The 144,179-nt window shown below is 40.2% G+C and overlaps 4 protein-coding genes across 4 annotated transcripts; 3 read left to right on the top strand and 1 right to left on the bottom strand.

The window, feature by feature from the left end:
• The first annotated feature begins 36,068 nt into the window (after positions 1–36,068).
• klf7b (Kruppel like factor 7b) lies at positions 36,069–94,403 on the top strand. Its single transcript, XM_063888370.1, has 4 exons — positions 36,069–36,529; positions 71,900–72,545; positions 82,115–82,238; positions 87,045–94,403. The coding sequence occupies exons 1-4, from the start codon at positions 36,428–36,430 to the stop codon at positions 87,094–87,096; spliced, it is 924 nt and encodes a 307-aa protein (XP_063744440.1). The 5' UTR covers positions 36,069–36,427; the 3' UTR covers positions 87,097–94,403.
• A 25,543-nt stretch (positions 94,404–119,946) lies between these two features.
• creb1b (cAMP responsive element binding protein 1b) lies at positions 119,947–128,553 on the top strand. The gene is made up of 8 exons (XM_063888369.1): positions 119,947–120,094; positions 122,291–122,400; positions 122,561–122,707; positions 122,810–122,910; positions 123,421–123,575; positions 124,359–124,541; positions 124,816–124,969; positions 125,172–128,553. Exons 2-8 carry the CDS (start codon positions 122,299–122,301, stop codon positions 125,314–125,316), a joined length of 987 nt encoding a protein of 328 aa, XP_063744439.1. The 5' UTR covers positions 119,947–120,094; positions 122,291–122,298; the 3' UTR covers positions 125,317–128,553.
• Positions 128,554–129,315: 762 nt separating this feature from the next.
• On the top strand, positions 129,316–139,060 carry ccnyl1 (cyclin Y-like 1). Its single transcript, XM_063888367.1, has 10 exons — positions 129,316–130,313; positions 131,982–132,056; positions 132,418–132,461; positions 132,641–132,741; positions 133,154–133,189; positions 133,301–133,352; positions 134,066–134,185; positions 134,604–134,770; positions 136,736–136,898; positions 137,440–139,060. Exons 1-10 carry the CDS (start codon positions 130,151–130,153, stop codon positions 137,554–137,556), a joined length of 1,038 nt encoding a protein of 345 aa, XP_063744437.1. The 5' UTR covers positions 129,316–130,150; the 3' UTR covers positions 137,557–139,060.
• Positions 139,061–139,279: 219 nt separating this feature from the next.
• fzd5 (frizzled class receptor 5) lies at positions 139,280–143,943 on the bottom strand. The gene is given in 2 exon segments (XM_063888366.1): positions 139,280–141,683; positions 141,686–143,943. Coding segments are annotated over 2 exon segments (1,650 nt in total). The 5' UTR covers positions 143,268–143,943; the 3' UTR covers positions 139,280–141,615.
• Positions 143,944–144,179: the final 236 nt, after the last annotated feature.

The following is a 144,179-nucleotide window of genomic DNA, read 5'->3' as shown; positions in this document are numbered from 1 at the left end:
ACGTCAAAAAGTACAGAAGTTAACAAGTGCACATTTGCATTATGCTGATGGAAAGCACAAGGAACCAACAACAATTATGATAAAATGGTTTACGTGTCGGGAGAAAGATACGTGTTCAGAGCCATAGACTTTTTACCATGTAGAAAATGAACGTGCAAATGAATCCTGCTGCCACACAGAAGTTTCTACCATGTCTGTTTGTGTTGATAAGACACAAGAGTTGGACAAATCTCAGTTTTTCCTATTTCTTAAAGCAACAGGAGAGTGGGTAGTTTATTTTTACATGTCCTTCCACTCTGAAGAGCATTTTTAGTCCCCATTAGTGAGGATAAAAGGCCACAATGGGGAGAGAAAACTATGCAATTTAAAATTCATCCACATAAGTGCAGACAAGGCTTTAGAGACAGAATGACAAAAAGGAGGAAATCAGACAGTGAAGTACTTAAACCCTGGAGACTGATAGAGAGAAAAGGAGACCATTTCCACTTGTTCCCTTTAATCTGACCCTTTCTTCGCCCTCTCGTCTCCCTCTCTATCCCTCCCCCTCTCTCTCTGTGTCTGTGTTTCAGTGCCACACACACACAGAGTGCCACACACAGCTCTGGCTTGCAGTTCACACATAGCCTAGAGCATGCTGGGTAAATACATGATAGACACACAATAGAAACTGAGCATGAAGATGCACACATCCACTGCCCACACACAGTTTGTGAGAGGAACTGTTTGTGGATGTTTAGATGCAGTTGTTGTGTTGCCAGCTGGTGTTGCTGGTTGCCAGGTTTTTTGCAGCTGCCCAAGCTTGTTTACAGCTGCGACCCACACCATTGCTGCCTCCGTGCCACATTCAGCATCTCCACTGGCTCATGGAGCTCAGTCATGAGGACCTGGAGTGCACTTGATTTGAAAATGACAGTGGTTTGATCAAAAACCACTTGATTTGTATTTACTTCTTTATTTATTTATATTTGTGGATTGGTTTCAGCTCAGTCCTAAAGCTGAAAATATTGGAAAGTTGTATACTCAAACATACCTGCAGATCTATGCAGAGTAGAGTGTAGGCATGCATAGGTTTCTGCACAAGAGCAAAGTACAAGTATAAACAAATGTCTACATGCAGCGTGTCAAACCTTGTTTCAGAGTTAATACTAAGCACATTTAGCCGTGGTAAAATTGCATATAAATTAAATGTTTCTAATTTGGACACAAACTAATGCATTCTCACTTTAGGTAGCACTAATTAATGCAAAGACAAGTCTGCGCATATTTCATAATCTGAAAGGACAGATTATTGCTCATCCTGAAACTGACACTGTCTCTGCCATTGGCTCCACAAATTGTCAAATAAGGGCGCAATGTTTTTAAAAAATATTTTATTTTATTCGTGTTTCCCAGAAGATGATTCTGACTGTTTATGGTGACCTTCTGACCTGTCCTCGGGAGGACGTTTCCTTTTGACCAACCCTTTGGTTTGCAGCAAGGCATCCGGAAAATGTATGGCTAGATTTCTATAAAAATCTGCACAGAAGCTAATTCATTAACAAATTAACAGAAAGCATTTCTACCAATTTTGATAACATACCTTCACTGATTCATCAAAACATGTATTGGTACCAGCGTTGTGTTGTGTTGTGTCATCATTCATTTTTGATTAACATAAGTTTACGGACTGTTGATCGGATAAACTAGCTATGTAAACACACTGTATGTTTTATATAAAAACTGAGAGTCAGAATCAGAAAGCTACGTAACACTGTCAAATGAAAGGAAGTGAACATATTTAAGCATAAAGCACTATAGCAGGACATTACGTATTGTTTAATTTAAATAAAAATATAACCTGATCTCTGTGCTGTTTTCCAGCATCACCATGCTTCACACCAATACACTTGTGCACATTCTCTACAGAAGCCCTGTTCACTCTTAGTCAGCATTGCTTCTCTGCTCAACCGCAGTCCTGTAATGTGGTCTGTATGAGCCGCTGAGAAGCCGGAGCAGTTTGGGTCAGGTGCTCAAGCTGATCTACTCATTCACTTTGCACTCCCACACTCACCACAATGTTTGGGGGATTTAGAGCAGTGTATTTCTTCTTTCTTCTTCTTCATCCCTTCTCTTTCTTTCTTCATGCTCCGCCCCCCTCTACCCTCCTTGGTTTGATATCAAATAAAGATGAAGGTGTCGCCCTAATCGACATTGTTGCCACTGAATCATTTAGCAGTGTTAGTCTAACATCCCAGATTCCAGGTCAGTGAGTCTAACTACTCATCCCGCTGCCAGCAGGGTTTAGCCTGGTTCGGCCTGCCTGCTGCAGACTGGCAGCGCTGTCTCTTTGCTGCTGTTGCCAACCAGCAAGCCCTTTTTCTGCCCTGGCTGTCCCTCGGGCATAGAGCCCCAATGTGTGCCGGCACTTCCCTGCTGGAGAAGAGGAATACTGAGGGGGTGGAATATTTAAAGCAAAGCATACATTTACCCGTAGCTTGGCTTGATGCCCATATCTGCAAGGACTCTGTTAAAAAATGTCATGTATGTGACATTTTCCTGGCATTTCTCTTGGGATGATCTTGGTCAATTTAATGGACAAATTTAAAACTGTCAGTAGCATGGTAGGGATCGTGGGAAATATTGCCTGATGCTACTTTTGAAATCAAGATGGTAGTGTTTTGTCTTTTTTATTCATCTATCTTCTCCTGTATGTTGCAATACCTTTCTACTGTACTGTTTTGTCAGTTTTATTTGTAAATTATTTTTCTGAACAAAGTACTTTTCAATTTTGTCTGCTAGAAAGCTTTGAATGAAGAAAGACACCTAATTTTGAAAGCTTTGAAAGTTTTATTCCTTGCTGTTTATCATACCTGTGTTATGTTTAAGACATTGTGTTCCTTATAAAAACTGACCACAATAACAAAAAAGACAGGAGTATAAGATAGATATATACTGTATACCATGCCTTATACCACACCTCAGTAGCGTTACATTGTCTGTTCTGCAACAGTGGGGGGTAAAAGGTACTGTGCATATATAAACTAAATTATTCATGCCTATGCATTTCGTAACTTAGTTTTTGCTTCATTATCTTGATTTACATTTCTAATTATTATAAAGTATTCAACACATGCAGGGCTGTTAATAGGCATGCATTCTCAAGATTGCAATTTAAAAATTTGCTCACAACAATTTAAAGCATCCTGATAATGAAATTATGTTTTTATTAGATCTCCCCAGCTGTCCCCTATTGCCTCAGTGAAAGTTTTGTGCTGAGAGGGTAAAGACAAAAGTTTGTGTGTGTGAATGCACTTTAAGTGTGATATCATTTTTACTGTAATGGTTATAATTCATTTGTATATTTTAGTCCTGTGCATGGGTCTTTCTGATTGTGTGTGTGTGTGTGTGTGTGTGTGTGTTTTGTAAGTGCGCTGCAGTGTAGCAGTAAAAGTAGGTCAGGAGAGAAGGGCTCCCTAGAAGACGTTGTGAACTCGTCACCTTGAATTGCTTTACAGGCTGCTGAGGCAAGAGACGGATAGAGAGGAAGAGGAGGATGGGGAGGGTTGGGGGGGATAGGGGAGGTCCATAAAGGACATGTAAAGAGAAAAAGGGACAGGGTGAGACTGAGGAGGAGGAGGAGGAGGAGGAGGAAGATAAACAACAAGAACATTGCATGGGAGGTGAAAAATAAGTTTAAAAAAACAACATCTAGTCACATAGTTTGAACAGCCTAAATGTTTTTCTTTGACATCTGCAGAATGCCCACATTGAACGCTAGTTTCATATTTTGTTGTTAATGCTTGATGTTTAAATATACACAACTAATAAGACTGGGGAAACATCATTTAGAGGTATACTATAAGAGCAAAACCCATCATGTTTCTGGCCTTTTAAATACATTTGATGCATTTTATATATCATAAAATATTTGTCAACCTGCTTTTTTTATTTAGTCCTGTATTTACTACATCCTTAATTGATAGCAAGCAGTCTTCTTCTTCCAAATCTAAAACATATTTTAAATTATTTTAATGATATCCACATTTTATTGCATTATTTCAAGAAATTGTTAGAGTATCTATGTGTCCTTTTCATTGCTCTTCTTATCACAAAACTGCTAACCTTCACTCACCCTTTCCTGGAATGTTTACTCACTCCAGAAACATCCCTGGTGAAGAAGTACAACACGTGATGAAAGAGGGAAAAATGATAGCTTGTGAGATCATAACTGACATCTCTAAAACCCTTGATAGACCCTGACAGCACCGGCGACACATGTCTGAGGAGAAAGAGGATACAGATGGAGGGATGAAGAAGGACGGGTGTGATGACGAAACATCAGCGCACTGAGAGATGTTTGAACTTTTCAGTGAGGGAATGTCTCATGTAAGCGGCATGTAACAGAAGTCACTCAGTCTCTTGACACAGTCGACTTGTTTTGCTCATTTGGCGTTGAACATGGTAAATCAATTAACATTAAGGTCACTGGGTAAAGGACATGCTATGTACAGGAGAGCTCAAACACCGCAGCCATCCTCAGTGGGCAGAGTTTAGGGAAGAAACGTCAACATTTCCAAGACCCTGCCAACAGAGCCGTGCTACCATACAGTACTGAAGTAAATGATTTATTTCCAATGCTGGATATTGTATAAGGGATAGTGCAGTGAGGTGGGCGTTAGTGTTTACTTCCTGTCGGTCTTCTTCTGTTGATTTCTCTGTCTTTTGACCTACCTCCTTCTCTTGTGCTGTTTTTCTTTTCTGGGGACAGTTTAGCCATCATGAATCCAAATCTTCGTGCTCTCCACAAATAGAAAAGTGAATATTCAAACCGGACTTCTTTCTGCTAATTTGATATGGCTGCACATATTCCCTTAATCCTCCTTAGCAAAGGTGTATTAGTGAGTCTAAACAACTCCTGAAATTAAAAAAATTACCAATCAGATTTCAGTATTCAACTAGTCCACTTAATATTATGTCCCTTTAGTAACAAAATAATGAAGTCTTTAATTACTCTATAGTTGTTCAAATCACTCCCATAAATGGTTCACTGATAGAAATTTGAGGCAGTGATTGGATGTATGTGTTTGGTTGTGTATGGAAGGCACGTTGTAAAGCACTTTTGTAAGTAAATTTAAAGTTCACACAAATCCATGACACACACAAAAAGGAATCCTTTTTAGTCCAATTAGAGGAAAACAAATGTACTGGGACAACACACAACTACTGTCTACTGTTTCCATGGTGATAAGTTGGTGTGTAGAATTTGCCGCTCAGATTCCCGTAGAGGTCATCACATTTTTTTAAGGCTTCACCGAATTAAACATTTCTACACAGGCAGACTGAGGAGGAGGGGGCTTAGAAATCCTGGATTAGTGAGTCTAATGAAGAGAGAGTTGAACCCATTCCACCTGCTCAGTCGAGAAAAAATGAAGGTAGAGAAAAAGAGGAATACAGAGAAGAACGAGGAGGAGGAGGAGTAGTTATGAAAGAGAGGTGAAGAGTTCATTCTTCCTGTGTAGAGAGACAGTTTTGTTCAGTGTTTGACTCTGTCCAAACACATCACACACTCCTGTCACAACATATCATAACAACCAGAGTAACAAACCTGACCTGCGTGTCTTTGGATGGTGGGAAAAGATTAGAGTTATGAAAAATGGAGAGATTTTGTTCTGAGTATTTCACTTGTTTGCATTTGTGCACATTGTTGACAACTTGTGTCCCAATAAAGATATTAAATAACATAATTATGAGACGGGAAGTAAAGGAGTAAAGACGTTCATTCGTTCATAGAAATTGCAGGGAAAGAAAAGAAGAATGGGATTTGTGACTGTCACAAATACATCCACAGAGTTGATGGAAAAAAAATGTAATTTCCATTTGTGACATTTAAAATTTGGCTTGACATTTACATAAGCTGTGCTAATTAAAATCAATTTACTAAATATACTGAAAACAAAAGAGTTTTTAGACACCTCCGGGCAACAGAGTCCATAAAACCTACAACCAATAAAATACCCTAACATGCATTGGATTAAAAGGTCATTTAACTTAAACATTAAACTAATTGAAAAAGATGTAAACATTACAGTATTTATGCCAAGTTATTGAGCACATAGAAGCTAGAAATTAAAGGGGCCATGTTATGCTTTTTGGGTTTTTTCCTTTCCTGTAGTGTGTTTGTATAGGTATATAAAGTCTGCAAAGGCTAAAATCCCAAAGTCCACACCAGAGGGAGTTTGTCTCCCCCTTCCCTGGGCGGTGGTGGCGAAGTCCATAGGGGCTTGGCCTGGGAACTGGAAGGTCACCAGTTCAAGTTGAGCTCCAGTTCTGAGCCATGAGGACATTCTGTGATGAAACAGAATGTCCTCCTCTGATCCTTCAAGATGAGATTTCTACTTCAGTGCAAACTGCATCTACTGACATATTTTAACATGTTTCTGTGGAATTTCAAGATTAAGGAACAAAAATATATGGGTACATAAAAACTATAATAGATTGAGTATTATAAATCACATCCATGCTGGTAGCTTTTAAATCAACATGGATTACAAACGAAAACAAAGCACAGACACAACAGTAAAGAAGACTTGCATGCAGCCATCACTGGAAACAAAGAGATAAGCTCTTCGGCTGCTTTGACTCTCAGCCTTTTATACAATTGTTGTGTTGGGGCGAGCTGGAACAGAAAATAACAGTAATTAAGGATATGAGAGTGAAATGGCAAGATGGGAGACAGAGGCTTAGCTGTTCCTAAAGGTTGCAAAATCATGGGGAAAAATTGGAGAGACACGGGAAAGAGAAAAGCAAAGGAAGAAATAATAGATATGTCCAATTCTGCGGATAAGTTGTCAAACAAGATCTGAAATGATTTCTATTTTCCTGACCAGGACGTTTTAGGTCTGGCTGCTCTGAGCAGACATGAAAGATGGTGAAACTGCTGTCAGAGCGCTTTTATCAAATCAGATGACAAGATATTCTCACTGGAAGACAGAGAGACCCAGAAGCAACACGATCAACAAGGAAGTAGAAATTCCACCTTACATCTTGAATAGTTTTTATGAATCCATTTTCTATTAGTTAATATACCAAGTCAGGGATCCCACTCCCCCCTCCCATGTGAAATCAAAACATCAGATTTGTCATTTTTAAGGAAAAGACTACTGAACATAAAAAAAGAGGACAAAACTTCTTGTTGATATTCCGCTGGAAAGCATTTTGTTTGTGTACTACCACATTTAACTTTGGTAGATTTTGTATATGAAGCCTATCCTGCTCTGATGTTTAGGGGCTTGTTTTCGTCACCTAAAGGTAACAGACATTTATCCAACAAGTCCTCCAATTTAATCAGTAAAGGACCTTGTTTATGACCGCCTTTAAGAACGACTCATGGAAGCTTTTTGCCTCCCAACAGATCTTGGTTTGGGTTATATTAGAATAGGGACATACTGTATATTAGAAATGTCACTTGACTTCCTTTTTTTTTGCTCCCGTCATAATTATTGCATATAAGGGGCTTTGTTACTTGAACGTAAACAGGTTTTTGGGCATCTCCATCAACCATAAAGGCGGCAGATCAAGAATGTTTATTCCTGTTAAGAAGCATCAACAAGTGTAATACTGAAAGGTTACAACAAACAACGTTGTTTGATGTTTAGGCATGAAGACGTGCAAAAAGACCTGAAATAGCACGTTAATATGCTGTTAACTTTCAGAAAACATCAAGGTTTCAATGTGTCTGAGCACAGAATTTCCTTGGTGGACACAGTTCAGGTGTTCAGCAGTTATTTTTATCCTCCAGTCCAGGAAGCATTAAGAGTCCTCTGAATCAAGAGGACGGACCTGTTACTCCCCACTAACTGTGTGGTGTATGTGTGAGCACTAATTAGCCTCCATTACCTCGGATAAGAGCTGCAGAGAGAGGAGAGCATCAAAATTTAATGAGCCTCTTGTAGCCGCTCTGAATATTTGCTGTGTTTTAAGTGCTGTATCGAACTCTTACGCGCTCAAACCAACACTATGGTGCATTCAGATAAATAGGCAAGTTAGTTGATACAAGTTATAATAGGTAAAGGGAAAACATCATGCTCATTAAGGCAAGAATGGTTGCCTGTTTCCTGCTTACAGATACCTGCAACACTTATTTACTAACACTTGTGAGCGTTTATGTGGGAGAGAAACTCTTTAGGATTATACAATTAAAAAATGTTTAGCATTTGCAGACCATTCATATGCACAAAAACCTATTTCCCACACTACAGGGAGGGTAACACCTCAAAAAGCATAATAGAGCCTATTTTAAATGTACAGGTATGTTCTTTCTATCTTCTGAAAAATCTTGATGATAACCAAACCCTATACAAATGGTGGCATCAATTGTCAGGGTTTGAGAAATTCATTTAAACCCAGTTATGACACTTAATAATATTGACCAAGACTCTGGTTACTTCAAACTGCGTCTTCAGAAAGTTGTGACATTTTCCATATGAGGCTGCTGCTGAGGATGATTCTGCAGTGTTTGATGAGTATCTGATAAACCTTCATATAGACCCGCACACACACTTCAGACAGACAGAGCGTCTGCCTCCTGGGCCACTAATGGACACAGAGAGCAGTAAAGATCAATACAAGCAGACACACACACAGCTGCCCTACACACACACAGCTGCCTCAGAGAAAGAGAGAGAGAGAGAGAGAGAGAGAGAGAGAGAGAGAGAGAGAGAGAGAGATCGTTTTTATTGTAAGTTGTGTCGCTAATTGAAGAGGGAATTTGGTTCTGAATTTGTGTGTCTCTTCATGCTATTTAACATAGGTTAATTACAACAACCACCATATTTTCAATGTTGTTAACTCAATGGGCTCCCTTTCAACAAATGCAGCTCAACACAGTGTGATGGAGACAAAGCAGACCATGTGAGTAAACTGTTCATCACTGCTGAACTTTTAGAGATCTAAACACTTAATCTATCAGTGAAAAAAAGAGAGAAACTTCTATATTAGCTTTAAAATAGCTTGCTTACTCGCAAATGTAATTTGTGTAGCGAGGAGACAGGATTTTTAAAGGAGGCGATGACACGTACAGTTCAGCTGAAGATTTTGACCATTATACCATTTTCTAAGGGGCACATTAATTATCTTCATTTGCCAGTGTCCCCTCTTGCTTGTTTAATCTATTACTATCAGTGAAATGGATTAAAGTCATTATACATTAGTCTGTGTTCGCCTCGTTTACACAGGAGTTCAATTACACGTATAGATCTACTTTCAGCTAATGTTTTCTGAAGACAAACAAACCTCCAACTTAATGAGCAGCTCGCTAGAACAAATTTGGACAAAATTGAATTAGACCTCGTGCTGATGCTGCCGATGCTGAGTATTCTGCAGACTCGGTCGTTTGTCAGTGCCACAGAAGTGATGATGTTAACGTGACTTAAAAACAAATCTCGCTGTGTAACAAGCTCTGGACCTGGTTATAAAATGCAAAATGTAATTACAAGTCATTTTAAGTCTCATAGAAATTATTGTTTGCTATCATCAGCCACATAAAGCAGCAGTCACTTCACTGATGGACTGTAAACTGTTTCCATTTGTCACTGTCACACACACACACAAAGGAAAATACATAGGAACGAACACACACACACACACACACACACACACACACACACACACACACAATCAAATTCAGCTGTGTAAGCTTAGTGTTAGTTGGGGTAAGCACAGCAACTACAACAATTTACAAGAACAACGACTCAGTTTGACATTTCTTGCAGACTCATGTAACCTAGTTTTACCTCTCCAACTTTGTTCCTCTTTTCAAATAGGTCTAGTGTTGTGGTCAATGGAAATCAACCAATCAGAGCTATTGAGGTGGGACTCAGTATGGCACTATCCTCTTCCTTAAACAAGCTAGCTAACCAATTAGCTCTGTACATCGGAATTTGCCATGTGTAAGATATGGAAACAGTTTTAGTATAAAACATTACAAAAATACATCATCAACAGGAAGTGAAGGCATCACAATTTGGATTTTATGACAAAGCTTAGAGATGTCTGAGTATTGTGTTGCAAAGATATCTAAAGAAGTTAGCATGCTAACTGACTAGCACTGGCTAATCCTGTCTTGTTACTGAAGCGTCCAGTCAGACTTTGTGTTTACTTGCCCTTACTGTAGGTTGGTTAATAGTTGTTTATTGTATTGCAACTATGATTGTACATTTAGATTGTACGGAACCAGTATTAGATGAGAAATGCTGCCTCTTATTTATTTGGACATTATTCACAAAAAACGGTGTCTCTTGTGATTTTAACCGACACCTGAGTTGATTTAAAAAAACAGGAACTTCCAATGTGCGTACAATAACTTCAATGAGGTCCACACTGAAACTAAATCTAATGGGGAGGTGACTCATTATTTTTCAGATTATGATTTTCATCCACACCGAAACAGATGAACAAAACAAAATCTGATAGTTCACTAATTCTTTAAGGTATTCTGAACACTGAGTTAAGCAGTGGGACAGACAACGGGATTCACCTCAGGTGGCCTGTTGTGTCTTTAAGTGCAGTCATACTTTTAATTTTTCTGTGCTTGAATGCAGCTCATCAATTGTTCTTCCGCTGCTGCACAACATTAACACATCAATCAAATCACAGAAATCTTGAGATTGATTCCTTTGACAACTTAGACATGTATCAACAGAGTTTGATCTGGTCTGATCAGGCCTCTGACTGCAGGGTCCATCACTTCACATCTCTGCCTCTCCTCCTGTGTGTCCTCTCAGCTCTGATCTCACTCTCCATAAACAAAATGGTACATTTAGTACGGAACAGGGAAATGTAATTTGTTTCCTGGTGATCTCAACATGAGCGTGTCTCTTCTTTTTATATCATAGAGCAGACAGACAAAGAGAAAGCCTCACAGACATTTTTAACTGCATCCATGGATACTGTCGGCTAGGTAACAGGGAAATGCTTTTTTCCCTTACTGTATTGTACATCGCAGATTTACAGCAACACACTGAAATCATCCAGTGAAGATTAATTCTTTTATTTCGTATTCAAGACTACTTTGTCACATATTTCATTGTAATAATAATTCATAATGGTTGAGGGTTCCCTTTCTTTTATTTATTATTCTACTGCACTGGCACTCGTATAATAAATGTCGTTTTTTTTTTTTTTAAACAAAAGGAAAGGGTGATGTGGGTGATCTTTCCATTGCTCTGTGGGCTTTCTCGTGTGTGTGTGTGTGTGTGTGTGTGTGTGTGTCCGTCCTTTGGCGGGGGGTACATTCACCTTCACCCATTTCCTTGACCCAATTTCGATGTTGTGTCTCCGCTGTACCTTTTTAAAGCTGAAGGAAAAGAAATCCCATTTAAATCCCCCCAACATGTCTGACCTTCTCTGCTGCCCCTTCACACACACACACACACACACACACACACACACACACACACACACACACACACACACACACACACACACACACACACACACACACACACACACACACACACACACACACACACACACACACACACACTACATGTTGTCCTCTTTCTGCTTCGCTTCACCACAGAATTTGGGCAGAACAGTTGAATTATTCAGTATCACCCCTTTTGCCAAAAACACACACACACACACACACACACACACACACACACACACACACACACACACACACACACACACACACACACACACACACACACACACACACACACAAAACCATCACTCCGTCTTCAGGTTTTGCGTTGATTAAAGAAGAGGTAGAGGAAATTAGCAATCAAATCACCAATTAAAGCATTTAAGTTTGCTGGCCTCTTTTAATTGTCCTTCTTCTTTTATTAATGTGTTATTTTTGGTGCATAACAATAACAAAACCACATTTGTTTAAAGCAGCTGGACTTTGTTTCAGTTCCATCCTTGTCTGTTTGTACAAAAATCCACTCAAATGCACCACAACCTAAAGCTGTCTATTTTGTGCAACAATCTGGTTTGCCGATGTTTAATATGCCAAGAAAAAAAACCACAAAAATGTTGGCATAATAATTTTTATCAAAATGGAAATGTGGCAAATGAAGAATAAACTTGAAGATGCTGCATTTCTAGGAGTGATTTTGTGAAGGCTTTAACCGTAATGGAAACGAGATGGAGCCTTGATACAACCAAAGCATGACACAGCCCATCCAGTGACAGTTACCCAGCCAGATGGCTTTTAGGTGTGAACGCCCAATACAACGGTTTAGAAATAAAACAGTTGGCCTGTTAAACGTTATTTTCCAATTTCAATTTCTAGTCAGTCAATGTTGTATCTTTTGCTGCATCACAAAACTGAATAATCTGAGCACTTCTGGACTGAACACTATTCTTGCACTCTGGTGCTGTCTTGTCATCTTTGTCCCTCGACATACTTTTTCTTTCTTGACAATAAAGCTCTCTCCGTCTCTAGGTTGTTATTTTGGTTTGGTTTCTCCCCCAAGGCCAGGCTTATCAGACAGGCCCTGAAGTATTGACGCCAAAATCCGAATCTAGTTTCTATGCTCTTCCCAGCAGGTGGCTACACACACACACACACACACACACACACACACACACACACACACACACACACATACATTTCAATGGTGATGTCCTAAGGGATAGCTGTGAAGGAAAAACACAAAAAAATAATACCACTCCTGCCTTGGCTCGTATGGAATTAAAGAGCTTTCTGTCTTCTGTTTCAGATTCCTCTATAACCTCCAGCCATCCTACCAACAAGACAGATTTTTAGCCTGTGGTCCATCACAGCAGGCACACAACACACACACACACATACACACACACACACACACACAAACACACTGCAGATGTCACCACTGGGCTGATGAGCATTTCAGGCTTCTGGGTTTATAGCTCAGATATAATTACATTCACTGTAAACATGCAACTACATATATTCTTAACACACAGCAGATTCAACATAGCAAGACAAGAGTTAAGTGTATCAGGGTTTTGGTGAACACAGTTATATAACATACATTTAATATACCAAGTACCTAACAACATTAGACAATAAGTGTGAATCAAGTTCTCGTTCATCAAAGTGGGACAATCTGAAAGTCAAAGGCAGCACTGAAGATATTTCACAATTAATTCAAAGGGATTCATAATTTCTGACTGGTATAAATCCTGGTTGTCATAAAGTGTGAAAGAAACTCAATAATAAATATACTATTGCTTTCCCCACTGTACGTGTGGTTTACATGTGTTGTAAAATGCATCTGAGGAACAGCAGCAGATGGTCGTTTCATGTCCTGATAGCATCCTCCTCAGTGTTCAGACCTGAAGACAAAATCCAGAAGACCTATGGGAGATAGTCAGGCAGAGATATAAAAAATACAAGCTAACTACCTGTGGCATTTATTCAAATGAATGACAGATGGTACAGGGCAGATAGAGGGGCAGCTGAGAGGAACGATAAGGAAAGTCCATGTGGAGTCGGTTTGGTGTCCTGATCTAAACACCTCTGTGTGTTGGAGGACATTCAGAGGACCACTGTCAGGTTTTGGTTCTCATGTAGGTTGAAGTATGACAGATAATATAATATGCACATATTATGCCTGCTTTACATCAGATTGTTAGCATTTTCATTGTTATCATGTTAGCAGGACAACATATTTAGCTCAAAGTCTTGTTGAGTGCATGCATGTAAAGCATAATAACCAATGTATTAATCAGCCATTTGTCTTTACCATCGTCTAACTCTGAAAAACATTTACTTTATCACTTCCAATAATCCTTTTTAACATTTACTAAATGTTGACACGCTCAAAAGCCAACAGAGAGAAAATCAAATGCCAGCCCTCAAACAAAGATAGGAAACTATGAAGAAAAAGAACGGATGAGAGATGGGCGGATTGACAGACGGATGGGAAGATGGAGGATAGATGGTGATGGTGATGGAGATGGAGTACAGACAGGAGGTGAGGAGGCGGAAAGCAGTTTGAGAACTTCCTTAACTGCGGAGAGTTTTAGAGGGGCAACTGGGCATGTGTGTTCGTGTTGTGTATCTCCTTGTGGAAAGCTCATAAATAGTGTAAATGTGTGTATGAGTGTGTGTGCATGTGTGGGTGGTTGGAAACAGTATGAGCGATAAGGTTTCTGGTTCACCGAAATTTGGAGAAAATCACCAGAAGCACAAACTAAAAAAACTGCAGTCTCTAGGATTTTAAACTAAAATGTTGTTGTTTTTCACAACACTCACACACACACACACACACACACACACACACACACACACACACACACACACACACACACACACACACACACACACACACACACACACACACACACACACACACACACACACACACACACACACTGCTCTGCCTGCTTTCTGCTTCATATGACCTTCATTGTAGAGGGAAGCAAAGTCTTCCAGTAACATGATGTCATCTCTGAATAAAACATGTTGGAGTAGAGCAAGAGTTCTCTGTTGGAGGAATGATCTCATCGTTTTACAGGAAAAATCTTCTTGTGAGCTGAAAAAGATTTAAACGCCATGGTGTCATCGTGCCATATCACATCAGATCTTTAAATATACTCTGGTTTCATTTAGATGGGTATGTGCACTTGTATGTGACTCATAACACATCATCATATCTTATGGATACACCCCCTGATTGTGTCAGATTATTTAGAGTGCTTAATAGCTCCACTAAATACTTAAATGTCCTTTTTCCCCATTTTGCAATCACTGATGGACTCCTGACTCCAGTTTCAAATTGATCAGAAAAGATAAAAATTCATCGCACTTGAATTCCTTAGGTTGTTGCCCCTCTCCTACCCTTCATGATCTTTCTTTGAGGCTTTAAAATATCAACAGCAGGGATGATATAAGGGGATATTTTTTTGTTGAGTAATTTCATTAAATAAATGTTGTTACATGTAGTGTGAACTGAAATAGAAAGACTCTTCAAAGCATGTTTTTACGTGGTTTTGGCTGTAGGATCTTTGTACCCTGTTTGTTTGCTTGCTTGTCAGTGACACACACACACACACACACACACACACACACACACACACACACACACACACACACACACACACACACACACACACACACACACACACACACACACACACAATGTCGCAGAAATGCAATAATGACCATGGAAGCACAATGTGCAGCCAGCTCACTCAATTCAGTTTGGCACAAGAATAGCAGCATATAATTACCCACGAGTTACGTGAAATCAAACACAAGGCCAGGCTTTTCAGGTGCAAAAGAATTGGGATGCTGACCAACAAAAAAGGTAAAGAAATATAGAAAAACCCGCCAATCAAAGCAAGCAATCTAACACTTGAACCTGTTCAATCAATTTCACTGTTGATCATTTTAGTCAAGCAATCAAACTAATGAGAGCAAAGAGGAGAAATTAAACATGCAGTAATTACAGGAGAACATCACAACCTCCTGCTTATGCACCCGGGGCACAGGAAGTGACACGTGAGAGAGCAGGCACTCGTTAATTACTATTGACCCTCCACCGCCGTCCCAACAGGCGTCAGCCTCAGTCGCTCACGATGTTAAAATAATTAATGCTGTCGCCATCATCCCCGGTCCCTGTAGCCATGGCGATGAGAAGATTTTCCCCCCCGGGTATCCCCCCCTGGTTGTCAAGCAGCAGTTAACCAATAAGGAGAGTGTGTGTGTGTGTGTGTGTGTGTGTGTGTGTGTGTGTGTGTACATTTCAGTAGTGTAGTCGTTAAGCTGCAGGTGGAACGGTTCAGTATATAAGGTTATATGTCTTTCAAATGATACATCTGTGACTTGTATCAAGTAACATTCAACCTTAATCAACAAAATAAAAATAAAGTTGAATGAAGTCAAATCCTTGGACATTGAAGACATCAAAGGCTTTGATTTCCAAGACTTGTTGGCCATTCTTTCTAAGGCCAGCTGATCCACAAAACTCAAAGCAGAGAAACATTATTGGTTAAATGTGTCATAGTTGGATTTATACGGATGAATACGGCAGCCAAAATCAAACCAGAGTAAAAAGCTAGAAGAGAAAAACACAATTTATTGAATGAAGCGTTAAATATAGGCAAGTTGACATCCGTCAGATTTTCTATAAACACCAAAAAACATGAAGTGAGGTGTCTCAACCTTCAGTTATTGAATTCATATAACATCAACAAATGTGTTTGCGCACAGTAAACACCCTTAATGCCCCTCAGCACGATTAAGTTTTGAGCTCCTGTGTGTGTTTCTTTTTTAAGTGGCTGCAGTTACTGTGAAGGTCCTGAAGCAGATATCACTGTTAAATAACAGGCTGCTGATCAAATCTGGGCTTGAGTCGAGATGAAAAATATGTATTGCAGATCCCTTTACTTTACACTTATTTTAAAATCATGTAAAACTTTTAGTGTTTAGTATTTAACTACTCCAGCATTTCGGATAATTCGGTTTCCTGGAGTCTCAACCCTTAAAAGAGTCAAAATGTAAGATCTGTTTAATTATTGTGCATTCATTGCAACCTAGCTAAGCACAAAGATAATACTTCACCAGTTGTCAGGATGTGGTTCAGAGGCTTCTGTGTCAATAATGCACCCCTGTGTTCTTGTAATGTCCTTCAGAAACCATGCTTGTAAATTAGCCAATGTAGCATCACAACATCTTTTGTTTTCAGGCTCTACAAGATTTTAAAACTTGCTGCAAAGATTTTTTTCCACTTAGTTATGAGAGCATCAGTGAGGGCCAATGCTGAGTGATGACATGTTGGCCACAGTTAGTGCTCCAGTTCAACCAAACACGTTGGATAGGGTTGAGGTCACGACTGTGTGCAGACCAGGGAAGTTCTTCCCAACAAACCAGGAAAAAGATTTCTTTATGGACTTGGCTTTACGCATGAGGGCATTGACAATCTGAAAAATGAGAGGGAGAAAACCTGTGAAGTTGAAAGCAACTGTTATCAAAAGTCGTTGGTATTGTGTTTGGATCCAGTAACTCATCTGGAAGTGCAAACAACAGAAACTGTGTCGTACAAAATGTACACAGTTATGTCCTACATATTGATTTGGACAGAAAGGTATTGTGACATTTAGAGTTTCTTTACTTTCATGTGCAGCACTTGTTCTGCCTGTGATCATCTTGCTCTGTTTCAGGTCACATTGATTTTTGTCTCTGTTCTCCACAGTAATCTCCTGCACTCCCCACATGTCTGTGCTGTCCTCTTCCTCTTCTGTCATATCTGTCTACTGTGTTGGCCTTTAAGGAATCGCAATGAATATAAAAGCAAACAATATGTGACTTGAAATGCACTTGAAAAGGATTACTGAACACTTGACATTTGTGTGTGTGTGTGTGTGTGTGTGTGTGTGTGTGTGTGTGTGTGTGTGTGTGTGTGTGTGTGTGTGTGTGTGTGTGTGTGTGTGTGTGTGTGTGTGTGTGTGTGTGTGTGTGTGTGTGTGTGTGTGTGTGTGTGGATCAGAGGGTGTCCTGGTGGTCCTCTGTTTCCTGTTGGACCCTCTAATCCTTTTAAATCAGCTTGGTTAATCCCACTTTCTTCTCACAGCCGCTGTGGCTTCATGCAGGCATACAAGAATTCCTACTACTGTGCACAGGGCTGCTTTTTCTACCCGCTTCAAAGGAACACAGCATTCTTTGTAATTTACTTGTTTGCTAGCTTACAGGAGTAAGAGTAGGAGATCAATATCGGTTTCCTTTGCATCCCGTTCAGAGACATTTTCAGAAATATTAATCCCATTAACATGGGGCGAGAGTCAAAAATGGATCATGATCATGTTATTCCAATTTTGGTGAAAATGTAATACGGAGAACACGCTTGTAGCATAAATGTACCTTGATTGTCTTAAAAAATGCAAAAGATCAAAGTGTAGAGTAACATTCCTAAATATAAAAACAATGATTAGCTTAACCGGCTAAGATGTAACAGAGCTAGAGATAAAAGGAAGGATAAGAGGATGCGCGATACAAAAGCAGCAGCACTTTCCCCCGGCATTACCACTGGGATTTGTTTTTGTTTTGCAACTTTGCCCTCTTTCTCCTTCACCTAATCTCTCTCAAATATTCTCTCTAACTCTCCCACAACTCCCCTTCCCAAAGATCTGTTTATAGAGACAGTCTTTGAACCTCGACAGTCTTTATAGTTCAGAGGCTGTGAGGTGGCAGCTGCTAATGTCAATGCTAATGACTCTTCCCAAACCTGGTGAGTGCTCAAAACTCCTCTGCACTGCCAGCTCTCAGAGGCCGAGGTGCCAACAGACCTGGATTTTAGTTTTAGAGGAGTAACATAGGGTGAATGTTTGGGGGTCTCTATGAATGTATTCATAAAAACAAAGATGAATTACACAATCAGCCCTTTAGTCGCTAAGTTTTCGAGTTTCTGCAGAATGACTAGAAAGGCTGCATTCTTCAGCTAGCATGTCGAAACCAAATTAGCATCTGGGAGCCCCAGGGACACAAACACTGGGAAGCCCCTGTTTCCTCGCTAAAGAAAACCTTAGTAGTGACACAAAGCTGCAGGGAGAAAGAGAGACAGTCAGAGCATAATGAGGACTGCTCTTATACAGAGTGTCTGCAGCTGTGTCTTCCTGCAGGCCCCTCTTCTTCCTTCAAAGGATGCACTCTGTCCTGAAGAGGGCTGAAGGTCAGCTGAACCTGCACGTCCTCCCAAATTCAACAGTACATAAAGAATTCAACAGCATTGTCGTTAAGCTTTCTGAAAATAATCACTTGAGGGTGCAGTGATCACCACAGGGTGGAGCGCAGAGCACGAAGAAGAGGTAGGTTTGGAATAGATGTAAGTCCCCATGTGGTCCGAGCAGCAAAAAAAAGACTTGTTCACCATTCCCCAAATTACGTAGCTGGTAGTCGTTTCGCACTGCAGACATTCGAGTTGTAGTCCTACGTCAAGATCATGGTGTGATTTATTTTGGTGTTTCTTCCAATTCTAGGGAATATAAGCTTTAGGGATATCACAAGTCTCATGGTTGATAGTGTATTTTGCTCAAAGAAAGGTCAACTACATTCAAGGTCAAATTTAAAGATGATTGAACTTTGAGTAAAGTGGCAGTAGTATAAAGTATGAGTGGCAAAATGCCCATGGTATCACTGCCTTAATGTTCAGTGTTGCTGCTACCTGTTTTGGAAAGCCAAGACAATTGCCAGCACATCTGCAGAGACAAAACCCAATACGCTGAGTGCCTTAGTTGCCAACATGATACCAAGGATACAGGCCTTACTTGAACTACTGATCTACTGAAGCATCATATCTGGGGTCATTTTGGGTGGTTGTGCTGGCCCGGCATCCTCCGTATAATGAGCTCTGCAATGGTTTCTGTTCATAGCTTACAAACTTAAAGACTAATCTAAAATGATTCAAGCATAAAGGCTCTCATTCATGTCCATCACAGACTTAATTTACTCACATACCAGCTCATACCAGATTAGACCCACCTTCTGGATGTTTGACAAACATCAATGGGAAAAATGAGAACCTTTGAACGATTTCTGATTGCTACATAAATATGAAAGTATATGAAAAGGCAAATTACTGATGTCAGCCTGAGTCCATCCTCCAGCTCTCAAATCTACTGCTGTGAACTGAAGGTAATTATTCATGCTATACAGCTCCAATTTAGCACAAAGTACTGCTAACATGCTTTTTTGATGGTTAGTGAGGCGTTAGATTGTCTTCTAGTTGAACAAAGACACTGTATTTGTGTAATTGCTTGAGATAATCTTTTGGATATTGCAGCTAAACTGTAACCTAATTGCACACTTATGACATTGCAGTATTGTGACTGGATAAAGGAGACTTCTATTAAATATAGCCATTTTTTTTATCAGACTCTCAACAGTTTCATAATCCATGTGTCTTTACATTAAGCAAACCGATACGTGACACATTATCATTTATATTTACTCATTGTCATTTACTTCTCTGAAAGTAAATTACTTCTCTGTCCACGGAGTTTCCATTCAAACTTGTATCATCAGTTTCAGATGCAGTGTTTCTGTTGTCTATCAGTTCTTGTTTTGAATTCAACTAAACAACCCTGCCCGCATTTCAGACTCAAATTTATCTTCAGTCAATTTATGCCAAGATTTAACCTAGTTTTCTATTCCCCTGTTAACTCTACTGTTCTTCACAATTAGTGTCCAACACTAACTGGCTCTTAGTAAGCAATTAGCGTTCTCTCCCACAATAAAACACTTTTGTAATATCTCCCTCCCATCTGAAAAATACATACCACATCAAAGCGATTCAATTACATGCCCACAAAACACAAAACAGAGATTATAATATTAAACGAATGAGGATGCAATAAGCAGCTGAGCTCAGATGAGTTCATTACAAACAATCTGGAGTTGCAAAGGATATCTGCAAAGTTGAGGGCACTTACTGGAATTGCATGTACTGTACATCGGTAAGCTTGGGTGACATGGCGCAACAGTTAAACAGTGCTTAAAAAAGGAAATACAAAGATTGAGTACAGCATGTAAAACCTATTTTTCACACAGTAGACACAAACTGTAAACTTATTTCCAAATAAAACAGCATCACCTGTTTTTCAACACATTTGATGTATTCTTTAGGTCTAAGAATGGGTTTGAATTCATATCTTTCCTCAGAAATGATTTGAGGAGGTTTTCTTTTTTTCAATATTTCAAACAATTGTGTGCTAGCTAAAAGACATTTTCTTTTCTGCTATTTGTTGTGCATTGCATCACTTTTTTTTGCACTTGACCACCACTACAAATCATCAGAATAATATTAAACAATCAGAAATGTTTTGTACTGTAGCATGCAGGATACAGACAAAACAGAGGCCAACTCATTTATGCATTGGTCTTAATCACCAGGGGCCAAAAACAAGTCTTTGTTTTCACTAAATAAAGCGCAACAGTTGGACCTGAACTCGTCATAATGGTTTCTGAATAAGGTTCTGATCATAATTTGGCATATTTTCCAAATGGTAAGCATTTTCACTCCTTTTATGGATGCAGGGTTTTTTTTGCAGGGTTTATTAAAGGAAAAATAGTGAAACTGAGACAGCAACTTTGCACAATGTTTTTAAATTCAGATGAGAGACGTAGAAGAGACACTTATACACTGTTAATATAGCCCGCAGGCCATGTATTTTTCAGACAGCGCAAGCTCATGCCCCGCTCATTAACAGCTCTCACCCAGACAGAGACATGATATTAACATGGAAAAGAAAAGTTATGTGCTATAACAGTGTTTGAAGACTGGTTAACTAAGAGTAAAATGTCAACAGATTCATAGCCTAGGGGCGGACAACCCAGTTCAAAAGCCACCATCTTTTTATCCTCCAGGGCAAAACTCAAACATGGAAACACTTGGCAGTTGCATAGCAATTAGAGCAAGGATGAATCAATACCTCCTAGGATGTGACACAGTGAAAAGGTCTCCTCTCACAAAAGCAATACAGAACTAAGCTTGGTAAGAGGAAACGATATGAGAACTCGGCTTGGCAATCTAGATGATCACTGTCAGTTCACTTTTTGGAGTAATATTGTGTGTGTTTCGTGCAACTGACTGGGGTTTAGGTCCTTCATTAAAGCACTGATTCTTGTATATAAGAAGCACAAACTGTAACAATGTCATTTTTGTCTCACCGTATTCAGCCCTTAACTAGCTATGATTGCTGCAATGTGTATCAATGAGAATTACTTACATTCAAATCAATATTTGACAGTTTTTAGGGCACCCCATATTTTTTCAGTATCATTCAGTGTTTTTTGACTGGAAACTTTGTTGACAATTATTGAGAGATGTTCAAAACATAATAGAGTTTTAAATTTGTTTAATTGAGGAAATGAACTGTTTGTTTTGGGCTAAAAGGTACAATTTTCCAAACAGGCTTTAACTTGAAAATACTCAGGAGTGTCACCACAGTTTTTTCAGTCCTATTTGTAATTGCCCTTTCTTCCTTTTCTTCGTCTCTCCTCCGAACCATTTCCCCAAAGTCCCTTAATCTCTATTGGTCTCTACTGCCGTTCTCAAATCTATACATCTTGGACTTTCCCTTCTCCTGGTCACCTGATGTCACCCCCTCCTGCCCACCTGAGTCTTATTTCTCTCAGAACTCCAGCTGTTTCTCCCCAGTAAGTTGCTGGATTGTCTCTGTTGCTTGTGCCTTGTTTTGGAGCCATCTGTACCTGAACTTGTATCTTTTCCTGAACTCTTATCTATGCATGCCTGCCTCTCTGCTTTTTCAATAAATCCCCAAAATGTTCATGCTCACCTGGGTTGTATGCATTTTGGTTTATACCTGCAATGATCTACCTGAGAAATCCAACCTAGTCATCCAACTGTAGATCAAATGTAACAACAGCTTTGAGTGATTTATTTTTGTTAAACTTTGGTTGACAAGTCTGACTTTGAAATTCAAACAATCAATGACTAACTAAAAGATTTGTATAAAGTTTTCAGCGCACAGATTCTTTGTCTTTCTCTGTATTGTCTACTTTCATTTTTCCAGCAGTTACTAAGGTGATGGTGAAAGCTCAAACACACCTGAGGTACACTCTGAGTTTCCATGCTGCTTTTATATCAGAGTTTTGCATAAATGTGTCAATCCTGGTAAAATAGCTTCTTTTATCTTTTTCTCTGTGCCACAGCCTCATTATGTGTTTTCTGCAAAATGTGCGACAGTTTGTCAGTTAATGTGACGGAAAGCTTTCACAATAAATTGCGTTTTGCAATGGAAGTGCATTTTTGTTTTGTTGATATTTTTTCACTGACTTTTTGAATCACATTTAAACTCTATGCTGATATAAAAAACATGTTTCTTATGTTGATCATGTGAGTCCTCAGCCCTAACAGTACCCCATGTGAGAGACAACTGTTGTTACATTTTTGTTTTCTTTCAATCCACACAGCACTATCCAGAAATAGAGACTCTTCAAACAGAGGCCATTTCTATATGCATCTGTCTGTTTCGATCAGATTCGTTGTAATGTTGTATAAAGTTTTAGTTCCTGTTGGTAGATTCTATTCTCTACCAACAGGAACTAAAACTCTGTTTGAAGAGTCTCTATTTCTAGATAGTGCTGTGTGGATTGAAAGAGTTTGCATAATGTAAAAGAGTCAACACAATAGCTTATTAGGGTTAGGGTTTTACTTATGATTGAGTATGTTTTGCATTGTGATGTAACTAATCTTAGTTGGATGAAGGATGTGAACACGCAGCCTGCAAACTGTTTTCAAACACAGCTGAGGAAAACAGCAACGGTCAAATTAGGCGTGTGTGAGCCAGGGTTAGAGGTGAAAAGGGTCAAGCTCTTTTTCTTCTTCCTCTCTCTATCTGTGTAAATTCATTAAGTAGATGACCTATCCTCCTTCGGTATCACTCTGTCTTAGACAGATCCGGATCCAGTAGTAGCAGTAAAAAAACATTTATAGGCAAGGCAAGGCAAGACAAGGCAAGGCAAGGCAAGACAAGGCAAGGCACGGCAAGGCAAGGCAAGGCAAGGTACGGCAAGGCAAGGCACGGCAAGGCAAGGCAAGGCACGGCAAGGCAAGGCACGGCACGGCAAGGCAAGGCACGGCAAGGCAAGGCAAATGTATTCATATAGCACCTTTCAACAGAATAGAGCACTCCCTTCCCTTTTTTTCCTTTCGTCCCCTCTTTCTGACATTTGTGTATGGTTTAATTGTTTGTGGCATTATTGTTTATAATTTGCAACAATCAAAACATCAGAACTGCCCTTTATGTCCCCTTCCAGTAACCAGAGCCATAGAAAAAGCCGGCTGCCAGTAACTATCTGGAGTGGGCTGAACCACTGGTGTGGGGTTTTAAAGTGTATTACATACAAGCAGACAAAATGGCTAAACAAATATTTACATTTAATCCAGTTTTCTGTTCACAAATAACACAGAAAATACAGAGCAACATTTAAATGTAATCACTGAATTCAGGAAAATATATTTAATCAAAAACAGACATTAAGTATGTCCCCCTCATCCCTCAAAACATGGTGAAACCAGGAAGTATAACTAAACATGAGAGCCCCTGCACAAACATTTGCCTAGTGACCAAAAAATATGCAAAAAGCAAGGTGAGACCATATACTGTACAACCCTGTTAGCAGCTGTTAGAAATATTCAATATATTGAAACGGAACATTAAAAGATAATTCACTGTTTCAGGAAGGAGCATATATGTCCAATTCCTGTAGTATTACCGGATGTTGTTTTTAGCCTCAGTTAGCATATAGCTAATATTGTATTGTATATATGAGTAGAGGGACAAGGTTTATAAAAAAAAGAGGATAAAGAAGAGGTTTATTTTATGGCCGGAAAGGGGTGGTTCTATAAAACATGTTTGTATTGTGAAATCGATCTCTCTTTTGTTCCGGACCGCCAGACAGTAACTATGAGCTCCACTCAGTCAGCGGCCTGTGGACGCGTGTACCGGGCTATTGAGCCACAGCTGTGAAACTTTTGTAAAACCTACCGCTGCATCCATTTATTTAACACTCATTTTAAAAGTTACAAGAGGAGCTTCACTTTGTTTTCTTTTGAATCGACTCCTGTGCTTCGAATAAAAGAAAATGTTCTACAATTTGGTGACCCCGACGTGATTTGAAGTACCAGGACGAGACGGGGATTTCGCGGAGTTTCGGCATAACCCCCAGACACTCAGATTGGACCCCATTGAAAAAGGTAAGCAGAGCCGGTTAATTTCAAAATCTGCATAGCTAATATAGCATTTTTATATGTGAGTGTCTGGAGGTGAGTCGTTAATCGTGATAAAACTGTCTATTTAAGGTTAAGAAGTGAATATATTAAAATTGAATGGGGTGCGGTCCTGGGTTTTGCAAAAGTTTGTTTGTGTGTTCGTTTGTTTGTTTTGTTTGTTTAGTGTTTTTACCAGCGAAAGCTGGTGAATTGTTTGTCCTTTTTACGCCGGAATTAGAAAGTGCTTTAGGTAAATTAATACGTAAATGCCGATTAGAGGTGGGCAGCGTAGCGACATTGATATTTTAATTTTGATGAGAAAGTAAGTTAAAAAAGTCCTATTGTTTGTTAAGGCCTGGTCGATAGAGTAACTAATGATGAGCTCCACTCAGTTAGCGGCCTGTACCGTGGAAGCTGTGAAACTTTTGTAAAACCTACAGCTGCATCCATTTGTTAAATACTCCTTTTAAAACTTACAAGAGGAGCTTCACTTCGTTTTCTTTTGAATCGACTCCTGTGCTTCGAATAAAAGAACATTTTCTACACAGCCTTGTATTAGCTTAAATGTAGCTTTGTTTGTAAGCTTAGCATGTGGCCAGACAGAATACACTAGTTGAAATGTTTGAGGTGCTGGCCTAACTTCCTTTTTATGTGTTGTACTGTGTGGAACTGAACATCTTCCTGTCTTGCTTTAGGGTAAACATTTAAACAAACATAGCATGAAAAACAAAAGCTATGATAAATAATTGAGTCTTAGTTTATTTGTGTAATGTTTTCTTTCCTCTGATTCTGCTTCCCTGCATTCCTTGTTGTATTATGTTGTTCTTTTTTTTAAAGATATTTTTTCGGGGGCTTTTTGCCTTTAATCGGATAGGACAGTGGAGAGTGACAGGAAGGTGGGAGAGATAGTCGGGATGGGATCCGGAAAGGACCACGGGTCAGGAATCGAACCCGGGTCACCGGCGTACGGTGCAGGTGCCCCAGCCAGTTGCGCCACGGCCGGGGCCGTTGTATTGTGTTCTTTACTATTTTTAAAAACCCTTAAATGACAATGGGTTACATTTTTTATACATTTTAGCATCTAAAATGTTGTTCAAATGTCTTTTGTTGCTCAGATATTTTTGCAGTCTCACTCTAGCAGTTATTTTGACATTTCAAAATATTCTCTTCCTACAGTATAGTTTCTGATGTCCTCACACCACCCTGTTGATGATTCAAGTCAAGCACCATGACAACTTTAATATGCGTGGGATCATTAAAAGTCAGGTAAAGAGACACTCCACTACTTTTATTTAATGTCACTGGTTGATTCCCATCAAATCCAAATGAATGATATTTGCTCTAAGTGCGTTTTCTCGATGTGCAAGTCAGGATATTGGTTTGAAAAGGAGTTGCAATTGTATAAAAAATAACAGCAAAGCACCCATAAAAAGAACTCCTATTATTTTAGAAATGATGTTAATGCTTCTTCCCCATCAAATCTGGGTGTTATTTGGTTTATTAAAAGGGTCTGAATATGTCTCTGTTGCTGAACCTTCGCCCTGTTGGAAAAGAGAGTGATGACACCATCCCTCTCTATTGAATACAGTCTGATACATTCATAGACACAGACACACACACACATAGTCAGCAGGGGATGTCAGTGTCTTTCGAATAGTGTGATGAACTGTCCTTGTGTGTCTGACAGCTTCCTTGCTGTCAGTAAATACAGGATTTATGGAGTACAGTAGCTGGCCTGAGGCACTGCAGTATACAGTATATATATTTTTTCGTGTTTCTTTCCTCACACTCTGACTCTTTATATTATGGACAGCTATGGACTGAGTGGATTACATTCAGCTATGGAGGATTGGAAAGGAGAGGCAGAGTCTGACAGTCGAGGAAGCATTAAAAGAAAGATGCCCACACATTTGGGAAACATGCTGGTTTTTTCTCATACTCAGTCAGACGCTAAAACGGATATCAGTTTCATCTGTTTGTTCTGTACTTAGAGCACCAGGATGTGTTAAGCCGCATATCACAAAAAGAAACTTCAGCATATCAGTCCACCATTTATTTGTTTGGCTGCTACTGGAGCTTGTAATTTAATCTAATATTATTGAATTGTCATTTGGCTTTGACTATCTCAACTACTGTTTCTATAAAAACATTTGGAGCATCCAATAATTTAGTTATCTCATAATTGATTTGGTCAATCTTGCCAAAATGTTGCATTAATCCTCCTTGAACAGTCAACAATTATACTTTTTCAAGACTTACATTTTCAATGTCTAGAGATGATTAATCCCATTTGTGAACATGTAACGTTACCCTCCCTGTATGTGCATTGTGTTGCTTTTCTGATATTTTCTGTAATGTCAATGCCATATTTCCAACGTTGCAGATCCACCTACTGTACAGTATAACCTTTTAGTGGTGCATGATGCATACACCGGTAGGCCTACATACAGGAGTAGTAGCATTTTAAAGGGCTTTTCGTGAAGACTATGGAGGGAGGATAAAGAAAATACCTTTTATTGTAACTGTGCTGTTACAGTGAAATGTTGTTTGGAGCAAGCCTCTATATGTCTAATTGAGAATAAAAATCACAAGTATGGTGCCGAGTATAAGATATAAAAATATAACAAAATAAAGAGTTTATATACACAGCGTCAAAGTGACCAGAGCAGGAAGAAAGTGGAACCAGTAGTGCAGCATGGTTTGAGAGTTATTGCATAAAAAAGATGAATGCATTTGAGGAGGGAGGGGGTGAGGTAATAAATAAATAGACAAAGGAAATATGAGAAAAGAAAGGATGCATTGTAGGGGCCGTAAATTCTTGTTCTGTATAAGCTTATGTATTCTACAATGGTAGGTGTATAAGTATTTGATATATAGCTCATTCCAATATCAAAGGATGTCTACATTTGAACAAAAAAAACATCAGCATTCTTTAACACCTAAATATGACTTTAAAATACATACAAATACTCTGTATATTTGGTACACAGTCATCTCAAAATCTTCTACACATCTGAAACTTAAATATAATGACGCTTTCTCTTCATAAATGAAATGGTTAATGTCTGTGGTCCATGGTGCATGACGGATGGGACATTTGATCAGTCCATCGCCTGCAAACTCGCATGAAAGCTAAATGCAGTTTTCTCCGATTCACCCAATGTCATTTTTAAGCTCTATCCAAGTAGAATTTAGAGTGTGTGTGTGTGTGTGTGTGTCCATCTATCTTCCCTCCTCTCTCCTCCCTCCAGTTTTAAGCCCAGTGCTGAGCCACTAATGGAGGACAAGCCTGTTAGAGCAACACGCCACGCTTTACTAGCAGCACACTAGGGACACACACACAAACACACATACATACACACAAGTACACACACACACAGAAAAACTCACACACAAACTGACAGACTGAAAGCTCACACATGTATTCTTGCAAAAAGATAACACACATATATGCACCAAAATCTGAACACATAAACACAGTTGAAAACAACAAGCATTGAGCTCCATTATAGGCAAATAAAACACACACACACACACACACACACACACACACACACACACACACCAGAAGATAAACACAGCCGCATGCATCCCAGTAGAGTATACCACCATAGCAACAGCCTGCAAACAGCTAATCTATTCAGTGATGCAGCAGTCGTCTCTCAGCGTGAGCACAGCCTCCAATTATACCTTCATTTGTTTGTCAGTGGTTTTGAAGTCAACATGAAAACCGGCAGCTCCTGTTTTAGAAGTGCATCAGACTTAAGGGCAATTCCTCGGACATCATACAACGTGCCTTCATTTTTTAACAAAAAAGAGAGATTGCATTGTTGAGTCTCAGATGTTCTACGAGGAATACTGAAGGCGCCTGCACTCTGTGTGACAACAGTAATCTTGCAGCAGGTTTATTGCATGTGAGAGGATCTGATGAAATCCTGGTCACAGTATGTGTCAGACTGCACAGTTTTTAGGCTGCACGTGCCACATTGTGCTTTGGATGTATGCTATGACAACTGAATTAAAATATATCCCTTCTTAGAGCTGCATTGCTTTCGTGTTTTGAAATAGTAAAAGAGAAATGACTGCATCAGTTTCTCATCATTATGTAGTTAAAGCTTGTATGATACCTGCCTTCTGTGATCTATAATATGGGCTGTTTTTCAGGGGAGAAACAAAATAAATATTTGGTTATAACAGGAATGGGACAGAGAACAGAGGAAAGGAGGTAGGAAAAGGATGTGAGGAAGGAAGTAGGGTTTTAGAGACACATCAGTGTGTTAACGGGAGTCAAGCATGGCAAATTGGACAGAATTTTCCGCCTGTGCGATTTCAATACACAAACGCAGGCGTATATAACCATGCTTAATAAGCGTCGGGCTAATGCATTGTATAATCTCCTCTAAATTAATATGTTAGACACAATTGCTTGGTAATTAATTCTTGTCACAGCATATCCAAATGAGAAAATGTATTCAGTTCTGTCAATCACAAAAACCCTGGAGCCTGAGGCAGATTATTGCCCAGCACGTCGGCCGGTGTAGGGTTGATGATGTGTGGTGGTAGATGTCTGTTTGTATTGAAATCTATTTCCAGGGCCAGTGATTAGGTCTGGTCATCAAACGAAGGTCATTTTGATGAGAGGATGAAGAGAGAGGCAGCAGCCCTTTTGTTTTACGATTTCATAAAGAACATAATGTCTCTACGGACTCTTTAACCGTCCACCATCTACCCACCACTCAGTTAGATAGCTTCTCCTTTACTACAGTTTCCTTTCTCTGTAAACAATTACTAGGATTACCTTTTAGGGGAAGTTGCAGCTACATTCCAACAATCCACACAAGGACTATAGCATGAGGACCCACATTCATTTGTTTTATTTCTGAAGTTTAAGTGAATTGTGCTCTCTATCAGCTCAATTAATGACCAGGGGATGAATGGATAGTAATATAAAATGTGCAGTTTTTGAATATATTTTCCAAAATACCACGGTTAACTTTGCATTTATGGTTCATATATCACCCCACTACTACATTCTGCTTACATAGTGGGTGCACTATATGATACCTATTTGTGAAACATTCTCATGTACTTAAGGACAATCGTAATCGCCCTAGGTGTTGACCTTTGACTACATTTGCTAATGTTTGTTTCATATCATACATGTCTGTATCATCTGATACATCTGTGACACATGAGTGAATATATGTAAACACTTTTCAGATAAAAGGAGGAAGTGATTGATTGATTGATTGATTCTTAACACCAGATATGGTTTCGTTTGACAATAGTTCGAAAGACCAAGAGGACATATGGGATTATTAACAGGACTGAAAGGACGACACAAACATACATACAGAGAGCCATAAGGCATTACACTTTCCCATATTTTCTATTTGCTCAAGATTCTGGTTTGAAAATATGCACACTAACACACACAGGACCTGCAGGCTTGTGGTTTTTCTTTATTAAAAACTAGAAAGCGCAATTAGCTGCAGAATATGCTTAACCCTATATCGCTCCCTCAGCTCAAGGGTATATTGGTTCTTCCTTTCATTATTAAAAACATCACAGACATGAGAGGAGGAGGGGAACAGACAGGAAATATCACAGCGACATGTTTAGCAAGTGGTTGGGAATGTGTGTAAGTCAACGGTAAGAATTCAGGTGTTACATTGTGTGTTTTTTTAAACGTGTGAATGGGAGGTGAGATGTTAATTTGTCTATAGACTGTGTGTGAGTATTTTGTGACGATACGGACACACATTGTCATTGGTGTTCAGAAGATCACTTGTCAACCTTATAGGGAATCCATGACAGTAGAAGAAGTATTAAAAACAACACTTTAAAATAATTTACTACAAGTAAAAGTCCTGCATTTAATACGTTACCTCAATAAAAAGTACCGAAGCATTGGCAACAAAATGTTCTTGATGTTTAAAAAGTACTCAAAATGCAGTGTGGGTCCTTTAAGTATTTTATTGTGTTATTAAATTATAATGAGCTAAAATTATGAAAGTGGTGCTTCAATGTCGTAACTTATTTGGTCAGTGGGTAATTACTTTTTTATACTGTTATATTCTAAGTTAATGTTTCCCCTTTTTCGCCATTAATTGTGGTGTTTCCTTGCATGCTGTGAGGGTCTAAGGACAGAAGGTGTTGAATGCTGTGCACGCTCTTAAACCCCCTGAGACAAAGGTGTAGTTTGTGATATTGGTCCATATACATAATATTTGATTTGTTAATCAATCATTTCTTCTTCAGAGTCAGTGGGTTTATAAATCAGACAAGACTCCATGACCTACATACTGAGGCCTGGCCCTAATTGAACCAAAATGTGAAGGTGAAAACAATCTTTTGACCTTAAGAGAGCACATGGAGAAGGCACAGGATGTAATGTACTAATAAATGCCCTAAATGAACACACTGTTTCTGTTGTTTTCCATTGCTGCAGTCACGGTGCTGTATGCTGAGTCTCCGGTGTTATTTTGAGCTCTTTGGTCCACCATGTTGCTCATGGTTCACAGCCTGTGGTTTCACCTCCGGTTCTCTTGAAGCAGAGAGAACTGTTCTGGTACATCCTGACGTCCAGCTCAGTGTTCCCCGCTGTGACTCTCGCAGCAGAACATGGTTTCTGTGTCGTCGCCTCCTGTCAGGCCAGAGAGAAGGAGGAGGTTTGTGTATTGTTTGGTGTGTTGTCCGCCTTGACTCAGGGTTGTGTGCACTCCACTTTATGTGTGTGATGTAGTTGTCTGGAGGCAGGAAACAGCTCCAGCTTCGGGGCCCGCTTCAGGGTCCCTCTCAGCTCAGTAGCTCTAGTTTTCTGTCTTGAAAACTTTTTTAGACTTGCTCTGACTTGAACTATGACCTGCATTTTTATTTGTATGCTATGCCAAGCCCGAACGAACAACAGTGGGTTGTACACACTTTGACAATAGGATATGATAGGTTTAAAAAATGTAAGGAAAGAAAGTAGCTAAACTAAATGAAATCATTAAATGTAGTGTCCCATTCTTGCCCAGTTGTTGTTGATAGGCCGCATATACAATGATACAATATGCTTGGTTAATGGAGGATAATAGATTGCCTTCTTTTTCAGATGCTGTCTGTCTTTCTCATAGATATAATTAATAGCATGCATGGAATTGATATAACTAGAATCGGGACAGTCAACATCACAAAGAAGTCTCTTGTCCTTGTCCTTGTCTTTGATTGTCAGGAGTAAAAAATGTTGGGGATAGTTGTTGCCTGTTGGGTGATTGAGTTACGGATAAACGTAAGGTCTGATACATCGGAAGCAGTATTCTCATAATAAAGCATGAGGAAGTCTTGCTTTCATGAATATCTTCCACCACTCTGACGACAAAACCCTCTGAACGCCTCAGAAGTATTCAGTCAGTTTCCCGTATACTGTATCTAAACACCCTTTCCTCCCACTGTTGGTTTACTCAAGATAGAAATAATTAAAGAATGTGAATAACTGAAACATTCACAAAGCCTGGGGCTCTGCACCAGCCAGTGGAGCTGAAGAAGGCTCCAGGGTGTGCAGTTGTACGTGTGGAAGATTAAAAAACTGATTCTAGTTGCATCTGCACAGAAACTGCAGCAGACAGTGATCAGAAACCTGGATAAGAGGTGTACAGGCCTTGGTTTGTTACTGAGGAACAGGGCCCGCATTTTTCTAAAGAACCGGATGAGGGCTTGAGTTTCTGGAGATAGGACATGAAAAGTATTATGTATGGTATTCGTTTTATTAGTAAAACACTAGAAATGTCATCCTTATTTCAAGTTTTACCATCCTAGAGTTTCTGCCCTGATTAGATGATGAAATAATTTGCCTCTCATATACCCTTCCTTTCCTTTCTCTCCATGCATTTCTTTCTCTGCCAAAACGACACAACAGAATAATAAGATTACAACACTCAGTGTGTGTGGAGCTGGGTAGAGATGCCCAGATTTTAAAAGGTTGTGTGCTATAGACAGACACACACACACACACACACACACACAGTGGTTTGAGCCAAAAACTGAAAACATGACATAACACTGGAGATCCATTAAGTTTAAATGTATTTTTCTGTCCTTCCATCCTCACTTTTCTCTTAATCCTCTTTGAGTAGTTTTAATTTTTTTTCACAACCTTTAACTGCTACAACAGAGGAGACAAAGAAAGGAGGAGAAAAGTGAGTGTTCAGGGTAAAGGAAAAGGAGTTGATGTAGAAGTGGTAACGGTGGATGTTGTAGTAGTATAGGTTTAATGGAAGTGGCTGTTGTTGTAGTGCTGGTAGGGATTTACCCAAAATTATAGGAATAAAGCATAATAGTGATTGTGTTGTACTCAATGTGAATCTCACAAAGATGTTGCATGTGAGTGTGTTAAGAGCCTCTTACAGCCACTCAGTAGTTGTATTGATCCATACTTCTCCAACCATCCACCCCCACAACACACACAGACACATTTTCCCTATCTCCTCCCTAACTCCCTCCTCCTTCCTCTCTTCCTTCCTCTGTTCCTCCAGTGGCAGACAGAGCTGTAAAAATCAATGCGGAAAATGTCCTGAAACAGCCGATCTAGAAGCCATCTGGCACTTGTTGTCCTCAGAGACCAGCAGTACGTCCCCGGGGGCACGAGACACACGAAGAAGAAGCTGAGAGAGGGAGAGGGAAGAAGCCCAGGCATACAACAACACAAAGAAAGTGTTAACTCAATAACAGGGAAAACTGTCAGTGTGGGCTTCCCATTATGTGGCAGTTACATAAGAGTTAAGTTACATGGCAGCTTATAGTAAGACTCATTTAACATATTTTGCATGCAGCTAGCTTTGCCTCCTAAGACATAGAAGAATTACTCTTCAGAATTAAAATAGGTAAGATAGGCTTGAGCATGAAAGAAAACTATCAAACTAAATAATTAACTATCCAAAAACAAGTAAAACTGTGTTCTTCCCCAGACATATGAGGTGAAGCAGCTTTACTTTTTAATAACATTCCCCCCTTCAGTAGAAGCTTTTTGTTCCTTGACAAAATAAAGTACCAGCATGCATCACTCTCTTGTCAAAATTAGACCAGTATTGTTTTTTTCAGTTTCAAGTTTTTGACCTTTAATCATTGCGTCCTCATTAATCCAATTAATGTAATTTGTAAGACTAGCTAGATGTGTGCTATGGTTCACGTCAGGCTTATTAAAAGTGTCAGAGGTGGAGGTAGGTTTCAAGAAAGAACAGTGTGACTAAGCAGTGGACTGTATGAACAAAAGAAGCAAGCAAGCATGAAGCGAAATGGAAAGAAAAGATAATACATGAAAGAATGAATGCAACTGAAAAGAAAGTGAAATAAGTGAAAGTAGAGTACAGGATGACATAATCAATGGGTAAAAAGAAAAGGGGAGAAAAGAAGGGATGCAAGACAAGGAAAGACAGATGCCAACATATGAAGATGACAAAGAAGCAGAACAAAAGGAATTGTGTATCATGGTGTGCAACAAAGCTGCTTCCGGTCCAATCAACTTCAATGAATTTAGGAATACTGCTTTAATACAACTCAGCAGCACTTCAAAAGTTTAGAGAGCCTGTTGGAAATAATGTCTGCCATCTGATCCTATAAAAGGTTTTATGATCCTCTATAACAAACCAAACAGAGGAAGCATCCTGTCTAACCATCCTGTTGGTTCAGGTTCAGGCAGACATGTTGGTCTTGGACAAAAACTCAGTGAACCTAAAAATCCCTGACACCAAACCAAATGTTCCAAAAACTGAGTGAGGTTATTTCAAACTGTTTCAACATTTTACTTAAATTAAGACATTGCTGACATGTTTGAAGCTAGGTTTTGTGTGTACCTTCAAAAAAATGGTATAACTACAAAACATAGACATAAATGTGTCTCTTGCAGCGCTGGTTATACAGTCAGTGAGTTCTTCACGTACTTAGGAAACAAACATAAGCTGCAGTCTCCCTCAACCCTGATGGATGAATCTCAGGGCAACAGAGCTCGACAGAGTAAATATGTAAACGTTATACTAACTGTTTGAGAAAAACTTGGAATATCATTTTATTATCTTAGTAGGTTAGAGGCTATTTTAAATAATGTTGAAGCATAACAGACATATGTTATTTTTTCTTATTTAGCAGATGCTGTATTTGCCATTGTTAAATGACCTATTTCAAACTGGCAGAAGCATTCACAAGTCACAGTTTCCACAGTTTCACATCTTGAGTAATTTCCTCCAATACAGTCATCACTAGCAGAGGTGGAAAATAGCCTATAGTGCAGTTTTGTTTTGTTACTCAAATACTTCAGTACAAACTTAAGTAGTTATTATTGTATGTACTTCATACTCGTACTATTCTGAGTCAAAAATAGTATTTTTTACTTTGATATCATCAGGAAGGTACATTTTATTAATACAAAATATGGAGCGCCAAATAAAGTATCATGTATTACGCAGTAGTTTATAATTATGTATATAAAAACTCAAATGAGTCCATCTCTACTATTAGAAACATTAAAATGATAATTATATTCATGTCATATATATATTAAATACACAATTCTGTAAAATGTTTACTTTTGGTACTTTAAAGTATATTTGAATGTTTGATACCTTTGTACTTTTACTTCAGTAATATTTTAAATCATGACTTTTACTTGTGACAATATGTTCACACTGTAGTATTACTAGTTTTACTTAAGTATAATATCTTAGTACCTCTTCCACCCCTGTTTACTATGGAACTTAAAAAATGCTAATGAAAGTGGATTCACATGAACTCCCTAAAAGAAAAAAAGGAGAATAAACTCTTGTAAACTGAACAGGTGGGAGGATCGTGTTGAGCTCTTCCCTCCACTGCATCCCTGCTCTCCGCACAGACACACCACATGGCAACCACATGGAGGAGTAGCTGTTGTGAAGCCAGCACACCTCAGAAAAACAACCCAGCCTCTTTTCTTCAACATCACAGCTGCTGCTTCTAACGCTTAGCTGCTAATTTCTGCACATTATTAATCATTTTAACATCTTTTTGTCGCGGTTTCCTCGAAGCAGCCGCGCTCGTGATTTCCTCTTTGCCCATGCAGCCTGTAGTGACTGACAGAGGAATGCTGCTGGTTTTATATAGGCCTCTAAAAATAACTCACCCCTCTTTGCCATCTTCGGACGGACTGACAGCCTCCTGCAGCCAATAGCGTCCCTGCATCCCTGGAAGCCCCACCCATTCCCTCAGTCTCAGCGCCTCCTTAATTGGACGCTAGTGACATCATCAACCCTATTTACCTTATTAGGTCACGCATGAAATTGACTGACAGGTGGCTCCTCCCCTGCCTCCCTCCCCTCTAGCGCCGGTCCTGGTGCCTGGATTGCAGCGCTGTCCAGTCTGCTGCTGGAGGAGCAAACCTGGCAACCTGGCAGTTTGTACGGAGACCGATTGGCAATCTGGCAATGCGGAAATAGATCTGGCACCCCCGAGCCCGGACTGAGGAGAGAGGCGTGACAGAGCGAGTAAAGAGGAGCGGGGTTTGCATTTATAAAGATAAAATATCAAACTATTTCTTTCCTGTTAGCTTTTTTTTATTCTCAATTAAAGTGCTCAGGTGCGCTCTTCTGCACCAGCTGGGATTTTCCAGCGTTTGTTTTTCAACCTGACAAGTCTGAGAAGAAGGAAAGAAGAAGTGCGTTTTAATCGCTTGGATTCCGGACTTCTTTACTGACTTTTCCTTTTCTGCGTCAAGCATGGATGTTTTGGCGAATTACAGTATTTTCCAGGAACTCCAACTCGTTCATGACACTGGTTATTTCTCTGCGATGCCTTCCCTGGAGGAGAACTGGCAGCAGGTTAGAGATGATGCGTTTTCTCTTTCTTTTCCGGGAAATTGAAGGGGGTTTACCTGGGATGAAATACTATGTGTACGCTTGTTGGTGTTTTCGGTGTGTGTTTTCAGTGTTTCGCATCGCTAGAGCGCTCCGGAGCGGCAGCAGCAGCCCGGTGTAGTTGCATTAATTTTTTTTTCGCTCACATGGCGCACGGCAAGGTCCGCTGACAGGAGAAAACACACGCGCGCGCGCGCACACACACACACACACAGACACACACACACACACACACACAGACACACAGACACAGGGAGTGGGTGAGGAGGAGGAAGAGGGGAGAGAGAGAGGACACAGACAGAGCTTTATACAATAATGGTACTAATGAACAAACAGTGTTTGAAAACGCTTTAAAACGCCCCTTACGAGCAAATGATCCTTTACATGTACCTTAAACATACTTAGGGTTTAATTAAACCTCTTAATCATTAATGTAAAAGCAGGAGCATGAAGCTGTGATAATATTCAGGTTGGATAAAAAAAAAAAAAAGGTTTTAAATGCTGCAGGAAAAACCAAAAACAGCTGAAGATGTTGCTTTTCTTAAAGGGTGACATTTTGGAGATAAGAGGTTTTTGGCTTCAGTTTGGTATGTTAAGGATCACCTTTTTACCTGTTTCTCCAATTATCCCATAAACACTTATCGTATTGGTAATATGACTGGATTTTTGATTAAACTCCAGAATCCAGTTGCTCAATCTGAAAATGATTCTTCTTTTACCAAGGGGAGAGAGAGCAACATTTAGAGCCGAACGTTGATCTGATAAGGAGCACATTTCAGCTGGTTTACCCCTTTAAGTTGCTTAATTTCTTGGATATGTTACCTTAACATTAATACAAAAAGTGGAAGGAGGTTGTGGGTGAAATCATTGGCTTTCTTTTAACTTTCCATCAACGTTTTTGTCCTGTTATATAAAATGGAGATAGACTTGACGCTGCATTTAATTGACAGTTGAGACTCTGAGCTGATTGAAGGTGAAAGTGGTGGAGTGATTTTGTATTTCAGTCTGAGCTGATGATGGAGGATGCCGTTATTAGTGTGACTGATCTGATCGATAGACCAGTCTGTCAGCCTGATATGTTTGGATTAACACACACACACACACACACACACACACACACACACACACACACACACACACACACACACACACACACACACACACACACACCATGGAAGATGGACACATGCTTAATAGCTAGTGACGTGTTCTTAAATAATATATCCACATCTGCCACTGTTTGTTTGCAGATAATCCCACTGAATTATGCATTATCAACCACTATAGAGCATATATACTATAGACTGAGCATGACCACCCACAGTCTTATAACCTTTGTCTGACATATCAAATATATCGTACTTGTAAAATAGATTAAAGGCAAAATATGTTGATTTCCTTTGTACCACAGATGACCACGTGGTCTTTTGGTGGTTTGTGTAAATAAAACATACCCTTTCTCTCAGTAGAGGTAAGGTTGCACAACCTGAATGAGGATTTAATACAGGATTTATGCTCAAAAGACATGGGAATTTAATAACAGAGAATCAGCTGATACAAATATTTGCAATCAAGTTCCTCCCCTTGAACTTGAGAAATCAAAGCTGTTAATTGGAAACCATATTCAGCCTCACGTGTTTCTGTGTGTGTGTGTGTGTGTGTGTGTGTGTGTGTGTGTGTGTGTGTGTGTGTGTGTGTGTGTGTGTGTGTGTGTGTGTGTGTGTGTGTGTTGCCACCTTTACATGTTTATAGACCTGATGAATCCCAGACTTCATATCTCCTCTCTAACTGTCTTACTGACACACATTCCTACTTCCTTTTCCTATTTTTAGTCGAAACAGCACATAGTTTCATCCCTTGTAACCCATTTTTTCCATCTGTAATCACATTGTTAAATGATTGAGAGGTTGCATAGAGTTTTAGCTTTTGATGTCATGTCTCATTTTCCACAGAATTGCTGGATAAGCTGTTTGAATGGATGCCTATAAGACAGGAATGTAGAGGTGGAGGTGGGGGGAGGGCTAGTAATTCCACTCAGTTGATCCGCAGTTTTATTTACAGAAAGGAGTTGTACATATTTCAGCCTAATACACAGACTGTTGAATAAAAAGAGAGTTCACTGTAAGGTATCGTTTGAAGGTTGACAGCAATGGTACTCCAGATTTTTGCCACGAATACCAAAAGTGAATGACAGCTAGTGTTTTGTGTGGGTGAATTTGTTGTTTATTTGGATCCCCATAAGTTGTTTTCTTGACAAATACTAGTGGCAGTAAAAGGTATTGGGGATACATTGAAAGCTGTGTTCTTGATGGGGCATCCTGGCACTTTTCTTTTAATGCTTGTTGTGTTGTTATAAAGAACAAGATGAGATACCTAAAGTACATTCATCACGTAAAAAGAAGCACGCAGACTGTTGTTGTTGTTCCTTATTTTTTGGGATGCCAGCATTTCCCCTTTGCTTACAATGCTAAGCTAGGCTCGCAACATTATCGACCTGTCTCCAAACATAAATATCATAAATATTCCACCTTTCAAATATACAAACTACTATGTGAGAGATTGGTTTTGTTTTTGTTTTAAAGATGAGCTCAGTTTACCAGAGTGGAAGAGGCTGTTATTGTGGATGGAAGGCCAAAGCTGATAGGAAACAATGTTTGGTCAATTGTATCCGCACTAGTGGGGACAATCTCAGAGAGAGGAGACACACACACACACACACACACACACACACACACACACACACACACACACACACACACACACACACACACACACACACACACACAGAGACCAGGCACACACACACACACACACACACACACACACACACACACACACACACACACACACACACTCACACAAACACGCTAGGCTGGCATGCACTAATGGAAAGCAATGGTCTGGCAGGACTCATCCCGCCACTTTCGACAGTAATTGGCCGTTTGCTGTCAGACGGACAAAGAAACACACACACACACACACACACACACACACACACACACACTCACACACAGAAGCACACAAAAACACACACTCACACACAGACAAAAAAAAACAGATATGTGTGTCATTTGTCATTCCTGTCTGTCCCTGCATCATGCTCCTGGTCTGTTTCCTTGTGCCGGCTGCTTTTATCAGCTGCTTTGCATCATGACTAAACATGTGGAAAACACACACACACACACACACGACACACACACACACACACACACACACACACACACGGACACACACCGCTCTCTCTTTTTCGCCTGTCTATCAGCCTTGTTGCCTCTGACAGTATGAGCCCATATTCTGCATATAATTGCTGTGTCTTTGCAGGTCTGGAATGATGTTATGGGCTTTAGGGATTTGTGTGTGTGTGTGTGTGTTTGTGTGTGTGTCCAAGGATAAAATGGCAAACCCAGACTTCCCAATTAGATATAATCAATTTATTTCAAAGCAGAGCCATGCCAAAATCGGATGAGCAAGAGGGACAACTAAGGGTTTTTGGTAAATGAAATCTGAAGCAGAGGTTTAGGTTTCCTCTGGTTGTTGTGAATACCGATGAGCATTAACAGACTCCTACAAAACAGTAAATGAGACAGCATGCAGGTAACCATCCTCATTGAGATGCTTACGGTACTTGGATACTAACTGATTCTCTCACAGTGTCTGTCTCATCCTGCCTCGTGCTTTATGTACTCTGTGTGTCTGTAGTTCTTTTCAAGCTGATTGATTTATAACTGTGGTGTCGTTACAGCACTATGCTAGAGCTCCTGTGTTACTGATATACAGTGTCTCCATTAGTCCTGACAAGCCTGCTGCCTATAGCCCTGCATCTTTCTCTCTAGAGCATGCTCTTAGTATTCTGCACATTCAACCATTGCATGTGCTTCAACCCTCACATATAGAAATACTTACATATTTCACCAATAAATTATATTTTCCATGCTAAATCATTCAATTTAGTACCACAGCTAAAAGCCCAGGACACAATTAAAATATGAAGGCAGAGCTTATTCTCATATCTATTTCTTACACTGTACTTTACCTATACTGCACGATTACTCAGGCTGAGTGTTTGACCTATGGACCTGCTTGAGCATGCTACACAGCCTGGGAGGAAATACTGCCATATGGGTTATACTTGGGTAAAAAAATCCTATCAGGCATTTTTTAATGCAGCAAAAATATTTCAACATATTGTACTGGTACGTCATGTTTTTAAGGATTTGATCATCCACATTTTCCAATTATAAGTACAGGATACACATTACCACATTGCAAAGTTATGTATAAAGTTAGCACTGACTCCTCAATGACTCCCGCAGAGATGGTTTATTTTATGGATTTAAAGAGACATTTAGTTTATTTAGTTTGTAATAAACATTAAACGTTGGTAACCCGTTAACCTAGTGCAAATCCTGCTGCATAAACTGGATATTTTTTTATGTCTGCTATCTCTTTTCTCTCCCTGTGGCTTAAAGCTGGCCCTGGAAAGTTTGACAAGATAATGAATTGCCATGTATGTGGCAGTTTTTCACATTTCACAGCCCAGTAACTCTGTGTGTAGGGAGGGGGGGATAAGTGGAGGAAAGAATGAGGGAGAAATAAAACACCAGTAGACACAATACATGAGGTAAGATACATAAATGCAGGTCAAAGTTCGTCAGCAAAGAGAATACTTTTTTTTAACTCCATCTTCCCCTTGTCTCTGTCCATCCGTCCTGTGTTACCACACACACACACACACACACACACACACACACACACACACACACACACACACACACACACACACACAGTTATGTAATTGTCTTGCACAGCTGCTTCCTCATAGTCATAGCAGATGAAAAAAAAGAGGAAGAGATGGTGAAAAAAAGGAATGCAGAGGAAATGAGGACAGAGATGACATAAAAGGGAGAGAGTTTCACAATGAAAGTAAAGGATTAAAAATGTATGGCAGTAATGCAACCTATGTCAAGTTTTGAAACATTGAACCAATCCATAAGACAGTTATTTAAGGAAAATTAATGGATGCAACTTATTTAAGTAACGTTTTCCTGTAAAATTGTAAAACACTGTTGTAATGGATTAGCTGCTTTTCTTATTTCATCTAATCTTTTTCTTTATAGACTCTTTTGCTCAACCTGAATATTGAAGCCTAGGATATCCAAGACTTTGTACTGCAGTGAAATACCTCAACAATACGGGTTGCAATTAAATTAGAAATAGACCCAATGATTAAATCTAATGACTTTGGGGAACTTCTGACTATGTATGTCAAAGCTTCAAAAACGAATGACTTATTGCTGCACTTTCTGCAGACTACCAAGAATCAACACACCAGATTAGTGGAAATCCAGCCTAAAGAAGATGTTTTGTTGAAGGTGCCATAGAATGGAAAACTGTATTTACCTTGGCATAGTTGACCCTCCTTCACATAAAAATCATGAATATTCATATCACAGCGGTAAAACGGGCGGATTACAACAATCCCTGTGTGTGACACGGTAGTCCAGCCCCAACATTTGCATACACCAGCTGCTGGAAACACTAACGCTAACACTTACCGCTCCGTAACGTTGCTCTCCACTCTCCAACCAACTGGCTGTTCTTCAAATTCATCGGTTTCCTCCTCCGATAAAGCCTCAAACATGTAAGGTTGGATGCCTATAGCCTCCATGGTTCATCTCAAAGTTTTGCGAACTTCACCTACTTCTTTGGGCTCTGAGGCAGCCATGGATTGCTCCTTGTAAACCAGCCAATCAGAGCAGAGCTCGTCATAATTATTTAAACGAGCCCCCAAATAAGGCAATTCAGCTCGTTTCATTCTAGGACAAATCATAGTGTTATATACAGGCCTGTAAAACCGCATCTGGACTTTTTTGTGGATCAACCAAAGTTATATACCTTCTTTGTAGACATCAGATAACAATTTCAAAAACCAGATAGATGCATGCTATGGCCCCCTTAATAAGTTAAAACTGGCACATTGCTCCTTAGCTGAATGTTACATCAATGGTATTTAGATGTACAGTAATTGCGAGCAATAGTTGTTTTGTTTTACAAGTGGGATACATTTTAGCTGTCATAAATGAACCATAACAACCACTTGGAATTACAGCTGCAGCAGGAGGCTGACATGGTTTTAACCTCTCAGCTTGCAGTCTCATTTTGAACTGAACTCGCCAGGCTCGTGTTGATCAGCAGAACTTCTGGTCTACCTTTATGTGTCAGTCCTGTGATTGACTGGCACATCGTCCACTGTGACCTGCCTCTGGCCCGCTGCATGCTGGGACTGACTACAGCCCACTGTGATCTGAACAATACGAGCTAAATAGTAAATTGATGGACGGTGATGGAAGTCTAAAAGTTGATTCCAAAGCACATAATTGAGAGCTATTTTAGTATTTAGTGCTTTTAAGTTTGGAATTATTTCATTTGCTGTTTGAATCTAAATGTAGAGTTAAAATAACCAAAATAATCTCTTGTGCGACACACTGGTGATCGCTTGTTGAGATTCACCTTGTTGTTGGGAGTGGCAGATGGTTGACAGGTGGGGGTTCTCAAGTGGGCACCTTTCTTCCTCTGTGTTTCGTTGATTAGCTCGCTACATCTCTGGGGGACTCAAAGGTGGATTGAGGCCACAAAGCCTGTCTGTGGTTTCCTATTTTCTTTCAAGTAGAAGAAGCCACAAAACCTCTTCTTTCACCTTAAAGACTTTGAATTCCAGCTACACTGTTGCCAGCTCTTCGTAGCACATTTATAAAATTCCTTAATATGTAGATTAGTCATGTGACAACCACAATTGAAGCAAGACAGAATAAAACATCTGAAGCTAGTCAGATTTGTAAAAAAAAAAAAAAGAAGCCTTTAGGCACAAACATGTGGCCTCACTTTTTACAGCGTGGAAGCTGGTGCCAATATTCTCTTCAATATGAGCTGCTGTAATCACTGCATTCATTCATTTTCTTTCTTATCGTTCCCTCTAACACACAGTTTATTGTCTTCTCCTCATAATTTGAAATCACTCGAGTAAAACACACACACACTCGCCGGAGAACCCATAATTCAGTAAGTGAATAAGGCACTCAGTCTACGGTGGCAGAGATTAGATAAGAAAGTGAGCAGTCAGACTGCCGCAGCAGAAAAGCAGAACAAATGAACTGCACTCGTGATGGAGAGAGCTTATACTGTGAAAGCCATAGCCCTGATCTTTCAAGATGAGTGGGTTTTTTTTATGGAGGGCAGCTCTCGAGAACTATTCACCATGGAGCTCGATTACTACAGTGTATGAGGAGATTTACCCATTAATTTCTCCATGCTTCAAGCACACTGTGGACATCAGCCATTGTGTAGACTTGCTGTATCAATAAGCAATGTATTAGGGGAAAGTTTAGGAAATATGCTTGTCGGCTGAATTACTTGCTGTCAAATAGGAAAACTGATATCAGTTTTATCTCTGTCGCTTGAGTAGAGTTAGGTGTTTAGCCGAGCTCAGCAAAGACTGTAAGCAGGGGAAGACTGCTGTCACAGCTGCCGCTGAAGTGAGGTTGCATGAGGGCTCAGTCACCGCAGCATTTCAGACGAGCATCTGTTAATTGCAATGGAACTGCTGCAAACGGTGGATTTACTTACTCTTGTAAAGTAAATCCTTTTACATTGAGTTCAATTTGGAGAACTAAAGTGCTGAAATGATTCATTGATTAATGAAAATAACCTTTTTTAAACAACATTAAATAATTCAATTGAATATCTTTTTGGCTATTGGTTGGAAGAAACAAGACATTTAGAAAAGTCAATTCAGGCTCTAAGTTTCTATTTCACAATCTTTTGTGCTTGAAAATGGAAGCAGTGCTTGCGGTTTATATATAGAAAGGAACTGATGGTCCAAATAAGTTCCCTTAAATTAATTGTGCTAACTTTGTAGTGACTGAGAGGGTGAATAGTCACCTCATCCCCTTCGTCCATTATCATCCAATATGTGCAAAATAAGTGTGCTGTCTCTACTGCAGCTGATTGCACCAGTTCTGCACTTATTACAGACACCAATTGGAGATGAAAAGCTAGTTGATGTCGTCCTTTAGGCGCATTAGACTCTATATATGGGGAGCTCTGGACTGACCAATTTGTTGAAACAGACCATAATCATACTCTAGAGATTACAGGAAAGCAAAGTATTTTTGACTGAATGGATACAGGCTCTACCTAGGTCTATCTTTTATTTATAACTCTTGTATTTACTATTATAAGACCAGATTTGCTGGTCAAACACACTTGTGTGCGGGAAGTTATTTCAAAACAGAACAGCTGACAGTGTTTGATTGTATTCTTTTTTTATCAAGAGAAATCCTCCTGGTGATCACATGCTGAGCTGTGGTGATACACACACACACACACACACACACACACACACACACACACACACACACACACACACACACACACACACACAGACACACACACAGACACACACACACACACACACACACACACACACACACACACACACACACACACACACACACACACACAGGTGTGTTGTATTGTCTGCGTATCTGTTTGTGTCTCTACATCCTGCTGAGCCAGTGTTTGCAGACCGATTGGCTCTGGGATTAAGCCTTGTGACCTGGCATCCATCCAGCTCTCCCATTCCCTGCTCACCCTGCTCCCTCTCTTCCCATCTTCCTTCTCTCTCTGTCTATTTCTCTTCTTCTCCCTCTCTTCCCCCTCCCTCTCTGCCCCCTGTGCTCCCCCTCACATCCTTCTGTTTATGCGCATTTTGAATTTACAAAAAACCAACTGACTGGAAGGAAAGGAATTGAACAAAAGCCCAAATATAGCAAAGAGTTTCTACTGTGGTCTGAGGTGGAAAAACTGATGCATCAGCAAAGACAAGACCAAGAAGAAAAAACATATTTTGCAAATAAACAATGAAATTGTACGACCAGCGCCCTTTGAACATTCTTCTTCTGCTCTTTTATTACCGCCAGGGAAAGAAGAATAACAATAAGGCTGGAAAAATCATGATCTTTTTGTCCAGAGGAGACAAAATAATTCATGAAATAAAGAATACCAGCAGCGTCAAAATGTCATGAAGAACCAGAAAAGTTACTGTGACTCTTTTCAAATGGTTATAATCTCCTGAGACCCCCACAGCTGATGTTCAGGAGCACACTGATTCAGATTTGAATTTGCAGACTTCTTTTTATGAAATTGAATACAAAATATTGCCCCATTTAGTCGAATATACACCCTCTTCCTGTCTCTTTAGTTCCTAGCTCATGTGCTGAACCAACAGCCACCAGGGCTGTGTGTGTGTGTGTGTGTGTGTGTGTGTGTGTGTGTGTGTGTGTGTGTGTGTGTGTGTGTGTGTGTGTGTGTGTGTGTGTGTGTGTGTGTGTGTGTGTGTGTGTGTGTGTGTGTGTGTGTGTGTGTGTGTGTGTGTGTGTGTGTGTGTGATGAGATCATTCATAGCATGCAGAGGATGTTGACAGTGGCAGAGGAAGTGAGCGTGTGTGTAGTAACTTGGAAAGGCCTACAGTTGGCAGTACACAATCTAGGTTACACACACAAACATTTGTCGCTGTTTTCAAAAAAGATCTGGTAGTCTGCTGTGAAAAGAATAATTACACCTTCCATAGTTTTGCTCTAAGTCTTGTCTAAAGTAAGTCAGTCATATTTAAATCTTAAAAAGTTCACTACTGTGTCCCTAGGCCATCTCATTAAATGATTAATGTAACCTTCTGAAACCTCTCAACATGAGAGCATGGCTTCGTGTTTGGTTTAACTGTAGCGGGCATTCACAAGGGTAACAAACAATGCAACTGTTTCCCTAATCCCTAAATGTCCTTGTAACTGACATTGTAATTGTGCCACATTTTTTGCCTTTTGAATCGGTTACAAAAGGCAGTAAACAAGGCGAGCAGCTTGAACCTGCCTTTAGATGGAGCTTATTTTTTTTCAACATGGGAAGTCAAGACCACAGGAAGCTTGCCATTAACCTTTTTAAACAATGGTGAATTACTTTCTGCCTTTTCAGTGTTGCCACTCTAGGTCTGACATCAGATACAACTTTCAAATGTGGATACAACAACTCATTTCATTGTCATGTTGGTTTATGTTTGAGTACAACTTTCAAGAAACGATTAATTTAGAGTGTAAGCTGTTGACCCAACCTTATCATTTCATCACAGTAGAGCCCTCTAAATGTCAACCTGCAATAATGTTGAACTATCTTTAAGCCCTTCTCAGTTAGTGTGTCTGCATGATACCAGCTTTAAGATCTTGATCAGGGATTTCACTGTGTGTGTGTGTGTGTGTGTGTGTGTGTGTGTGTGTGTGTGTGTGTGTGTGTGTGTGTGTGTGTGTGTGTGTGTGTGTGTGTGTGTGTGTGTGTGTGTGTGTGTGTGTGTGTGTGTGTGTGTGTGTGTGTGTGTGTGTGTGTGTGTGTGTGTGTGTGTGGAGACAGCACATGTGACAGAGTTGAAGTGAGGATGGAGCCTGCTAGCGTTCCAGTGCGCCTTTATGCATGCATGGGTGTGTGTGTGTGTGTGTGTGTGTGTGTGTGTGTGTGTGTGTGTGTGTGTGTGTGTGTGTGTGTGTGTGTGTGTGTGTGTGTGTGTGTGTGTGTGTGTGTGTGTGTGTGTGTGTGCAGAAAGGGACACAGTAAATGGGTCACATGCTGTGGAGAAGGATGACCTTGGGAATTTGTCCTGTTTTTCTTTGAGTCTGCCGACGCTGTTCTTTGTCTCAGAGACAGAAGGAGGTAGAAAAACAATGTCAGAGAACTAAGAGTCCACATTTAAAGCTGGATTTCTTGAGCATCATTATTCTGTAATTAAGAGTTTATTTTCTTCAACCACACCAGAAAACCAGAAAGGTTAAAGTATCTGTATTTTTGGACCGTCTGAGTCACAGATGATGATGCCCTGATGAGTGTTGAAGTTACATGACGTTATATGCAGGATACATAAAGACTTTTTGGAATTTTGAAATGTTGTAAACAAGTTCTCCGTTCACAAGTTTTGCCCTCAAAGTATTGCTCCTCCCATACTTAGTTTATAAACCAAATGTTGAGCATGCAAATTCAAAAGTACTTTGCATACTATAGCTACTGCTTTGCAACCTCGGCATCATTGGCTGCTGCTTCTGTCACGTTATGCTTCTAGTTTCATCCAGCTCTCATTGGCTTGATCCACCTGATCTGATGACTGGACTTCAAACGAAAAAGGAAAGCAGCTGCAGGGCCAGAAATGTTAAATGTTTGAGTCACTAATTGAATCCACGTTATCTCATTTCCTCTGCCATTTCCTGCTTTAGCGTTAAGTGATCTGACTCTCATTGTTTTGGAATAGACTTACTGTGAGTTTGGAACTAAAATATCCCTAATGTGGGTATTTAAAATGAACTACTCCTATTCAAAGTATCACTCTGAAATATGTACTGATAGATTCACTTTTCTAATCACTAATGTCAATACACCACCCAATATTTATTCAGAAAAGTATAGTATTAAATCTAGACTACTATTTTATTCAATCTTTGAGTTAGGGTAAGCCCTTTCCGGGTCACCATTTTGTCATAGTTGCAAGTTCTAAAAGTGTTTTTAAATAAGGCCAGCTGTGAGCTGCTGTATGGTTGTGGTGTCTGGCCCAGCAGTGCCATGCCTGCCATACTGGGAGAAGTGGGTCGTCAGCTATTTTAATCCACAATGTTGCCAGCAATACCTGAGGGAATAGACCAGTGCTATGTGTTTGTAGATACATTTGCTCCTAGTCTATTTGCCCATGTACACAGACGTGAGGCAAAGACGAGAAAGGCAGTGTGTGTGTCTGAGTAAAATAGCAGACCAGAAAGTGAGTCCACAATGATACATGTTAAATGTTAAGTGATGTCCAACAGGGCTGGTTAAATCTTCTTTTTCTGTTTTATAGTCAATCAACATCCTTGTGCATTGCAGCCTTTATGTTATTTGACCAAAAAAAGGCAGAATTTTTGCAGCTTTCAACCATTCTGCTGCTTATGTCTCTCTTATTTGGTGTGGCCGAGTAGCTGACCAAATAGTAAATGTGTTGTTATTAACGTACTGTATCTTTTCGACGTTTTTATTGCCAGATGATTACACGAATAAAACGTAGTGATTCGATTGGGGCTCATAAATGCTACCTGTTAACCAAGGCTAGTTTCTGGGCTGCTGCGTTGAGGCCCTGAAGAAACTCGTTTTAGTTTTTACGTTGTAGGTGGAGAAGCATTAAAAAAGAAATGGTATCATTGATTGTATATTAAAGATGGCACCTTGATGTGTGACCAGCAATTGCAGGGAGAGTTGGAGAAGGTAGACTTTGATTAGACATCTGAAAATCAAATCTAAGGCCTATACTATTACATTTATTTTAGGTATAAAATACTCCCCACCCCCTCCTTCTACTACTGCTGCTTCTGTTACTACTAGTCCTTATACCTTGCTACTTTGAAAGGTGTGAGAGTTTGTATCATGCTGCTTTGTGGATGACAGCTCTGTATTTACGTTAGATATACTGTACTTAGGTGCTGTTGACCCATTCGCTCAGCATGGGTCCAACATGCATATAGTATATGTTCCAACTTCAACTGAAATGACTACTTAGTTAATCAATTGGTCTATTGACAGAAATCTACAACTGTTAGGTAATCAATGAATCATTCCAGTAATCCTTAATGCAAAAATACATGTGTTTTCAGCTTCCTTTGATGGGAAAATGAGTTGATTTTATCTCTGAATGATGACCTTTCATTGTGAAAAAGGAACAGACAAAATGTTTGGCAGATATTTGATTACTAAAATGATAAATATTATTTGTATCTCTATTATGATTCAGTTTGCATGGATAGTTGTCCCCGTCCATGTTACAACATGAAACCAGCACAGTCTGGAGGGGAGCCCGGAGGAAAGAGAAAATGATGTTTTTTTTCTGATTTGTGCGCATTAGTGTGGACATGGCCTCAGTTTCCAGCTGGATGAAAAGCAAACTTTACTTTGGTGCCAATTGTAGACTCGTGTGTGTGTGTGTGTGTGTGTGTATGTCTGAATTTGTGTGTATGTGTGCGTGTGGGTATCTGTGTTCGTGTGTGGAGGGGGGATGAGGCGAGGCATTTGAATTATTTAAGGATGAACTGCAGGACACAGCAAAGTGGAGAAAGAGAGGGTGTTTCTCTCTTACCCCCAAGACAACTTATAATGCACACACACACACACACACACACACACACACACACACACACACACACACACACACACACACACACACACACACACACACACACACACACACACACAGAGAGGCATGTATGAGTCATGTGTCCACCCGCCATGCTTTCCAGCAAGGCCAATGAGATCAGTGGCTTCCTCAAAACACAAAGACCTCTGGAGATAAAGGAGAGAGAGAAAGAGAGATAGAGACCTTGGTGTAAAAAAAAGAAGGTGTTATGACAGTAGAAGCCTCCCTTAAGTCATACACACACACACACACACACCTTGTGCATCTACCCTTTTAAAGGCTCGACATTGACTCCATGTTATGCTCTTTTTCTTCTGATCCTTATAAAATGGTTATTTTCAGGATATCTAAAATCTTTTGAGTCACAACAGTTGATATTGTTCAGTGTGATTAAGATGATTTAAAGCTCAGTATTAATTTGTCTCATACAGTATGTCAGTGATTTCTGTTTCTTCAGAAAAGTTTTAGCACATGTGGATCTTGCATTGTATTGATTATTGCATGTTAGCATACAGAGTATAATAACTCATTGGATTACCATGCTTTACGTTAGTCTATTCCAATGTGGAATATAAAGGAAGAGGGATCAGCTGCTGGCGTGCCTTAATGGATTGACCCTGTGTGTGTGTGTGTGTGTGTGTGTGTGTGTGTGTGTGTGTGTGTGTGTGTGTGTGTGTGTGTGTGTGTGTGTGTGTGTGTGTGTGTGTGTGTGTGTGTGTGTGTGTGTGTGTGTGTGTGTGTGTGTGTGTGTGTGTGTGTGTGTGTGTGTGTGTGTGTGTGTGTCTGTGTGTGTGTGTGTGATGGTGTGGAGGAGGGATGATGTGAGGGATGAGGTCATTGAGTAGTGTGAGCATGCGTGACTGTGTGTGTGTGTGTGTGTGTGTGTGTGAAACAAAGGCCTGGGACTGTGTGTGTGTATAAGTGATGACTTCACTCTTTATGCATTTATTTATGATCAGTGTTGCATATTAAACTGTGTGTGTGTGTGTGTGTGTGTGTGTGTGTGTGTGTGTGTGTGTGTGTGTGTGTGTGTGTGTGTGTGTGTGTGTGTGTGTGTGTGTGTGTGTGTGTGTGTGTGTGTGTGTGTGTGTGTGTGTGTGTGTCTGCATGGTTCTCACATTTTAAGTGAAACACTAAGGGAGAATTTCATTTTCTGATTTATTGCAGAGATTTTCGACAGTATAGTCAGTTTTTAAAAACACTTACAAGTGCCTTTGCCATCAGATCATCACAACTTTAATTTGGTGTATTTAAGGGAGAGTCCAACACATTAGGAAGTCCCCTAAGCCCTTTAGTAAGTAAGATACTGTATGTTTGATCTGTGTGTTTCCAATACAGTCAACCTTCAAACATTTGTGAGTTGAAATAGTATTTTAGTTTTTTTAGTTGTTAAGCATCTTGCGTAAAAAAGGGGACAACTTTGGATGAAATGGAAAAGTCTCCATAAAATGAAATAGGAATAGAGGAGTGTTTTGTGTTTGGCGTTTTGGCTTCAAGCCTCCAGATCCGTTGTTGTGACACTCGGCTGTTCGTGGTGAGATGTAGTACTTTGTCAAATTTTCTCATTCAGATTTCCAGCTGAGCTCGTCTCAAGTGTTGATTTTAAATCTTCTATCTCTGCTTTTCTTTGGTCGGGAAACACTTCACCAGGCAGCATCATCGGCCGATCAGCGGTCTTGTTGACTCTCTGATACACATCAGCAGCTCCTCTGCAATCTCTCCTTGTTAGAACTGCTTTTGTTAAAGTACAGAAAAAAGGTTCAGGAAGCAATCACATAGAAAAAATCCCTTTTTTTGGATAGGGTAGAAGTTCTGCACAAAATTATAATGACTCAAAGAAGTTTTGCAAAACAGATCTGTGTAGGATCGACTGAGCACAGTACAGGAAACATTTGAATTGTATTTTCTCGTATAAAATGTACTGCTCTTTCTTACAGATATGTTTTATTTTACTTTATTGGGACCAAATGCCTGAAGTGTTTCTCTTAGACATCATTTTGATTTGTAGAGAAACCATCAGGGCTGCGTACTGAGGAGAGTCAGTTTGAAAACTGCTACTGTTGACAATATCAGAGGTTTATTCTATAACTTCAAGACGTGATGTTACAGTATATCGTTATGTTCTGACAGAGAGAGTACACATAACAATCTGAGCATTCTGAGACACACACACACACACACACACACACACACACACACACACACACACACACACACACACACACACACACACACACACACACACACACACTGTCACACTGTCACATAGTTGATGATGTGACCTCGCACAGAAGAAAGGTGACGATGCTCTACTTCTGCACTGTTATTGCTGCCTGAGTGCACCAGACTCTATCATTTTGTGTGTGTGTGTGTGTGTGTGTGTGTGTGTGTGTGTGTGTGTGTGTGTGTGTGTGTGTGTGTGTGCGCACCTCTTCTCTTTTGTTCTGCCCTTTCTCCTCCCATCTATCGTCACGTCTTTGTTTCAGTGTTGTTCACCATGCCGACTGCTATTCTTTGGCCCCCTCATCGCTTTGAGCGATGAAGATTAGCCTGGCACATGGAGGACACACACACACACACACACACACACACACACACACACACACACACACACACACACACACACACACACACACAGAATCCAGCATCTTGTAACAAGCTGTTAACCCCCGTTTGTAAGTGTGGCCTTTGAATCAGCTTGGTGAAAAGGAGTGTAATCCCTGCCGGACGATTTAATGGTAATCTCCATATCCTGATTAGATTACACACAGACACACACACAGACACACACAGACACACACAGACACACACAGACACACACACACACACACAGACACACACACACACACACACGCACACACGCACACACACGTTGTCTGTAAAAGACTATAATGGACTCAATTGATTGAAATTCTACAGAAATTAGCATGATATGTCCTTTTTTCTTTTCATCCCAGCCCTCTGCATTTGGTTTATTTTGCCTCTCTTCTGAATTCTGTATCTTTTTTTCCTTCTTGATCACACTGTCAGGATTTTTATGAAGACTACCATTGATGTCTTTGTTGGACCTTTGCCTTTATGCTTTGGTTACTGACTGCACAGTAAGAACTACATCAATACCTTTATATATCTGACACAACCTTCTTTATTTTTAGAATTGTATTTGAACAGACCTCATATTCACCCATCATTTTATGTTCAGGGAAAACAGTTTACACTTAAACAGGCTCTCAGAACTTGCAAGTTCAAGCCATATTTTAATCATTAACTAAGCACTGAGTGCCTGCAAAGAGGGTCTGTATGCAGCCCATAGTTTATGATTATGGGGCTTAACACACAGACTGTACGTGCCAGTAAATTTGAACTCACATCAGTATATACAGACACCCAGCAAGTATAAACAGAACCGTATCTGTGTCTATTTTTGGACAATATTTGCAGCTTGACCTAGAAGACCTATAACAACTCTGCTTTAGGCTGCAGTCAGACTGACAATAACTTTGTGTCAAAACATAGAAAATAAAATGCTGTTTCTCACTGTTTACGCATGTGGTGGTCTCAACGCAGAAACTGTACCGGTACTTTAATGCATAGATATTTGTTGAAGATTTTTCGGAATATGGTCTCATTTCCACTCATTTTTCAACATTAATTGTTCAAATCAGTTGGGTCAACACTGTGGTTAAAGGTCAACAGCTGTTTTATTCTAACTCTAATGTTTTTATTTGCTGTGTTTGTTAAATTTAGTCTAATCCATCTGTTCTCGATATAAAATATAATCACCAGAGTCTGTCAGATTTTTGTGCTGTGACCTCCACGCATATACTGACTCCAGTGAGCAGAGGGGAGGCTGTTGTTTGCACACTAGCCAACTGCTGACACACACACACACACACACACACACACACACACACACACACACACACACACACACACACACACACAGACCCAGCAATCATTAAATGAATGTATTCTTCAGACTGCAGGCTGTCAGCAATATACCAGGAATACATCAGGGGGTAAAAGTCAGCATGTGTGCTGTAGTACGAGGTCTGTTCTTACACACACACAAACACACACACACACACACACACACACACACACACACACACACACACACACACACACACACACAGAGCACCATGGTGCTGACATCATATATAAACACCATCATCATGCAGAACATCATTTAACAGCTTGTGGTGTCTGTTTGTGTTTGGGGTGATGTGTGGGTGATAAAATCAAGCTTGTTGTTCAGAGTAGCAGCCATTTAAACTCAACGATCGTCACCAACAATAACCTCATTTAAGTGAATGAGAAATGGGCAGTGAGTGACAGTTCACCTAATAACTGCTGTGTGATCTAACGAGCTCTCAGCCAGTGAGGAAGTGAAAACAGGAAGTTGGAGCTGAAATGGAAAACAAGGATTAATAACATGTTTTATATACTTAACAATTCCTTAGTCATTTCCAAGTAACAACTCACTTAGTTTATTTCAGCATGTCCTCCTGTTTGTGGACAGAGCATAAGTGGAGCACCAGTAGCATAAATAGCTTATCTAACTGAACCTGGTATTGACAAAGTCTGCCTCTCTGAGAGCAGCAGTGTGGTACTGTCATAGAATTAGGGTAACAATTTCAAGCTTTGCTATGTTACAGTGGTTCTGCCCTCTGACAGTATCTGCAGGCATCAGATGGCAGAGAGCGATGCTTTTACCTCTTTTCCGTGACACCAACACAACATAAAAAAATGACCGTGAACTCGGTCACGCAATGCAGGCCGCCCTGCAGGACCCTCCACAGGGGGGCGGGATGGTAAAGGCCATGCTCAACACAGCTTGACTGACCTTAAACAGGCTTCTACTTCATCTTTCTCTCTCTCTCTCTCTCTCTCTCTCTCTCTCTCTGGCGCACGCACACACACACACACACACACACACACATAGACAAACACACAGAGTTATGGATGGGTTGTCATATTGTCACACGCTGTAGAAAATGCAGCAGTAATATCAGCATTTTCCGGATTGAAAGGATCCAAAGCAGTGCTACCTGCTGACAGCAGCTGATACTGAAGTAAAACTCACCTCTCTCCACAAAGCGCAAGTATAAAAGTAATCAAATGTAAATTTGCATACTTATCATGATTGGACCAGCTGCCATGCACACGCTGCGGTATGTCTTTCATACACCTAAATAAAGCCAGAAGCCCCCTGTGGATTTGCAGGAAAGATATAACGTGTGAGTGTGAAGAGTGTGCGTTTGTGTGCACGCATATTCACATGCATGCTATCTCCTCTCTGGCTAGTTGGCAGAAATGCAGTCTCATATCTCAGCATTAACATAATGTTCTACTCCAGTGGGTTCATTGGGTTTAGTGCAGTGTCGTGCAGCATGGCTGGTGGAGACAGAAATCACACTATCATTTCTTCATCTTAATGTTTTAAAGGTGTTTATTTGATGTACACACAGTATGTGCTGTGATAATGATTATTTCCTTTGAACATATTACATATTACCATATATATGCATTTGCATTAAAGAAAACACTAAGGCAACAGCTTTGTTCTCTGAGCTTTGGCTTTCTCTAAAGAGAATCAATTTAGCATATTTGTGAGACATTCTCTAATGCAGCTCTTATGAAGCTAAAATGCTAACCTTGCGATTTTCCTCCATAAGCAATTCCCCACTATTAACATACTGTTTATCTTCTGTAGTCTTAACCGCTCAGACTGTGGTTTTTCCCCTAGATCGCCACTGTAGTTCTGCCCTTTATTTTTATATATACAGTATTGCGTGTATTTATCAATATGCTGGGTATACAGTACAATCAAATTGAACTCTTTCAATAGTTTTCTCCAAAGATCATCCAGGATTTCTTAAAAAACAGGGTGAGATTTAAAAATGATTGTGGTTGGTACAATAATTAATACAGATTATTTGTCAATTGTGACCACATGTCATTTTAATGATTCAGATTCATGATGGCAGCAACAGCATACATTTGTTTTGACTGTTACGTTTTTCTTCTCAGATAATAACTGGAATTCTGTGATATTTTTAATTATTTTTAGAAATAACCAAGATTCACTTTTATGATCGTAATTGATCATATTATGCCGGCGCTGTCTGTCCAGTGTGATGCACAAAACACCTTTGCGGGTGCTTTGATTGTCACACAGTGTCTTTTGGTCTTATTTGCAAAGGATTAGCGTCCGTGAAAGCGGCACACTTCTGAAAATGTCCCTAAGGGAAGCGCATGTATCCATCCATTCTGTCTGTGGATGAAAGGAAGGATTGAATCTATGACATTTTGTCAACATTAGATATTTAAAACCAGCAGATGATTCTGAAAATAATGTAATTGAGTTTTTAAATGAAACTGTGAAGCTATATGAAAACTGTGCAAAGTAGCCATTCTACTGGGAATAGCAGATGAAACTGATAAATGAATATTCGACTCTAACACATTCCCCAAAGAGATATTGCTGAACTTGTAAATGGCTGGGCAGCGCGGATTGATTGGTAACAAATTCAGAGCCAGGGGGCAGATTTCAGACCTGGTCCCAGAGTGTCTCGGCCCTGACAGACAGGGGAGGGGACAAATGAGACCGTGTCAATATTGAAACAGGCTAATGGGCTAATGAATGTGGAGAGTTCTGCCTAATGTTCCCAACAGAGCTCCTAGCAAAACCATTAAAGCACTTTTATATGACTAGACAGGCACAATGCAGTAACTCGATTTATGGGGTACTTTCATGGTCAATTAGGAAGGGAGAGAGAGGAGAGAGGCCTGATAGGGGAGGTTAGAGTGTGTGTGTGGGTGTGTGTGTCAGAGCTTTAGACAGAATTATGCCTGTTGTTGTCGATATTGTCCTGATATCTTGCAATTGTTTCATTCTCATCAGCATGTGGAGTGAATCACTGCACAATAAACATGCAGACATTTAAACGTCCTGTTTAGACAATCTGTCATTTGGAAGGTGGACATATGTGACTGATTGGGAGTAAAAGAATAATATCAGTTTAAACAGTCATCTGGGAATCCTCCAGACCTCCGTATGTCAGACTGAATAATAAAGTTGGACATTATTTTTATGGAAGCAGAAACTCCCTATGGAACCGTTTCATCCCCTTCTTGATTAACTTTTACACAGCTCACTGCGCCTGTGGCCGAATGTCCTTTTATCAAAAAAGAAATTCCAAATAACTCTACCCTTGAGGGTCTTAATTCAAATGACAAAGATCAGACCTGCAGAGGAGAAGTTGGACACCTCTATATCAACGCAAGCGAAACAAAGGAGTGTTTCTGTTGAACTGTTCTGAAGATGTTTATTCTGCATTTGCAAAGGGTTGAAATTATTCATAACTGATTTGCTTTTAATGAGAATAGGATTAAACTTAATTTGACTAACTATAAGTTATACAAGTTTAAGCTGTATACCAGAGCCAGGTGTGTGTGTATACATTATCAAATCCAGCAGCTAGCCGTAAAATAAACGTCTGGCAGATGAGTGTTTACGTTGTCACCCCCCAGGCTTTTCCACTTATTCACACCATAACAAACAAACTATATAAACCCTAAAGCTTGTCGGCCTAGTCCCTGTGCTTGCTTGCTATGTTCAGTTATTGCAGTTAACTATCTGTTTTATGATGCTCAGCTGCAGTCCATGTCGCGTCTCAACAGTTGAGCATGGTTATCTACTACTGGAAGTTGAGCTTCTGCTAATATACCATATTTCATCATTTCTGACTCTATTTTTTCCACCCCCTCAAAGGTCAGTGCAGGTTGAACTCTCGAAATAGGGTCAAATTGACTTTATCTACACCAGCAAATCCACCAACCAGCCTTTATGTGGTAATGCTGGAAGTAATGCCTTGTTCTCTTGGTGTGAAGGCATTGCAGACAGATTGGTTCAATAATTAGCGTGACTCCTGATCCAATACAAAAATGTTTGGGATTCAGCATCAATTGGAAAGTAAACATGTTCATTGACTCACTAGATGACCAGATGCTCCACCGAGTGCTTCAGCGAGTCCTTTGTACCCTCAGTTGGGACATTTGTGAATTAAGTGTGATGTTGAATGTGTTTTGACATTTGATCCGAGGTGTTTTGTGATTTTGCATCTATCCAAGAACTTATAGACAACGAGAGAAAACCCATCACACGGATACTTCTATGTATGAATTGTAATTGTAGGGAGCCAGGTGCACTTTCTACACACAGCTTCAGTCCAAAGATTGTCCATATCAGACCCGTCAAATCATCAACCTGAAATTCATTCTTCTGTAGAGTTGCACACAGACTCCAGCCCGAACATACTGCTCTCTGTTTCACACACGCAGAAACACTACACCTCTCCCACTCTCTCTCTCTCTGTGCGTTACTGTAGTTCCCCTCAGAGAGTACCTGCGGCAGGCAGAGTCAGTGGAGGATATTTTTAGTTTGCAAGAAAAAGCAAGTCAGGTAGTACAGTTCCCTCCTCTGTTTCTTGTGGTACATTCAGAGGAAAACCAGGTTTGAATGAAATGGTTCAGTGGTTGGAGCATCAGTTCTTTGTGCAGCCCTAAAGACTCAATGAACCCTAGGGTGGTAATTATTTTATAGATCTGCTATAGGCACGTACTGAAGTGAAAATCTGCACAGGAATTCTTGATGTGTTGATTCTCTGTGGTGAAAGTACTACTGCCAATGCTTCAACATGTGTTTTTATTTAATGTTGATAAAAGGAAATGTTTCATGCATCTTTAACTTTCCTAAACAATAACAGAGTAGCTTTTGTTTCAAAAGTCAAGAAGCGAGTCTCATCTCAAAGCACATTTATCAGTTTTGCTGTTACATAAATTATGAAAACATTAAGTATTTACAATATCAAACTCCAAAGATGTTATGGCTGAAGATTTGAACAGACTTCCCCAAGAGGAAAGCACTAACAAGCATATTTCAGTGTGTTAATGATGTGTGCACCATCTGAAGGAAACATTTCATTTATTTATAACATCACATTTTTAGTCTTGTGTTCAATTTTGATGTTAAAAGGCTGAGATTTCATTGGGGGCATGACATTTGGAAACACAATGCTGTGGTTTGAGCATTAAGAACCGTTTACTCATTCTCATATATTTATGTTTTGAACACCCTGGCGTGACAGTGAGCTGCATGTGCAATGAAAAACCTAAAGGAAAGGGATTGTTATGTCTGAGCCAAACATGCTAAATTATTATTCAGGAAATCCAAAAACAGAACCCACTTAATCAAATGTTCTTTAGGTGTACAAAACTATATTGTTTGGCTTCTATATATATGAATTGTTTTTTTCTGAACAATAAGGGCCCTTTAAAAAGAACTGCAACTGTTACACTCATTGCCTTCAGATGGCGACAACATGAACGTCTGCATCTTTGTTGTTGTTTTTACTATTAGCTTACTCTCTGGTAGCCGTTGCAGGTTAGCATATATAGTATGTTGAAATGTGAATGAGTGACTTTGTGAATTACAGGCCGGTTCCCTGAGGTGTGTTTCCACCCAAACTTGTCATGATGTTATTTTAAGTTCTTGGCATTCCTTGTCCTCTATCAGCGACTGCATGGGGTTTTATCAAACCACTTTGCACAAGTGTCTCTTTACCGCGCCTGTTTACTTTAATTTGAGTTTCAGAGTCAATGGTTTTCCTAAAGTCAAGTGTTTAACATTCACTTTCAGACTGTGGCTCTCAGACTGTTGTGTGAATGAAAGTGAACAAAAGCACTTGAAACCACTCGGTGTTTCAAGTATCTCAAATACACTCCGACTGATAGAGACTGTATTTATACGAGTAGAAAAAACAATGACAAGATTTATTCAAAGGCTTTATTTTCATATTAGATAAGAGCTTTAATGATCCCTGTGGGGCAATAGAGTCACTGCAGCAGAATACTGACAACAATAGATAATGAATAAGGATGTAGTTAATGTCGGGAGTAATTATATCACAATAAACTACACCAACAAGCACCGAGTCTCAGATGGTTATGATGAAGTGTTTTGGAACAGATCATTTTAATTATTAGAAAAATTGCTCTAGTTTTATAAAACAATAAAGTGGCAATAAAGAGGCACTACACATTTATAGAAAAGACCTATTCATGTACAGGCTGATTTAAAGGTTAGATGTGTGTGTGTGCATATGTTTGTGTGTTTGCCCTTATGTGTATGCACTGTCTACGAGATGTGATGTGTGAACAGCAGGCCCATAATTTTTCCAGGCTAGACAAATGCCTGATGGTGGAGGACAGGCCGTCCGAAATGACAAATGACCCGCAGACAAAGACAGAGAGAGGAGCTTCATTAACAGACAGCACAACACACAGAGGAACAGATGATTCTGCCACAGATTTCAATCCCTCCATCTTGGCCAATTAATGAAAAAAAAAGCTAGGACCCACACACACACACACACACACACACACACACACACACACACACACACACACACAAAGGAGGACAAAGAGAGCGAGAATGGCCATAAGCCTGGTTAAGCATTATTAAATTATTCCTCAAATTAAAAGGTTGTACCTGCCTTGTCCTTTTAGAGGTGTGTGTGTGTGTGTGTGTGTGTGTGTGTGTGTGTGTGTGTGTGTGTGTGTGTGTGTGTGTGTGTGTGTGTGTGTGTGTGTGTGTGTGTGTGTGTGTGTGTGTGTGTGTGTGTTTGGGTGCATGTGAGTGATTAAGCTGTTAATTAATTTTATGTCCTCGTATTTAATAAGCGTGGACAGTGAAGATGGAGTGTCTGGTGATGTGTGTGTTCTGGTTAATGCCTGTTTTTCTGAGGGGGAGAAAGAGAAGTAAAGCAAATGCGTAACAAATCACTGAATGATTCATTTGTATAACAGAAAAAGATTCATTCACAAATGTATCGTAGTCTTATATGGTGTTTTTATTTTTTACAAAACTCTGTCCTCCAGTTTATTGTTCTGATCATTCAGTCATTGAGAAATAATTATCTGGATTTGCCTTAGAATAAATGTCCAAAATAATATTTTTGGGTTACGTAGTATAAGGGTGTGTTAATTAACCATACTAAAGTCATTAGATGATTAAGCTGTTTCGCTGAGATAAGATAAAAGATAACATGAGATAAAAATAGAAATAGAGGAAAGGAGGGAAAGAGAAATGTGAAAAAAGTGAATGAGGAGAAGAAAGAGGAGCAGCTGACCTTTGATTTGTAAATGAGGAAGGAGGAAGTGAAATGTGTGCAACTAAGAGAAAAGAGAGGAGGAGTGTTTATAGAGGTGAGAGGGAGGAGGGTGCTCACAGGCATGAAGAGAAAGAAGATGGAGAGAGAGCAGCTTCACAGCAGGAGAGTCTGAGTGCTCTCTTCCATCAGAGACTGTTGATTAAAATTTCATTGGCTGAGGCTGGAGGTCGGAGGTGATGGTGTGTGTGTGTGTGTGTGTGTGTGTGTGTGTGTGTGTGTGTGTGTGTGTGTGTGTGTGTGTGTGCACGTGAGCAATAAAAGCTCAGAACCTCTCCTCTTTATGCACTCACTCACTCCTGTACGCTCGCTCTCATTGGCTAATTATCTTCCTTTGTCTCCTGAGCGCACTGCTTTCTAATGAGCTACTTGCTTTTAGTTACTATTACTATAGTCAGTTTAATTAGCTGTACATAATGGCTACCCCATTTATTCTGCTTTACTTCTAAACTCTGCAAATGCTCTCAAATGTACACTTTTAGGTTAAACCGTATAGTTTTTCTACCATTGTAAGACAATTCATTATTATAGTTTACAGAAATCTGTCTATTTCAAATTCAGGAAATATCTCATATAATAATACAAACATACGATTACATTTTTTGGGGGAAAAACAGATTACAAATCTTACTACATGTTAAATGCCAACTTCTTCAAAGCCTAGACTTTTGACCATCGACTCAGAAATCCATTAGCAGACTTTTCTATGGGCTCTGATCACTCCTGGTTAGTATTATCAAATATGATGCCTGACATTTGAGAAACTAAATGATTTATAATTAATTGAAAAAAACAGATAGCTAAATTACTGATTGAAAGATAATTTTTGCGACCCAGACAGAGGCATGTTCATTTTTTCCAGACTAATAGAGATGTCTCCTCGTTCCTCCATCAGGTCGCGTCTCCATTAACCTCTTTTATTGAAGCCTCCACCTGCTTTTCAAATCAAACCCCACAGGACTCTCCTCTGTTTGTGGCACTGCTTTTTCAATTAACTCTGAGTGAGAGGATACCTGAACACACTGTCGGCACACACAGGTGTCGGCTCTGTCACTGTAACAATGATGTGTTGGGTGTCTGTGTCACTGCAGAGGGTGTCATACAAAACTGATTGATTGTTTGTTAGTGTGTGTGTGTGTGTGTGTGTGTGTGTGTGTGTGTGTGTGTGTGTGTGTGTGTGTGTGTGTGTGTGTGTGTGTGTGTGTGTGTGTGTGTGTGTGTGTGTGTGTGTGTGTGTGTGTGTGTGTGTGTGTGTTCACTGTAAGGAAACACAGACCGTAATTTTAAACGACAATATTAAGTGGTCTCTGTTTATTGATGGTTGGAGAGATTTATGTGTTTGCATATTTCCCTCTTCACTGATTTTTAAAAACAAGTAAAAGACATAGTATTGGATGTATACTGTATTTCTCACTTCCCATGACAGAAATACAACCTCAAGTTCGATTTGAAAAGATAAAACAAGATTTTGATTAAGTGTAAGCTTATCCAGATTTTGATTATTTACATATTTCTTAACAAACCCAGTACAGCTAAAGGGATTTTCTTCATGCAGTCAGACTTTGCTGTTCAAGTAAGTCTACAGTATTCAGGATAAAAACACTGATGCGTTAAAGCTGAACGGTTAACAGACTGAGCTGTTAGCCTGCAGTTTGGTTGAGTTAAGCTCAGCGTTTTCTTGACTCTGCATCAGTCTGTTTCCCTTTCGTTGTTTTTTTGATGTTCTTATTGATTCACAAACATTCAAACACAAAAGGGAGTTGATCAATGACGAGATGTGTTTGTCTGCGAAGTGGGTTTTTCTCTCCATTCAAGCATCGAACATCATCTTTTTGTAAAGATTTGTCCCAGTTATTTCAGATTCAGTCATTGTTGCCTGCTATTGAACTGTAGACCCAATGAATATAGTTTAGCAAAGAAAATCAATGAAAATATACTTGTGAAACAAACCACAACACAAACCTGTTTAAAATGTGTCTTTGTTTGTCGGCTGCAACACTATTCGGATTGACTGAAGTATGACATTTCAGATTCATTCAGTTAAACAGCTTTCTTAACCACATAAGAGCATTGCAATGTTGAGTGAGGTTTTGTTTTATTGAAAGCAGAGACAGGTCCAGATGCTTGCCATCCAGCAGAGAGAAGTTGGCGTGTTACTGCAGCTGGCTCCGTGCAGTGCAGGCATGAGGAAGTGTGCGTCTCCAAAATGGCAGCTGTCCATAAGCAAGCTGGGGTTCAGACTCCATGAAAGGATATTGATGCTGCTGTGCTACACATCCCTGTCCATAGATGTTTGTATACAATGATATTCTAGACCGTGCTGTGCTTCCAAGATTACATAAATAAATGTTTGCTGTGGAAAAATGTGTAATGTCTACACAGAACAACAATCTCAACCCCATCCAACGGCACTGGGATGAACTGGAACACCGACTGTGAGTCAGACCTTATCGCCCAACATCAGTGTTTGGCCACAGTAATGCTCTTGTGGCTGAATGGGAGCAAATCCCTGCTGAAACCAGAAAGGTGGAGGCTGATAAGGCAGCACATAGGAGTCCACTGTTTTGAAACAACATAACAGTAACAGAGGTGGCTGTTCGGGTTACACCAGCAGCTGTCTCTCAAGCTGAAGAACTACTGTAACTGCACTATGAACATAATAAAAGCAAACAGATGCTTCAGCACTCGCCTCAAGTACAGAAACATGTTGGGCCGTTATGCTGTTTTCCCGAAGGGTGTTGGATTTATCACCTCACAAGCTTCAAAGATTTAAGCATTCACTTCTTTCCGTAATAAAACTAAAAGCCAAGAGTAAAAGAAATTTCCTCTTGATTCTTATTCATCCTGAAATTATCTGGTGGTGAAACCATTGGAGGCAGCAACGATCCTTGGATACTTCAGAGATTCACACTTTAAATATTAGCTAAAAAAATGATTCTACACCGTGTGGGTAAGGAGGATATTAGGTTAATGTGCTTTGGTTTAAGGCTTGTGCATTCTGTTTCGTGTTATTTTGATCAAATTGCAGGATGTGGAGTGGAAGATCATTGTGACTTCGCTCAGATGCTGCCTCAGTAACTCAAACAGCATCTTCACAGGAAGCTTCACACAAACTGCACTTCAGTTTCTAACAAAGCACCAAACACACATCCGCTCTGCAGCGCTGATGTTTGCTCAGACATAAAGAGGCAGCTCTCTGCCAATGCCACCAGTTATATCGTACGCATGAGGCATTGCATATTCACACGCATCAGTTAAAAGTCATTATGCTCTTCTCACTCTTACAAACACACACAACCGCCGCGTACACAGCCGCATCAGCAAATTAGCTGAATAAAGAGCCTCTTTTTGCCTTTTCCTTTGAGTGGCTAATTAGCCATCAGAGCCCGCTGTGGAGAGAGCGAGATCCATCAAGAGGTAGAGCTTCAAAGAGCAGTTTATGGAAGCCAAAGCACTTTAATTAGGACCTGTTTGTACGAGAAAGCGAGGAAAAAAACATAATTTAAAGCCAAAGCTGTATCATGTAGGGGGAAAATAAACACTCTCTAATGCACACAGATAAAAAGAGACAGGAACAAACTAAAAGGATAAGAGTCGAGGAGATGAGATCCTCAAACGGAGGATTTCTACTGCAGCGTGAGGGGAAACTGACTCTCAATTTACTCTGTGTTGTAGCCATTGAGGATGGTTATAATCAGCTATATTGAGGATGAATGAGATTAACGAGAGGAACATATAGTGAAGTGTTGTGTCCTTTATTTGTGGGATTTAATTGCAGTAACATGCTCTTACATGAATGGGATTAATGAAGATCTGCCACAACACATCCACACAAGAAAAACACTTTTTGTCAGATCGATTAAACAACTGAGGACCATTTAATTGTTACTATACAGTTACAAGAAAAAGGCTAAACATAACTCTAATTAAGTACAAATTTCTACAAAAAAAATCATCAGGCTTGGACAAAGGGCCGGAGCCGGTCTGTCCTTTGTCTTAGTAGTTTCAATTTTGCATTTTTTCTATTTATCCTTTCTGTTGAAGCCGATGATGGTGTAAGTAACTTTTGACTGAGCTTCCTCTGCTTGCTTCGGGTTGGAGTAGAATGAGTTTTATTGATATATGTGCTGAACACTTCTATGTAATGTAAGTGTGTAGATGAGCATTTTAGGTCAACATACTGTGTTCAGAGTTGTGGTTTTGCTACTCATTTCTGTGGCTGGCCTCTACTCAACACCATAAACAGAATCATGTGTCTCCCTGTTGTCTTTGACTGGTAAAGCTGGTGTTTGTGTCCTGGCCATGGATTCTGTTTGTCTTTGGAAAAACAAAGCAACAGTTCTGGAAATATCTGACTTGTTCTATGCTGTAAACCTGAGTTGAAGCAGATCATTAAAGGAAGTGTCACTGTACAGAATCACGCTAATGGCTTAATTTCACCATTGCCCTAATGGGAATGTTGGTAATAGTCAAATAACTGTGTGCTGCATGCAAACACAGACGGAGCATCTCCTGCTGAACCCACTTCAGTTTGTTTGCTGAGCGCCGTCCTCGATGATCTTTTGTCTGTCAAAAGCTCTTAGCGCTTCCATCAAGAGCCCTCTGCTCTCTGCATTCATTATTAATGGACCTCAGCAGGCTGAGAACATACACACACACACACACACACACACACACACACAGAGGCACACACACACACACATACACAGAGGCAGGACCTGCACATCACCAGAAGCTATTTTAGTCGCAATACTAAAACAAACGTTAAAAATATAAAGTGAAAGACACGTTCATTCAGGGAACAGAGAAGAACAACAGAACAAAATGAATCCATTGTTTTTATCTGCAGTTATGTGCTGGAAGTGTAGATAATCACATCAAATACAGCAACAAAAATATCCAAAAAGTAGTTGTTTTTCTATATAACCATAAGGACATTTAGAGCCTCTAAATGTCTTTCTAAGCGTGACATGCAAGGGTCAACCACAGCTGACTTTAACCTCAGTAGACATGCAGCATTTGCTTTTGACCTTGTTTGACATTGACCTACAACAATGTTACATAATTGAATCAAGTAAGATTGAAAACCATGAAATGAACACTGTCGCAATAATTGTGTGAAATGAGTTCAATAACTGCAACTACAGAAACCAATTGTCTCTGTACATGTGAGCTGTCATACATGAACACAGAGTAATAGCCTTTATTGATGATGGATTTCTCACCCAGATTAAACAATAGAAACTACTGCCCTGTAAATTAGTACATTTAGGAAGGGAAGCTGGTTTTACACTGCAAATGCGTACTTTTAAAAATATATTTTGCACATTTTTACAGCATTAGATTTAAAGTATTGCCTTTCAAAGAAAATGTTCCCCTATTTTTGCCCCCAATTAGTGTTGTATTTTAAATACTACAAATACTAAACAGTACCCATCATCCTCAGTGGCTGTGGAGAATCTGTCAGCCATTTAAATTATAGCTTTGGCATATTCTGAACACTTCTTTGTGGCAATCAGGAACACAACACTGCACCTCATGAAACATTCACATCAAATCATACAGAGTGTAATTAAGAAAAAGCCAAATGGGAGAGAATGTTCACTTCAGTCTCTCAGAGATAATTGTGAGTAGGTGAAATTGGGAATTTGTAGCAGCTACAGAAATGTCCACAAACCGCGACAGTAACACCCTGATGAAATCCGGTGTTCACATGAATACAGAGAATTCAGCTAATTAAAAGTTAGTGCAGTGTATTTTGTGGGTGTGCTTGTTAGTGAACAAATCTCTTGATAAAAGTAGCTAATTAAGTCTTAATGTTGACTTACAGTCTCATAAAAGCCTGGCAACAAATAATAATCTTGAAATAAAGTCTTAATGCTATTTAAAAGTTGGATTACAAGGAAGTTTTCCTGTTCCATTTTGCCAAAGATGATTAGAACATAGTATTCATTTATTTGTTTTATAGAGCTCTGACCCCTGACCTAGGCCCTACTTAATTTTTCAGCAGGCCTCTAGTGGACTCATTTCATAAAAGTGTTGTATTTACTGACTTGAATCATACATTTTTTGTTGTTGGTCAAGATTCTTTTTTAGCTCAGTTTCCTTTTGTTTGTACTGATGATTTAAGGACATTCGTGAATAATCAAGTTGAATAGCTGCAAAAGTCAGTAAAGAAACAGATTAGATTACTATTAAGGTTAGTGTGTGTGTGTGTGTGTGTGTGTGTGTGTGTGTGTGTGTGTGTGTGTGTGTGTGTGTGTGTGTGTGTGTGTGTGTGTGTGTGTGTGTGTGTGTGTGTGTGTGTGTGTGTGTGTGTGTGTGTGTGTTTTGTGTTTTTGTGTTTTTCGCTCTGACCTTTCTCCATATGGTGTGGGACTGAACAGGGGACAGGAGGTGAGCCCTACACATGCTATCCATCTGAGCTGTTAGCCAGCTGACACAAACACACACACGCACACACACACACACACACACACACACACACGCTGCAGGCCATACATGTCATTGTTACCTGATATTCATGGTGTGTAGGAGAAGCAGACGCAGGAGAAGGTCATACATGTGATGTCAGAGGCGATGCGTTCACTGCCAGTCGTGGGTTTGATTGCCGCTCGTTCCTCTTCCACAGCCTCAAGCTTTCTCTACCCTCTGTCCCCCCCCCGCCCACCTCCAACAATCCTCAGTATCAGTCCAGCCCCCGCCAGGAGACACAAACCTTTCTATTTTTGATTTCTAGTCCAAGTGAAAACAATGGTTCATTGTGTCGTCAGAAACCACCAACGGAGGCTGAGTTTACTGTATCAAAGAGAGCCGATATCCATGATGATGAATAATCTATACAACACATACAGTACAGAGGCAATGTGTTACTCTGTTGAGAGGCAATGTATTACTCTGTTGAGCCGGGGAAAGTATAAAGAGTGGAATAGTTAAGATAGGAGGAAAACGATTTAAAATTTCACATTCATCTCCATAAATATGTTTCTTGTGTCGTGCGAGCAGCAACAGAACAAATCATTCAGGATAAAACTGTAATCTTTCGAAACCCTAAATCCAGGGCAAGAACTGCTTAAACTATATATCAAAGTACTCCTCTGGATGACCTTTACATCCTCAGAGTATCTTGTAGCTGTGTCAGCTGGATGACCAAGTTACCCTGATGTACATATATGTTCCACTTTTAAAGGAAAAACAACAAGGCTTGTATTAATGTACTCTTGGTCATTATTGAACCACTGAAGGAAAACTAGTTTTAATAACGATAAGGTGGAGATTTACGAGAAAAACTTAAATTATTTTCTTTACTTTTTTTTAACTGAATGAGAACTTTAATTGTATTTCCTTAATGATTTTTGCTGATTAAACCATGTTTGTTTGTTATGTTTTGTTTGCAATAGCCCTGAGATGATTCTGCAGATAAATGTCCTTTAAAATATCGCAATGAGTGATCAAAAACTTGCAGCTATGCTAAAATAAAGCTGTTTAAGTTAGTCTCCAGATATCCTGATGTCTGTTTGATTGTCTCCATTATTAGTTTATAGATGCATTAGCAGTGACTGATCTAATTTAAACAGAGATATAATAACCTCCTTTAGCGCGCTTGACTAGATATTGTATTACATACAGCAATTACTCAAAGGAATATGAATGCTAACACATCAAAGAAGCAATCTGGACAAAAGGCACACCCGAAGGTTTTCCTCACAGCACTATGCGCTCTGCAAAAGATGTTGTTACTTGGCGTCATCTTTGCTTCTGTACATGTTTGCTTCTCATTTTCAAGTTTCCGTATGAAGCAGTGTAACCCCCCGAAGAGACATCTTTGATTTTTATTCATATGCAAACTAGCATCCTTAGGAAAAAGACATTCTTTTAAAGGAAAGGAGAAAGGGAGAAAAGGAGGGAGAGGGAAGTTCATCTTATCACCACTCAACAGATGTTCAGCCCAAATGTGTTAGTGTGTCTGTCTCATCACTGAGGCTAAGCAGAAGCAAAGCTACAGCGCTGGCTGCTCTGAATGAACCAAGTCATCCAGCTGCTGCACAGGAAAAATACAACATTTCTATACTGGCTCTAATTTGCTCTGATGGCAGAGGTGGAAAGAGCCAAAGGATCAGGATGAGAACCCTTAGCTGCCAAAAGCCTTTGGCCACACAGAAGAAAATTAATTCAATTTCAAGCAGATACAGTAAAGGCAGTATGCTGCAGGATAGTACTCGAGCCAGGTAGCTTGAAAATAAATTGCTGAGTGGACATTTTCAGAGCTGTGGACTGGGCCTGCTGTCTTTTCCCCTCTCTGTCCTGACAAAGTGAAAACAAATCACACAAAAAAATAGACAGGATTGCTATGAACTCTACATTGTTTTTACTCTGGTTTAGGGTTTTCCCCTGACTCTCTTCCTGGTATTCATTTTAAACTGAAATGTAATTTAAAACAGAGAAAATCAAGTCCATTTAAGTTTTGGGTGATCTTTAATTTTTTAGATTATTCGGTGGTATAATGACAGTAATTTTGAAGAGTATAGTGCTGTGTCTCAGAGCTGGAAGAAACACACTTTTAATGTGACTGATTCTCTATGCTTCAGAGTGCTACCTTGTGTAGCCGCAGAGCAGTACCATTCATAGTTTTAGGTCATTTAGTTTTTCCTATGCAGCACTGCTGTTGGAAATGTAGTTATAAAATCACGTCAAGTATCTTCCCTGAGTGTTCAATGGTGCTCTGTACTCTCAATTGTCCTGTTGGCCACTTGTTGAACCAGCTGCATATTGTAGTTGACAGCTTTTGTCAGACAACTGGACCCTACGCTTTGATCGGGAAAAGCCACAGGAAGAATCCTGCAGCTGCACGTTGTATCCGGTTTAATTACTGCTGTTATGGCATTTCAAGGTCAGACTTTATGTACAACAGTTGGTCATGTTAATGAGGGTTGGAGAAGATGTCTTTTCAGTTCATAAACTAGTTCATTATGGGAACACTCAAGTGCATCAACACATAAAATCCAACAGGTATTTTTTCAGGGAATAGGAAGCAGATGATGGGGATAAAGGTTTTATGTAATTTAATTCAACCCTTTTTCTGGGATCAGTGGTCAGAATTTTCATTGAAGGATGCAGTTATTTCTAGAAAAATATGTTGAAAATTGGAGTTAACCATGTATGTATCTACATCTAATTGGTATATAGTTGTGCATGTGTTCAATGATTAACTCTGCAAATAACAACTATCACTGCTGCTCTGATATCTGATTTTCAACCATCTGGTTTGCATCTGTTTGCTTTGTAAAACCTTCTAAACTATCACATAGTAGCTCAGATCATAGCATTCAATGAGGCTGACTTGCAGTTAACATTTTATATCAAACAGCTGTTAAAACTTTATCGTGTCTCTTTTTACTATGAGCATTTATAACAGATACATGTCTTACTTTCCCTGTGTGAGAGGGCGGACTGAAAATTGAAAAAAGGCAAGTGTTGCAGATGTGAGAGATCAAAGCTGGAGCTGGATCAAACAAACAGTCCTGTGTACATAGGTCTGTTGGTAGTTCAAGAGGAGGGCAGGAATTAGAGAACACATAAAAAGTTTGGAGAGGAGAGGTGTAGCCTTGAGGTCAGCAAAGTAGGTTAGTGACTTTAAGGTTTCTGGCTCAAATCCTTGAGGTAATGTGGCGGGTGCCCTTGACCAAGGCACTGAAGCCCCTCACTGTGGCGATGGCTCTCTGCTGCCAAAATCTTGGATTGTGCTTGCACAGATGTTTCTCGATTTTTAGTTAAAGGTTGAATAAACAATTTTAGAAATATCTGCTTATTTTCCCTTGTTTCTCTTCTCCCATCCTACCTTGTTTGACGTCTCCTTTGTCACCGTGCTCTCCTTCCTTCCGCTAACTTGTGATATAACTTCTATGGCTGGTTGATTTGGGTGAGCAGAGGGAAACAGGCGAGGCCTCCACAGTTCAGGGCTCCGGAGAGCTTGTTCCGGCAGCAGCAATCAATCATGGAGTAAATCCTTCCTCTCATAGGACTGCCATGTGCCAGGTGACATGGTCAACAGCTGCAGAGAAATATAAAGCCTGCAGCGGGTATTTGAATTCAAATAGACTAGTAAACAGCTCTGAACAGGCTGCAGTCTGGAGAAGACGCCTGAATGCACTAATATCAGAACTCGCTTTATTTTCCTTTGTTTAAACGTACAACCAATTTGGATTTTCATATTTCGCTCATATAGAAGGTTGAACACACGTGAGACTTGGGCACTGGATATTGCTCTTGTTGTGCCAGTTCCCTCTGACTTTTTTAAATCATGACTGTGGTCTTCCTCTGGTCTATGGGTGACTATGAGTTGTTTAAGAGGCAAACGGGTACAATTGGTGATCAGAAACCCTTGAAAGTCATTCAGAGTCATTTAAAGAGGAATTATAGAAGAACAGTGTCCCCAGCGTTACAGTGCAATGCATTGTAAAACGTACAGTATGCAGTTGAGTCTTATGTTTTGTATGAGTGCATGTTGGATAGTTGTTTCCGTATGAGAACATTTAATGAAGTGATCATTTTTCGAAGAATCTGTGCACACAAATCATCCCTCATATTTTTATGGAGGAGTAAAGTAAAGTCTGGTTTAACGAAATCATTGTACAGTATGTCAGTAATCAACCAGTAGTCATATACAGTAGCTGACATGGCTATTTACTTGTATCAATAAGCCATGAGCGAACCTGGTGATCCAAGACCAGTTATAAAGTGGTGTAATACAGCCTCCTGTGTATAGAGTGTGACAAGAGTTGTAAAATGTAAAAGCTGACCAAGTGTAAAGTATATTTATGTCTGACTCTTGGTCTATGTGCTCTCTTATCTTGCAGACATGTCTAGAGTTGGAGCGATATCTACAGACGGAGCCCAAGCGGCTCTCGGAGCTCTTTGATGAGGAGCTGGACTGTCTGTTAATGCCGAACTTCATGCAGGGTGGTGACAGCGATGAGGAGCTGATGGACCCACTCCTCCCCAGCCTCCCAGACCAGCCCAGCCCACCTCCTCTTCTGGTAACCCTTCCCAAGGTCCAGGCCAAAATCCTCCATGTGGCCAGCAAGACCCAAGGCGAGGCAGGAACTGAAACCCTCACACCAAAGGACCAAGTCCTGGCAGGAGTCAGTGCCGCACAGCTCAGCGCCGCTGTTACCTCCCTAACACCGCCTTCGTCACCAGAGCTCGGACGCCACCTCGTCAAACCCACACAAACACTGACTGCGACGGCAGACGGCACACTAACGCTCAAATTTGTGGCTAAGAAGGTAGGGTTAGGAGCAGCTAAACTGGTGGCAGCACGAGCGTTACCCTCGCCGCCCAGCCGAGGAGGAGCCCTCAGTGACGGCGAGCAGGGAGGAGGAGGAAGTCTGGGAGGAGACATACCAGAGAACAAGAAGAGAGTCCACCGGTGCCAGTTTAATGGCTGCAGGAAGGTTTACACCAAGAGCTCCCATCTGAAGGCACATCAGAGGACTCACACAGGTAAGACCTCCATTACAGTTACCTTTAGTGTACTCTATAATCATCATTTCCGCTACTGAGTCCATCACGTTGGATTTGAAATGAAAGGTGATTCTGAAGTTCCAGTGCTGACATTTATCTCCAATGTGAAACTATTCACATAAATATCGAGTGAGGATTGCAGGATTTTTAGCCCTTTTGACCAAATATGCTGGTTGTGGTCTTGTCTTAATGCCTATTTTGATGCATTTTGTTAATCAAAAAGAATACTACTTCAGTAACCAATTCAAGAAACCAGGAGGGCTTTCAAATGTAGTTTTCCGATTTTAAACATTAATCATTTTTGAAACATTACACTGCCATCATTTGTGATCTGTGTTAAGGATGGTGTGAAATTGGCCCGATGTCCCCCAGATTTGAGGACAACTCAGCAGGGCAAAATATAACATACTTGGTTGTCCAAGCCACACGACCTCAATCAAACTGATTATGTGTTTCACTGCTGAAGACCAGACTGCGGGCAGCAGAGCCCTGGAACAAGAGGCAAATCTGTCTGTAGTGCAGGCCTGACAGAGTGTCAGCTGGGAAGATACCAAGTGTCTGAGGATGTCTGTGAGGCATGGAAACAAATATTGAAAATAATGACCTTGTTTAAGTTTATACAACTGTTTCTATGACTATCTACTTTCCCTGAAATGAGGGAACTATATATGGCAGTGAGTACAGTTTCTCTGCATTTTAACCTCAAACCCAACGTGCTGAACCAGAACCAACACAAAATGAATTACCATTATAGCATTGTTAAATGATTATGATGTGCTCAAGCTTTGATTAAGGATGTATACTAACACATGTACATCAAAAAAAGGGACATTGTGTTGGTGGAATTTCTCAAGAAAACCTCTGATATTTGATTCTTTCAGGAGAGATTATGACTTCTCTTCCATTTCTTTTGCTTCTGATATGATCCTCTAGATTTAATCATTTCCTCATGAGTCTTGGTAGTTCAGCGCCAAAAGGCATTCTCTCAGTAATTGCCTGATGATTGATGGACTGGTAGTAAATGACATTGGCAATTCAGCTGTGTCCAACTGGTTCAGACATGCAGCTTTAGCTTCTAACTACTGCTGCCCTGTCGGTGACCCTCAGACAGAACACACACCAGGCTAATGTGTCCAGGGGCTGTTTGCTATGGGCGCTCAAAACTGCGGGCATGTGGAGATGGGCTTTGGGTGGATGTGGAAACATGAGTGAAGAGTGATTTGACTGCTGCAAATGTTGATGAAGTGCTGATTTGCTTGAGTTTAAACAGGATCAAGTGACCTGAACTTGACAGCAATCAGCCATTTGTGTTCTACTAATTTTATTGCTCACAACGCATGGAAATGAAACATTTCAATCGATTCAACAGTTACATACTGTAGGTACACCAAGCAGAAGAACATCTTGTTTTACAAACAGTCAATAAGCTGAAAACCTTTTCAGCTGATTTCACCAGTTAACATACCACAGTGGAGTTGAGTTCAGGAAAGCAAACAGCCCTGCATTTTGAAAAAAAAAATATCGTTGATGAACAGATCCATAAGTTTGAAACTAATCAGATAAAAAATATAAGTGTTTTACAATACTATGAAGAAGGTTCTCTGGAGAAATGTTACAATATAATCACTATCATTATTGATGACAGTAGAAATATTGCATTCATTTAAAAAATAATCCAATGCAGCGCCAGAGCCTGCTGTGTCAGCTGTGTTAAAACAGTGGTCTGATTAAAATCAATGAAGAGGCTGTTCACAGTCTGCACTCGACTTTAAGAGTACGTTTGTGTTTTTAGGAGAACTGAACATGACTATTTAATGGTGTGCAAAATCAATCAAGACACCATAGAATTGAAACTCTCTGGGTTATGTGTCCGAGAGAGTTTTTACCAGTTATAACATTGGAGTTTGTTTTCTATTTACGATTGTCACTAAGATCTTCAAGTGACAGCTGGTATTGTACCACATATTTTTTACTTTCCAATAAACTATTTTATCTGTTTTCCAATCAAAATGCTCTCTGGATGAACGTCTTTTAGCCGATTTAACTGAGGCTCAATCATCAGTTATCTACAGCAGGAGGCCTGCGCAGACCTGTACCACCTGGAGCTAGCATTATTCAACTTTAGCTTCAACAGCAGGGTCATTTTCTGTATCTAGAGTGGTTCATGGCCTCCAGTTGTCATCCTCCAGTTTCCTTGGTGTTCGTCAGGATTACAGTACATAGCCTGCAGACCTTCTACTGTATTAATACTGGCAACCTTGGCATCATTAATCCAGCGTGTTACAGGCTTTTATGATCCCAGCGACCGTTGCATGGCTTTAAGTATAGCATTACATTTCAGGGCAGCACCTAGCATGGTCGAGAGAACCCACAGCTGTAGCTTTATTATAGCTAATCCAGAATTGAGCAGCTGGATTTCTGGTAGCGTTGCCGCTAGCTGCAATATCTTTAATCTTTTGGTGATTTTACAGTCGAGTCATGCTAACGAACGATGAGCTTTTAAAGGCAGGATCCTTCACTGACAAAAAAAAAAAGACACCCTCGAGACACTACAGCTTGTGTGTGTATGTGGTAGTTGCGTGTGCTCGTGTGTGTGTGATGGTGGTATAAATGTGGAGGCGGTGTATTCCCTCCCGATGTATTCAGTACAAGCGCAGCACTGTGGTTTAATTAGCTTAATCCTCTTTTTGGGTTATTATGACCATAAATCATTGAACATACATGTAGGGAGGGATTAACTTAGCATAGACTACAGGGAGGAACAACAGCAGAAAGCCTGCACAGCATCAATGCACTTACTGCCACATAGTTCACACCAGAGGCCATTAGAAACATCATTATACTGAGCACTGTCAGGAGTTTACTGTACATGTGCAAAAATTCCACATAATGCGGGTAATAATAATCCTCTGTTCATATCCAAAACAATTTCTCTGAGCTGCAGCTGATTGGAAGTTTATTTTCTCACGCTTGTTTATTTTCCTGGTTATGAAAATGGGATTTTAATAACATTTGAAGATGTACATATTAATTCAGTAAATCTCAGAGAACCAAGTCTGTTCAGAGCCAGACTTTTCTTTTCCTCCATTTGTTTGAAAGTCTGTATCAGTTCGTAAATGAGACATCTCATTATTACCTTGAGGGCATTTCTTAAGGTGGCACAAACGTCCTCTTGTACTCAATAATTAATTAATTCAAATGTTCTGTTAAAAGGTCACAGGTGAAGGTCAACGTGACCTCTTGTCCGTCCCATTCTTACTAACAATATATCTCAGGAAAGTCTTGAAGGAATTAATTCAAATGTGGCACAAACATCCCCTCAATGAACAACTGTTTAGATTTAGTTAGTCAAAGGTCAAGGTTACTGTCAAAACATTATAATGCTTTTAGCCATAACTTTAGAATTCATCTGTTGCTCATGACAACCGTCACACATGTCTAAAAAAAAAGAATGGTGATATTTTAGACTGACATTGATTTAAATTCAAACAACCATGAGGCTGTACGTTATTTTCACCTTCAAACACTGGATGGCTAGTAATTGAATCCTCCTGATAGTCAATCAGCAGGATTAAACAACATTTTATTGCAACTTCAAAAATACATAGCAGCTGAGATAGCAGAACAATGAACCATTTTGAAGGGAGTGTAACAGTATTGTCGTAACTGTACTTAAAGAAATGTTATTTTTCCTGATACCTAGAACAATATTTTGACAACTGATTGCAGATCACAGCTCAAATGCACGGAGCTGCTGTCAGATGATGATGATGATGTGCAAATAATCAGAGACAAAAGAGATGAATAAAACAGAGACATGCTTAGAAGAGGGAAGTTTAAGACTGGAGACAGGTTGAAATCTGCTACCCTAGCTCCATTTGTGAATAATACACCTTCCAACAACTCCATAACCAAGCTGTCTGCTAGTTATAGTTGAGTGGCATTTCAGACAAAACAGAGGAAAACTCAAAACAACAGAACTGACATTCATCCTCCATCAAGTGTGTTACAGTGTTGAGGTAAATACCCAGTATAGGGTTAATGCTGCAATACAATCCTAATGTTTTAACTGTAAGACTTCTCATTAAAAGCCATTGTTGTTATGTTTAAGTACAAAATGACAGAAAGCTCCATCTCTTCTATTTGACAATAAGGCAGCTATTTTTTTCATTAAAATGTATCGAGCACTAACAACTAGTCTAGAAAGTATTTCCTAATAAGGAAAAAGAGCAGATGTCTCAGCTTGAGCTTAATCAAAGTAACATTCTCCTAACTACTAAATTGGCCACACGTCCAAATTTAAACCAGCAACTGGTTTTAGTAGGTGGATAGTTGTGGGACATTTTTTAAGACCATAACCATTTTGAAGCAGCTGTTAAAACCTCTGATAGGACAGAGTTTTGGATGACATTTAAAAGCATCTCTGACATTTAGGGTTTGCAAAGAAAAATGAAAAAACTTCTTGAGAAACCTGACTGATTTATATAGCAATACGTTTTATTTTATTCCCCCTTTAAATGTTGCCTTTTTTTGGTTCATTAACAGTTTTTGATCCACAAATCATGGATGACTGTATATGTCTTAAACCAGGCAGCCATCAGTTTCCATTTATTTCTATATGATATGAAAATCAATTAACGCACCGATAACACTGCAGCTGAACTTGCTTGATTTGTACATTTCATCATTACAGAACAATGAGTTTGATTTTTGGAATGTTACTTATGGTTTAATTAAATGATAATGTAGATAAGGTGCTTATTTAAGTGACCGCACTGCATTACCTCACAATGATAAGGACATTATGACATTACTTTGTATTGACACTTTGTTGGGATATTTAGCTGACGAAAGTTTGAGGATTTGTCTTGTAGAACAAAACATAAACATTGAAATTAGACACATTGTTTGGCTTAAAGTCAAATGATGTGGTAGATAGTTAATAGGTTAAAATATGAAAAGTAAAATCTCCAGCTAGAGGTAGACTTCCTAAGACCTGAACACCCAGCCCTACCCCCACCCTCAGCAGGTGCCACAGCCTCATGAGGATTTAGGAAAAACCCTGCTAACCCAAGACCTGAACTCACATATAAACCCCCACACACCCCTGTACTCGAAACCAACCTCCGACCTGCTCTCTCTCTCTCTCTCACTTGCTCATTCACTTTGGGTTGCCAAGCAACTGCATCACACTCCTCCATAATTGGTTGGGGCCTGGTTGATTGTCCATGCCTGTTAATCTCGCTCTCTCTCTCTCTCTCTCTCTCTCTCGCTCTCTCTCTGTCTCTCTCTCTCTCTCCCTCCCTCTCTCGTACACCCCCCACCTCCACCACCCTTCTCTCTTTCTCTCAGTTGCTAGGTGACTTTATCACGCATCCTTGCCTTGCCGTGCTATAATTGGCTGGCGTCATGGTTGCTGTGGCGTCAGGTCTGAGCTGGCCTTGCTTCATTCCTCCAACTGTGCGTGTGCGTGCGTTGCGTGTGTGTGTGTATTATAGCATGTATGTGTGAATGTTTGAGGGGGGTCCTATTGAAGGAAGATGGGGTTCTCTGGCCAATTACTGAAGACGAGTGTGAAACGGCTGCCTGTCTGGCACCTGCGGCCCCCACTCATACCCCATATCACACACACTGACACACACAGGCAGGTTGAGAGTGTAGCTTTTCTCAAACAGGATAAGCTGCCAAGTGGTTTGCTATTGTATGTTGAAAATATTGGTCCTGTATTCAGTCCTGAGCCAGGGGGACTCTGAGGAGTGAGTAGGAGGATTCACACATTCAGATACTGCTGCTGAAGACTCAACATGGAGGATTTTCAGTTTGTTACAGAACTAGAAGAAAATCTGTTCAGAATCCCAAAGAAAAAGTACAGTTCTACTAAGGAATTGTGGGCCTTTCCTGTTGTACCTTCTCAGTTGGGTGGGTGGCAAATTTTAAACCTTAAATGTACCGGAAAAAAATGTGTGACAGTCTCGGTTGCTCTCGTCTCAATTTCTTTCTTTTAAGGGCCTTTGAGGTGAATTAAAAATAACAAAAGTAAAGAAATAACAACAAATTCACTGGACCATTAGAGCCCAGCCTACACATCAGCAGGCCAATCACTCTGGTAGAAATGCATGTTTAAGTAACAGCAATATATGAATGTGTGACTCTTAATACTTCTGAAATTATATTTACTAGACTTAAGTTTCAACAGTAAGGTTCATTTTTTTGTGTAAGTGTACATTTCTTGCTCAGACATATTGTTTCTGTTTCAGTAAGTATTGATGTTGGACTTAAAGATCCAGTGTTAGTTGGACTCTATTGATAGTCCATCCTATCAGGTTCAATTTACTTCTCCCGGTCATGTTTATAGTGCCAATACAGCGTGTATGGCTGTTTGGCTGCCCAAACACTTTCTCCAGTAAGATCCCAAAGTTCTTTTCCTCTAAGTCCATCCTCATCCTCCAAAGTGAGACAGCCTAATTTGGTGTCTAGTCCACTGTAACTGGTACCTCTTTTTCTTATGTTTTACAAAATACGTGCAGTTGTACTTGTATATCAAATATTTCAGCTATTCAAAAGACCAACAATGGGTATCTTGATGACAAAACCCAAAATAAAAGCTAGTGACAGAGGCTATTTTGGAGAGGCCCTTGCACCCTTAACAAATTAGAGACTGTGGATGAGGTGGCAGAGGAAAGCGTGTCTCCAAAAAAATCACAATGCTGGGACAGCAACAATACCCAGATCCCTGTTGGGGAAATCCGCAACTGACTGCACAAGATTTGACTGGAGAATTTGAATATGCAAATCCAGGAGAGCATAGCTCAGGATCTGGAATCATTTCAATCCGGGAACGAGTGAGTCACTTTGCGGTCACGTTTTCTGTGTGGTTAAAAAAACGGCTCAGATCAAAGAGGCATAGAAAGTGTTAGGAAATAAAGGGAGAGAGGGCATCACTCACAGTTGGATGTTCCTGTAGCACATCATCTTTTACCTGTCGTTGCATCACCTTGCTGTCAGAGCTGCTCTCAACTCAGATTTTAGTCCATGTGAAGGTTCTTCTACAGCTTTGGTTAATCTGGCACGATTATTCAAGAGGGAAAAGCAATCTCACACTTGTTGGTATGGGATGGAGAAGTTATTCCCTGTGGTATGGTTGGGGGACTTATAGGTAAACAGCACAAAAAGCTAAATTAAAAGCTGCATCTGCATTGAAAATTGGATTTAAATAAATAAACTAGTGTATTGTATCAGGTGTCAGGAAGATACATTTTTGGTGCTCCCAAAGCGGTTCAGATTGGCTCTGTTTTTTCTTCCAATCACAGAAACACATTTCAGTCGAGCTACAAGGAACAGCACTCGGCTTCAAAGCCAGATTTTGAAGTGGCCCAAATGTGTAATTCCAACATCCGAGTAAGCACATGATGCCATAGTGGCGTAAAATACTTTCCCCCATAGACTTGTATTGAGTCCAAGTAAATCCATTTTCGAGTATGAACATTTTAAATGCGCTTGTTTAAAACATTCGGTGAATACAAATCATTAGAGCGCTTGCTCTTTAGGCCCCGTGGATGTGGAAGATCCCGGTAATTTATCACTTGGAAGTCGAGCCATTTTAGCTTAATGCACCACTGAGCAACTTCCATAGGAATGAGCAGGAGCCCAGCTCTCTATCTAATTCTCTTTATAAAATCCATAAATAAGTGATATAAGTTGTACTGTCATACTTCAGCTTCAACAGTAGACCTGGTTGAATCTCTGAAAATCTTATAAAAAAGACTTGGGTTAGCAATGCAGAGAACTGGGACCAGGTTGTACTTAAATAGAATGAGGTTTCTGCCAGAGCTTGTTGACTTTCATTTTCATTTTCAATCCTAATTTAAAACTGAGATACATGTGACACCTGTATCCAATTATGTTTCCTTCACAATGTGGAATACTTGACAATTTTCACATTTCCACATTAGTTCCACTTTATTTTGGACTGTTGTGTGTTTGTGTTTGTCTCCTTAAGAAGATTTGTGAGTGCTGTGATGGCAGTTGAGGGGCTGCTAGGACATCTGGCTAACTGACTGTTAACTGCTGTATCACTCCCCATTAAGAATCATTTAGACCCCAATTATGGTTACCACCCCCCAGTTCACACACTCACACACAAGAGGTCTGTGGGGATGTTTGGCCAGATTTAAAGTGTGCTGTGGTTCAACTTTGCAGCAAAGCATTGCAAATTCAGCCAGCTACACTTGGCTTTGGCCAGTCCAATATGTGCACATTACTGGTGGATTACTTTGGGCAAACAGGTTCATCCTACTGTTTCATTGTCAAGACAGACGATACCATTAGGTTGTTTCTGCTACTGTAACAAGTTAAGAGAAGTACATTTTGTCTTGAATATAAACCCTGAACCCTAGCAACACAGCTCCATTTTTCAAACCCAGAATCATTCAACTTAATTCAAATGAACTCATCCAAATTCAAATGAAATACACCGACTGAACAAACGACATTGTGGCAGAATATACATGTCCTTGTTATAGACTCGGAACAGGAAGTTGATCAATTCATAGCTCTTACCCAGAGTACAGTGTTGCAGTATAATACATAATATAATATAATGAGTGTTATGTTCACTTATTTGTTCTTAAACTTAGTTGTACAGTAGTCTGACTTTTGAGGATTTTTCTGATTTATTTGCTGATCTCACGTACAGACCTTTAGAGAGAAACACACTCTTGAACAGGCAGTCAGACATCATCACGTCCCATCTGAAGACAGTCTGCTCCCTACACACACACTCTCTCACACACACACACACACACACACACACACACACGCACACACACACACACACACACACACACACACACACACACACACACACACACACACACACACACACACACACACACACACATTTCTAGCCAGAAGACACACACACACACACACACACATACACACACACACACACACACACACACACACACACACACACACACACACACACACACACACACAGCTGGAAGGCTTTCTATCACAGAGAGATAACTACAGGCTGAGAACAATACACCATCTCTACTCCCATCTGGTGAAGTGGGGGATGAAACTTCATTTACATTTCAGATCCCACCACCTCAGGGTGTGTGTGTGGTTGTGTGTGAGGGTGGGGTGGTTGGGGGTTCTGATAGCGTGAACAAAACGAGATTCATTTCAGGGTGAATTTAGGATTATGAATTAACACGCCGCAGTGCTGAAAGACTTCATTTACAACTAATTGAGTGTATTGGCTCATTGAAATGGCTGTTGTGTTAAAAATGGTCTGCCTGCCCGGCCCCTGGGCTGTGTGTGTTTGTCTGGAAAAGCCAGGGGTGGTTATATTTATATTAGTGAACAGCTGTAGTTTAGACGTGTGAAATTAAATGTAGAAAAATATAATGAAATGTGACACCTTCTCCTTTTTCTCTCTCTCTCTCTCTCTCTCTCTCTCTCTCTCTCTCTCTCTCTCTCTCTCTCTCTCTCTCTCCCCCTCCTCTCTCTCTCTCTCTCTCTCTCTTTCTCTCTCTCAGGTGAGAAGCCCTATAAGTGCTCATGGGAGGGCTGTGAATGGCGTTTTGCCCGCAGTGACGAGTTGACACGACACTACCGCAAACACACCGGAGCGAAGCCATTCAAATGCAACCACTGCGACAGGTAAACACACACCGGCATCAAAAAAACTGAGTGAACTTTACATTTGTAGGACGTTGGTGCTCTTTATCTGTGAAGGACTTCTTCTTTTTTCTAACCTGTGTTTGTTCTCACAAGTAGAAGTAGAAAACAATTGACGATAGGCCTTTTTCACAGAATATAGGCATGTTACAGCAGGAAAAGCTCAGGTGTGAAAACTTACCAGGGCGCTTCAGTTCAGGGTTTCAGGTTTTCTTCGTGCCGGCTAGTTGGACACAAATGATTATTAATGCTATTTGTAACACCTGTGCACTTTAGTCCAAAGGTCTACTGTGAAAAAGGCCTTTATTTTTAATTGTGTTGTTAAAATATTGGGAGAAACAATGTCCCACCTCCCAAGGAGAAGTCTTTACATTTTCTTTTCTAAATAAACTTTTAAAACATATACTGAATACGATACTCAGTTAACGCATGAATAGAAAAGATAAGTGTATCATTTTAGAGACTAAATACTGCAAGTGAGTCCCTTGTGACATTTAGAAGAGATGTGATCATTTTCTTAAACACATTTCCTCCGTCAGCAGCTGTTCAGGAGGATCTAAGGTGATTTCTTATCTGGACTCCTGAGTAATAAAGGTTCAAGACTGTAGCTTGTAGTGCAGACAATTAATTGATAAGGAAAGTTATTATCTAAATGAAGATCCTAATGGAATTTTAAAAACGTTTTCCTGCAGCTATAGGAATGCATGTAAACATTACTTGGATATGAGCTTATTATTGGCTTGCTAGTCTTGTTTTCCAGCCAGTAGAGGAACATTTTACTTATTGATCTTCTGTCAATCGGTTTTTTCCCTGCAACACAACGCAGTTTGCCCTCTGTGTAAAACAAAGGTAGAAAAAAGGATGATGGGTTGTGTGTTCCAAAATGAAAGCAAACTAATCTCCTTATGGACAAAAGCCAGGGAAGTCACATCGTCTCTGATTTGTGTTTGGTCCTTAAGGTAGAATATTTGTATGTGTGTACGCTTGTGGTTGTGTGTGCGCGCTTACTCATGCCCCTGTGCTGGCAGTTAAATGGATTCTGGCTATTGGCAGACTGGTCGCAGCTAATTGAGTGGCACCAGATGCCAGCTCCACTTTAACATAAACACTCTCTGTGACTGTGTATGTGCCTGCACTACCTTTCTGATGAACAGCATACACACACACACAAACACACACACCCACACACACACACACACACACACACACACACACACACACACACACACACACACACACACACACACACGTTTGCCCTAGAGGCAGTGTAATTGGCTGTTGTGGATTCCCTCTAGTTTGGGTTTTAGACATAAAACCCTCCAGAAACCTGCTGGAAGCTTCTAATCCTGGCTGAGAGCTGGGACTGTATTAGCTTCTTCTTGGCACACAAACACACTCTCACACACACACACACACACACACACACACACACACACACACACATACACACACACACACACACACACACACACACACACACACACACTCACACAAACGCACAGTGTCTCAGAGACCCACACACACTTATGCATGCAAAACGCAGAGAAGTTTAGATGCAAAGTCATACATGAACATCTAAAGGTAGATACACAATGACACAGATATAAGCGGTGTTATATTTGAGGCTCCACGTACATCAAAGTCTGTATTGTAGTCTGAAAAGGTATCAAAGTGGAAGAAGTTATTTTGAGCTTCTGAGTTTTATTTTTATTTTTTCCATTGACGGTGTTGGTGACAGTGTTTTGGATCGTTCTCACATCTTGTAGACTCTTAAGATACATTCCTACTAGAGCTGCAAGATTGGTGCATTCTTTTTTTTAAATAATAATCTGTTAATGGTTTAAAGTAATTGTATTTCAGTCTTATGAAAAGATCCAATTACGTTAGACCTAAGACACTTTTGAGAAACATCAAACTTTACGTTTTACACAGTTTTGCACAATATTAATGCTACTAGCTGCAAAATACTGAAAACTACTTTAGTCTCATTTCACACATTTAGCATATTTCCCTCTTGGCTTGTTAATGCTTGCATTACAAAGTGGATGGAAACACACTTAACACAGCCAGGATGTACCTCACTATTTACAGTAGAACACACACACATACACACATCTGTGGTGGGTGGAGCCCAACAAATATTACCATGAGAATGGCAAAAAGTGGCCGCCACGGAGAGGTTACCATTAGATAGACTGTTCAATATGACACAATTTCTCCAGGGGAAACACACACATACACACACGTACACACACACTGCAGTCTGTCATTAATCCTGCCTAATCAAGCGGGGACCCCCTGATGTTTCCATGGAGCCGGGAGGAGGAGGAGTGATGAGGAGGAGGACAAAAAGAAGTGAGGAGGAGGAGAAGGGAGAGTTTTGGGAAGGAAGAGTGGAGGATGGGAAAGAAGGAAGAGTGGGTTTGGGGAGGCGGGGGGGGGGGGGGGGGGGGGGGGGGGGTCAGTGTGGTACCAGCTGGTCCCAACGGTGACACAGTAACTGGCATGGCCATCTGTCCAGTCACACACACACCCACACACACCCACACACACACACACACACACACACACACACACACACACACACACAAAGGTGTACAGTCGACTCCACGTTGTCAGCTTAGGGTTGAGGAAACACCACAATATTTCCCAGAGAACAGAAATGAGAGCAAAGGTCAAACATACACTCGCACCATGCTCTTTGCAATGCTTTGAAATCAGAAAACTTTTGTAAATTAACATGTTGAACAACTTTAGAAATCCTACAAAGGATTTAAGCAGCATGTTTACAATTTCAGTGAGTTTAAGATATTTGTCAAGCTTCTAAATAAATGGTTTGAATTGTTTCTTGGCAACTTTGTTGCATCAAATAATGCTGATTTCATGGAACAGTGTCCAGGGCATCAAACCCTTAGGCAGCACAGATGATGAGTAACATATCGTTAAGTATAAAGTATTTCCAAAAAATGGTGCTGTCATGAGCTTCAGTTTTATTTTAAACCACCAGAGAAGGTGGACTACTTAAATGCATTTGGTGTGTCAGATGATTTCTCTGTAGCATCAATTAGGCAGATAAAGTCACATGTGTAATATAGGAGTACAACTGAATATATCCAGATAATAGCAGCTTTATTCAGAGGAGGTTTTTAAAATGTAAAAATAAGCAAAAGTATTATTATTAATATTATTATTATTTGTGGTGTAAGCTCCAAAAATGGTCCTAAGTGTTAAATGTGTCGTTAAGTTTCAGCTTTTTGACTTGTTACCTTATTTTTCTGGCTGGTTGCAGCCTAAACATGGGGGTTTCCGGAGGGATTTGAAGACTACCATTAGAGTATGAATCATAGTAGAAGCATCCATGAGATAACACATTTTGCTGCAGCGTGAAAAAAATGTCTATTGTACTTTTGGGTTTTCAGCTCTGTCTCCGGACAAAACAGCAGCCTGCCTAAGCCTACACACACACACACACACACACACACACACACACACACACACACACACACACACACACACACACACACACACACAGCACACACACACCCACACACACACACACAGAATAGCCTTGATTGATTAATAATGAATAAAGCCCCTGGCAAATTGAATTTTTTATTTCTCATTTTATTCTTGCCCACATTTTGTTTTGCCTCTCCTTTAGTCATATCATTTGTGATTCATTTTATTGGTCCTGTTCAGTTTAATGTCTTCACAATGGTGTAATAAAATTAAAATACTTGTGAAACTGCGACTCTTATATTACACATCCCCAGCACCTGGTTTTATTTCTCCCACACCAGGTGCAGTCACCGCTGAGTTAAATGGCCCGGCATTAGAGAGTACTGCCAGACTGTCTGCATTAGTGTCTATGTTCATGATGCATATCTAATTAGTTTCTAGAATAGTATTCTTCTCGGAGCTTGATGTCAGACGGCCGAGCTGTGGAGGTCTGGTTGTGATTTATGGTCGTGTTAGAGTCAAAATCACTGAGCCTGAGTTAGCCCATATTTGTGTCTCTGGGTTGACTTTGTGACATAATAAAGGAAGACTATTACTCAGCTATCTTCAATCACTGAGATCAAGTGGTTAAAAATCTTTGCCGTTCACTGCAATAATACTGTGTGTGTTAATCCTTGAACTCTGTCTCATTCATGTCGAAATGATACACTTACCCTTTCCTATAGGCTCAGTTAAATATAGTTGTATAGAAACATCTGTAGCAGCCATTGTAAACTACTTTTCAGGAAGTGTCTCACTTGCTATCTCAGAGGAAATATTTAATGAGGGAATATCAGTCATTTTGTCTCCCCAGCACATATATATATATATATATATATATATATATATATATATATAATTAAACTTCATCAATAGTGGTTCAGTGTTGTTTGAGCCAAAGTTCTAGAAAAACATCCCAGTTACGGTGGTTTGCTGCTAGCTTATTTAGCTAACAGATGAATCTCAGGTTAGCTTTCCAACCATCAGAATGCCAACTCTATGAAGTTGGCACCACCTTGAAATACTGACTTCTGTTTAAGGTAGAAGGGCCCTGAGATTAAGAGTATTATCCAGAAAATAAATATAGACAGTGGGTATTAAAAAAAGGGGGGAAATTCCCAATATATAGCCAGTGGCATTGATCAACTAGACTTACCCAAAATATTATCTCGTGCAAATCTCACAAGCAGCTATAATTATGCCTTTGTTAATGTGTTCATGCTATGAGTGATATACTATTATGTAAACTGTTTCTCGTTTTCTGACATGATCTTTCTGGACTCTCCGCAGGTGTTTCTCTCGGTCGGACCACCTGGCTCTGCATATGAAGAGGCACATCTGAGGGCAGAGGAAAAAGGAGCGGGAGAGGGGAAGAAGCACGAGGAGGAGGAGGAGGAGGAGGAGGAGGAGGAAGAGCAGGAGGAGGAAGAGGGAGATGAGGAGGAGGAGGAGGAGACATAGGAGGAGAGAGGGATGGGCAGTGGAGCTACCAATCGCCCGCCTCATTCACCCCGTCCATAAACCAGTCCAAAACAACGACGCCTGCAAGGCAGCGCATCCATCTGAGAGGGCCATAAAGATCAAATGGACTAACGGCCCTCTCATTGGAGACGGGGATAGCAGGAAAACGAGCAGTAGCTAGATTGTTGTTTTTCCTTAAAATTACACACTCGCACACTTGCAATAGTGAACACGCAACACACTCGTCTTTGAATGCATCATCCCGGTAAATCCCAGTTGCTCTCATGTGGCTCTGGGGGCTTGGACACTGCCAAACCAACATATACTTAACTTGCTTATTAAAACATTACTCCGCATTTTTTTCTTTTTCTGTACTTAGCGTGTTCAAACCATAAAGTCACTATAGGTGAGGAGATAGCTCAGTGGGGAAACTTAAAATATCCATGTAGTCAGTTATTCGTGTTTTACCGGTTTTTAAAATCATATACTCAACTTTTTTCTTGGTTTTGTGTTTCTCATACACGAAACTTAAGAAACCATCATCTGCCGCAGTCAGCTTCAGTAATATATTTGAAAAAAACAACAACGAACAACAAATCTGCAGGAGAGAGACTGTAAGGATTGACTTCCAGCATAGCTGACAATCGAACCCAGGGCTCGTCGTTTGGTGTTTTGGTGCACCTTTGGGACCTGGTCAGCGGGTGCTGCCGCAGCTCTCAGGCTATCCTCCAGTGGGTGTTTGCTTCTCTCACCTTCACTGAGACGCCTGCCGCCTCCGCAGGCCATCTGACAGAAATGCGCAGCGACACTTTCTTCCCTTTTTTTCTACTTAGAGGATGATAATTCTTCTTATTGTTGTTATTACAAACAATGACACTTTGTTCTTTTCTCTCTTGGAGAAAATGTCTTAAAACTCACTGAATTGCTTTCAAGAAAAAAACTGAAAATCTAAGAAGACTTCAACAGAATGTGTGGGATGAGAAGGGGAGGGTTGTTGGTCTTTTAATCCCCGTGTGCACCAGCTCTGCTTTTGCCAACTGTGAGCAACCAGTGGATGAACAAAAAAATACAATCACACCTACCCTCTGAAAAGGGATTTGTATTTTTGGACTAAAACAAATGCAGAGAGCTGAGAGGTCTTCATTTTGTATGCCTCTCTTTCTGCCTGCGATTCACTCCAGCTGAAATACAAAACCCTTGCATTGCGCTTTGTGGTCTCGCACTCTACGGGAGTCAGGCAGAGAACTCGCTAAGAACTGGGAACCTGTTTTTCTTATTTCTTTGCTATTTGTTCATTCTGAAAGTCATCCTGGAGCGCTTTCACAGACTCTGAGATTTCATCTCTCTGGCGGCACTGCAGGGCATGAAGGAAGGATGAGGAGCTGCATTTCAGTAACTCACATGGGACTTAAGACACAAACCGCCCTTTGTGTGGTGGTGCCGAATAGAGACGGTCACGTAGGCCTGGTCAAATTTGCCTGTTTCGTATCCATTGACTGCACTGAATTTTTTTCTATGTTATCTGTGCTTTTTTTTTCTACAGCTAAAAAAGGAACACAAAGAAAAAAAACTCATAAAAAGACTTAAAAAAAATACGACACAAAAAACTATCCTGTCTCGCGCTACACATTGTATACAGAACAAACACACATACTCCTTCAACACACACACACACACACACACACACACACACACACACACACACACACACACACACACACACACACACACACACACACACACACACACACACACACAAACACACACACGCATTGCAGACTTACACTGCAATTTCTTTGCTCACGGCTCCTCTTGAGATAAGGCTAATAAGATTTAGGAAAATAATTATTTAACTGATGAACAGAGTTGGAAAACAAAACATTGCATGGCAGGCTTTATGGCTCACCCACACACACACACACACACACACACACACACACACACACACACACACACACCAGACACTTCCTGGAATTATATGTTCTGCTCCCGGATCTTTTTTCACAGTAGGAATTTAGCAACTGTTGTTTAGTAGAAGAGTATCTTAGCTCTCGGCTGGAGGTAACAAACGACTTCAATCCTTTGAAGTGAGAAATCAGCTTGTTCTCAGTTCCAACAATCACCCACATATCCCTTGCTACAGTTTGTGCCTCTCATTTAATCAGCGATTTTATTTCAGAGACTCTGGTTGAAGCGTTTGTTGTTGTAGGTATAAGCCACTGTTTTCATCAATACAAACATTTCAAATATTTGCAGTAGGTCTTTAAGCAAAACATGTCAATAATCCTCAACAACCTCTCTATCCTTCATCTCATAAACAGTGAATTAGAATGTATTTTCCCCAACAAAAATAGCAACCAGAATCACGACTTGAATCTGGTTAATAAACCTTTCGATGAGTTAAAAATCACACTGGGTTGTTGGAGGTTTGGGTCTAACGGTCCATCAATTATGGGGGTGATATTTTGCACAAAATTCAACTCATTGAAGAGAATCATGACGGTAAAAGGTTTTAACTTGTGATGGAAAAGCTAAATTCATTTATTTTCTCTGACCTGAACTCAATCAGTAATGCTTGAATCTCTGATTGAAGAAAAGTGAAAAAATGAGAGGCAAAAACTTTGAGGAGCTCACACCCACAACGCCTGCTTCCTTTGCTTAATGGTTGCAGAAAAAATAAACTTGCCTTGCAATCAGGGCATTACTGATACCGCCAACATCCACACCAACACTGACGCTGCTTCTCCATCCACCCACCACCAACATCATCCCTGTAGCGCATGCAAACATACTCGCTGCTGCTGATTGCTGCAGCTGGGTGAGGGTGCAGGGATTCTGAAGCTGGCGGGGGATTTCACATCCCAGCGTGCCCAGTCAGTGTGCCAGTTGGCCTTGCCCGACTTCATTAGGTGAAGCAGTGAAAAAACTCCCCTTAGAGGGGGTTATGGTGCAGCTTTGAACAATCGATACCAAAAACCTCCAGCGTGGAACTGCCCTTTAGCCACGGGCAGAGTCTCCCCGGTCAGGAGAGATCAGCGGGAGACCGCCTCCATATGAGGCCTCTGTATCCAGCGGCAGCTTTCTCTACGTACTCTCTGTTTCTGCTAAATACAGCGCAAAGCAACCCACTAGGAGATGAATCCAGTGTTTCAATATTATTTCATTTCTTTGTTCTGTTACAAAAGCTATATCGATGGTTGTTTTCTTCAGCTTGGATGATGCAAAGTCATGCCAATATGTTGAGACATGCAATGGGATGTAGAAAGAGCCCTCCTATACAGGACGTACAATCATAGAGGGATGGGGATCGTAGCACTTTTGTGGGGCTTTTGATGGCATGAATGTGTATATGTGTGTATGTGTGTGTCCCAATTAGGCATACTGTGAGGGGAGCAGGGATTCAGCAGAGGGGTTGATAACAGATTTTTAACTGCTGAATGTGTGGGAGAAATGTTGCTTGATATATTTGCTGTTTGTAAATGCTTTTAAACTAAGCAATGGCTGACAATTTGTTAATTAGGTTTGGTTCAGACCCTTCATTCGTTAAATTGTTCATTCATCCATTCATCATTTCCGTTACTCATGAGATTCATTCAGAGTCAAAGAGATGAAAGCTTGCACTTCATTTTAGAACGATCTCAAAGAAAACTCCTCTCTTTAAGATTAGTTTAAATTATACTTGTGACTCACTATTTTTTGCTTTTTTCATATTTAATCAATAATACACATTTCTCGTAAAGAATATCAAAACCATTTCATACTCGTGCTATTTGCTGAGCTGCTGAAACTACAGGAGAATATACCTTATAGGGAACTGGCGGGTTAGTCAGTGTCATAGTGACCTAAAAGTGGAATAAAAATGTACCTGCTTCTTTAAAAAGAAAACAATGAATAAACAACAAGAACATTTGCTTCAAGTACAGTCTAAAGGGAATGTGATATAATGGTTTTAGACAACTACATAGACATGGTTTATACCAAGATTACATATACCATTTCAGAGCGTCCATTACAATTGTAGCACTGGCCACCATGGAACAACTCAAATGTTCTCCTCTTTAATTAAAATGTTTTGACATCTAACAGATCTCAAAGTCAGTTCGGATACAATTTCCCGTATTGTTTTCTTTGTGTTGAAGCAGGTTTTTGTCACAGTGTTGCTTTGGGTCTCTCAGGCTCCTCCAGGCAAACTAGCAGCCGTCCCACAGCTCTGATTAGCATTAGCACTCCCGGGTCTGCCGCTCTGGTTGCAGTTGAGCTAATGAGATAGCTCTGGGTCACAGGGAAACTGAGTGGTCCGGAGCAAAATAACAACAGTGACTTTGAGCCGGACTAATTCCAGCGCTACGTACCCAGTGGATACATCTGCTGTGGAATAAACAAAAGATCCCGTTAGCATCGAAAAATGACAGGAGAAAGTTGTCAAAGACGCTAAACTGTGTTTTAAAAAAAAACATTAAATCAGCCCCTGCATTTTATCCCACAGATTCTAGATAAAATAAATGACCATTTGTCTGCTAAGGCCCTTCGGATATCTAATCCACTGTGTCACAAACCTCCTCCTCCTTCACAGTTAAAGTGCCATTCATCTTTTTCTCCATCCCTCCATCTTCACCCCATCTCTTCCTCTCTTTCCACAGCAGTTGTCCATGCACTATCAGCTGCAGGATTGCTGAATGCACACTTTACACACATTTTGCCCAAAGATTTGCATATTTGCAAGTTAACTGCTGTGAATGTAGTAGACATAGAGGAAATAGCTGCGAGGCAGAGAAGCTGAAAAGTAGTGTTTGAAAGAAGTTGGAGGAGAGGGATTGTTTTTCTTACATGATGGTCCCATTAAATCTTAATTGCCAGTACGCTCGAAGTATCCATGCTTCATAACGTTCTCAATCTCTTATCTACTGTCAGCTGTTCACAAATGTAAAATAATTTTCTCATGGTTTCATAGGCAGGAGTGCAGAAGCGTTAGTTTAAGTAAGCTTGTTAGCACACTGCAAAGAATAAAGTCATTGAAAAGACACAGGAGGGCTGGAGTCTTGGGAAATGTTAAACTGCTGAATATGTAAGCTGACGTTACATCAACAATTTAAAACAAGTAGACCATTTCCATACATCCAATGGTTTAAGTGGAAATTAACAAGGAGAGATCTTCTGAAGTTGTTTTCACACTGACGGGGAAGTCCGACTTTGAGAATTGTTTGCCTACAACTATGAAGGTTTTTTCATTTCTTGCAAAATCTGCACCCAACATACCCAGTGTGAAGACATCCTTTTGATGTGCTCTTTGACCACAGTCAGTTGTTGTGTGACGCAGTCCTTAAGAGGAATCAGGCTTCAGTTTCCACAGTTTTCTACCATATCACTCTGGAAAAGGATTGTCACTTCTGGCAGCTTTTGTAAATAGCGTGAGATCTTACACACAGACCGCTCTGTGTGAAACTCTGTGGCAACGGCGCCATCTCAGACACTTCAGCGTTTCTATAGATCTGCTTTAGTTCACAGGAACATTGCACTACATCTTCATACTTAGCTATCGCACTCTCCATGTGCACGCACTGCTAGCTTAGTCTGTTTGAGCACTCTGTCAAATATCCACTTAGCATTTGTTACACGTCCAGGATGCACCTTACAACCAAGAACCAATATACGTATGACATGTCTGCTCTTGATAGATCAGAGGGACATATTGACTTAAACCTCCACTGAAAAGTCTTGTTCATCACCGTTACTCTGGAGAAGCTTGTTGTACTTTACCAACACATGCTGGGACTTGGTTGAACTTTCTTGGTATCTGGGACATCCCGGAGTGACTCTGTTTGTCTGTAACTTCTGTGTTTGTCCATGCTTAATGTGTCAGTGTATAAGAGATTCACACATCTTGACCCCTTCCCTCTGTATGTATATTTCACCTCATCCATAATAAACCTTCTCCACCATAACCACAAGCAGTCAGAGCCCCGTGTGGCCCGAACACACTCAAAGTCTTCAGATATCAGGCTGTACCGGGAAGTTCTCAAGAGCAGCTTGGGGGCTTCAAGCTGTTCTTTGATGAGACTGCAAAACGTCTCCAACATCCCAGCTACATGTCCGGTCGATGGGTACAGTTTAAGTTTGGTCGACCGATCGTTGTAGGGGCTTTTCCATCTGTCAGATTAATTTATCTGTTAGATCTTGATGCCCAATGCATTTTGTAGTGTACTTATAGCCCTAGAACTACTTTCTGGAGTTTCACCAGTTGTTAGACCCCTCTAAGTCTGTGCAAAAATGATTGGTATCAAAAATGTTTTGTCTAACTTGTCAACCAACGGCATTTCAATCGTGAGACCTTAAGGGACTGTCTACATGATTCTCTGGTTTACATTTCCTGGATTTTGTTCCAATATGGGTCTTTTATTCACAATTATTCCCATTGTTTCTGTCAGCTATGACAACATGTTGCTGCTCACCAGCTGCTTTTCAGAGATCTAGGACACTAAACTTGAGGTTTTAGAAATGTGCATGATGATCTTGCTTGCCCAAGTGGATACTGTAGTAAAACTGTATTAAATACAATCTCCAAAATCTCTGCAATGCTCGTAGTGAGTAACATATCATTTAAAAAAAAACACAGAATGATTTTGGTGCCAACTATTTTTGCCACATATTGGGGGGAAAGTGACTAATCCAGACTTGTAATTTATTGAAAGCTGTGTTTTATCACCTTTATATCATCACAGTGAACACAAACCATAACTGTCAGAGGATCACAAATATATTTCCTGGGATGAGTCGACATGTAGAGAAAAAAGAAGACAGCAGGTGTGTTTTCACCATCACAACATCCCGTCCGGCGGGGGCTCTGCTACTCCGATAGCTTTCATATCAACCTTTGATCCATAAACCTTCACTCCACACCCGCTTTCCTCTCCTCTGTTACCGTCACCTCTGTTGACATTTTTTTATTTTTTATATTGAGTTCTCGTTTTATTTACAATTTTTTGCTGTACAAAGTGTTTAAAATATTATTTGTATTATATGATGTTAGTATGGTAATGTTCTTTATTAAGGAAGAAGAAAATTTATTTTTGTTACTGGTCTGTTTCATAATTCTTTTCTAAATTGGTATTGTAAGATATCTATGCAAGAACTGTTAAGTGGAGCATTTTTATTTAAGAATGTAATATGTGTAATAAATGGTAGAATCTGGATGTGGCTCTCGTGTTTGTTTGTTTTTTGTTTAAGTGTTTTAATGGCAACCAGTGCCTTTATGTACAGAAAGAATCGAAATGGGAAGACAGAAGGGATGACATTCGACAAATGGTTGGGGACAAGGCCCCAGTACATGGATCGCTAGCTTTACCAGTCGATGTATACAGTTATTTTAGAGGTGAGTATGAAATCTCCTCTTTGTATTTCACCAGTGTTTCCTCTTGATTGTATGTGGATGTGTTGCGGGTATGACACAGCATTAATCAGCATTAATTATTTTACTTCACAATGAATTATAAATGTGTAGAGATTTCCCTCGGGAATGGTGCCCTTGGATCCCTCTACATTAAATATAAACTTCCGTATACTATCAAACTCTTTATCCTTTTTGTTATCCTAGGACATCTGTGTTCTATTCCTTCAATTCCATCTCAAGCTCACCAAGGCAGGCTGAGTTCTTCTAATATAACCTTCTAGAAAACGACTGAAATTGCCCCTGTATGGTCACCCAGATGACTTTAATTATAGTACCGTTGAAGCACATTATTCCTTCGTAATGGCCATTTAAGGCAGATGGACACATTCTGTCCAGCCGCTGGCAAGAGCGCAGACGTACGGAGAACCAGCGCCGCATTGCTACAACAAAAACGCCCATATTCTCAACACTGTGGGTAATTTGGGTCTTTATTACAAATTAAAACAATCTCATGAATATCTATAGCTCTCCCCTGCCTGTAAATGGCTTCTTCTAGGCTGCTTATAGTGTCCTGGTCTTTAATTAGAGCTAACTTGTCACTGACTGAGCTGACACATGAACCAATGACACCGCACTAAATGAGGTGATCAAATAATTAATGGCTAATTGGGGATCAATTAAGCAGAAGCAAGGGAGCTCATGTGCAGAATATCTGCTCTCTGAGTTTGTCCTCTTACATATAAATTGCTCATTAACTAATTAAAAGGGTCGAAATTGTGATTGTATTTTTCTGGAAGGACAGGCTTCATTTTCATTCCCCTGATTTAAATCATCTTAACTGGTTTCTTGGCTTTTTTCTGTAAATATAGGCTTTGCATTTCCACACATGTTAATTTACTTTGCTTACAGAGTGCTTAAGAGCCTGGATGGAGACATTTCAGGTAAGCCAACGTAGAGGATTATTATCATTTCCCAGCATTGGGCTGTGTTGGCTAGAAAATGAGAACTCACAATGACGATTAGTGTGGGCATTTTGAAGTTCTGCAAGCTTATTCAGTTCTTGTCAGAGGTAAAGAAGGGAGGCGAGTGAGCTGTTTATAATTTTATTCAGCAGCATTAGTCTGTGTAGTCTTGCTAAGTGTTTACAGAAACAGCAACCGTCAGCTCTCTTTAACGGCAGAAAAAAACAGAAATGCGGTGAGTTGCCCCATGGCATTTTTCTATACTTATCTCAGTAAGACCATGTCAGCTCTTCTTAGTGACTCTTAGACCACACTGTCCAGCACCCCCTACCATATAATGCTGCTTTGTACTTAAAAAGCAAATGTATCAGGGCAGCTGTGCACAGAACAAAAGCAGCTCTGAATTATTCACGATAACAGTCCGTCTCTTTAGCAGCTAAATGTTCCACAGTGTACCAGCTAGCCTGTGTCTGTCTGCTGTTTGGTGCTCAGCAGGTAGTGTACATTGGGTTTTTAGAGCTTTTCTGTTGCAAAAAGCTGCCTGCTGTGGCCAAAAACAACCTAATGAAAGTGGTGAGATTAAATTCAATGGTTGGTGATGTTGCAGACCAGACAGCTAAACGATGAGATGAAATTTGCTAAAAAGCTCCATAAGGCAGCTCGCTGTTTTCACATCATCATTTGATACCCTGGTGTTATAACAAATATAAATTAGCTTTATATGCTTCATGGTTCAGGTGTGCTATTGGCAAATGTGTTAGTGTTAGGCAACTAAATCATTTGATTGTGGTTAAGAAAGTTCCTGCATTTTTTATACACACATGCTAACTTGCTCCTGATGTCATACGAGTAAAACGTGCTGCACCATCCACCAAGAGACATCCACACCCTTTACTTCCTCTATATAGGAACATCAATAATGAGGCACAAAATCCTTCAATGTTGACATACTGTACGTAAATCCAGGTGATAATGGGCTGGTTTTACTAGTACTACCAATGCAGTGCGTTGTGTCCCTCACTGTTGGGTAAATCATTATTGAAGGTTATTAAAACAATCATTTTAAGCCTAATTTCTCAGTTATTATGTCACTGCCAAACAGCTTCGGCAATTGTGAGGGGAACACTTTCCTTGAATTCACGAGTTTGACCGCTTATAAGATGCAGAAATGCTAGACATGTTTCATGACCTGGTGTAATTCATATCGCTGGATTTTAGTATGGCAATCAGATTTTAAGGGGGAGAGAACTAAAAAATCATTCGTTTTTTGACGTTTAAAAGTCCTCCACTCAACTGTTGATTGATTTACATGGAAAAAATGTGTCTTTTAATTTGACATTGTCTCCCAGAGAAACAAAGCCAACTGCTTCCAGGAAGTGAAAGAAGTACGTCTGCTCCAAAGGTGAACGAAATCCTCTCTGGAGGAATCATGTTTGAGGTAAATGACATCAACAATGAATCCCAACAAGTTTAATTTGTTCTATTTGTTTTGATTTATTAAGCCGTTATAGATGGTTGTTATTTAAACCTTATTTTACATTTTAGGACATTATTCAGCTGCATTTTAAAAAGTTAAATGACTTACTATCATAAAACATTATTACATTTATTTAAAGCAGATGCTTTGCAGCCAGGAGCTAATCACTGCTTAATGTATGTATTTGCTTTTATTAGCCCGCAAAGGAGTCTCATGCGCTCGTGATGTGTTTGAGATGGATATAAAGAAACTCTAAGCTCTCTCTTTGTTGCTCTTGGACAGGTGTGTCCCTCTGCCGCTGGTTTCTTGGTGTTCTGGGTCGTTTCAGGCTGCCAACCTCAATACAGCTCCTGCCAGCTTCTGGAGGTGGGAACCCTGATTAGTTGTGACTTTGTCTTCCTGCACTTCAAACACTATAGCTTCATGATAGAACCCCTGGAAATAAATGTAGTTACTTCCATTCTTACTAAAAAAAAACACTTTTCTTTATCAAACCATTTTCTTAAGTTGCCTTTTTTCCATTATATATTTTGCATTTTGCACGCATTGTGATGTGAATTGGGTGGGGAAAGGCACAAGAACTTATCAGAGCCTGAGCAGCTTAGCCTGCAGAGGTCAAAGCTCAAGAGTCTGGAGTGCTGGGGTCAGCGGAGCAAAGAGAAGTGGACTGTGTAACTTCTGCCTTTACATGTTCAGATAGATGAACTAATTACAGCGAGTGTCTGCGGAGGTCCACACACAATCAAGTCTTTAGCTTATCTGCCGCTTACAGCCACTCAGGAGGTCAAACACACATTAGCCTGCTATCGCGCTAATCTCTGTCTCCCTGTCAGTCTCTGCTTCCTCATCACTCTACTTTAGTAGCTCACTCATATACACACACACACACACACACACACACACACACACACACACACACACACACACACATGAACATGCATTAAATTACCAGGTTGTGGATGGTTTCCTACAATAAACTGAGTTCTTAAATGTCATGTGACAAGATAAAGTTTTCTAAAATCATAGTCAGTTGAGACTAAAATGTCTTAATTAAGTGAAATTTTTACTTAAGCTTCAATTCACGTCAGTTTCAAGTCAATTTATTCAACTTAAAGATGCTGAATATGGAAGTATTGAGTCAAATTCAGGTACATTCACAAAATACATTCTTTGTCTCTCTCATTACACTGCAGCGGCATGCTTTAATGTATGCATACACTCACACCCTTCTTAGACTTGTGTCCCTTAGTCCCTGTGCTGTGCTCCAGCTGACACTGTGTGTGTTTTCTTGAGTTTAAAATCCACGATGATGACGCAATGCACGAAGTTTTGATCATTTCCAACTATATGCCTGACATATAAAACCGCATTAAGCCTTCGTTTTGACATCATTTACTTTTCACAGATTCAGTTTTAAATGTAATCTTTCAGATAGAAAAATCTAACCAATCCTAACATCCCATCACAATTTCGATAAGTTACTATAGTCACATTAAGCCCATCAAAAAAAGATGCAGTGGCAAGGAGACATTTTACCCTTTAGTTGAGATGTTTTTTAAAAGTTTCCACAGATTATTCTCATGTATTGCTTTTTTAAACGTAATGTAAAGATCACAACAGCCAGTAAAGGTGTTTTGTGTCACTTTTTTTTTGCGTTATCTTACTGCCCTCCGAAGGAAATATCAATGCAGGTTTTCACAGCTGGAACACACACATGCAGACCCACAGCGTCAACCTCCCTGAATTAAAAACGTAGAACTGAGATGTAATCAGGTTACATAGTATCTTTATCTGGAACAGTAATCTAGGAAATCGTCCTCTTTGTGGAGACAATGAGTGCTGCATGTTCTGCTTATCACAGAGAGTCAAATATCGAGCCGTGCTGTTTCTACCTTCGTCTCCCTCTGTCTCAGTCAGAGCTGCTGCCGTTTGGTTGACTTTATCACCGGCTGTACTGTAAAGCTTTAAATTATTCAGTGCCACATCGAGAGAAAGAGAGTGGGAAAGGGGGGAGAGACATTATCTCTGACAGCAGCCTCTATTTTTCTCCTCTTCCGTCTCACTGCACATCAGTTCAGACAGTGTTTACCAGAATAAGCTGCGGCCTCTCTTCTCTTCTTTACCTTTCCTGTGGATGCTTTGTCATTGTGTTACGTTTTTATTCAACAGCTGTAGATTATCAGCTGCCTTGCTCACATAAAATAGGTTTACTGCAATAGAATACTTGATATCCTTTTCAACGTCTGATTCACTAAACCATTCCGAGCTCACAATTTTGAGATTTCCAGTCTCCAAAGTGAACTCTGGTGCCGCAGAAATTGGAAAACTTTGACAAGCTTGAAAATACTGTATTCGGCCTTAGCTCCAGTCCAGTTTCTGATAGTTTTGTAATGAAGTGTTTAATAGGTGTTTCTATATTGCTCTTTGGTGGGGGTTTTTGTGTGGAGTGTCCAATATAGTGTCCTATAGTCTTTGAGCCCTTTGCTATCGTCTCTTCTTTCTTCCTTTTTCTTAAGTAAAGACTTTATGGGTCCATTATGTGCCACTTATTCTTTAAGAATAATAGAGACACAGTTTAATTGGTACAGCTCACTTCCAGTTGATTATTTCAAAGTAGCCTAATGGTTTGGATATCCTGCTGTGCTCTGACTAAATACTTTCTATAGAAAGCATTTAGTCAGAGCACAGCAAGTCAGCTTGAACAAGCAAAAATGAAAATGTGTCTTCGGGCAAGCATAACAACTCGAGGTTTAATTTAAGCTTTTCTTGCAAAGAAAAATTCCTATTACCCTTAGTAGCAAATTCTATCCAGGAAACTTGCTGGGGAATTATTAAGCGTGTTCAGGCAATAAAGCGTTCCCTAAAGTTCTGTAATTTAGTGTTTCATATATCACTTTTTAAGTGTGATCTATTGTCCTGTAGTACTTTCTACTGTATATAAATGAACACAAGTGGGATTATTAGCCAAAGCTTAGTTAGAGACAAACAGGCCTCACGATTCACAACCATGGTAAATCAGTGTGATCTGATTATAGATCTATAACGTTTTTTCTCTAAATCCGGTGTACTTTGTTCACTGTGTAGAATTTAAACTCCATCATAATAAAGATGAATTTGTAAGCCATTGACTTTTATGACCACAGCCTGCACAAATGGGCACATTTTACGATCCGTTTGATGGAAATGCAAACATGAAAAAACAACAGATACATTTATAAAATCTTTTCCATCCCAGCTGGCATAGCTCTGTTAGTAACATTTGAGGATGTACAAACAGGCTAGAGATCTGGCTTCTGTTAGGACCTCTCATGTTGTTGCATTTTATCTGCCTCTGTACATAAGCAGACTTTAAAAACATCAAGATGTTATCATAACCAGAAGGAATTATGGCTGAAACAACAAATCAGACTGGTTGCATATAAATCATTTTCCTTTAATCAAACAAGCTATCGACTCTCCCCAGATATACGTTTGTAATGATAGTCCTGCCTTTGATAAGAGACCTGAAAGAGCATCTTGGATTCGGCCTGTCCGTGAAGCTAAAAGCCTCGAGCTCTTTGTGTCCTTTCTGTCAGTCTGTAATCATCAAACATGAAACAGTATAAAAACAGTGAACTGTGCGCTGCTGAAGGGCCTGGATCTCCTCACAGGAAGACGGTCAAACAGAGAGGGTGTTTAGAGGAGAACAATAAGACCCTGTCCTCGACCAGCCACAGATACTGTAGATAGATATCCACAAAAACAAACTAAAAATCTGGAAAAGTTATTGTTTGAAAAAAATCAAGCAATTCTTTTTTTCTGGCTGCCTTTGAGACGTGTCACTTCACAGTGTTAATAACATGTCATCTAATTGCACCCTCAGGCCTTTAATATTCAGGATGGATGACAAATGTCTTTAGGGGGCATGATTTATAAGATTTTGTTAATATTTTTAGTAATTTTTCAGCTCAATGGTTAATGATGAAGATCAGTTCATAATTCATATTCATCTGATATTATCATCAATCCTCTCTCTCCCTGCATGCATCATACATAAACAAAAGAATAGCTTCCTTAATGTGTTTGGCTTACTTTACGAACATTTGTAAAACAAAAAATATATATTTTAAGTAAACTCCAATACAATAATTAATCAGGAGGAACTGAAGATGGAGTAGCTGGGATGAGAGTCAGATTGGTAATTCATTATTTCTTCTCTTGTGTATATCCTTCAGATCTCTGTGTGTGTTTTCTGCACCTGGTGCTTCCTTTTGTGGAAAGGGAAAAGGAAGAGGAAGCCTGAACTCGCACACACATACACACACACGCACACACACACACACACACACACACACACACACACACACACACACACACACACACACACACATACTCGTATACAATCTGTTTCTTCTGAGTCAAGGTCTCAGGTCATTGTTGGAGGATCTGCTGTGATAGAACTGGAACAAAGAGCACAACAACAACAACACAAGACTCACAAACATGACACGGTGCCACATTCAGCACAGTGTGATAACTGTATTTTTCTCACAGTATATATACATCTTAAACTATAAGGAATACTGTGCATGCTTCAAGCTCATGTACTCAGAATGATTTTTGGTTAATAATAATCATATATTAGCTGTAAAATGTTCCCAAATATAAACCTTTATTTAGTCTCTCTGAGATCGGGACCTATTGTTCAAAGAAACCAATTCAAAAAATAAACATAAACTGTTTAAGAAAAGACAATTGGAAAGATAAGTCACAGAAATAAATGATATATTATTAATTGAGTAAAACATGTAACAACTGCAGAGTTATGTTTTGATTCTGAGCAAACAATACGATTACTTTAAATAATGTAAAACAAAACAGCCCTAATTTCAATCTCTGTAGAAAAAACAATAGTAACAGTTTTACATTTGTATGGTAATTATTTGGCAAAAGTTGTTTCTTGTGGTTCACAAAAATGTAAATCAAACTCTAAGTTTAAATGAAATTTCAGCAGTAGTTATATAATTGTACAGTAATAATAACAAAATGTTACAATATTTATTATGGCAATCACAGCTGCTAGTTTTTGCTGTAAGAAACACAATAGATTTTACAGTGATTCACACAGTTAGTCATTTAATTCATTGTGTCCCAAAAAATCACTTAATGGAGCTTCAGCAGTCAGACAGATATTAAGTTAGTGTGTGTGTGTGTGTGTGTGTGTGTGTGTGTGTGTGTGTGTGTGTGTGTGTGTGTGTGTGTGTGTGTGTGTGTGTGTGTGTGTGTGTGTGTGTGCTGTGTGCGTGCGTGCGTGCGTGCCTGCGTGCCTGCGTGTGTGTGTTGCCAACCCATCCTTGCTGTGTCCAGCGGTGACAGCAGAAGCTTTGGTCCTGTCACTGCTCATCGCTGCTTCACTTCCGCAGCGCTCACAACGTGTCAGTGTTTCCGTTCCACATGGGGGCCAGTGGGGCATCATTACCATCTGGCTATATGGCTATACTGATGTCAAATATAGGCCAGTGAACACACACTCATATACTCACACACACTTACACACTGATCATCCACACAGTGTGCTGTTAGCACTACGAGAGCAACAGGGGGAAGAAGGTGACGTGGAAATGAGGCGAGCCGCTCTGACAGTCCGTCCAAATTGACCGCCAGCACTCCGGTGGCAGTTGGCCTGGTTCCTTCTCATTGCTCTGTGACATTCCCTCAATCAGCAATGTAACATACACACACACACACACACACACACACACACACACACACACACACACACACACACACACATGATCACACATGCAGAGTGATATCCCCCAGCAGCCCTCATTGTCTCACTAGACTATCCATATGAGTCATTCTTCCCCTAGCCACATCTTCCATTAAAAATAACCCCCCCCCACACACACACACACACACACACACACACACACACACACACACACACACACACACACACACACACACACCAATTTGTCCCTTTTTATTCAGCAACAATAAAGATCAACACACATGTCCTTTTGTGACAAAAAAAACAGGTCAGCAATTAAGGAAAAGGATCCATTTATCCATTTATAGAAAGAGGATGAGCTTAATGTGCTGACCGAAAACTTAATTTGCCGTCTTGTTAAAACTCAGATTAAACCTGTGCCACACTGATTGTTTGGCTCGGTGGGTGAAGCGTTTACCAGTTGATATATCATTTCTGACAATCCTACAATAATGTCTCTTTTGGCTCTGTTATTTTTCCCTGCAAGCTCCTGCAGGGGAAAATATCTCTCTCTTTAGGTGGTAAATGTTTTATTATATTACCCACCTTATCTCTCACTAGACTGCAGTTTAGGTGCAGTGGCTTTATCAGAGATTGTTTGCTGCCACTGGAATAAAGGTTAATGAGACTGGACCAAACAGTAAACCTGCTGCAAAAACAAAACTATAAATTATTAGTGGCTTAAAAGCTCCATAGAGCTGCAAGTATTATCTGCTAAATCTATGCGGGTCCTGGGCACACATGTGGGTCCTCCTGGGTGAGCAGCCCATAAGTCTATGTATTCACTGCAGGATATTGATTGATGGAGCTTTCAAGGAATTGGGAAACTTTCCATGAAATGTTTATATTTATTTTAGGCCAAACCAGGCCGAATGACGAAAGATTGCATATTATAATCATCAGGATATTATTATAGAAAGAAACTAATATATAAATTGTTTTTGTTTCGCTGGAAACAGATGAATCTACAGCGCTTATTATCCCTGGTGGGTTTCACCTTGCCCAGCAGTCTTCTGAGAGCTGTTGGTCTCATTAATCTGTTTTCTCTCCACTGCCTGCTTCCCCTCTTTTCTTTACCTCCTCTCATCCCTCACTCCTCCTCTCCCCTTTCCAGACAATGATCCAATTAGCTGCTAGCTGCGGTGGCACCAGTTGCCTACAGATGTCAGATGCCTGAGTGTGTACGGTGTGTTTTTGTGTGTGTGTGTGTGTGTGTGTGTGTGTGTGTGTGTGTGTGTGTGTGTGTGTGTGTGTGTGTGTGTGTGTGTGTGTGTGTGTGTGTGTGTGTGTGTATGTGTCTGTGTGTGTGTGTGTGTGTGTGTGTGTGTGTGTGTGTGTGTGTGTGTGTGTGTGTGTGTGTGTGTGTGTGTGTGTGTGTGTGTGTGTGTGTCAGTAATTACCAGTATGATACTCCTGCAGCTCAGTAACCTTGCTCTGAGTTCTGACTCCATGCCTCACACTGCTGGTGTGCAGCAGTCTTTAAAGGGTTCATGTGTGTTAACAAGTTCCTTTTCTTTAATCAGCTACACTGCTGTACAAGTCATGGATGAACCCACGCTGCATTCATGGTAATATACCATGTCGACACTAATGTGGCTACATATGGAAGCACAGTTTATGTGGGAAACAGTGTTCATGCATTTTGATATTGGTTTCTCAAAGCTTAGAACGAAATGATGTAACTACTTTACTCAAAATAACAACTTCAAAATCATTTTGATGCTCCGAATTGCAAAAGTGCCACAAAATGTTGCTTTAAATTATATACACTGAACCTAGATAATGGGATGTGTCTAAAAGAGCTCAACATGTTTCTCTCTCTCCCTTTAGTAGATATTTTATTCATGGCTCATCTGTGCAGTCAACTTACAGTCAGATTACATTTACAGTGTATAACATTAGCTTGCAACAGGAAAACAGGAGGAAATGTGATGCAGCCTATTTTGGATGTAATGAGGAAATGCAAAGGGACAAGATGAATGAAAGTAACAGGAACAAGGCACACGTCTCTGGGTCTACTGGGTCTACTGGGTCTGAGTCACCATATTCCCAGCATCTTTCCACACATTCTCATTCCCCCCCCCCCCCCCCACCTGTCCTCCAGATGCCCTTAGCATGTCCCCACCTTCCCCAGTCACCTCATCTCCACCCACCTGCACACCTGCTCCTCATTACCTCATTACCTCCTCCAGTATAAATACCTGCTCTTTGCCCCCGCACCGAGTTGCTAGGTAGTTTATGTTTGCTTTGTTGCTGTAGCTCTCCAGCCATTGCTGCATGACAGTATCCAGATGCTTACACTGTAACCTTCCTGTATTGTAATTGTTGTTTGGACTGCATGCGGGTTGATAAACTCAAGATGGGTTTGTTAATCATGGCCACTTGGAAAGTCCCGTTAACCTGCAGTAGCTGTTTTGTTTTGCTGAATAATTGATATGGCAAAGAGGTAAACAGTTACATTTCTAAGGATTTTAGCAAAAATATTAGTTTCCATTTCCTTTTTCTGTGTTTTTTTTCACCCTGAGACAAATATCTTTCTCTTTATCAGCAAAACAGTCCACCATATTTACTTTTCAGTCTCTAATTTTGCCCTTTGGTGCAGGTATGTACTTTTTCACTGCTGTTTCAAAAACTACACTTTGAAAGGTGAGAGTGAACCACAATAGTAAAGTTTACAGGCTAGAAAACAATAATCACTAAGAAGTAGTGATATATTTTAATCTATAAATATATCTTTTAGCTGAATTAAAAAACGTTTCCAAACATAGAGTATATATTATATGCTGTAAATGACTCTTGTTAATGGAAGTTTCCATTCAAAGAATCTGCATTAGTGATAAACTTCAAGTGTCAACAATGAGTATAAGAGGTTTGATGTTTATGTAGCGTGGCAGACAGTATAGCGGAGTCCCTAGCCTGTCTCATATATTTCTTGCAAATGCTTTAACCACGAGTGCATTGATCTGAAGGTTAAACATCATTTCAACTGTGTTTTCAAAAAGCTTGGTTCTGCACGTTGAAAAGCAAGGCTATCCAATCACCGGGAAGAATTTTCTTTGAAAAGCTTGGGGGTGTAATCTGCTGGCTGAGTGTTGATTGAAGGCCAACTCGTCATTTTAAAACGTACTTGTGTCATTATGCATGAAAGAGATGATCTGTATTCCATGTGTGTTTGAAGGTGCATTACTGATGTATTGTCCATCAGTCTCCTCTCTCTCTTCCATCCTGCCTTTGTCCTCCTCGTTTTCTCTCTGACCTCCGAGCCTCTTTCATCAAGGTCCCCAGGTCAAAGGAAGCAGCAGCTGCTTGAGGCTGTTTAGGATCCTGAGGGTTTGACCTCCGACCTTTTATGTTACAGCACTGTGCTATCCATTTACACTCAATTTAACACAGCAATATGAGTGAATATGGAGCAGAGCAGGCCGGATCAATGAGGGAGCATGTCTAGAATACAGCAACATGGCTTTATCCCTGTACAAAGAAAGAGGAGGGGGAGGGGTTAGAATGATGTTTATAGTCTCATAATAAAGTCATGTTTGAGGATGCAGGCTCTCAATATCAATAGATGTTGTTGTTATGTTTTATTCAGAGTTTTTTTTAATAAGGGTGTGTCACAGAGAGATCATCTTTGATTGTGAAAACACAAGATGCTCAAACTGAAGGAGTAGCGCTTGTCTTCAGTGGAGTTGGTTTAAATAATGATTTAATCGGACTCCACATTGACAAGGAATTTAGTAAAGTGCAGACAGATTTGCTTGATTGATTGAAAGGCAAGAATTGTGAGATCTGATTAATTATCTGTCATTTATCAAGCTTTTTCTAAATAATAAATAGTGATAAAGACAGCTTTCTTATACTTTATAAATAATAGATTCATTGATAATAAAAACAACAACAAGGGGCCATGCTAACTTCTCTGCCTGGCTGTGCTAAGGCAGTGTAGTGTTTTAAGCTACATACTCAAGTCAGCATGCTCACAAGTCTGCCTGGTCCTGACCCCCACGATGGGAACCACTGCCTAGTATAAAAGCCTCAGGCTGTAGCTTTTGTTTGGTTAAATTAGACACCTTATCGGAGCCCAAACTGCCATCATTTATTGATTTATTTCTAAATTAATCTTTCTGCATTAACTTGAGTTGTTAATATCAAGGCAGATACTTAGAAAGGAGCTTCAATGACCTCTTAATTGTATTATTAGACCTGGAAAGATTTTTTTTTTAAATATGATAATACCTGCCAAATTCAATATGGAAACAAGGCCAGGTTAGGGGGATGTGTCTCTCAGATTCCCAAAGGTTTTGGTAATTGGGTGTGTGATATGAAGTTTATTGTTGTAGTCAAAAAGCAATTTGACCTTTTTCAGGTGGACTTGATCCCGCTTACACCTCAGAATAATTGGACCTTTTCTATTCATTACTGGTCATTTTGGGGATGAAAAGTAGTGAAAGATTTAGAGAACAGGCAGTCAAATAAAAAATTTAAATAACAGCTAAGCCTGCGTGTTTTTGGGCTTTTTCAGGTACTGTGTGGCATCTAGGTATTTATGTATTGTCTATAGATTCGATTTTTCAACAAAACCTCTTTAATTAGACCTCTGCGTCAACATTATCTTTATCGGCCTTGTAATAATAATAGCTACAACAAGTGGAAGCTGAATGTTGCCAGCTGTGAAAAGTAATTTAGAGCAATGGCACAGAAGCAGAGACAATTATTTTTGTTATTTTCATCATTTCATTCTGAATGGGTTGCAGGTGTCTGTGAGCTACCTCTGAACCACATCTAATACTTGTGCTGATTATTTATTTAAAGGAAAACAAATTGGCATTTTTACAGCATTGTGTCATCACACCACAAAAAAAGGTGTTTTCTATGCGGAGTGCTGTTAAATAATGAAATTATAATGTGACTTTTCTTTTAAAATGCTTTTTTAAGAGGATGTAAATAGGCAATGTGGCTATACACACCCCAGGTGCCAATAGCAATGTTGACTATGTTCACCCGGGTGCAAATAGCATCTGCCTTAATTAGAGAGAGAGAGAGAGAGAGAGAGAGAGAGAGAGAGAGAGAGAGAGAGAGAGAGAGAGAGAGAGAGAGAGAGAGAGAGAGAGAGAGAGAGAGAGAGAGAGAGAGAGAGAGAGAGAGAGAGAGAGAGAGAGAGAGAGACATGTAGTGTCATTGTCTACATTTGGATATCCTGCCAATGACTCAGAATACTCTACATGAGACATGAAACCTCAACAATATCAATTGGGAGCATAGACTGTATATATATATAGAGAGAGAGATGGAGAGACCTTAACATTAACATTAAAATGAACTGTTACATTTAACAGTGAATCATAACCAGGCATGTAACCCTCAACAAAAAACTCTGATTGGTTCTCATTTCTGTTGTCTTAAGTCATTAATTAACATGTCTTTGTGACAGTGGAGCTTGTGTGTGTGTGTGTGTGTGTGTGTGTGTGTGTGTGTGTGTGTGTGTGTGTGTGTGTGTGTGTGTGTGTGTGTGTGTGTGTGTGTGTGTGTGTGTGTGTGTGTGTGTGTGTGTGTGTGTGTGTGTGTGTGTTGGCAGACAAGTGTGAAATCTGCTAATTAACGTGACCTCCCACTGATCCGGGGAGAATACACACATGACATCTGAATCCGGGTGAGCCTGAGGGACAGGAGGGTTCCTGGAATTGTGTGTGTTTGTTTGTGTGTGGATTTAACCCTGTGTTAACCCTCTAGATCAGAAGAACATAAGTGCATATGAGTTCAAGGTTGAATCTGCTCTTAAAACATTATATTTTGTACCCTTTGATGTCCTGATTATTTGATTTAATGTATCGCAACTCAACCATTTATCTCCCTATTTGCCCATAAAAATTGACATGTATTACAAATGAGATATAGATTGTTTAAAAGAATTGTGTTGTTTAACATTTATTGTATCAGGATTAAACCTTTAACACTGACAACTTAACATAATCAGGATTGTGTTGCACCCACAGCAAAACAACAGTGTTAATTACTGTGGTCAAAAAGTCAGAAACAGAATTGTGTTTGGTATTGTGTAACTCTAAAATGGATCTACAAGTGAAGCAAAATTGAATACAAGGAAACAATGAATTATTAATTCTGTGATTGCATTGCTCCTCCATATGGAGGGAGTTTAAAACTAGCAGATGGACAATGAACTGCTTCATCACACCAATATGTAAGAACCATATTCACCATGCAATGTTTGCCCTCCACCACAGAGACCGGCAGCAGTGATATCCAGAGAAACAGTATCATTATGCTTTAATCTGCTAGAGAGATACTGTATTCATTTGTATTCTGATATGGTCAGTTAAGCAGACGTTTAGGTTAACTATTAGGCTTTCCTTGTCAAGTCAGAGAGGAATATAGTCGCAGCAACCTATTGGTATGTTTTGCAATAATTCAGATACTGAGAATGGCCTTATCTGCAAAAGCATTAAACTCTGTAATGTTAATAGATGCTTACTGTTCGCTTTTCCATGTATTATTAAAAAAAAGAAGCATGTACAATAACTTTGAACTGCTGAAAAATATTGACGGAAATTTAAAGAACATTTCTGTTGTGTGATATAATTAAGGCTTTCAGTGCAGGCATTGCTGCACAAGCCATTTCATTTAAAATAAAGTTTAAGGGCTCAATGTGTGGCACAAATGTGTATAGCAGTAAAATCAGCTTAGCAATGATAGTATTCACAACCAACCCAGCAGATAATGTCACCCAAAAGAACGTTAGGGGGGAAATAAAACAGGTCCCAGAATTGAGCCTTGGGGAACTCCACAATTAAGTGAAAATGATGCCCCTTGTCAGAAACCAAAAACCAGATATTTGTCTAATTACTGGTACCAATTTGATTTTACCTTACACATATCCACAGTTAACAGTTGTCGGTTATTATGTAATTTTCTTTTCGTCATATTTCAACAGCCTAGATTTTGTCACATTGACAGCTTTCTGTCTTCAAGTTGTCTGAACACCGGACTTGCTCTGCTCTTCCACTTTTATTTTCCGCTTTAAAAGACTATTTGGCCTCTTCATCTTTTTTAGAGCTGCTCGCTTTCCTTTTCTTCTCACTACTTTTACCATCCCTTATCGTTTCTCTTTGATCCTTTCTTTCCCTCACATCCACATCACAGTCTGTCGGTTCTCATCCTGTCTCTTTGTCTCTGTCACATCAGGTCTTTTCTGCAGTCTCTCAATGTCTCTTTCTGGTTTCTTCACCTGCGACTATGTCACACTGAGGTCTCTGCTCTTTCTGTCTCTTTTCTTTTTCTGCTTATTTTCACTGTTCTCCCCTTTTCACCCCCTCCTTTCTCCCTCCTCCTGTGTGTCCTCCCTCTACTCTGTCTCTGTTCCCCTCCATCACCTCGTGGGTAATGACAGGGGGGACAGGTGGAGACCAGACCATCACTACCACCAGTCGAACACACGCACAGCACACCACACACACACACACACACACACACACACAGCACACACACACACACACACACACACACACACACACACACACACACACACACACACACACACACACACACACACACAGATGGTGGACAGGGGTCCCTGCCGGCCAGCCTGTCTGTCTGGTGATGGGGTGTTGTTGTTGTTGAGTGCACCCAGCCACACATGATTAGCTAGACAAACACACACACTCGCACACACACACACACACGCTCACACATACACACATGCATATGTATTCCCTTCTACGTAGCACATATGGGGCTCAGCGCTAAAACAAGTCACCTGCTATTCCAGTCACAAACACACACACTCACACACAGATACCACACAGTATCAAAGTGCTGTGAGACTGTCAGTACTGATTATACAACATTAGTTTATTGTGTCTCTGCTTTATGTGACATTATCAGTTTACCACTACAAGATTAAAGTGAAAGCGTCTCACAGAGAAACATCAGTAAACACAGTTCCCTAATCCCTGTTTATTCTATAGACTAATTAGCCCTTTATGTTTTGTGCTGTTTTATCAAGGTGGCAGTACTGGTGAATTCATAATAACTGAACACAGTTTCATTGACTCTAAGAGTGTGAATGTTGATGGATGTTAATCCGACGAATGAATGTGTAAATGATGTTTGTTTACATGTATTTGTGTTATCAGGTTACATCCAGCTTTCTCCAGTAAGCTGATTTTAAGTAATTTGAACATCATGTGAAAAAGGAATCAGGATTTATATGAGGAACATGAGGTATGAAATGGAGATGACGATCATTATTTGTCACCTTCATACGACAGTGAAAACACAGGAGAAAATGTATCTGACAGAACTGAGACAAACTGATGAAGATGTACATCTTTACGTCTGCTCTCCGCTCTGATGATCAGCTCCAATGTATTTTTTCTGGCATCAGTTGGCAACACGCTCATCAGTGACCAGCTGCCAAGCAGGCTCGCAACACCGAAACGACGTGTCACCTTCAAACGTCAAAACTTGTCATGTCAGACGACATGTTTATCAGTAAGTAGGAGGCAGTGGAGTTTTAAAGGTTTGAGCAATGCACTTAATTCCCAAACTGGTGTGTGTGAGTGTGCATTGGAGCTTTTCAGAGTGAATACCAATTATTTGTGTTTGTTCTATTTTAAACTACTTAAAAAATGTGGTCCTCTGTGTAAAGTTATAGCAAAAAAGCACCATTATATTTATATAAAAGGACTTCAGCAATTATGGTTAGAGGGCTTGAACTGTAGGAGTTTGACTTGTGTGCCCACAGTTAGGGAAACAAATAGATTAGGTCCATCAGATGATATTGTTGGACTATATCTTTGTGATTTGGGGGTACTGCAACAAGAAAATAATGTGTGTGTGTGTGTGTGTGTGTGTGTGTGTGTGTGTGTGTGTGTGTGTGTGTGTGTGTGTGTGTGTGTGTGTGTGTGTGTGTGTGTGTGTGTGTGTGTGTGTGTGTGTGTGTGTGTGTGTGTGTGTGTTTTCCCTTCTCTCCACAGTTCATCAGCAGGAGCTGTCAGATCAGCATCAAGGCTTGCCAGTCAGATTAAGGATGTTACAGCCGCAGCATCCTGGCCAACAGCCGAACGGCTGCAGATATATTTCACAAACTCTGTGTATCTCTCTTCTGTCTCTGTCTTTTTCTCATTCTCTGTCTTTTGTGTCTCTGCAGGACACTGCTGCTGCCTGCTCAGGTCCCAGGGTTGAATGGAGGTGAGCCAAGGGGAGTGAGGTGATTGGACAGGAGGTGCAACGCCACAGTTTTACCACAACCAACTATAAATCATAGATCACAAAATGTCCCACAACAGGGTTAAATAAATACGAAACTCCAGTTCAGGCGATACAAGTAAACAAACATTTTGAGTGATGTGTATTTTCACTATTGGCCAAGAGTTATATGAGATGATCAATAGTTGTAAATATTATGCAGGAGATAAAATCATCTCACCAGCACCTAAGAATGATAATCACTGATTTGCAATCTAAATCTTATACTTTGTACATAAGCAAATCCAACAAATCAGTTCTTGAAAGAAATACCATCACCCCTACTTCTGTAGTCTGGATAATGTCTCGCACTTCTGTACAGTCCTTTTGTTTATTTATTTTCATGACGACCCAGAGTATATTGAATACGTAACATTAGCAGGCAGAGCCTATTTATATCACAAAGCCACTGCTGAACCTCACTGTTATGTGAGTTTGTGTAACAGAGAGCTGTTGTGATTCTTGAAGCTCAATCGTGAGGAAACATGATATTTCTGCCAGTCTGGAAGAGGGAGCAGAGAGCTGAAAAACTGCACAGTTACAGCACAGAGGGTTTTACTGAGCGTGACACAACCCTGAGAAGGACACTCATCCATGTAAATAATATGCCATCCATCAACAAACACAAACAAGTTATTACAGTGGTATAAAACCACACAAGGATATCAGAGCGTCAAATATTAATATTATAAAATCCATAAACTTGCTGTGGAATATCAGAATCATATGACCAAGGTCAAATGGTTCAAGATCAAAAACACCTGACAAGTTACACACACAAATACATATTAACTGAAACACAAATAGAAAAGCAACGATATACAGCTGTGCTTTGCTTTTGCTTTATTTACTTTTTTATAGTTGCAAAATTTAAATGAACTATACTCAGGCTACTTAAATCTCACACCTGTTTATTTATCTTGCAGACATTACAACCAGTGCTTTCATTCACAATATCATTTTTTCAATTCAATTTTTGTCAATACTGCATAGACTTTTTCTGGTTACACTATGTGGCGTGTAGTTTTGAATTGCAGGACATCTGTTTATCATGACTAAACGACAAAAAAAGGAATGCATATGTGTTCTTTATACCCCTTACACGTTTGATTTATTATATAGGTATGATGAGTAGATCTTTAATATGTAAAAATCTGTGGATTTATTCTTTAAGGTGCTGGCAGGGGAAGGTTTTATGTCATTGAGTGTCCTCATGAGTAATTAAGTACAAATGTGTGTGTGCAGGCTGTCCCAGCCGCCGTCCATGCTCCTCTACCGGTCCCATGAATAATGCAGAAATCCCATTTTCGTACCACTTCCTCTTCCCTCCCTCCATCCCATTTTCTCTTCCCCTCCTCGCCCCCAACTGTGCTGTAGTAAAAATAGAAGCGCAGACCTGCAAGCTTTCGCTCCTGTGTTTACACCATCATGACCCTCCCCACTGCTCGCTCTCTCTCTCCTGACAGTAAGGTTATTACTCTCATTCATCTCAACATGCTCTCTCTATCCTCAACGGGAGCCAAAGAGCAGAAACAAGAGGAGAGGTTGTCGGGCCAGACTGGGAGCAGTGAGAGGGTCCTCAGGTAGCACATAGATGCTTCATCTCCATATCTTTATTATGTGCCTCATAAAAACAGCCCTGCTTAGGCCTCTCCACCGCTCGCCTCCTCTTACTTCCTCTTGCCTCCTCTCGCCTCCTTTCGCCTCCTCTCGCCTCCCATTCCTCCTCTGCATGCACTCAGTCTCCGCTCAGGGGAAATGAGGAGCTGCTCTGCTAGACATTAAATGTAGAAACGAAGATGCACAAACAGAAAAATAGATGGCTGCTCTTTCTCTGTGGATGCAAAGCAGTATATAAAGTTCCTTGTCAGTGTATAAATATTCTCATAGAATACATTAAGATGTAGGAATTCGATATAATGTCACTTCTTATTGTATAGTTTAAAGTGCCTGCAAGTTTAGCATGAAGGACATATTAGTCAGGATCCATTCATCTGGTAATATTTAACCAGTTAACTGATAAAAGTAACTTTTTTTCTTTTCATTAAAAGCTATTGTGGGTCTAATTGTATCTTATCAAACTGCACAAGTGCTATGCCACAGAGCATGACAGACATAGTAACATATACTTAGGGGGATGGGGTTTAGTGAAGTGTACAATGGGATTACTTTTGCATTCACTCACAATTTAAAGTTTATATTTGATGCTTCTATCTATTGCCTCTAAGGATGACTTACTACACATCACTGCCTAACTTAAGATTTGTTATCATAATTGAAGAGCTAATTATATTATGAAAGGGATATAACAGCTTTTACGCAGCAGGGGACACCAGTCTAGTTAGTGAACACTCACAGCACGTTTTTAAGGGAGACAAAGAGGAAAATTATGAGATACACTCCATTGATAAAGGTCTCCTCTCACATCTTCACGTGTCTCCTCTTCCATTCTTTTAAAGGTCACACTGGAAACAAGGAGAAGATGGATGGAGCCGACAAAACGAGAGTATTTTAACATCGTTATGCTTCCCAAGACTTGATCCGACCCTCCTCTCAAACAGGATCCCCTCAACACACACATCATGCAGAAGATCTGTAGCTGACAAACAGTGAAAGACGAGCGTGTGGCTTCGGTACAAGTTGAGTAGATGTGTGTATGCTGTGCGAATAGGGGAGTGTAAACAGTAAAGTCTGACACACGCATGCACGCACACACACACACACACACACACACACACACACACAAACAGAGAAGGTGATCTATGGGCGAAAAATCCAAATTTCACGGTATGGTACTCTTCAAGGTAACACCAATTTAAAAAGATGTACAGTATGTCATACATGAGGTGTGTTATGTACTGCTGAGTAGTAGTTTTGTCACTGCCTATGAAGTGATTGCCCACTACTTATTTACACTCACTCATTTTTATGTTTTGATTTTATTTGATCAAATTTACGAGGAAACATTCTTGGCTTTCATTGTTTCCCATTTTTTTGTCATTCGGACATGAAGGGGACCTTTGAGCTCTTTAATTGGTCAACAAAGTGTTTTTCCACAATTCTGTATTATAGTCTCGGCAATGAATATCACAGACACAGCACCAGAAGGGCAAATTAGATTTAATATCCGCAGAGCCGAAAGGGTTTATGTTAGATATACATTTTTATCAGCTGCTCATGTCCACAGGAAACTGCAGTCTGTGCATATACAAACATGATTTAGGACTCTTACTTCAAAATATCAAGGGCTAACATCTAATTTATTCAACTTACTGTTATTTGAATGCTACCCACGAACAACACAGTCTGTTCCTCCACTGTGCCTCTGCTGGATCTCTGTTTGACAAGCTAACCAGTTCAAATGTGTTGTCATAAAGTGAATGTAAGGCAGGGCACAGTGCTTAATGAGATGGTGCTGAATGCTAAATGCTAACACATGTTGCTCCTCAGACTGCTTGCTGTCGTAATTATCTGCTCAGCACAGCTTCGTAGTTTAACCCTTTTTCCATAGCTTATATCATTGTTGGCTACTGGGCATGCATTATATTTGAGTGATATTAACACACCCAGATATCCTTGTAGATGACAAGATTTATTTTCACAAGTAGACTAATGTATTATGAATACATGCTAGTGAAGAATGTACATGTCAGTGGAGGTTTTTTTCTTGTTGCATTGGCTGAGGATAAAGTTAAACATATTTTTGGGGGTAATTTATTTTTAAATGTGTACTTATTTAAACACTGTGTGCTGTACTACCAGTTATAATGTGCTATTAGGGAAATGTATGCCATCTGTTGTGTCTTGCTGGTTGCTTGCAAAGCAGAATAGAAAATGTGTCACTTTCTTCTTTCAGAATTCCCAAATGTTAACTTGGATCCCTGTTACTCTGTACCATATGACTTTTGACGTGAGTATGAGAGTGCCAGAGTGGAAGAGAAAGATGGTAGATATTCAAACAAAAGTGAGTTTAATGACTAAACAGAAAATGTGAAGCAGTCAACAAACACGCTATAAAAAATCCAAGTCCATGGCATTATTTGAAAGGACAACAGAACAAACCAAATCCTATAAAAGAAAACCCAGTCTGGAACACATTGAAACATGCTGATAGAAGTGTTGTGAAGGAATCAAAGCGCTGTTTTCGGACCCTTTGTGAATATGAAGCATATCGCAGACAGACTGTGACACCTTCTTCTTTGACCGTTTCCCGTGGCAGGTTTTTTTTAAATTACCCCCCGGGCATCCTGCAGTCTCCAAAGCTTTCAAAGAGCTTTTAGTTTGGCATTTGATTCCCTGCTCTCCTTTTCTTTAGACATGGATGTGTTTCTTTTTCTTTTCTTCTCTGAGCACCTTGGCTGCTGAAAGGGATTGTTGGAGGAGTCCACAGTCATTCAATGGTGAGAGGAGAGGAGAGGAAAGGAGAAGAGAAGAGAAAAGAGTAGAGGAGAGAGGGGATAAAATGAATAATAAAGGAAAGCGATAAGAGAGGTAAATAAAATACATAAACAATGAGAGGAAAGTAACAAGCTGATGAGACGAAAGGGAGACAAGGAGAATAGAGAAGAATAGAGGAGAAAAGGGAAGGAACAAGCATGAAAGGAGAGGATATTAGATAAAAGCAGAAAGAAGGAAAGAAAAGAGATGGATAGGATAAGAAAAAAGATGCAAAGAGAGGACAGGAGGAGGATGAGAAGCCAGTCGTTCTTTACCCAGAGGGGGGAGGCTCAGCGGGGGTAGGGGAGGTGAAGGGGGGAGTTGTGCTCCTCATCCCTCTCTCCTCCAACTGAGCCTCCTTCCTCAAGGTCAATCACACACACATACACACACATGCACACACATGTACACAGTCACAGGCAGGCAGGTTGGCAGACTTGGCACACACACACACACACACACACACACACACACACACACACACACACACACACACACACACACACACACACACACACACACACACACACACACACACATTTTGTTGAGCTCAAGTAGAAAAGACGCCTTCTGCCTGCTTTTCTCTCTCTAACTCTGTACCAACCAGCCAAGTCTCAGTCAACCATCTGGAGATAAAAACACCATTCTTCCCACACACACACACACACACACACACACACACACACACACACACACACACACACACACACACACACACACACACACACACACACACACACACACACACACACACACACACACACACTTGCAAACACACTGTGTGTTTATGATAATAGACCAAATGCTTCTATTGATTCGTTCTCTTTTGGAGTCTGTGTGTGCATGTAAAATTAGTTTTATTTCTACATGGAGAGCCTACTTCTCTTTAACATGTTCTCCCAACAAAAGAATCATGAGTTTTCCATCTGTAATTCACTGTCTATGATGACGCATAAGAAATATACATCTCACGTTATTATTTTACTCCTAAAATGGCAGATCAGAAACAGTTGGATTTTTGCATCATGATATGTTACAGTTATTGATGGCTGATAGTGTAACCAGATCAGAAAATGCTTCAGAAAGTGCTTCTTGAAGGGTGTTACAAACAAAAGTATGTTGTAATTGAATTTGGAGGACTTTGTTGAAATTGTCCAACCAGCATTCTACCTTTTTCTTTTATGTGAGGTTGACCCTGATCTGTATAATCTTCTGAGCAAAGCCCATTCAAAAGTCATCCAGAGAATGGAGGCAACAAATGTACAACTCATGATGATACGCATTAGGTTAAGTTCCTGCAGTAGATGGCTAAAACACAAGGATCCAGAACAGCTCCAGAGATGCTTTTCAATGGGTCTCTGGAGGAGAAGGAACACCTTCAAAAATAATTTTAGCTATTTGGTATTTGATGATACTGGTGGGGAATGCTCTTTGAAATGTTGCTTCAAATTGTCCTTTGTCGATGGCCACAGCATATGGTTCACAAGCCTCTATGTTTATTTATGTTTGCAATCCATCATTTATTTAGGGTTTTTCATTCATTTACCTGTGCCTTTCTGTATAATTTTGATATATAAGTTTCGTCAGCGCTAATCTACTACAGTATTCCAGCTGATAATTAAAAAATGTGTGGCAAAATTACAAAATAGCACTAAAGCAGAGGCGTTAAACATGTTGCACTTAAAATGTTTACTAATGGATGTCACTGCTGCAAAATCAGAAGAGCTAAATCAGCCTTTTTGAAAACCTCTAATGGGGCGTGCTTCCTCCCCCTTCTTGTAAAATATTCCTCCTCTTGACTTTGGGTCAAAATTGTCATCCCCCTTCAGCCCCCCCATACTCCTCCCATCCTGGTTTTTTTTTCTAACTGGCTGCAAATTCACTGCTGTTCATTACCCAGGCAGGGTCAATTCCCCAAACAATGTGTTTGGTGTCACAATAAAAAGGGTGTTTTTTACGGCTTGTAGCAGTAAAATGCTATTAAACAGATAAAACACCGGCAACGAGCATCAGGAGGATTATAAAAGGAATTGCCTTGATAAACTCCACATATCTGTGTGATGACACACCAGCAGCTCTTCTCTCTGTCACTGGGGAGGAGGAGGAGGAGGAGGAGGAGGAGGAGGAGGAGGAGGAGGAGGAGGAGGAGGAAGAGAAGGAGGAGGGGAGGCAGACTGAGGAGCACATGGTGGAAGAGTTAAAACAGCTCTACAGCGCCACCATCTGGGGAGATAAACCTGATGACTGCCTCTGTCCTTTATCCTGGTAGAACGTATGTGATGCTTTCCAGTCTGTTGCTTGAAAGCAAAAGAACACTTTTTTATTATTTCAAATAAAAACATTGTGTTTCTTAATTATGTTAGGCTAAATATGGTATTGATTAATTTCTTCTTAGGGCAAGCGTGTAGAAAAGATTCAATATCAGTCATTTGGTGATTTTGTTAGTGTCTGGATTTTTCTCTATTGCTTTCCACATCACATTAATTGGTCACATCTGAATGAGTATACTTATAAATGAAGTATAGTATATAAAGGTGAAGAAATGCTGCTGTAACTAGTATACATGTAATATCTGCATATTTTCTTTCTCGTGTGTGTGGCTAAAATGAAATAGAACAAACAAACAAATAAATGTTCTCATAATAATAAAGATGGAGCAGGGGAAATCCTGCAAATCCTCTTGTCTGCTTTCTTTTTTAGGTCTCGTTTTGTAGTTCTTGCATTTCATGGCAGCTGCAGAGTTATCTGGTCTCATGCTTCCCTCTGCTGGTTTTAGTAAGTATGCCTACTACTTTCACTAATAACCAACAGCTATGTCAATTTCCTGCTGTGGGACAAATGAAGGATAACTTATTCTATTCACGTTTAAAATTCATCCAGTCTCAAGTAAAAGTACAATATTTGCCTCTCAAATACAGGCGATTATAAACATCTCTTAAAGGTAAAAGTCCTATATTGAAAATTCTACCTTAGTAAAGGTATGTAAGTGCAGAACATAAACATATAAAGTAATTACATCAATGCAGAATATTTTAACTCTATTTAGTTCATCTAAATGATTGAATGATTGAAATGAAAACGTTGTTGTTTTGCAGGACAACATTAAATCAAACAATTCAGGGTAAATCATAACAACGAATTATAAGGTCTTATAGGTCTTTGTGATATGCTACTCAAACAATAACTATGTTCACATTCAACTAAAAATAAAATAGGGAAACAGTTTTCTGTTTTAAGGTGAACCGAACGAACCTTTCTAGATGAAAATAGGCTTCACTTACATGGTGTTTATCCACCAGATTATTGTTGTTCTCGTTACTTAATAGTTAAACAGTTTTGTTTTTTTTAAACCTTTGCACAACTCTTCACAAGGCAGGAGGGTGTCGTTAGAACCCGCCAGTCCTCGGTATTTTCCGGCCTTCTCCGTTCACACATCGGTCATTTCCGGCGAGTGTCGCCATCTGCTTTCTCGTCCTTCTCCAATCTCCGTGTTGTTGTTCCCGGTGACGCGGCGGAGGTGTAGCCTGACGCGGGCTCTTACGTGTCGGCCAGAATAAAAGTGGAGCTCCGGAGGCCCGGGAGTGACGAAGGGAGTCTGTATCGGTAAGGACGGAGCGGTGTCCGGGGCTCAGAGACACGGGACTCGGCCGTAGAAAGTGTCGGTGTAGTCGGGTTCGGCCCGAAGGAAACAAAGAGATCATGGCGCCGCGGTGTGTTTGTAGGGAGGGAGGGGAGGCTGCGGCTGTTTTGGGAGAAACAGAGAAAATGTGCGGCTTTGATAGTGCACCAGGAGTGACAGCGTGTGTGTGTCTAGGCATTACACATGATAGGGACTTTAGCGTTGGTATAACCCTACATGCAACTGTCAGACCGTGCAGTAACACACAGGCACTAATGCGCAGATTTGCGCTGCTTTCCTTGGAAACGGCGCATTGAACCCATCATGTCCATTAATGTACGCTACTTGCTCGAATCAAATTGATGTTTATAATCTCACATATTTTATTTCTGATTTTACACACGCCGATCGTGTCGATATCTTACTTAGTATTTTTCCATTATTGTGTCTTCATATTAATCGGCCTTACATGCCGATGCGTTTGGTTGCATATTAAAAACACGATCTCAGGCCTGGAGAGTAAACTCGCATCTTGTATCGTAAGTTGTAATAGTGTCTTATCTCCCGGGATGTGACCGCTGTGTGTGGTTGAGGGGGCGTTGCCCGGCCATGTGGCTCTGCTGTCACACAAGTGATTTTTGAAAAGCAGAGGGAGAAATGTGTAAAGCCAATCATGCAGCGGAGAGGAGCTACGCACAGTGTGAGATCACTGAACAACATCCCAGATCAACACACACTTTACCGCCTCAAGTCAGATCACTGAGGTTCAGAAGCTGCTTATTAAAATTAAATATATGCAGGTAAATGTGTTAGAATCCCTAACTCATTATCAGTGGTTAAAAGTTACTAAATACATTTATATGCGGTACTTGATTTTTAAAGTAGTTTCAATTCTTTGTTCTTCGCACTAGGATACGAGGTGCAGTTATACAATTTACATCAAAGTGATACCCCATGGACACAACACCTAACATCAATGAGATAATTTAAATCACAATTGACTCAAATTAAATAAACAGTTCCTTATACAAATACTTTATATAAGGGATTTTGTAAAATGTAGTACTGGTGAGGTAATGTGTGCGGAGTTGATTATCAGAATCAGAATTCCTTTAATAGTCCCACAGAGGGGAAATTTGCATCGTTAGAGCAGAAAGAGCCAAAGACTGCTTAATGTTACACCCAAGATACCAAAAAAATATATATACAAGAATCACCCAATTGCAAAATACTCAAAAATAAAAGTATAGCAATAGTACAGTATTTTATCACCACGTAACTTGTGAAATTATATTTTATATTTATTTAAAACTAAATTGATTGCTTGGGATCAGATAAAGTACATAAAGCATCACAAATGTGATTTAAAAATTAATACATCAGAATTATTATCAATACTGTCATATGTTTACTACTGAAATGGGCATTTTTGAAAAATGATTACTTTACTTTTAGGTATATTTTGATCCCAATACTTTTGTATTTTCAATAAAACTTTGAACACATGACTTGTGTCCTTTTTGTAATCGAATATTTCCCCACTGTGGTATTCTTACTTGTGCCTACAGGAGATGTTTACTTCCTCTAATCACCAGTCATCATTATTACAGTGAGTTATATAATGAATAAAAAACAAATGTATTGTAACTGTAGAGTCACTCCAGGGTATTTGATATGTGCAATGAAGATGTCGATGTGAATGGCTGGCCATTAAAGTGATTATTAAAACATTTGCTTTTCAGGGGGAGGAAGAATACTGGGTGTTAGTTTAGTGTATCAGATTTCCCTATTCCTGAATGGTGGCAGAAATGTCTCCTCATTAATGCCTTACAGCAAATATTTCACCAAAAACAGATCATGTCATTTTCAATTACTAGCAATTCAAACACATAAAAAAGATATTAGTAAAAGCTTTCAACAGAAAATTTCAGTTGTTAGTGATCTTCCAGCAATGCTCTTGGATCTTATTAAGAAGTTTTTTCAGGCGATCAGTTTCTACTCAGAAATGGTGTTTAGTTGACAGCTGTTTGGTACCATTTCTTTCAAAATGATAATCATTTTTCCTGTTAGTAAGTTTTCTTTAGTTAGCATTTATTATGTTATGATACATTTCCATGTGTTTTTAGTTTGTTCGGTTTGCTTATTTTAATAGCCTCTCTTGTCCAAATCGTCCTCCTCAGCTCAGCCAATGAGGATGGAGTCAGTGGAGGTTCAGCAGGTGGGGGAGGCTGCTGTGACTGAGAGCGAGACCCAGCACATCACCCAGGCACAGATTGCTACCCTGGCCCAGGTAACGGAAGTTGTATACGTATTAGGTGTTAAAGAAGTAGCACTTTCAGCAACACTCAGTAAGCACAGCTGGTTTCCAAACATTTTAACAGCATCGATTGTAAATGCAACAAATAAGTGCACATGACAGTATGCATGGTGACATCACTTCTGAATTTCAGGTAACCATGACGTCGGGCCTCACCTCAGCAACAGGTCCCACAGTAACGCTGGTACAGCTTCCCAATGGACAGACGGTCCAGGTGCACGGTGTGATCCAGGCCGCACAGCCGTCTGTCATCCAGTCCCCACAGATCCAGACTGTACAGGTAAAATACTCAGAAATACCTACAATACTAGTTACAGGTGTTGTTGATAGTAAGCCACAATTTAAAGAACATTAAGTGAGAAGGTGTGTTTGTGTGTTCCAGATCTCCACCATAGCAGAAAGTGAAGATTCACAGGAGTCAGTGGACAGTGTGACCGATTCTCAGAAACGCAGAGAGATCCTGTCCCGACGCCCCTCGTACAGGTAATTAATGTGGTTTTTAAAGCTCATTTTACACAACATGGGCCTTTCCTGGTTTTGTCATTTCCATTTTTTTAATTGCATTCACCTGCATCTATTTTTATTTCAATTTTATTAATAATACAAAACTGTGATTGCTTCTTTGTAATTGCTTACAGGTTACATACTCAAGCTGTTTTCTCATTTTTTTCTCTCCCTGTTCTGCTTCTGACTTTCTCTTTCTAGAAAACATTTAGAGATGTGTTCATTGGAAGAGAACATTTTTACAGTTAACTTATGATTCCTGCTGGAACAAACATAGCTAGGTTTTTACAATCTGGGACTTAAATCCATGTGCTTTTTTAAAAATCAATGAAGATTACTTGTTTGTGGGAGACAAATTACCATCAATACTACATTGTGAGTTTAAAATGTCTATAAAAAGCCTGTCATAACAGCCTCAAATCTTAACATCAGGCTTACACTGGCCAGTATGCTTTGTAAGTAACTCCCACAGGTCGTTTGTCCAAACAGAAAAATCCTGAACGACCTTTCATCTGACGCTCCCGCTGTTCCTCGTATCGAGGAAGAAAAGGCAGAGGAGGATTCATCTATTGCTGCCGCAACACCTTCAATCACCACCGTCACTATGCCCACACCCATCTACCAGACCAGCAGTGGTCAATACAGTGAGTGATGGCTCAATGGAGCCCCCTACCCGTCCTTTGTTAAAGAAAGAATAATTTTGTTTTTTGTTTTTTTTAAATGCATGTAAAATATTTAAAACAATAACATATAAAAGTTCCGTTTACCCACTTAAAAAAATATAAATTATTTTGTCACTCAACTCTACTGAAGTGATACCAAACCTCTGTGGCTTGTGATCACTTTAACATTTGGCAATGTTCAAATATATCACAAATTATGGTTTGTAGAGGAGTACAAGCAAAGGCACCTCAATAATATCTCCCTTAAAATAATACAAATATCGCTGATGTTAAAACACATTGTAGTTTGAAACAAACACACAGTGGCTTAAAAATGTCCATTTACGTGATATTAGCCAAGACAAATGTAAACATGCAGGGACATACTGTGCATGTATATAAGCAGACCTGCGTTAATGTGTGACTTATCAATTGTTTGCTCAGTTGTTGCCACAGCAACTTTATAAATTGCAAATATGTCAAGTTGTGTGTCTGTCAAGATGGCCTGGAGTGCGTCTGCCTTCTACAAAAACAGATAAATATATCTTTAAACACCTATTTAAAGCAGCTTGTGGTGATGTATTTGGGCAATGCTTCAGCCATTTGGTTTGGTCACCCATTGTCTGTGTACATGTTTGATGAATGTCAAACAGCTCTTGGCAAAAGTTTCATCAAAATACTTTTTTAGTGAATTAACAATGAGCAGAGCATGGGGACAGATTGTCATATCATTAATTCTCTTATTTGTTTCCTCTCAATACACAGTTGCAATCACACAGGGTGGAGCCATCCAGCTGGCTAACAACGGTACAGATGGAGTCCAGGGCATCCAGACTTTGACCATGACCAGCGCAGCAGCCGCACAGCCAGGAGCCACCATCCTCCAGTACGCACAGACGAGCGACGGCCAGCAGATTCTGGTTCCGAGTAACCAGGTGGTGGTCCAAGGTGAGAGGAAGCTCTATTAAAGAAGTGGTGTGTAAAAGTCTGCAACTAGCTCGTAGACTCTTTACTTTCAAATGTGCCTATTTTATGTTATTATGCACCGTTTAATTTCCGTACGTTTTCTTTCATTTCCTGTTGTTGTTAGCATATATGTATATATTTTTGGGCTTTTGTTACTCATCCAAGCAAGCAAATAAAATACTGATTCTCCAAAAAAAAGTGATTTTTATCAAGGCATACAATTTATCATCCACTTTCTGGCAACCACACATTTCAGCCGCCTCTGGTGACGTTCAGGCCTATCAGATCCGAGCAGCCCCCACCAGCACCATCGCCCCAGGTGTGGTCATGGCTTCATCCCCCGCCCTCCCTACCCAGGGCGCCACAGAGGAGGTCACACGCAAACGAGAAGTCCGCCTCATGAAGAACAGGTATGAAGAATGGGAGACTTTGTGTCTTTGTGTGTTTGGTCTCAATTTATGGCTTTGTCCTTGCGGCCGAAATGCCCCAATATCACATTCCATAACCAGCCAGCCTAAAAGTCAGTCTGGAGGGGGTGCATTTGATCAAATGGGCCACTAAATCCCCCCTAAATGAATCAGACAGACAAATGATGTCTTATCCTTCCAACAGAGAGGCAGCCCGTGAATGTCGCAGGAAGAAGAAGGAGTATGTTAAATGTCTGGAGAACCGAGTGGCCGTCCTGGAGAACCAAAACAAGACACTAATCGAAGAACTGAAAGCCCTTAAAGACCTTTACTGCCATAAATCTGAGTAGTTCCCATCCTTTAACCCGAGCTAGGCTAAGTAGCATTTCAGTTCTCTTTAAATACTTTGACTGTTTGATACTGCCTGCCTGGCCTTCTAGTTTGCACACATCTGGCCAGTCCAGTTCTGCTTTTACTAAATCCACTTCAGCAGTATATAAATATATATAATCTTCCAAGTAACAGAGCACTCTAACAGCACCAACAATTATGTGCAGCATCAAATCAAATCAGCTGGTGACAAAGGTAAACATTAGGGCTGCACAATATAGCGTTTTTTGCCGCCATTGGGTTTTGCCCTTTAGGCTAAACACACATTGCGTAAGACTGAAATATTGCACTTTCAAAATTGTTACATATTTTAAATTATGCTCTATCTGTAGGTGCCATTTTGTCTGAAATGGTCCTGCTGTTAACTCTACAGCCAGACAGCCCTCGCTGTTCAACAATGAGGATTTTCCAATGGCCTGGGGCCAGTAAGAAGTCGTGTTGGTCTGTAAACACAATAAGTAGCCTGATCTGACAAACAACACTACCCCACTCTACTCTCTGAGACTCTGAGACTTCCCCTTTGTTCAGCCTGTGTTTTTCTTTGTGTGAGCAGAGTGACAAACACAGGTAGCCTTGTTTAGCTCATAGACATTATTGTAATTTACCATAAAACAATATATACGTTGTTGACATACAACGCGTTTGTTGTTTTGAGTATGTTTTAAAAGGAAAATAGCCGTTAAGAAGTGAAATGGCAGTAAATGTTAAAATTTCAGTTTTATCTGTGACGGTTACATTTAAATGTAACCTTATGCTTTAATGTGTTTATTAATTGCATGTAATATAGTTATCAGGATATCCAACGTTAACATATCATTTCCTTATATCGTGCAGCCCTAGCTAACACGTTTCTTCATGTAACTGTTGTAAGCCTGCGTCCTAATGTCGAAGATTACACTAATACTCATACAGGTTGGTACAACACTGTACTCATCATATTCATTGTAGTGAAACTTTATTGTAAAAGATTTAGGCAAAATTAAGAGTCAGACATTTCTGTATCAGGTGAGGTCAGTTATGCCATCAACTGCCGTCCTTTTTAGGAAGTGGAGCTGTGTGTGTCAGCAGATAGTAGATTGTTTAAAAAAGGACGAATTGTGGAGTCCCACTTTTAAATTTTACTCATTTGGTTTCCCTCTGCCACGACAACATACGTGTAAGATGCTATTTAAATCAGATAATGGGCAAGTTGAGGCAAAGTTTTAAAGAAAGATTTTGTTTTCTACAACCCTGGGGGTTGCAACAAAAGGTGCTTTTTTTTTACTAAATGAAATCAAGTCTGAATTTAAAGTTAAAACTTCTCAAGACAAATCACAATTTCAAGTGTGTTCATAGATAACTAAAGGTTACTTATAAATCCCAGCTCGCTGTCTCCCAAGATATAACTGGTTGAGTAAAATGTTGTTGTACAAAATGAGAGTCCATCCATCCATCCATCCATCTAATAAAATATTATCCAGGTTGTACAAAAAACCCTTAATCTTTTCCGAGCCCACCTTTATCTTACTGTGCCACAGTTAATGTCAGTTTGTCTTCAAAATATGACCGTCTTGATCAAAAATATGTTCCTCGACATTTCATTTTTCCATGTTTTACAGTATCGTGTCTGTTGCAACATCTGTTAGATGGTGGTAAGATATGGATTGGGTGGCTGTATGACCATACATTTTTTGTAGCAGATTCTTTATCAAATCTACATGAGAAATAGGCTATACATGAATTCAACACTAATAATCCATGAAAATGTCTGTTCTGTTTAAAAGAAATCACTTTTATGGAAGTGTACGAAGTTTTTGAAAAGATAAATGTACGTGTTTGTCATTTGTTGTTTTTTTATATAACTGTATATAGACTCTACTGCATGTGTAGACCTGTTTTTATTTTTATTTGATATGGAAAATGTTCTTATGGCTTGTATGAAACTAATTTTGCATATTTGTAAAATGTATCAATGTAAAATTTAAGACAATGTATGTGTGTATTCATGTAATCCACCAGGCCTACCGCAGTCATGGCAGCTAAGTGTAAGAGAAGAGGCCTTTGTTGGAGATGTTATATTTTGGAGTGCGGTACTCTGTTTAGGATGAACTGTGTTTATTTGTAGAGAGTAGAGGTGGTCTAATGAGAGCAGCCAGGAACCACATACAACATATATCCTGTAATTTCTTTATTTTTTTTTAACTGCAGAATTTGTGTTGGCTTAAGACTCATCCGTACATGGTTATGATCTTAACTGTAAGCAACCTATTACTATATCTTCCAATTCATCTAATGAAAGCACAATTTTCCCCCTCCACTGGAGCCCTTCTTATGTTTGTTTACTTGTTTCTTTATATCACTTTTTAAAGATCACACGTTCATTCTATGAGTTTTATTTTTGTAGTTTAAAACATTTTTATATTGTAAAGTATGTATTTGTAATATATAAAGGATGAATGGGTTGAATCTGCTAAAAAAATCAATCACAGCAGCATCTCTTACTTTGAGCAATTCAGAAGGTGTTGATGGATTTGCACATGTAGACCGACAGAGAGAGAAAGGAGAGGAAATTGTACATTTGATTAAAGCACTTATTAGGAAATATCTGTATAAAGAGTTTACATATGTTTGTTTGTTTTTTAAGTGTATCCTGAAAAGAAATATGAAAACCAACTCCTGTAATTCACACATCCAGCGATGGTGCAGAAAAAAAAATCTTGTAATAATCCTTTTTATATACATATAGTGAGCTCAACTCTTTCCAACAAAACCTAAAGTGTTTTCATTTCTGTGCCAGAACAGTTCATGCCCACCGGGCTCACTTGTGCATGAAACAGATTGTTATACGTGTATGTAAAACTATGTATATTCAGAATTTCTAGAATAGTAGTGACATTTTTCTAACTTTTATTGTGATCAGTTTATATATTGAAACTTTTACAAGTTATCAATTTAAAATTCTATGTATCATATAGTATCTTGTAGAGACAAGGTCACTAAATAAGGTGTTACATACCATTTGTTTGAACATTGTTACATTACAAAACTATACCAGCCCATTATTGGTAAATGATGTTTCTCTGAGATCACACAACTCTTTTGTTAACACTTGCTATGTTGCAATAAACTGCTCTTGACGACTGTTAAGCATTTTTTTGCTGTTCAAATAAGATAAAATATGAACAATTCACTAATGACAGACGTTGATGAACCATGAAGGGGACCAATTTAAACACAAAAGACATTTCAATGTCTGTGTTTTATTTTAAATTTAAGTAAAGCTTGTTTGGAGGGAAAAGGTTGTATAGAAGCTAAATTGTAAGTTACCTCGTACCTACATACAAGAACAGCTATTTTAATCAAGTTAGTTACAGACAGTTGAGTTGAAATACTAAATTACAAGTGAAAGTTATGCATTAAAACTCTTCGGCAAGTACTTCTAGTAAAATGCACTTGAATATTGTTTTTGTTATACTTAAGTATTGCAGATGCACTTTGATTCAGTAAGCCATGGCTGAGCTAATTTGAACAATTTTCTTTTATGTTGAGTAGTAGTTAAAAGCATATAAATGCATCTTATTGTATGATGTGATCATATGTCTGGTATATCTTATTTGCAAATTCTCTGGTTACTATTCCTGTCAGATGAATGCATTCTAGTACAAAATACTATATCAATCTTATTCCCTTTTGGTAATAAAAATGGGAAAAACTCGTATGTATTACTTAAATGTAGAGGTATGTATTTATTATATGATACAAAAGTGATGGGCTTTAGTTTATACTGTCATAAAGGGTGTGGGTCGGTGACGATACAAAAATAGTAGCGTTGTAAATACAGTTCATCGGTTTAAATCGTCTCCAACAGACAGTTCTTTCAACCAATGAGCGGCTTTAAACTGTCGATGTTTTGATTCAGCAGCCAATGGGAGTGAATGGAATTTCTAAGCAGGCGGAACTACCATATCTCAGTGCCAAGTGGTGCGGTATGTGAGCTCCGGCAACAGATGGAGGACACCCAGTACAAATCTGACGGGGTGTAGGCTCTGATGGGGGAGTACGGACCAGCTACCACACTTGGCTCTCTATTGAGGAACTGAAACAAAGCCTAGTCATTCAGGCCTCATTGAGAATTTCTGTCACTTTTACATTCTTGGTTGGATTTTTCTCTTTTTACCTTCATTTTTCACTGGAGGCCTCAAAAGCTTCGGGCTAGATTTGGTTTAGGACCGACCTGAGTGCAAGAAGACATCTACGGGATTGTTTGGAAAGTCTCGTAAAAGTATTTGCCAGAAATTTGCGTTTTGAATTCTTCTCATGTCTACTTTCTCAAGTCAATAGTGTTCTCACGATAGCCAAACGTGTAATAAATGTTGTTTTTTAAAAAAAAAACAAGTTAAGGAGACAGGCTAACTAGTTAGCTAGCTTGCTATGATGCTATTTAGCTAGCTAACGTTACCTAGCAGCTACACTCATGTTGAATGAATGAATTAACGACCCCGGCATTTAACTAACAACTGTCAGTTTCTATTGCTAGAACACGTCGAATATTACATGTAACGACACCGATTTTCTACTAAGGTGAGCCTGTGTGGCTAACTCTTCTTTGACTCTTACACTACTACCCTCAGCTGGACAGGAATGCGATCCCAGGGAGTTGGCGGACAGCGGCGATTTAGCACGCAAAGATAGTCCAAATACTGAGAAAAGCCTGCTAATGTGTATGAAGCTGAAAGAGGCTAATTTTAGCTAGATACGCATATTTGCACTACTTGGACTTGGCTGGAACAGCGTGGAGCTTAATCCCAACTCAGAATGGGGAATACGGTGACATGCTGCGTTTCTCCCGAGTCGAGCCCCAAACTACCTTCGAGACAACCGGCGGAGCGGCTGGAGGAGCTGCAGACCAGCACGGAAGTGAGCGATGATAACACCGTGCCCTACCTGCAGCATATAAGCGACAGAGAGGTCCCTGACGGTAGGTGTTCTACCTGATAACCGGAAAACCCGTGATGATTAAACATTAACCTTCCTGTATTTGCACCCGTACAGGTCACACCCATATTGTTGGTTTATAGGGAAGTTCATCTGAATCTAATCCCTGTCATAGTGAAGAAGCTTCTTCACATGACTCAAAGCATACAGACTTTGATGACAGTTGGCAAATATACACTCCATATGAACGCATGCACACAAAATGTATAATGGACACAAGCAAGGTACATTTTCAGTGTAACAATTTCATGATGAAAATACATTATCTCTCTACTGCAGTGAGATGCACACAGAGACTCCCTTTAGCTGTGGCCAAGTTGCCAGACGTGTTTATTGCCATCCTGGTGCCAGGACTGCACTGATGAGGAGGAGGATGATGATGATGGCAGCAGTCTTTGCACTCTTGAGTTGGACACTGAATCATTTTGATCACACTGGCATCACATAAAAAATAAAAATAAACTCATCGTCCTATGGGCAACTCATTAACCACTCATTATTTAGCAACAAAAAGCATAACTTGTGTTTTTTGCAACCCTCAGGTTCATGCACATGCCCTGTATATGAGTGGGGTGGGGGAAGGATAGAGTTTTAATGGAGAGAGATCACAACTAAACCAGAACAAATTTATTTTTGGAATTGTGGCTGTATCTTTGCAAAAACTGCATGTAGTCATTTTCTATTTAGTGACATTTACTAAGACTTATCGTGTTAAAAAGACACAAGGTAAACTCAAGGTTAGCAAATGGGTCATGCCTTCAGGCAGTCCTCCACACAGTTGTTTTTGCTCATGCTGTGATCACAAGCTCGGCTTTAGACCACATAGAAAAGCTTCTCAGATATTTCCCATTGATGTAGGCCCAAGCTGAGTTTTGAACTGTACTGTAGGTCTTTGTGTCTCCACTCCTAGATATATGCAGTGTTCATCCCAGACATGTTGCTGTGGACAGTGTGTGTGTGAGGGCAGTTTGGGGAGAGCAGCTGTTGGCAGGGTGAGGGTCAGAATCTGTCCAGCAGTCATTCCTACATTCCTCATCTCTCTTCTTGCTGCCCTTGCTTCACAAATGCTACCATCCACTAATCCCTCTCCTTTTATGTAATGTGCGGTCTGCATGGATTTAGATGAAAACACAATTCTTAAAGACTTGCTTGTGAATAAACCAGTGCTGTTTTATTTTTGCAATTATGGAATAACAGTTCTATCTGCTAGTTATTTTTAAAGTAGTTAACCTAATTGTGGGAGACATCAAAGCCATGCCATAGTTGACTGCCATAATGTATGTTTCGGACAAAAGAGGTCTGTCTCACTTGAACGGTAACTGTTGCCCACTTGGGTCATGGGAATATCATAATGAAATGTATACGTGCCTTTGGTAGAACTTTGTTGTCTTTATATGGTAAGCTCTGTCAGATCTGTACAGCAGCCACCTTCACTCGTACAATATTGTGCTATAAGTCCATAGATTCCCGTTGCACTCACAGTACTACACTGTGCTATTCTCAGTGTGTTTGGTGAGTGGGTCAACTTATGGCTTCCCATTGTCTCTTTTGGCTTATTATCACTACCCACAAGTGGGAGAAAAGCGGCAACACGATGCCCTTTGACAGATTGTCATTATAAAGCGCTTATGAACACTCTTTGTTTTCTCAGAGCTGGCCCTGGAGTCCAACCCATCCGACCACGCCCGAGCGAGCACCATCTTCCTTTACAAGTCCCAGACAGACGGTGAGCAATCCTAACATGGCACACACACGGCGATGATTCACCTAGACACACAAACATCTGAAACGCATGATTCAGTCATGAATAATAAAACAAGAGATGATTTGTAAAAGTAATGGTTGGGAGGGGTTTGAAATGGTCCTCCTTACTTCATCGTAGATCTTTATTTAGTGAGCAGAACATTGCTAACAATTATGTTAATAACTTTAATTAAAAATGGTCTTTTCTATACTCAAACTGCTGTATATGTCTTAGCTGCAGGTTAACAATCGACAGAAGGTTACAGGTTTAAACTACATTTGATTCTTTACACGACGGAGTTTCTTGTTGTTGTTTGGCTGTTGACATTTCTCTCCCTTTACAGTACGAGACAAGAGGAAAAGCAACCACATAAATCATATCAGTCATGTAAGTCTCAATGTATTAGTTGATCATAAATCAGATATCCTTACAGATGAAATGTGCAAAGCAATATTGTTTTGGAACCGCATCGGGCAGCTGTTCAGAAGTGTAAAACAAGTCTAAATAGATTAAACTACCAAGACTTTTCCTATCCTGTGATGAACTCTAGTTGTGTCACTTTTAAGGTGTCTCCTGGTCCGCTGTCCAAGAAATACAGCTCCTGTTCAACAATCTTCATAGATGACAACACCGTCAGCCAGCCAAACCTCAAAAGCACAATCAAATGGTGAGAGAATTTCACACACAGAGAAACACAAACACACCGAGCAGGCCAAAAGTCTCTAATTTCACTTGAGAAAATCCCGTTGCATCACAGTATGGTAATCCCGGAGGAGTACTTGATGGATGCGTGACTAAAGCAGATGCTCTCACGCCTCATTTCGGACGGTCCTCTGTAATGACATTATTTCAGTGAATTTGGTAAATCGCGTTTCATCAGGATTATCTCAGCGGGTTTAAATGAAGCTTCTGTGAAAGTGTGCAAATGTTTTGCCACACCATACGGGCTTATACACACACACACACACACACACACGCGCGCGCAGCGTTTTTTGCTCCCATTGAGAATGTTTTTATTAAGGCAAAACTAAAAACACAGTTTTCCTCTGTCTTTTTCCTCATCCCCTTTCTGTTTCCAGTGTCACGTTAGCAATATACTACCACATCAAAAACAGGTAAGTGCACATCATTTCATTTAGTTCTAATTATATTATTTGTAGCACATTATGTTTCTTAAACTGGTATTCGTCTTAAGTGTGTTGACAAATGTATTTTGTGTTCTTTAGGGACTCGGACCGGTCACTGGACATTTTTGATGAGAAGTTGCACCCCTTATCAGTGAGTATCCTCACTGATAAAAACATTGACTCTAAGCAAGTGTTGTTCATACATTCATTCGTCTATTACCTTGTCTTGAGGAAAAGTTTACTATCTTTTAATGTTGTGTATTTTCCTGTGTCTGTGGTAATGTTAATGTACACTCTCTAAATGTATTGAAGTGATTCAGGGCGAGCTGCTCGAGCCTCCTGCTTCTTTACAGATGAACAGAATGTTTATATGAAATAAAATGTTTGCCTTTGAGTCCTATTGGAAAGAAGTAGCCCCCTGGAAAAGTAATCACAGCTAACACTTGAATATATTCAAATTGTAAGGTATTTGTAATGGATTGTAACCCCAGAGCCTCAGCAGCTGGGGCGTCATCCCCAGTTTTTGTGTAACTCCCTTGGCGGTGCCAGTATTGAAGGTTACACCTGGATTATGATTCATAGCTGCGCCTGCTGCCTTTGTCCTGCCTTGGCGCCCATGTTTCGGCAACACCTGTAAGATTTTTCACTCTTGGATCCATGGATGCTTAATTGGGCCACGCTGGCTCTTTCTCAGATGTCACCATCTTATATTCAAAGATGAAGCTATTGCATCAGACCCCCCCTTTGACCTCTGGTTGTTGTTAACTTTTTCCATGCTCGACGCAAACCAATTTAGAATAATCTGTAGTAATTAATTGCAATTGCTTTATTCAGACATGTGTATGATCTGGTTGTCCCGTACAGAAAGAGCCATTGCCAGATGACTACTCTCACGTAGACCCAGAACACAAACTGATCTACCGCTTCGTCAGGACGCTGTTCAGCGCTGCACAGCTCACTGCAGAATGTGCTATTGTTACTCTAGTAAGTGTTCATCATGCTGTGGTCCAAACTCATCATTTAGCTCACATCAAAACATGGCTTAGTGCCTTTAGAGTCCAATATCAGACCAAGGCCATGAGTAAAGATGACCTTTATCTGTGAAATACTTTTATAGCTGTTCTGGACTCATCAAGACATTACTGCAACTACATTTGTTTTTTTCTATAGAGTTTTAAAATGTTTTAATTCATGTAGTTTAATGCTGTTGTGTTTTCACAAGATGGTCACCAGGGGGCAGTAAAGTCCTACACACTGATTTGCTGTTGTTTCCACTGAGTAATATATGAAAGATAAATAACTATAACATCTTCTTCAAACTAAAAAAGAGGTCACTGTCCAAACCCTTGTATAGTTGGGTCCCAATGAAAACATTGACCATTCATCATTCTTCTTCCTCAAGGTGTACTTGGAGCGCCTGCTGACCTACGCTGAGCTAGATATCTGCCCCTCTAACTGGAAGCGCATCGTCCTGGGAGCCATCCTGCTGGCCTCCAAAGTCTGGGATGACCAGGCTGTGTGGAACGTAGACTACTGCCAGATCCTCAAAGACATCACCGTGGAGGACATGTGAGTTGTTGTTTATACAATTGGAAAACACTGAAAAGGAATGCGGAGATCAATCACTCAGTGCGGACATTGGAGGAAGATATTTGTCAAGTTCTGAAATGAGATATTAATATTCCATGGTATTTCTTTATTGGCCCTTTTTAAGAAAAGTTTCTCATCCAACTGAAGCATTTGTAGTTTCTTGGGGTGTGATGAGAGTACAGATACAAGAACCTTTAACTAGTGTTCGTGGGCTTCTAACAAAAAAGGATTGAATGTCCTCTGTGGCCTGGGAATGGGCCTGGCAGGAGGATGTGTTATCACTACCCAGGCCTGTTTCTATTGATTGGATACACAGATGAGTTGTGTAGCCAGATGTTTGTCAAGCTTGATTTGTAAAAAGTGGTCAGGTCATTTATCTTTTGCACAAAAAACACATTTCAATAGTTGTGTCCTGAGAGGCGGCAGACATTTCAACATGCCTCTAGATTTGGGTGCTGTGGGTGTTTGTGTTTCTGACTTCCATATTTTTTGGAACAGGGTGATTCCTCACAACTATATCATGGTTCTGGCACTACATGCCTGCCCGCCTAATATAAAAAAATATAACAACAAAGACGCACTTAGAGCGGAGAGCAGCAGAGACGTGCTGGGATGGATGGAGGCTCCTCTGCTGTCGCTCAGGCTATCAGCCGGTGAAGAGGCCGGGGTGCACTTTGAGCATCCAGGCTTTATTTCCTACAATTGCTTTTCCTCCTTGTGTGTGTTTTTGTGTGTGTATAAAAGAGGTTGAAAGTGCATCCTTGTTTTTTGTGATTTGGAAAGGTGCGTGCTCTGCCTGCATGTCTGCGAGCCCCCATCTCTCTCCGACTCCCTCTCTTCCTCTCATATGTCTGACCCACAGTCGCTCTGCTCTGTTTTCATTGCTGTCATTGAAGTGTCTTTGTGAGCCCGCTCTGGTCTTGATGGAGGGATGGGGAAGAAGGGTAGAGAGAGAAACAGAGAGAGACGGAGAGAAATGCAGGGGAGGGTCTCAAGTGCTCTCACTGCTTCTACATAATGGCTCCGGCTCTCGCCCACTCCATTAGTTGCCCTGGGAGACCAGACATCACACACACACTCGCGCTCACTCTCACCACCTTTGCTGACCAACAAAGCATCCTAGATGCTGTTTCCTTGGCGACCACCTCCCTTAGCTTTTCTCATGGCTGTGATGATGAGGATGAGGAAGGATGATGGAGTCTGGAAAAAGATGAGCTGTGATGCTCCCAAGTGGGTGCTCGCAGATACATGTCTGATTGCCTGCGAGTGTGTGAGCTTTGATTCCATCTCCATAAGCACTTCCTGTGTTGAGTTTAAAATCAATTCAAAGTTTACTGGTGTACCCGCTCCTGAAACTTCCCCTGGGGGCCCTTTTCCTCTGGAGTAATCACACACAGAGACACAGCGGGGTTCTAGGAGGAGATGCGGGGGATATGGTGGGCAGACTCCAAAAACATTGTGACATCACATTTTATAAAGATGGATCGGGAAAAAAGAGAGAATCTTTTGTTCTGAAACACTGCGTAATAGGTGACCTTTGATATCACACACATGCCTTCAGTTTGGTTTTATGAAAGTTGTGAAGTCGGAACAGGATCAGCGTTGTACTTCTCTGACAAGTTACATGTTTTATTATGCGTTAACATCTAATTGGATATTAGTTATTGCTACTTTTGTGTAATGTTGTTTTAATGAAAATGTTCCCTTTATTACTGTCTATTTTTAAATCATTGGACCACAGTCAGCAGGTTTGCTTGGCTTTGTGAATAACCGTGTGTAGGAGATGCTCTCATGGTTTAAGCTAACTTTTACAATACATCCTACATTACTCTCTTAGTTTGCGTCCGGGGCCTCGATCCCCTGTTCTTCTACCACACTGTTGCACTCCCTGTAGTTCTCTGTGGAGTTCTGTCCGTAATAACCCTCAGGTCTCTTCTCCCCCAGGAATGAGATGGAGCGCCACTTCCTGGAACTTCTCCAGTTTAATATCAACGTGCCAGCCAGCGTCTATGCCAAGTACTACTTTGATCTGCGGCAGCTGGCTGATGACAACAACCTCAGCTTCCCTCTGGAACCTCTCAACAACCAACGCGCCCAGAAACTGGAGGTGAGCCGCCCTCTTCAGACCTCCACCTGTTGTGTCGTTATGATGCTCCTGTAATATTACCGTCTCTGCTCTTCAGCAAACCATCGCACTCTCCTGGTACTGCCTCTGACATCAGATTACAACATGTCTTTCTCAAGATGGTGGCCTATTCGAATTGCCAAAAGAAAAGAAAATAATTTATTTCTGGCAGCTTTTTCCATTGGTTCAATTTTTATCTGGGTATTTTAGTTTTGCACTTCGTGATTTGTACAAATTTAGGTTGAACAATTTCCCAGATCCATGGTTCTGTTCAGACACCAAATTCTATTTTTAAGAGGGATTCATTATAAAGAGAATGGAAAGGAAAATAAATCTGGGTTTCATTAAATCAACTAAAAGAAGACCTATGTATATATTCACAGGGAATTTGTCCTAAACTGATTCACAATGTTTTATTCTGCAGAGTTCTTGAAATCAAACACCTGGTTAAAACAGCAGAATCTGATTCTGTATTTCCTATGTGACCTTTTCATTTACTGTGGTTCTGTGTTTGTCCCTTCAGGCCATATCAAGACTATGTGAAGACAAGTATAAGGATCTGTGTAAAGCGGCGATGAGGAGATCCTTCAGCGCAGACAACCTGATCGGTATACGACACTCCAATGCTGTGCTGTCGTAGGCCTGACCTCTGCCCTCATGTCCAAAATCCCAGCGACCCCACAGCCAGCCCCGGACAAACCTCACAGGTTCCACACATCGTCAGCAGGCAGGAGATTTGATGTTACTGTACGAGCTGCCCAAACAGTAATCTGCATTACGGCTTGAGAGCTGCATGACTGCAAAATGACACTTGAAATTGGTGTTTACCTAAAACTATTGTTTTCACAATCCCTTATTTATTTCATACCTGCCCCTTATTTCTCAGAGCAAGTGTTAAGTAGGACCGCTCTACCGCAGTTATCTCTGAGGACTAGCCTTTGTTTTGTCATAAAAGTGTAATTTTTTTCCCAAATGATATCCCAATTAATCCATTCATCCTGGCATTGTTCTATTAGTCACTGGGTTTCCACGAGAACACAAGAACCTACACTGTTAGTTTGTCTCCACTGCACCATTGGTCTGTACTTAAGACATCAATATTTTGTCACAAACATGATGCAAGTCCCAAAAAGTCTCTCAAACAATTTAACAGCCAGGAGAACAGCGCATGTGTTGGACTAATTTGATTGGTCGATTAATACAAAAAGTACAGCGTTACGGATGGTAACTGCGGGATTGACTCAATACACAATAACTGCAGTGTGTGTTCATAGTGATGAAGGAACATTTCACCCTGTGCAACAGAGTGTATCATCTAGGTTTCATAGGTTTTTTTTTCAGCTGGTCTCGTATATCTCTCTTTCTTTTTTGGGGTGGGGGGCAGATTAAAAATGCTCGATGGCCTAAATGAATTCTAGAGATTAAGGAATCATGAGGTCAATCGCAATTCATTGTGGGTTTTTTGTCTTTTGATGGGACTTTTTCACATAAAAAATATCAACATACATATATTTTATCAGGTCAAATGCAAAAACTGCTCCTTGTAAATTACAGGTGATACCAAAAGTTATTTTTGAGAGTGTAACAAAAGACTTGTTTACTGTTAACTACAGTGGTGTTTGATACTATTTCACTATATTATCTACACGTATACATTTGGATGGAGCACAAAGCATGTCAAAGTATTAAACTATAAATATTCCACAGGATTAGGTTGAAGTACTCCACCCTTCAGTCAGCTGTTGTCTGTTTGTAGTGTGTTTTGGATTTCGGTGTGCCAATCTGAGGTCAGTTAAACTTTCCAGATCAGTATTTCTACGGTTTGGCTCGATACAGCAGTTAGGTAGAAGAAAATGACTAAATCTAGGTTGGGTCCTCCCTCAGTATTGTGCCCCTCAAATCCTGCCATCCGGACCCCTCCTCAGAGAGCCCGTAAACAGATTACCAACATTGTTTTTTTCCCAGGCCCCGATCAGAGTTTTCAAACAAACTACATAGATGTTGAGGGGGAAAACTGATGGAAAATCCCCTTCTTTTTTGCTTACTATGTAGGCTATCTAGCTGTGAAACTTGTCTTGTTTTTAATTGAAAAAAACATTTGCAGATGGAGTATTTTAAATAAAAACTAATCATGTAACAAAGAAGTGAATTGTGTTTGTTTGAATTGTGTTTGTGTGTCTAAGCTGAGCTTGTGATCAAAAGGTGGTCAGGTCAGCTGGCTGTTCTGTTGTAACAGAGTGTGTAACAGGGCTGAATTAACCAGTCAGAAAGGCCTTTGCATGTCCGTACGTGTAAACACCTCTGTTAAAATCAACATATGTTATGCCAGATATACAGAAACGCACAGATGTACATCACCAAACTCGAGATCAACTCTGTTTTAATTCCACAATATGAACAAAATCTACAATATTTTTTATATCCTTTGAGGAACTCTACCAATATGAAAGCAGATTTACACATCAACAAACACTTACTGCCATTCATCACTCATACTAACGCATTCACTCGCACAAATCAGACTAATAAATTAGATATCATCTAGGGTGTCTAGTAGTCTCATCACAATTGGCCAACAGCATTGAAAGAAAATATCAGTCATCACAGCAGAAAACATTAAATGTGCTCCGTTTTCACCGAATCCCACTTAGTCTGTTCACATTCTGTCTTCTAATGTGAACTATTACGCTGAATTCTGTAAGACAACTTCATTCATAAATGGTTGGTTTTTTTCAGTTTTAGGGTGTGCTGAGTCAGGCACTTTCTACTGTTGAATTAGGAAAAGAAACACCAAATGTGACCTATGAAAGAAAACAGAAATGCCTCATTTTCAACTGTCAAGGCTCCTAAAACAAGATTACTACCCACATTAGACCAGACAATGCTAGGATGTTTGTAGGATTCCACAAAAAATCTATTAACTCCTCTTCATGTGTCAAATGCAGCCTCGTTAGAATATACCGCCCCACATGGCTGGTGAACTACCTCTGCAATTTCTCTTGTTAGCCAATCAGAGCAAAGAAGCGTTTTTCGGGAGGAAGCCTTAAAGAGACCAAAACGAAGTGTTTCAGACCGAGGGTGAATACAGACCGTCAGTATGTGAAAATGTGTTACGTTTTTTTGTAAAATAAAGAATGTTATCATGTTCTAGTAGAAACCCAATAATCCTGAAAATTAGGAACAAATATCCATTGAAATTAGATTGTCACAAAAGGAAATGTTTGATTGTAAACATGAAACAAAAATGGTGGTACTACTAATTATGATTTCCCTTTCATCAGGGCAACTTCAAATTGCTTATTTTCTTCAACCAACAGAGCGACACTCCGTTTACATTGTTTATAAAACTGTCAAAAGCATTAATTGCTTTCATTTGAGAAAGTGAAGCTGCTGCTTCTTTTAATTACTCATAAATAGTCGCTCAATAAAATGGATGCTGGGTAAAGTTCAGTGAATTGTCAAATGTATTAATTTGGTTTAAAGTCTATGAACCACAACATATGTCTCTTCATGGCAATTAAATCCTGTTAAAGCGATGGATCTCAAAGTGAGGCCCAGGGACCTTTCAGGGGTCTCTTACTGGGTATCAGGGAGTCCACATCAGAACTGACTTAAAATAAGTCATAAAATATTGAAAATAAATTCTTATTCCAATAGTAGCTTTTTATGTTATCACTATTTATCCGTAATTCATACTTCTTCTTTTTTTTTACACAGTTTTGGTACAAAACCAATTGATAAATGACCATTATGTATTTGGATTCCCTGACGTGGAGGTCATACAGTGAGCACTGTTAACCAGCAGAGGGGGGTAAAGACACAGATCAGTTTCTTCCTGCAGCTCTAACCTGATCACTGTCTGTTAGTTCATTCAACATAAACAACACTAGTTCAGAAACAGACTTTAGGGACTTTAAGTGGGATGTATACCAACAACAGAGTTTAGAGTTCATAACGGTATCCTTTAGACTAAATTCCTTTTGTCTGATTCTCAGATGACTTCCAAGTCTGAGTCAACACAAAGACAGTTTTTTAGCAATGCTTCAATTTGTATTCATACAAAACACACCAGATATCACACTCAAACATTGACATGAAATGGCACCTTTATGTACAACTTTTTACAATTTACATCAGACCAGATTTGTCTGTCTGTTGTCGTAGAGTTAGTTTGTGGCAGTGGCATTGGTTGGTTACAAACTAAACATTTACACCTAATATTTTTTACAGCCTATTTTTTACAATATATACATAAATAAATATGTGGGGTTTTTTCTGTCAATGCTCAGGATAAACAGACAAGAAGAAGCATGCATGATTCCAACATGGATCCATGTAACTCTGTGGGCATTTAAGATCATTTTCCTATTAAATGTCAAGTTTGGTCGACCGCTTCGAAAAGCAGTTTCAATTGTTGGAGTCACTTTTCACTAAAGTCAGACTCTTAAATAAGTTTCATGTTTAAATTGCTATTATCCAGGTTGTAGAATTTTTCCCTTTTAAAGCTCTGTCACTCAAAGGTTTGTCCGCATTAACTTTCTCTGTGTTTGGATACGTTAGTTTATTTCTGTCCAGAGAGGTGACTGCACATATCAGTCTTCCTTTTCTTCAGTCACTTCATATATGCAATGGAGCAGCTTTATGGTAGATCCCTGATGTAAGTCCAGTTCCAGTATGTCCAGTTAAAGCAGTACTGGCCTCACTGTACATGGAGGGTGGAGCAGTGGCTTTCTGCGGCCAGCAGGGGCAGCATCGAGCTACAAACCTCCTCCAGGACTCTAGGGTTTTTCCAGACCAAATCCAGACTCCTGAGGTGATGCCCACCACCAAGCACATTAAGTATTTGACCATGAAGACAGCATAGTCTGGGCCCATGCCTGAGCGCTGACGCTCAGACGGGCAAGAGCAGGCCAATGCTCGCTCCCAGCCGGGCCGGTAGTGCTGCTCGTAGACCAGGCAGGCCACTACGATGGTGGCGGGGACAGTGTACAGTACAGTGAAGAGCCCGATGCGGATCATCAGCCGCTCCAGTTTGTCTGTCTTGGTTCCGCCTTGCTTGATGATGCTCCTGATGCGGAACAGAGAAACAAAGCCGGCAAGTAAGAAAAGTGAGCCGGTGAAGAGGTAAACCACCAGAGGTGCGAGTACGAATCCCCTGAGGTTCTCCAGACTCTGGTTCCCCACGTAGCAGATTCCAGCCACAGGGTCCCCGTCCACAGAGCTGAGAGCCAGGACAATGATAGTCTTGACACTTGGGATGAGCCATGCGGCGAGGTGGAAGTACTGAGAGTATCCTGCGATGGCCTCGCTGCCCCACTTCATCCCTGCAGCCAGAAACCAGGAGAAGCACAGCACCACCCACCAGATGGAGCTGGCCATGCCAAAGAAGTACACCAACAAGAAGACGAGGGTGCAGAGAGCAGGGCCGGTGGTGTCGTAGAGGATGTGCAGCTGGTCCCCACCAACGCTGCTGCTGGTGCCACATGCCACCCGTTCATGACCTGCAACCAGGCGGATGATGTAACCCAGAGACACGAAGAGGTAGCAGGTAGCAAGGAAGATTATGGGCCTCTCTGGGTACTTAAACCGCTCCATGTCAATGAGGAAGGTGGCCACAGTGGTGAAGGTGGAGATGAAGCACAGCACCGACCAGAGTCCCACCCAGAAGGTGGTGAAGGCGCGTTCGTCGGCTGAGAAGTAGGGTTGGTGGCAGGGCTGGGCACAGTTGGGCAGGGGGCCGGTGTGAACCTGGCCGTAAAGAGAGTGGGACTCCCTCTTGATGGGGACCAGGGGGTCACGACATCGGCACTCCCTGTCACACTGTGGGGGGCTGGGTGGTTTGGTTCTGCCTTTAGGGGTTGGTTTGGGGAAAGGGGGAGCCAGGGTGGTGGTCTCACTGCTGTTCTGGTCCATGCACAGGACCTCGTCGCCCAGCTGGGGCAGCTGTTCGCAGCTCATCCTCTCAGGCCACTCGAAGCCATACTGGCTCATCAGGGGGGAGCAGCCTCGTTTGGCCCGTTCACAAACTGAGCGGCAGGGGGGAAGAGGCTTGCGGTAGTCAGGCAGGCAGATCGGGGTGTACATGCTGCACAGAAAGAAGAGCAGGTCGGGAGAGCAGCGGATCCGCACCAGGGGCCAGAACTGGTGCACCTCCAGCCCCACTTCCTCCTGGGTGTCGTGGTTGAACTGATTGGGCATGTAGGTCAGGTTGTAGCCGATGCCCCTGCACATGGGCACAGTTATAGGCTCACACACCAGGTCCTTGGAGGCTCCTAACGTGAGACCAGGACACTGGAACAGCAGCAGCAGCAGCAGCACGAGGGGGTGCGGGCCCCTCTCCGTAAATGCCATATAGAAAGCGTGTTATTATTTACTTACAGTCATTAAAACAAGAAAAGGATAAAAGGAGGGGGAAAGCAGCTTCAGTTCATCTCATGAATCGCAAAGACCAGAGTTTCATTCTGCTTCTCTCAGTCTCTTAATGATTAAAACCAAACAAGTTGGTAAATCCAGTTTGTCCATAAAGCCCGAGCTGCTGTCAATCATTCACCAGAGCGCTTGCAATCTGCACGGAGAAAGTTCATCTCCGGTGGTCACGTTCCAATAAATTTAACGACCTTGTAATATTTGTACCAGACCTGTCAGCTCCCAACAGGTTACAAACGACATAACAAGTCGCATCATGAGACTCGCGTAGAAAAAAAAAGATTAAAAGTTGTGCAGGAAATGTGATCAAAACGAGTTATTATTCAAAGTGCAGATAAAAGTCTCCTGTCTCTGTGTTCGGAGCCCGGCGTGTAAAATCCACTTGACGTTTATTTTTGCTCAGTCACCTCAAAACAGCGTTCAGGCTCATTGTGGTTTTTCTTTTCAAAGTTTCAAAGTGTTGTCTCTGCTGACTGGAAATGAAAGACAAGAATAATCCGAAACGTCCATCAGGGTGAACACTTCTCCCGTGTTGTCAGGTGCAGCAGCGTGGAGCCTTCACTGAGCCCCGGGACAGAATAAAGTCCGCCTGAAGCTGCGGCACCTCCTCATCACACACTGATGCATTCACGGGCTTTCGGAAATGTTACGATTCAACAATGACGCACAGAGGGAGCATGGAAAGCAACATGTGTAACAAACATTGTCACTTCTGTAAACCCCTGTGATTGGTTTTATAAATATTAAAATATCGATAAATAGATATCCAAATATACAATACTGCAAACATATAAACCATTCATCTACTTGCCTTTCATTTATTTACATTGTTTCCAT

Source organism: Eleginops maclovinus, chromosome 7, assembly GCF_036324505.1.
Source record: "Eleginops maclovinus isolate JMC-PN-2008 ecotype Puerto Natales chromosome 7, JC_Emac_rtc_rv5, whole genome shotgun sequence".
Lineage (NCBI taxonomy): Eukaryota > Metazoa > Chordata > Actinopteri > Perciformes > Eleginopidae > Eleginops > Eleginops maclovinus.
Note: the sequence above shows the minus strand (reverse complement) of the source record. Positions and strands in the feature narration are given on the sequence as shown.

What these genes read in the sequence shown, in the direction of transcription:
- ccnyl1 (XM_063888367.1), top strand. Translation starts at nt 130,151, where the DNA reads ATGGGGAATACGGTGACATGCTGCGTTTCTCCCGAGTCGAGCCCCAAA. An exon ending in CTCAAAAGCACAATCAAATG is followed by an intron (nt 132,742 to 133,153) that starts GTGAGAGAATTT and finishes TTCTGTTTCCAG; the next exon opens with TGTCACGTTAGCAATATACT. An exon ending in GACATCACCGTGGAGGACAT is followed by an intron (nt 134,771 to 136,735) that starts GTGAGTTGTTGT and finishes CTTCTCCCCCAG; the next exon opens with GAATGAGATGGAGCGCCACT.
- klf7b (XM_063888370.1), top strand. Translation starts at nt 36,428, where the DNA reads ATGGATGTTTTGGCGAATTACAGTATTTTCCAGGAACTCCAACTCGTT. An exon ending in ACATCAGAGGACTCACACAG is followed by an intron (nt 72,546 to 82,114) that starts GTAAGACCTCCA and finishes TCTCTCTCTCAG; the next exon opens with GTGAGAAGCCCTATAAGTGC. An exon ending in AAATGCAACCACTGCGACAG is followed by an intron (nt 82,239 to 87,044) that starts GTAAACACACAC and finishes GACTCTCCGCAG; the next exon opens with GTGTTTCTCTCGGTCGGACC.
- creb1b (XM_063888369.1), top strand. Translation starts at nt 122,299, where the DNA reads ATGAGGATGGAGTCAGTGGAGGTTCAGCAGGTGGGGGAGGCTGCTGTG. An exon ending in AGATTGCTACCCTGGCCCAG is followed by an intron (nt 122,401 to 122,560) that starts GTAACGGAAGTT and finishes TCTGAATTTCAG; the next exon opens with GTAACCATGACGTCGGGCCT. An exon ending in TCCCGACGCCCCTCGTACAG is followed by an intron (nt 122,911 to 123,420) that starts GTAATTAATGTG and finishes TTGTCCAAACAG; the next exon opens with AAAAATCCTGAACGACCTTT.